Raw genomic sequence first — 144179 nt, forward strand, 5'->3', positions numbered from 1 at the left:
TTCTTGGGTAGCAGGTCAGAGTTGGCTTTGTACATCATTTCAGCTGTTTGGAAATACACCAAATCGTTAAATTTCAATATTGTTGAGTCAATAAATGGTTTGTATGTTCTCTATCTCCAGCATTATGTATTATTATTTTGTATAACACTGTTAGTGAATGAAATACACATTTGTAGTGGTTTCCCCATATTTCTACGAAATCACTCCGATGTTATTCAAGTTTGATGAAAAAAGCATACAAAAATCGATTATCTATAAAAAAAAAAGTATTTTTATTGAGGGGGGGGGGGTGTAGGTCTCACAATTTAATTTTGCTTAAGACTCAATTTAGCCAGTGACAGTACTACTTGTAATAATTATTAGTATGTAAAGACAAATATATAATCACCTATATGTGCAGTATCTGTAATTTTAACCGCAACTCATTTGGTCAAAGTCACCAGGAGGAGTTTGTTAGAGTAGGACCCCTTTTTTGTCGTCGAAAAATGGCTGACGGAAACCAAAATGGCCGACTTGTTTTCAGGTATGGGTTCCTGAGACTTTTATTTGTGTCTCATCATCATAGACATCTCCTGCGATTTTCATTTCGATACATGAATCTGGTTGGAAGGGCTATTTTTTTCTAGTTTTAAAAGTGGCGCTAGTGACCCAATTTGGAAATTTCATTTTTCGAAACCCCCAAAATATAAAATGTTTCGCCATACTTGACACGCTTGCAACGTTTGGGGAGTTTTCGCGCATGTTAGGGGCCTCAAAACAGCAGAATAATATCGGGCGGTCGTGAGTTCAAACATTGGCTGAGTCATACTAAAGACTATAAAAATAGGAACCATTACCTCCCTGCTTGGCATGCCGCATCAAGGGTTGGAATTGGGGTTTAAATCACCAAAATGATTGGCGAGCATGGCCACTGCTGCTGCTATCTGCTCCTCTCAGCTCCCAGCGGGTGGAACAAGGGGATGGGTCAAATGCAGAGAATAATTTCCCCACACCTAGTGTGTGTGTGACTATCAGTGGTGCTTTAACTTTAACTTAAAACATTCTCCATATCAACTCGGACCAAGAGCAACAGTGGTTAGTGCTCATGCCTCAGAGCAAGAAGGTCCTAGGTTGGATTCCTAGCTTCCTCTCTCCTCCAAAGACATGCACCTGCAGATACGCTGATTGGCAACACTTAATTGGCCCTCTAGTGCAGGGGTCGGGAACCTTTTTGTCTGAGAGAGCCAAGAAGCCAAATATTTTAAAATGTATTTCCCTAAGTGCCATATAATATATTTTTTAACACTGAACACAAATAAACGCGTGCATTTTTAAGTAAGACCAACATTTCCAAAGTATAGTAGGTCTCTTATTATTTATATTAACATTGTTATTCTGAAGTTAACTGTGGAGGGGGCGTGGCCTGCGGGCCTGCAGCAAAGCGGGGTGTTGCCAGGACCGGCCTCGAAATCAGCAACAGGTGCGTAGAATGCCCACCTGGGCCTTTTCATCTAATCACCTGTTGCTCTGTTATAAGCAGCAGCCAGGAGGAAAGACAGGGTTGGGGCTGGAGCCAGAGCGCAAGTGAGGACGAAAGAGAAAAAGACAATTGCACGAAAGCAACTGAGAGACTAATTAAAAAAAAAAACAATATTTTAACCCTAAAACAGGCTCTCATGTCGGTGCTTGGTGGTCTGAAGAACCCCCAGGAGGGCAAGCCCAACACTAACCAATAATAAATGAATTACTTCTTACCATTAACGCAACTTCTTGAACATAAAAATGCATTAGAATGTTTTATATTTTGAACGTTATGTTTAACACTGTGATTACAAGTGGAATTATTCATTACTTATCCTGTTAAGCAATGTCAGCTCAGATTTATCTGAGAGCCAGATGCAGTCATCAAAAGAGCCACATCTGGCTCTAGAGCCATAGGTTCCCTACCCCTGCTCTAGTGGGAATGTTGTCTGTCTATCTGTGTGGGCCCTGCCATGAGGTGGCCACTTGTCCAGGGTGCCTTCTGCCCAAGTGAAGCCGGTACAGGCTGGGATATGAAATGAATGGCTGGAACTCGGAACAACAGTATAAAACTTGGAAAATGCTCTCCACACATCATCCAATCATTGTGCGGTAGGTCAACGCCCAGGCCAGCTGAGGCCGAGCCCACTTTCCATACACTTCCAGAGATGCCGAGTGTCCGAAGGGCGGCACATTCATCCAATGATTTTCTAGTTTGGCTGCAATGGAACAACCACTCATGCTCCTCCACAGAAGACAATGGACACTCAGCTTCAACACTGTTTAATGCAGGGGTATCAAACTCATTTTACAACCGGAGCCACAAGGAGAAAAATCTACTCCCAGGTGGGCTGGACTGGTAAAATCACGGCACGGTAACTTCAAAATAAAGACAACTTGAGATTGTTTTTTTTTGTTTAATAATAGAACAAGTACATTCTGAAATTGTACCACTCATAATGTTGTTGGCTTTAGCTAATAGTATTCTATCTTTGTGTCGTTATTTATACTTTCTGAATACATTATGTGAAAATGTTCATCAGTCATTGGTGTTAATTCTCATTCTATCAAGATAAAAAATATCAAAATCAAATTACAGGATGTTATTTATGTAGTTTGCTAATTTTCCTCGACTGGTGCACTAACATCATGTGGTTAATTTTTTTTTTACATATGTAGCATCATTTATAAAGATACCGATAATCTAAAGCAGTGTTTTTCAACCTTTTTTGAGCCAAGGCGCATTTTTTTCATTGAGAAAATCCGTAAGCACACCACTAGCAGAAATCATAAAATGTTGACAGTAAAAAGTCGCATTTGTTAGATATGACTTTAAACAATAACCAACCATGCATCACCATAGCTCTTCTCTCAAAGTAGGTGTACTGTCATGACCTGTCACATCACGCCGTGACTTATTTGGAGTTTTTTGCTGTTTTCCTGTGTGTAGTGTTTTAGTTCTTGTCTTGCGCTCCTATTCTGGTGGCTTTTTCTCTCTTTTTGGTATTTTTCTGGAGCAGTTTCAAGTCTTTTCCCGCATCTACTTTGTTTTAGCAATCAAGAATGTCCATATGAATATCAATAAAAAAGATATATATATTTTTTTAGCAATCAGGAATATTTCAGTCTGTGATGACTGAAATATAAAAAAAGGTTGTTGTGTTACCTAACTATTACTAAGGGGTATTAGAACACATCTCTTAAATAAATGTGTTTTATTTATTTTTTCATTTTAAGAATTTTAACTATAGTAACATCTATGGTGTTACGGGTCAATTTCGACCCATATATATTTACTTCAAGAAAAAGGCTAAAAAGTATTTTTTTCAGCAACAGAAATCCAGCATCAAACAAACAACAACCAATCAAGCAAATGAAACCAAGAGAAATAGATTACTAGTTCCAAAACTAATAAAAAAACAAAATCAGAGTGGCAAAAAGTGACACTTTTAGTGTCAGTCTTTTGTTTGTTTTTGTACATGATAACAAGGTAAAATGAGAATCCACTAAAGCTCACATGATTGGGAGAGGAGCTGGCTGTCAGTGTGTTCAGTTTTGGCTCTTATCATTGCTTTATCATCTTATTTTTATAACTGGGTCGAAACCGACCCTAACAACACCAAGGGCATAATTTCTACCAGAGCATTTTATAATTTAGTGAAAACAATTAAAATGTTTTATTTTCTTGACAAAGAGGTTCCTGACAAAGTCAAAAAGCTTTGATGCAAAAAAATAAATGTATGTGGTGTTTTTATGCATTTAAAAACTAAAACGGGTCGGTGCCGACCCTAACACAAGACGAAGGTTAAATAGGAGGGTGATAATTAGTAGGAGGTGTGCGGGGCGAGACTAGCAGGTGGACTGATGAGTGACCATGGTGACAAAGCAAACAGGAAATAAGGAGTCGGAGAAATATACAAAATGGAAAAATAAATAGTGTAGATCTGAGCAGCAGATCGCAACACTGTATCTCATGGCACACAGTGGTTGAAAAACATTGATCTAGTGGACACATTTCAAACAGCAGTTTCCCATCCATCCATCCATCCATCCATCTTCTTCCGCTTATCCGAGGTCGGGTCGCGGGGGCAACAGCCTAAGCAGGGAAACCCAGACTTCCCTCTCCCCAGCCACTTCGTCTAGCTCTTCTCGGGGGATCCCGAGGCATTCCCAGGCCATCCGGGAGACATAGTCTTCCCAACGTGTCCTGGGTCTTCCCCGTGGCCTCCTACCGGTTGGACATGCCCTAAACACCTCCCTAGGGAGGCGTTCAGGTGGCATCCTGACCAGATGCCCGAACCACCTCATCTGGCTCCTCTCGATGTGAAGGAGCAGCGGCTTTACTTTGAGTTCCTCCCGGATGGCAGAGCTTCTCACCCTATCTCTAAGGGAGAGCCCCGCCACACGGCGGAGGAAACTCATTTCGGCCGCTTGTACCCCTGATCTTATCCTTTCGGTCATGACCCAAAGCTCATGACCATAGGTGAGGATGGGAACGTAGATCGACCGGTAAATTGAGAGCTTTGCCTTCCGGCTCAGATCCTTCTTCACCACAACGGATCGGTACAACGTCCGCATTACTGAAGACGCCGCACCGATCCGCCTGTCGATCTCACGATCCACTCTTCCCTCACTCGTGAACAAGACTCCTAGGTACTTGAACTCCTCCACTTGGGGCAGGGTCTCCTCCCCAACCCGGAGATGGCATTCCACCCTTTTCCGGGTGAGAACCATGGACTCGGACTTGGAGGTGCTGATTCTCATTCCGGTCGCTTCACACTCGGCTGCAAACCGATCGAGTGAGAGCTGAAGATCCCGGTCAGATGAAGCCATCAGGACCACATCATCTGCAAAAAGCACAGACCTAATCCCGCGGTCACCAAACCGTAACCCCTCAACGCCTTGGCTACGCCTAGAAATTCTGTCCATAAAAGTTATGAACAGAATCGGTGACAAAGGAAAGCTTTGGCGGAGTCCAACCCTCACTGGAAATGTGATCGACTTACTGCCGGCAATGCGGACCAAGCTCTGGCACTGATCGTACAGGCAGCGGACCGCCACAATAAAACAGTCCGATACCCCATACTCTCTGAGCACTCCCCACAGGACTTCCCGAGGGACACGGTCGAATGCCTTCTCCAAGTCCACAAAGCACATGTAGACTGGTTGGGCAAACTCCCATGCACCCTCAAGAACCCTGCCGAGAGTATAGAGCTGGTCCACAGTTCCACGACCAGGACGAAAACCAGACTGTTCCTCCTGAATCAAACTCATCAGGAACAGGTTTGATCCGGCCCGCGGGCCGTACGTTTGACACCCTTGGATTTATTGCAATGTGAAGCTACCACAATGAATGAAAAATGAGAAAAATAATTAAGCGACTCGTCCGACTTGAGTGCAGCTGAGATTGAGTAGGAAAGCGGTAGAAAATGGATGGATGGATGACAGTAGCAATAAATATAAGTTATAATATACTGTATGATGGATGTACAGGTGCAGGAAGCGCAGCCTTGACTTGTGGACGACTCGTGATGAAGCCTCTCTTCATCTCATTGACTCTGCCAGCCGAGCATCTCCTTCATATCTCCTCTCACCTTTTTTCCTTTCATTTATTTATTTTTGTTTTGATGCCACGGGACCCTACTAGGCACAAAAGTCACCATATCCCCCATGAGAGCACTTCGCACAACTTTGCAAACACACCTGGTTTTGATATGCGTGCGTGTGTGTGCGTGTGTGTGCGTGTGTGCGTGTGTGTGTGTGTGTGTGTGTGTGTGTGTGTATGTGTGTGTGTGTGTGTGTGTTTTTCGATGACGCAGTACGTTTCGCTGATCAAGGGCACTTGGGGAGAGGACGGTAAAGGTGAACGGATAAACACACACATACACACTTTGAGTTGTGTGCCAGCACACCTGCACATTTGAAAAAGAGAGAGCAGCATCACAAAGCTCTTCTATTCTGTCGCCACGAGGTGACACACTATTGTGTTTTCTCCCCCCCTGATGCAGAATAAGGCTATTGAAGCGTTATGTTAGAGGCCTGGTCATTGCTTTTATTATAAAATGTGCCATCCTTATTGTCCATCACACCAGTAAAATATGTCTTTTTATAGATTACACACAGCATATTTTCAAAATAAAATATGAATGCACGTTGAACACGTTTCCCGTGTGTGTGTGTGTGTGTGTGTGTGTGTGCGCACATACTGTACTGTACAGCAAATCCTTCACTGTTAACATGTTGATGTATCAACAGGGCGTCTGGTTCATTTTGTCCCTCCACCAGTGGAGCTGACTTCCAAAATTAATCACACATGATGAGATGATTAATCTGGTTGTTGTCCCGCTCTCTGTCGACCGGAGACATCCATCTGTCGTCCTCGACGTCTCGCTGCTCATCGCAGACGGCCTGCCGTCATGTTTGACTGTGGCGTCGCCTCCCTTTTTCACAGATTTATAGAAACCAGGGAGAACATCCATAACCATTGACAGGAAGAGAATTTACATTTATTTCTATGACGTGGGCGTGTGCTCGTGCATGAACTATTTTTCCCGTGATCTTTGACTTTGTGGCTTATTTGGACTTGCTTTGATTGTCCGTGTGCTGAACAGCAGGGGTGTCCAAAGTGTGGCCTGCAGCCATTTTTTTTTTTCAACGGCGGTCGCACATTCTAAACCACTTTTGTACAAAAACACATGAAAACTGTAATAAAGGAGCAAATACCGTTTTTTCCATACTATATGCTGTTAAACCCAGATTCCGATTGAACAAACGTCTTAACTCATTCTCCTTCTATGCCACATTAATGTGGAATGCACTCCCAACAGGTGTAAAAGAAAAGTGCATCTCTAGCCTCCTTTAAAACCGCACTAAAACAACACCTCCAGACAACTTCAACCCTAGCCTAATACCCTCCATCCTCCCCGGATTGTAAATAATCAAATGTATATACTTGTTTTTATGCTTTCTGAACTCACTATGTTCTCTGCTTGCTGTACATATCCTACAAAGTCAGACCTACACTGTTTCAATGTCCATTTCTCTGATGATGCTGAAGTACTGATATCAACCAAATCAACCCCAACGCCCCCCTCCACCCCCGCCCCAAACCCCTCCACATCACACACCCCGGATTGTGAATAATGTAAATAATTCAATATATATATTATGATGATTAACTTGTGTGATGACTGTATTATGCTGATAGTATATATTTGTACCATGAATTGATTAACGTGGACCCCGACTTAAACAAATTTAAAAACTTATTCAAGTGTTAGCATTTAGTGGACAATTGTATGGAATATGTACTGTACTGTGCAATCTACTAATAAAAGTTTCTATCACTCAATCAATGCCTTTTTTTTGTACGCTTTGTACTAGGGCTGGGCAATATATCGATATGTACGATATATTGCAGGTTTGTCTCTGAGCGATATAGAAAAGGACTATATCGTAATATTCGATTATACGTTCTCACACAGTTGCTTTTGGCTGCGTGCATTACATTACTGGCGTGTCTCACTCCTTCTCGGCTCCTTCTCACAGAGACAGAAAACAAGCCCGCCTTCTTACATACGTCACATACTCTCGCGAGTCTAGCGTCATAGCTCTCGCCGATCAGAGAGATACCAGCATGGCTAACATTAGCTGAGGCAGGTCGTACAAGCAGACCGGAGCGGAGCTTGTGACAATACAAGAGAGAGATGGTGCGAAACTTATCACAAATGGAGGAAGAACAATAAATGCCCAACATAAAGAGCAGGGGGTCCATCATCTGGCGGTGGTTTGGCTCCAAGTGGGAAGATATTCAGCAGACAACAGCAATATGCTGTTCAATGTATATACTCTGATGATTAACCTGTGTGATGACTGTATTATGCTGATAGTATATATTTGTACCATTAATTGATTAACGTGGACCCCGACTTAAACAGATTTAAAAACGTATTCAAGTGTTACCATTTAGTGGACAATTATATGGAATATGTACTGTACTGTGCAATCTACTAATAAAAGTACCAATTAATCAATGCAAAGTATGCAGCTGAAGTGTTACTACAAAAAGGAAGCAACACTATTAATTTGTTCTTTCATTTAAAAAGTCACCCGTGAGAGAATAAAGAGTATTTAATAAATACAGTTTTGGTCAATTGACTTGGTTGTGATTTCCCTCTCTGCATGAAAGTTTAAAAGTAGCATATATTATTGCAGTATGAAGAAGAATGTTTTAATGTAGACACATAGAATCATCATACTGCTGTGATTATATGCATCAAGTGTTCATTCCAGGCCAAGGCAAAATATCGTAATATATATCATACATCGCAATATGGCATAAAAATATTGCGATATTAATAAAAGCCAATATCGCCCAGCCCTACTTTGTACCTTACGGTTTACAATTTGGTGTGGCTGATTTATTGATGTTTCTTCACTAAGGACCATAATGTTGTGTGTTCAACAAATAGTTTACATGAAAAACCGACAGACACTGAAAAAGTGTGTTTTGCCGGTTCAACGTCTACAGTATTTTTTTTCTGTTTGATGCAATGAACTGGAAGTCCAAGTGCCAATCTGGCTTCTGATCATCCATAGCATTTCTATGGTACTCATATGGTTTCTTCATTCATCACTCCAAGTGACATTTTGGAAGTTTTACAATACACCTAAAACAATGAATACTTACTGGTACTAAAGCATTACATGTTTAATGGTAGTGTTTTCATGCATAATTATACGTGCTATCATAATGTAATCAGGTTAGCGTCATTAGCATTAGCTTATATCCTAACATGTTTACAAGTGCAAGTGTTAGTATTATTAACGTACAACGGCATTCTTTTTGTATAATTTCAGTTCCACAAGTATATTAAGTATGTGTCCATTAAAGGGCATTTTATGACTTTTCTTAATTTTTATTAAATGCTATGGTATGATTTTATTGTCATAATTTTATTGCATGATTTTTGTATCCCTTTGATTTAGGTAGCCAGAGACTGCAGAAGGAAATTAGCTATTTAGCTATGATCTGGTACAGAACATATCTGTCTTTGAGCTTAATGTTTCTGTGCATTGTCCCTTCAAATAAAGACTAAACTAAACTACAACTTCCATAGTAAATTCACTTGCTTACCTCTGATAGAGATCTGCTGTGCAATATGTTTAACATTTTTATTATGTTTTTGATTTTTTTATTATTGTTAGTTGTCTTAAGATAATTATCTAGGTTGTTTTAAAAGCACTGAGCTGGATTGCTGTTCGTTGTTTCCATGCAATGACTATAAAGTTATTCTGATTTTGACAGGAGAGTTATTGAGTCTGTTTATCTGATTGGAGAGCTAGCTTCTGCTGATAGTGCGTCCATGACAATGACATCTGTTTTGTCTGATCAGCTGTTTCACTACCCTGTTGCAGACAGTTTGGAAACAAACAAGGTATGTAAATACAAAATGTTTGCGTAAATAACTTATTTCAAAATGTATATATCTGCGGCCTATAGTCCGGTGCGGTTAATATTTGGTAAACATATTTTTTCTTCTCAAAATTAGTAGGTGTGGCTTTTTATACCGTGCATTTTACATTCCGAAATATACGGTTAAGTACGTGACTCAAGAGTGCACTGTGATACTGCAGCATTGATCATTTTTGTTAATTTTCCCGTCTTAAAAATTACGTAGAGTTCGTTTTTTGTCCGCCAATTTGGAACAGATTATTTAAGAAAACTGAGGTATAATCACATATGCAGTACATACACACAATGAAAAATAGAAGGATGCATTGGCTCTTTTGCTATATTTAATTTCTAAAGCAAACCGATAATTCTTGCAGCGATATGAATAAATATGATGTCACACTGATAAATCTGATATCATTAAAAAAAAAGCTCCAATGAAGCAAAATCACCCGTACGGTGCGGTCGGTGCATCAGGTTGAGAAAATCAAGCGCTCCTTTTCCCCTGCTCATGTCTGAAACTTTCCCTGAGCTCAATGTAAACAAACATGGTGTCGATTGTTTGGGATTCCTTCACTGTTTACAATAAATAATTTATTGCAATATTTGCGCCAAATGGTAAAGAAAAAAAAAACACTGCGCTTCAACACATCAAGCTTTCTCAACCGCCTTAAAGAGCAACATGTTTTGAAAGACTTGCTGCTCAAGAAGATGCCCCAATGTCAGACGTAGAGAAAAATGTGCACGGACTATACAGTATTTACTTCTATATTTGGAAAACAATAGGTCTAGATCAAGTAATCGTATCAATCTTAAGACACAGGCACTTATCTGTATCGGCTTGGTAAAAAATACATTGTGCCTCCTAAGTTTTTAGCATTAACATTTTGACTTTTTACGGTTTTTAAACCACACATCCCTTGTCCATTGCTTTCTTCGGACTCATATTGAGCAAGCAACACTAGAAATATCCTGTAAAGAGGCTAAACAATGCTTTAAAATGTGCACTTAGCACAGTAGCTAACGGCTGCACTGCTGTGCGGATTGAATGAGCAATGGCTGTGCTGCCGGGCACAAAATGGCTGTCCTGTAGGCACACAATGTGTGGATCCATGGATGTGTAGACGAATACAGTGAGACAAGGTTCGTCTACCAAAGCATGTTTTTATTCGGTCTGAGTAATGTAATGTAAGTATAGCTTTATTTATTCATTTAAAAACAGACTTGTCAAACTATAGGTAGTCAGTAGTTATCTACATTTGCATTATAATACGCGACCTCGACTACTGTAATGTTGAGTGACCTCTGTGCTCTCTTTGCTCCGTGACCTCTGTGCTCTCTTTACTCCAAGCGAGAGCCATATATCTGGTCACTGCAGACAGTTTTGTGCCTAGACACTGTCTAGTGGTCTTATTTTGTCAGCTTCTTGTCTTGTTCCCTGAGTGCTGTGTTCCTCCTCAGCTGCGGCTGATTGGCACCTGGTCACACCTGTTGCCAATCAGCCTGCTCCTATTTGTACCTGCGCTTGTGTCAGTTGCTGGATCATTGTATTGTCTTGTCGTTGCCACATGACGTTCTTGTGTCTTTGCTACCTGTCGTGTCTGGCATCGTTACAGCTACTACCTGTCGTGCTACATTTTGTCCTGGTCGTCGTAGCGGTAAGGTGTTATTGTTAGCCATTAGCTGTTTTCAGTTTTTCTGTTTGCTACCCACTAGCTTCCATGCTAAAGTTCCTTTTTGTTTTCTAGCCCCCAGTGCTAGCTCCCTTAGTTTTTTATTCCGCCCACGTGCGTGCTTTTTGTTTGTTGTTGTTTAGTTTTAATTGAATCATGTTTTCTTGCTCAATGCCTGCCTCCTTTTCTGCATCTTGGGGTTCATCATCAACTAACTTTGACATTTTGTGTTCATGTGTATGTTATTTGAAAATGTTTATCTCTATAAATTATTGTAATCTTTTGTGTAACTCTTCTGTTTTTTAGAGTTTTTTTGCCATTCAAAATAAATGACACAAATCACGTGTATACCAGTGTGGAGTATTTTTATACACAATATAAATTAATAAGCCCATGTGCTCAAACTGTAGTTGTTGGGATTCATTTCCCCTGCCTTCATTGTAAATAATTATATGAAAATAATATTATGCTGTCCCAATATTGACTATTACTGGCTAAAATGCAATAAATTTGACAAGTTTAGACAACTGCACCAACGGTGAATCACATATTAATAAAGTAGGTGCTATATAGGATTATGTGGTGTTGCTGGATGGACAGACTGAGAAGACACTTTCTGGGACATCTTCTGGATTGTCTGCATGTTTTTAAAGGTACATGTCCCACCACAACAAGCATTCATAAGCATAAACATAAATCCATCATTAACAAATAAGGAAATCAGGCGGCGGCGGTGACCGTACACCTAGCCGCCTCCTCTGAAATATGGTAGAGGACCAAAAGAACACAAAAAAATATTTGTTATTCTTCATTTAAGTTCTCCATTATGCAAGCTCGCGGGACTGATCAGCAGATATGCGATGTAAATATATATATATACTTATATATATATATATATATATATATATATATATATACAGTATATATATATACATATATATATATATATATATATATATATATATACTAGGGCTGCGAATCTTTGGGTGTCCCAAGATTCGATTCAATATCGATTCTTGGGATCACGATTCGATTATGTATCGGTTTTTTTTCATTCAACACGATTTTCGATTCAAAAACGATATTTTTCCGATTCAAAACGATTCTCTATTCATTCAATACATAGGATTTCAGCAGGATCTACCCCAGTCTGCTGACATGCTTGCAGAGTAGTAGATTTATTTTTTAAAGCTTTTATAATTTTAAAGGACAATGTTTTATCAACTGATAGCAATAATGTCAATTTGTTTTAACTATTAAACGAACCAAAAATATGACTTATTTTATCTTTGTGAAAACATTGGACACAGCGTGTTGTCAAGCTTATGAGATGCGATGCAAGTGTAAGCCACTGTGACACTATTTTTTTTATAAATGTCTAAAGATAATGTCAATGAGGGATTTTTAATCACTGCTATACTGAAATTATAACTAATATTGATACTGTTGTTGATAATATTCATTTTTGTTTCACGACTTTTGGTTTGACTGTGTTCTGTTTGTGTCTCCTCAATTGCTCTGTTTATTGCAGTTCTGAGTGTTGCTGGGTCATGTTTGGTTTTGGAATTGGATTGCATTTTTATGGTATTGCTGTATATTGTTTTGTTGGCTTGATAAAAACTAAATAAAAATAAAAATAAAATAAATAAATAAAAATCGATTAAAAAAAAATGAGAATCGATTCTGAATCGCACAATGTGAGAATTGCGATTCAAATTCGAATCGTTTTTTTCCCACACCCCTAATATATACATATATATATAAGTCCAATAGGGGCGAGGCAGGCTCGTAGGTTCGTGAGTACAGGCAGGAAGTAAGGGGTGATAGCGGGGCGTCGAAAGTCTGTGTGCAGACGGGAGGTCGAGATACACAAGGCAGTCAAAGAAGCAGAGGGAACACGGGGAGACGAAACACACAGCTCGTGACACAGGAACGGAGGTCTGCTGTTGGATAGACAAGGAGGAACGAGATTACGAGTCCTTACTGTACGAAACAGGAAACTACGTTCTGCCACGGGATAGCAAGTTGTGCCGGCTTATGAAGGCAGGTGTCATCATCAGCTTCAGGTGTGTTGATTGCCGGCGATTGATTACAGCTGCTTGCTGCAATCACGCCTGAAGGTGCGCCCAGCAGAGCTCACAGATGAATATGCATTGGAATGCGCTTGGGCCGTGACAAGACCGTCTCGATTCATAACGCTCCAGCCACTGCTGGAGGACTCTCGCCAGTAACCACACTTTGTCACGCTTGGTCCTGGGAAGGATGCAGCCCCCGAATTGAGACACAGCTATTATCTGGCGTTTTTTTCAACCTACTATGCAAAACCTACTTTCCTAAGCTATTGGTACCTGCTGATGTGTATTTGGGTTCTCCATAAGTCCCGAAAATGTGCGCATGTCCGCCATTGTAGTCCGCGCAAAACCACGTAGTTAATAAGCTCCTTCTTTTCCTCTATCCTCTTGCTGTGGGACCTTCATCCTCTACTGTTGCCATTTCTAATGCAACGTAGCTTACAATTCTAATTTCTATCCGTCAATAGACTTGCTATGGAAGCGCTTAAAACTACCGGTACGAAAGATGACCGGGAGAAGACACGTAAATAAGACCGCCCACTAAGCGGCGCATCCTGAAAAGACGGTCAAAGTATTTTGAAGATGGTCGTAAAACATAATCTATGCAACATTTTGACCAAAGACCCACCATTACATGTTATGTAGAACACATGTCAAAGTTTTAAATGTACACAAAAATACCTTAAGACCTCTTTAATGCACTTTAAAATCTGTTGCGTCTTTTGTATGAAATTAGCCTTGTAATCCGGTTCATTTTATGGACGGAAAAGTAATGTCAATTTGATGCAGACGCAGAAAAACCTATTCAACACAATGATTGATGAGGGCTTCAATGTGTTCAGATCAACCTACTGTGTTCTATCAAAACTGCATGATGAGTTTCATAACAAGCCGTGATAAATAACTGACTATATGTTACAGCACTGTCAAGACGCTGACATTCAAGACCAGGACAAAGCAATTAAACATGTCGGCTGTCAGGGGGACTGGAACGCATTTCTCTAACCTTTTCCTCCATGGCTTCTGTCAAAGTCCATACAGTACATGAACATGGCTGCCTGTGATGTAATTAACTTTTCTATTAGCACACTGGCCTCAGAGGTAGACCAAACCATTTTAAAAAAAAAGAGAGGAATAAAAAAAAAGGGGGGGGGGGGTTAGCACGTATCTTGCCTCTCGTTAATGATCCAACACTAATTAAAATGCAGACTTTGGCATGGTGATCATTCTTAAATTCTAATGGCTTATAAGTAAGTGCATGCCTGTCTTTTTTTGGAGGCAAATAGCGGCAGTTTGTTTACAACAAGCAGACGTTGTTTGCAGCACAACAAGAAATGGAAAAGTCAGAATGTTGAACAATCTCCAGAAGGTTGAACTTAAATACAATTTATTCTATTTGGAGAGTTGAGGTTGGAGACTGTAGGGGTACAGACTGAAAATTAAGATAAATGGAAGCTTGGATGACTTCTCTATTTTCTGTCCGAAAAAAAACATACCATCCATCCATTCATCTTCTTCCGCTTATCCGAGGTCGGGTCGTGGGGGCAGCAGCCTAAGCAGGGAAGCCCAGACTTACCTCTCCCCAGTCAGTTCGTCCAGTTCCTCCCGGGGGATCCCGAGGCATTCCCAGGCCAGCCGGGAGAGAAAGTCTTCCCAACGTGTCCTGGGTCTTCCCCGTGGTCTCCTACCGGTCGGACGTGCCCGAAACACCTCCCTAGGGAGGCGTTTGGGTGGCATCCTGACCAGATGCCCGAACTACCTCATCTGGCTCCTCTCGATGTGGAGGAGCAGCGGCTTTACTTTGAGCTCCTCCTGGATGACAGAGCTTCTAACCCAATCCCTCAGGGAGAGCCCAGCCACCCGGTGGAGGAAACTCAATTCGGCCGCTTGTACCCGTGATCTTGTCCTTTCGGTCATAACCCAAAGCTCATGACCATAGGTGAGGATGGGAACGTAGATCAACCGGTAAATTGAGAGCGTTGCCTTCTGGTTCAGCTCCTTCTTCACCACAACGGATCGATACAGCGTCCGCATTACTGAAGACGCCGTACCGATCCACCCTTTTCCGGGTGAGAACCATGGACTCGGACTTGGAGGTGATGAGTCTCATGCCGGTCGCTTCACTCTTGGCTGCGAACCGATCCAGTGATAGCTGAAGATCTTGGCCAGATGAAGCCATCAGGACCACATCTTCTGCAAATAGCAGAGACCTAATCCTGCAGTCATCAAACCAGATACCCTCAATGCCCTGACTGCGCCTAGAAATTCTGTCCATAAAATTATGAGCAGATTCGGTGAACAGAATCGCTGAAAAAAACATACGACTGCTGCAAATGGAAGTGGTGCTTCATGAAACAGTTATGAAATAACAAAATATACTGTACTGGACTTGGCTGTCTAATGCCACTTCACTGCCAAGTCCTCAAATCCTTATAAAAATAGTAATATACATGTGTCTTTAAAAGAAAACTTAAATGTTCACTGTCCTTAATCAATGATCAGGAAAATAATAATTTGTCATAATTAGGGGAATATTATTTTTGTTGGATGGCAAAAACCACCTTTCTCAAACACATGGCCATTTGTGGTACGCATCTTTTTTATGGACCTGTATGTAGCACATTGTACAAAAAATAAATACAATTACTGGATTTTCCGGACACATAGGGCGCACCGTATTATAAGGCATACTGCCGATGCGGGGGTCTGGTCATACAAAAGGGGCACTTGACTATAGGGTGCATTAAAGGGGTTATTTTTTTTTTTTCTAACTGTAAAACACTTCCTTTCAGTGTACATAACATGTGATGGTGATTTTTTGGTCAAAACATTACATAAATTATGTTCTACAGATCATCTTCAAGCCTCTTCAAGCCGACAGTCGCTTCAGGTTGCGACGTTTTGTGGGCAGTCTTATTTACGTGGCTCACCTTCAACAGTGTCTTCTCCTTGTCATTTTTGTTGTAGATGTGTAGCGTGCAAGGACGGGAGTGGAAGAAGTGTCAAAGGATGGAGCTAACTGTTTCAATGACGTTCAGACTTTACTTTAATCATAACGGAGTAGCATCTCCTCATCCGTGACAGACAAACATTTTCAGGACTTATGCAGATCCAAATACAGATCAGCAGGTACCAGAAGGTAAGAAAAGTTGCTTTTGCATAATATTGCGAAACAAAACGCCAGACAATATGTCTTACCTTATACACTCACCATAATAATACTCGTATGTTGAAACACAGTACAATCCATCGACCGCTGCTGCTTCATAGCTTACCAAAATCGTACTAAAACATTTTGATAGATGTTTGAGCCCCGTGTGTAGTTTTCTATATTCTCAGTGGAACATATATAATGTTGGTGTTGTTTACTTGAGTCATATTTCAGTTACACATATCTCTTGTGTGTGACTGCCGCCATATTGCAGTGGAAATATGATGGCAGTGGAAAGGTGACTAAAGGGTGTTATTTCATGTCTAAAGGGATCTCATATGCTGAAAAACTTATTTAGAAGGTTGTATCAGTTTTTAACGCTCGAGCTATCGAAAATATTCAATTTATAATTAATGATTCATATTTGACAGATATTAATTCATTCTGGGGAAGCACGGTGCACCAGGAGTGAGTGCATGTGCCTCACAATACGAATATCCCGAGTAGTCCTGGGTTCAATCCCGGGCTCGGGATCTTTCTGTGTGGAGTTTGCATGTTGTCCCCGTGACTGCGTGGGTTCCCTCCGGGTACTCCGGCTTCCTCCCACTTCCAAAGACATGCACCTGGGGATAGGTTGATTGGCAACACTAAATTGGCCCTAGTGTGTGAATGTGAGTGTGAATGTTGTCTGGTTATCTGTGTTGGCCCTCTGATGAGGTGTCGACTTGTCCAGGGTGTACCCCGCCTTCCGCCAGAATGCAGCTGAGATAGGCTCCAGCGACCCCAAGCGGTAAATGGATGGAATTCATTGTGTTTATGTTTAAAACCAGTTAACAGCGATAAATGACGGCTCATTAGTGAATGTAACTCTAATTATCATTTTAGTGATTTTTCCCAACACTGTTTACACATAACCAAATAGTGTTCTTCTCGGATTTATTTTGAACTATAATCCTGAAATTCCCAGCTTGTTGACGGACATCAACACTTTCTCTTCATGCTTTTTCATGCAACGTTGACCTCTCGAAAGCTGAAAGACTGAAGCATGAAAGGGGTTGTGTTTATGTTGATCAGATTGCACAATCCCACACACGTTTAATCCTCTTTGAGTTGTTATTTGTCTTCTCCTTGTTGGCATTTACGTAGCTGGATGTCAATAGTTGATACTTGAGGATAGGTCCATCTTACAGTATTGATAGCATCAAGTCTTCCTCTTCTCTTGTCGCTGTTGGTAATCCTGCCATTGTGTGTGTTTTCTGTATTAATGAACCAAGTGCTGGCTGTCCAGACAGGATGGACACAAGTATTGTGTCGCCTGGACTCTGTCAACGTGGCTTTGTATCCAAGATAAGATAAAAGAAAGTAGATCCTTCTTTAAAACGGGTTACTTTCCACCTGATTTTGAGCAGCTCACCAACAGTTTTGTTGAATGTATTTTAGTAAAGTATCTACAGTTAGCTTATCAAAAAGATTTAAATGTAATTCGTTGGCAAGGAACATAATTATTTTGTTGTGCCAAGTATTGATGTGTGGAGAGTCGTGCTAATCTTCGCAACTTTAGCACAGTAGATGGTGCACTCCATGATCAGAAAGCTCACAATGTTTTAATGTTTAGGTCTAATTTTCATCAATGATGTTTTATAGTGCCTTGTTTTGTGTGTTTTACAAAACCCAAAACCAGTGAAGATGGCACGTTTTGTAATTCCTAAGTAAAAACAGAATACAATGTTTTGCAAATCCTTTTCAACTTATATTTAATTGAATAGACTGCAAAGACCAGATATGTAATATTCGAACTGAGAAATGTTTTTGCAAATAATCATTAACTTAGAATTTAATGGTAGCAACTCATTGCAAACAGGTTGGCACAGGGGCATGTTTACCACTGTGTTCCAGGGCCTTTCCTTTTAACAACACTCAGTATATTTTTGGGAATTGAGGAGACCAATTTTTTAAGCTTTCCAGGTGGAATTATTTACCATTTTTGCTTGATGTACAGCTTAAGTTGTTCAACAGTCCGGGGTCTCCTTAAGGTATTTTAGGCTTCATATTGCAACACGCATTTCCAATGGGAAACAGATCTGGACTACAGGCAGGCCAGTCTAGTACCCGCACTCTTTTACTACGAAACTAAACTGTTGTAACACGTGCGGAATGTGGTTTGGCATTGTCTTGCTGAAATAAGCAGGGGCGTCATTACTTGGATGGCAACATATGTTGTTCCCAAACCTGTATGTACCTTTCAGAATTAATGGTGCCTTCACAGATGTGTAAGTTACCCATGCCTTGGGCACTAATAGACCCCCATACCAACACAGATGCTGACTTTTGAACTTTGCGGATGGACAGTCCAAATGGTTATTTTCCTCTTTGGTCCGGAAGACTCGACATCCAGAGTTTCCAAAAACAATTTGAAATGTGGACTCGTCAGCCCACAGAACATTTTTCCACTTTGCATCAGTCCATCTTAGATGAACTTGGGCCTAGCATAGTCGGCGGCGCTTCTGGGTGTTGTTGATAAATGGCTTTTGCTTTGGATAGTAGACGTTTAACTTGCACTTGCAGATGTGGCGACGAACCGTAGTTACTGACAGTGGTTTTCTGAAGTGTTCTGAGCCCATGTAGAGATATCCTTTAAACACTGATGTCTGTTTTTGATTTAGTACCGCCTGAGGCATCGAAAGTCACAGCATTGAATGTTGGTTTTCAGTCTTGCTGCTTACGTGCAGTGATTTCTCCCGATTTTTTGAAGGATTTCACCATACTACAGACCATAGATGGTGAAATCCCTAAATTCCTTGCAGTAGCTGCTTGATAAATGTGTTTCTTAAACCATTTGCTGACGCATTTGTGCACAAAGTGGTGACCCTCGCCCCATCCTTGTTTGTGAATGACTGAGCATTTCATGGAAGCTGCTTTTATACCCAATCATGGCACCCACCTGTTCCCAATTAGCCTGTTCACCTAGGGCAAGGGTTGGCAACCCAAAATGTTGAAAGAGCCATATTGGACCAAAAATTTAAAAAAAAATCTGTCTGGAGCCTCAAAAAATTAAAAGCCATATTACATTCAGATAGTGCATCATGAGATATAAATTGAATAAAGAAGACTTAAAAGAAACCAAATGACCTCAAATATAGCAACAAATGAGGCATAATGATGCAATTTGTACATACAGCTAACCTAAATATCATGTTAGCATCGATTAGCTTTCAGTCATGCAGGTACCAAATATGTCTGATTAGCACGCCACACAAGTCAATAACATCAACAAACTCACCTTTGTGCATTCACGCACAACGTTAAAAGTTTGACTGACAAAATGAGACAGAAAAAAATAAGTGACATAAAACACGTCCAAGAAAGTCGGAGAAAGTTTTACATGTAAACCAGGGGTCACCAACGCGGTGCCCGCAAGCACCAGGTAGCCCGTAAGGACCAGATGAGTCGCCCGCTGGCCTGTTCTAAAAATAGCTCAAATAGCAGCACTTGCCAGTGAGCTGCCTCTATTTATTAAATTGTATTTATTTACTAGCAAGCTGGTCTCGCTTTGCTTGACATTTTTGATTCTAAGAGACACAAAACTCAAATAGTATTTGAAAGTCCAAGAAAATATTTTAAAGACTTGGTCTTCACTTGTTTAAATAAATTCATTTTTTTTTTTACTTTGCTTCTTATAACTTTCAGAACGACAATTTTAGAGAAAAAAATACAACCTTAAAAATGATTTTAGGATTATTAAACACATACCGGTATACCTTTTTACCTTTTACATTCCTTTTTCTTCTTTCCTGGCAATTTAAATCAATGTTTAAGTATTTTTTTTTTTTATTATTATTGTAAAGAATAATAAATACATTTTAATTTAATTCTTCATTCTAGCTTCTGTTTTTTCAACGAAGATTATTTGTGAAATATTTCTTCAAATTTATGATTTTAATTCAAAAAAATTATTCTGGCAAATCTAGAAAATCTGTAGAATCAAATTAAAATCTTATTTCAAAGTCTTTTGAATTTCTTTTAAAATGTTTGTTTTGGAAAATCTAGAAGAAATAACGATTTGTCTTTGTTAGAAATATAGCTTGGTCCAATTTGTTATATCTTCTAACAAAAGGCAGATTGGTTTTTTAACCTATTTTAAACATGTCATCAAAATTCTAAAATTAATCTTAATCAGGAAAAATTACTCATGATGTTCCATAAATTCATTTTTAAATTTTTTCAAAAAGATTCGAATTAGCTAGTTTTCCTCTTCATTTTTTACGGTCGAATTTTAAAGAGTCGTAATTTGAAGATAAACTCTGTTTCAAAATGTAATTTTCATTTTTTCCGTGTTTTCTCCTCTTTTAAACCATTCATTTAAGTGTTTTTATCATCATTTATTCTCTACAAAACACCGGAAAAGATAAAAAATGTACGACGGAATGACAGACATCCATCCATCCATCCATTTTCTACCACTTATTCCCTTTCGGGGTCACGGGGGGCGCTGGCGCCTATCTCAGCTACAATCGGGCGGAAGGCAGGGTAAACCCTGGACAAGTCGCCACCTCATCGCAGGGCCAAGGAATGACAGACAGAAAAACAAATTTTTTTATGTATATAGATTTATTTATTAAAGGTAAATTGAGCAAATTGGCTATTTCTGGCAATTTATTTAAGTGTGTATCAAACTGGTAGCCCTTCGCATTAATCAGTACCCAAGAAGTAGCTCTTGGTTTCAAAAAGGTTGGTGACCCCTGATGTAGACAAACTGCGGTGAGTTCAAGGATCGCCAAAATTAGTAGGACAAAACTGCGCTCGCCAAATACTCGAATCAGTGAAGCTTGTTTAATACAAACGGTGTGCTTATAGGGAGGTTTGTGTCATGTTTGTCCTCCTGCAGAAACCATATTAAAACAAAATAGTTATTTTTTTCCATTTCTCATACATATTTGAAAAAGCTTCAGAGAGCCACAAGGGCGGCGCTAAAGAGCCGCGGGTTGCCGACCACCGACCTAGGGGATGTTCCAAACAGGTTTTTAATGAGCATTCCTCAACTTTCTAAGTCTTTTTTGCCACTTGAGCCATCTTTTTTGAAACATGTTGCAGGCATCAAATTCCAAATGAGCTAATATTGGCAAAAAGTTTTCCAATTCGAACATTAAGTATCTTGTCTCTTCAGTCTATTCAATTGAATATGGGTTGAAAGGGATTTTCAAATCATTGTATTCTATTTTTATTTATGATTTACACAAGGTGGCAACTTCGCTGGTTTGGGGTTTTGTAGTTTCTCCATGTTTAAGATCTACCACTGTTTCAAAACTCCTTCCCTAATTTACCTTTCTCGTTATTTGGAGCGCTGATTGATAGCACCTGCCTCTGACGAGTGATCAGGACATCTGCCTGTCGCTGACTACTAATCAGAGGGCTATTTAGGCCAGTCCCACCATCCAGTCAGCATTGTTTTCGCTACATAAGATTGTTCACTTTACTCACTAGCCTTGTGCTTTTGTAATTTTTTGTAATCATTTAGTAATGCTGTGCTAAGCTTTGCCGTGAGCTTTCCATGCACTTCCGAGCGGCACGACCTCTTTTGTTTTTTGCCTTGATGCTGGAATTAAGGGAGCATCTTACCTGTTCATTGCCTGCTGCCCTCAGCATTTTGGGATCACAAACACATTACCATGACGTATCGCAACAATTAGGCCGTCTAGGCTGTCTCAGGGCTCCCTAAAACAACCTTAAACCCTTATTTGATGTATTTTTTTAAAAAGCTAGGTTCTTTGGTTATCACTTTTTTTCCTTTACAAAATATTGCCAACACATTTATTGTAAAGTAGCCAGAATGTGATTTTTATTTATTTATTTATAATCCTGAAACCTGTTATTCTTCACTTATATTTTATTATATATATGTCGAGTTTGAGCTTCACGGTGGAAGAGGGGTTAGTGTGTCTGCCTCACAATACAAAGGTCCTGAGTAGTCAGGGTTCAATCCCGGGCTCGGGATCTTTCTTTGTGGAGTTTGCATGTCCTCCCCGTGACTGCGTGGGTTCTCTCCGGGTACTCCGGCTTCCTCCTACTTCCAAAGACATGCACCTGGGGATAGGTTGATTGGCAACACTAAATTGGCCCTAGTGTGTGAATGTTGTCTGTCTATCTGTGTTGGACCTGCGATGAGGTGGTGACTTGTCCAGGGTGTACGACGCTTTCCGCCCGATTGTAGCTAAGATAGGCACCAGCGCCCCCCGTGACCCCAAAAAAAAGAATACGTGGTAGAAAAATGGATGGATGGATATGGCGAATTTTTCTCTACTTCACAGTGTAAGGCGAAGACCAGCTGTTTAATGTCGGGTTGTTTCCAACATATATTATAGCAGTGGTTCTCAACCTTTTTTCAGTGATGTACCCCCTGTGAACGTTTTTTTAATTCAAGTACCCCCTAATCAGTGCAAAACATTTTTGGTTGAAAAAAAGAGATAAAGAAGTGAAATACAGCACAATGTCATCAGTTTCTGATTTATTAAATTGTATAACAGTGAAAAATATTGCTCATTTGTAGTGGTCTTTCTTGAACTATTTGGAAAAAAATATATAAAAATAACTAAAAACTTGTTGAAAAATAAACAAGTGATTCTATTATGAATACACATAGAAGTAATCATAGACTTAAAGTGCCCTCTTTGGGGATTGTAATAGAAATCCATCTGGATTCATGAACTTAATTCTGAACAGTTCTTCACAAAAAAATAAATCTTTAACATCAATATTTACGGAACATGTCCACAAAAAATCTAGCTGTCAACACTGAATATTGCATTGTAGTATTTTTTTCTTCACAGTTTTATGAACTTATATTCATATTTTGTTGAAGCATTATTCAATAAATATATTTAGAAAGGATTTTTGAATAGTTGCTATTTTTAGAATATTTTAAAAAAAATCTCACGTACCTCTTGGCATACCTTCAAGTACCCCCAGGGGTACGTGTACCCCCATTTGAGAACCACTGGTCTATATGATCCTTCTTTTCCTCTTGTTTCCGGGCAATCGTCCTCCGCTGTTGCCATTTCTAATATAAAGTAGCATACAGTTGTACTTTATATCTGTCAGTAGACTCGCTATGGAAGTGCTAAAAACTACTGCTGCAACAAATATGGCGTGGAGCCAGGTCTCTATCAAGACGGGTTCACCATCAGAAAGCAGCTTGAAGATGGTCTGTAAATCATACTCTATGCAACATTTTGGCCAGAGAACCACCAATACATGCTATGTAGACCACAAGGAAGTGTTATAAATGCAGAAAAAAAAAAACTAATATGACCCCTGTGATGTGCTTTATAATCCAGTATGCCCTATTGTCCGAAAATTACCGTACTTGCTTTTACCAATGGAAAGGCACCAGTAAGGAGTCAAGTGGGTACCGTGCAGTGTAACATAGTCATGTTACTTTTTTTACCAATTCTCCATACAATTGATTCTGACTTTAACTCTGTTCTGTTACTGTGCTAATATATTCTGAACATCTCTACCAATGTGCTTGAGGTAGCAGGGGTCAAAGTTCACGCCAAGCCAACTTTTACTAATCAGATTGCGGGCTGCTTGTTCTCAATTTTACATGCTAGACTACCTTCCAGCTCTTATCTCTGCAACTTTAAGTGCACTCCTCAAACTTAACATCTAACTTTTGTCTTCTCACATTATACAACAATTTTTTTTTTTTAAATACCCCAACGCATACAATTATCCCTATTGGGTTTCCAAATGCATGTAAATCCATAACTCCGCACACTCTTCTTGTCTTTACCGCATACTTGCCAACCTTGAGACCTCCGAAATCGGGGGATTTGGGGGTGGGGGTTTGAGGTGGGCCAGGAAGGAGTATATTTAAAGCTAGAATTCACTGAAATTCAAGTATTCAGTGTTCATTTATTTACACAAATACACAGACTAGAGATGCGCGGATAGGCAAGTATATCATCCGCATCCGCATCCGCATCACCAAAGTCGTCATCCACCCGCCGTCCACCCGAACCAACATTTTATCAGGACCGTACCCGCCCGCCAACCGCCCGCTGAAATACATCAGAGGTTGTCCGCCTTTACCACTCACAGAGCTATTTAACCCTGTTTCACAGAGTAATGATGACAATTGGAGCCTCTAATGTTCCCGCTACTATTTAATAGTGTTCATCCTGTTTACATGAATATGGGCGTGCTGTGAAGCCATTACCTTAGACACCTTCAACATGTGCGAACCGATTGTTGGTCCGGCAACATGTTGTGTGCAGCTTCCGCAATTACATGTTCAAGATTTTGAAAGGCATACTGGGTGATACAGAGTACACTGATGGTTGTGTTATAAACAACTTTAATACTTACTAATATGCGCCACGCTGTGAAGCCTCACCCAACAAGATTGACAAACACATTTCGGGAGAACATCCTCACAGTAACACAACATAAACGTAACACAACAAATACCCATAATCTTTTGTATCCATGACACCCCTGAATATATTTTACACCCCCGCGCCCAAAACCCTGCACACCTTACCAACGCACGGAGGGGGTTTGATGCTAGCGTGGTGTATAAAATAGTCAGGAAGTGTCATGAATACAAAGGATTATGGGTATGTGTTGTGTTGCGTTTATGTTGTGTTACTGTGAGGATGTTCTCCCGAAATGTGTTTGTCGTTCTTGGCTTCACAGCGTGGCGCATATTACTAAGAGTGTTAAAATTGTTTATATCACAACCATTAGTGTACTCTGTGTTACCCAGTATGCCTTGCAGTCGTGTGCGTGTTGCCGCGGAAGCCAGACACAACATGATGCTGGACTGACAAGCAGATCGTACATGTTGGAGAAGGCGACAAAGCCAATGGCTTCATAGCACGCCCTAATACTTAATATCTGAGTGACTACCGGCAGTCATTCAGGAGAATAATATTGTCTCTTATTGTCTTCTTCGCTGTATGACACCGGTCTTAAATGGCACTTTGAATGGCAAAGGATACCGATCACAGAACCATGCATATCGAATATTTCCGGATGGTTCAACCGCCACCCGCCCGAATCCAATTAAAATCTATTTTTTCGTCATGTCAACTGCCCGACCCGTGGTTTATCCGCGGACTCCGCAGATGAGACCGCAAACCGCGCATCTCTAACACAGACATAACACTCCTCTCCACTCATTATTTTATTTAAAAGTGCAATGCTTTGCAGCCAGTAGCACAGCCTTTGAAGGAGCATAGGTATGGGCAACATCTGTGAAATTTTATTTGCAGGATTTGGGTTCCATATCAACCTTAAGAAAGTCAGTGACTTCACTGTAAAAGTGGGTGACATTGTTATCACCAGGAAAGATGAGATCACCTACCTAGGTTCCATTCTAGAGGCCAATCTTTCCTGTGATAAAATGGCAACCAAGGTAATCAAAAAGGTCAACCAAAGAACGAGATTCCTCTGCAGAATCTGCTCTCTGGTCAACAAAAGCACCTTAAAGATTCTAGCGGGAACTCTCATTCAACCCTTTTTCGATTACGCTTGCACCTCCTGGTACCCCAGCACCTCCAAAACCCTCAAATCTAGACTATAAACATCCCAAGACAACCTAGTCTGGTTACTTTTAGACCTCCACCCCAGATCACACCTCACTCCAACCCATTTCTCCAAAGTGGGCTGGCTCAGGGTGGAGGACAGAGTAAAACAACTTGCACTGAGCCTAGTCTATAAAATCCGCTACACCTCCCTAATACCGAAGTACATGTCAAACTACTTCCTTAACGTAAATGACCGCCATAACCACAACACCAGGGGGAGCTCCACAAACCACGTTAAACCCAGATTCCGATCTAACAAAGGTCTGAACTCATTCTCTTTCTATGCTACATCAGTGTGAAATGCACTCCCAACAGGTGTAAAAGTAAGTGCATCTCTATCCTATTTCAAAACCACTCTAAAACAACACTTCTAGGCAACTTCAACCCTTTACTAATACCCATCTCCCCGGATTGTAAATAACCTAATGTAAATAATCAAATGTTTTTCTAATGCATATACTTGTTCTGCATCATCTGAATTGGTTCGCACCCGAGTGTGAAGCGACCGGAATGAGAATCAGCACCTCTAAGTCCAAGTCCATGGTTCTCGCCCGGAAAAGGGTGGAATGCCATCTCCGGGTTGGGGAGGAGACCCTGCCCCAAGTGGAGGAGTTCAAGTACCTAGGAGTCTTGTTCACGAGTGTGGGAAGAGTGGATCGTGAGATCGACAGGCGGATCGGTGCGGCGTCTTCAGTAATGCGGACGTTGTATCGATCCGTTGTGGTGAAGAAGGAGCTGAGCCGGAAGGCAAAGCTCTCAATTTACCGGTCGATCTACGTTCCCATCCTCACCTATGGTCATGAGCTTTGGGTTATGACTGAAAAGATAAGATCACGGGTACAAGCGGCCGAAATGAGTTTCCGCCACCGTGTGGCGGGGCTCTCCCTTAGAGATAGGGTGAGAAGCTCTGCCATCCGGGAGGAACTCAAAGTAAAGCTGCTGCTCCTTCACATCGAGAGGAGCCAGATGAGGTGGTTTGGGCATCTGGTCAGGATGCCACCCGAACGCCTCCCTAGGGAGGTGTTTAGGGCATGTCCAACCGGTAGGAGGCCACGGGGAAGACCCAGGACACGTTGGGAAGACTATGTCCCCCGGCTGGCCTGGGAACGCCTCGGGATCCCCCGGGAAGAGCTAGACGAAGTGGCTGGGGAGAGGGAAGTCTGGGTTTCCCTGCTTAGGCTGTTGCCCCCGCGACCCGACCTCGGATAAGCGGAAGAAGATGGATGGATGGATGGATGGATATACTTGTTCTTATGCTATCTGAACTCACTATGTTCTCTGCTGGCAGTACATATCCTACTAAGTAAGACCTACACTGTTTCAATGTGCATTTCTCTGTTGATGCAATTGTTGATGACTGAAGTACTGATATCAACCAAAGCTCCTCATATAATGATTAACTTGTGTGATGACTGTATTATGCTGATATTATATATTTGTACCATGAATTGATTAACGTGGACCCCGACTTAAACAAGTTGAAAGACTTATTCGGGTGTTACCATTTAGTGGTCAATTGTACGGAATATGTACTGAACTGTGCAATCTACTAATAAAAGTTTCAATCAATCAATCAATCAAAGAGTTTAGGGTTCAATTGTCCATCCTTGTTCTATTCTCTGTCACTATCTTTTTATGGACATTAGTACTTGCCGTAGTTTTGAAGCAATGCATGATGGGAATCCGAATGTTGCGTGTCAGTGAATTACCGTGCCAGCTGGAATAAACACGCTGAGAAATAGCTCAGTGTCTGCCTACTTTATAAGTTATACATAAACCTATGGATAACGGAGACATATATAGTAGTCTCCTTCTTGTTGAGTGTGCAGTTGAGCACTGAGCTCCAAAAGCCGTAGATGTTATAACGTGACTGGGCCGGCACGCTGTTTACATGGAGGAAAAGTGGACGTGACGACAGGTTGTCTTCATTCAGGTCCAACTGAAAATCAGTAGAAATTCAGGAGAATGGTTGTCTTCCTGGAGATTTTCGGGAGGGTTGGCAAGTATGGTTTACCATGAATATTGACGCCCAACTTTGTTTATTTATGGTGACATTAAGTGTGTGGGATAAAATCATATAGAACATCCCGTGTACATATATTTGTCAATCCGATTCATGATTTTATTTCCCGAGGAGCTCATTAAACGTGATCTATTTCAATCCTGAAAGAGGAAGCCAGTTAAGGAATGTTTAGGCTTGAGGGTTTCCTGAATGGCATTTGAAATGTCAGCACACACACTTACTTAGGCCTTATGAAAAGGCCCTTCATCTATAGTAATTAGATGAATATTTAAGTAGCGTATTATCTGTTCCTGGCAGACAAAAACAGGCTAAATAGAAGGGCTCTCCACATTTATCACGGACACTGGTAGTCGTTAAAGCTATTGTTTGTTTTTTTCAAAATGTGACAGTCCCCTTGTTGTCATTTAAACATTTTAGAGGAACAATGTGGTCATCATTAGCAAACCCAAACAGCACTTTTTTTTAAATGTCACCTTCAGGCGTCAATGTCATGTTTATATGCAACAATTATAAAGTTTTCTGTTTCTTTAACATACTGCCCCCGCCTAAAATGTTGTCTGCCGGTTGCAGTGTCTGCTGATATTACTGCTGACCTTCAATATGCATCATTATTTCATTGTTGCTGTCCTTTAATTAATGGCATGTTTTGAATTGAAACTAATTGATATTGCGCTTGTTTTTCACTCGACAAAGCCTTTGCCATTACGCAGCACGCCATAGTAATTTGTTGCAATTCTGCAGGGAAATAAAAGGGCATGAAGAAATCTGACCTTTTAAGTGTGTGTGTGCGTCTGGGTGTATTGGGTAAAACCAAAAAGAACACAATTCTCGTTACTGGTGTTACTGAAGTATCGGTATCGATATTTAAGTCCCCATGTTCTTATTTTTTCATTTAAATCAATAAGAATATGCCACTGCCGCTCCTTTTCTTCCTACGCTTTGGACCCTGCGGCCTATAAAACGGTGCGGCTAATTGATGGATTTTTCTTTGCTAACGGCCATAATGTTTTGTATTCAACACATACAGACAGAAATGGCATGTTGTTGTCTGTGCTATGGCGCCATATTATGGACGAGTTTGCTCACAGCATTCCCGAGGTTTACAAGAGTATTTTCTTCAGTTTTGTGCACCGATCCATAAGCACATGTGCCGTTCCGTCTAGTGGTCATCCATGGTGTTTCTACTTGTATGGTTTCTTCATTCATCGATCCAAGCAATGTTTGTAAGGTTTATGATATAACTAAAACAATTCATACCGTCACGTGTTTTCATGGAAATTTGAACATGCTATCATTATATAACCAAGTTAGCTGTTGTGTTTTTGTCATTTCCCTGTCTTCTCTTAGTTTTTTGTGTCTGTTTTTTCCTTCTGTCAATTAGTCCCCAGCAAGGCACACCTGCAACAAATCACTACCCGGTAGTATTTAAGTTCATCAGCGCCAGCTGGTCACTGCCGGTTATTGTCTCCTGCACCTCCCACGTGTACATGAGTTATTCGTTTCATCCCGTCTGGTATGTGTTCTCTCCTTATTCTGATTATTTCTCAACTTTTGTGTTTTGCTCCCTAGCCCCTCTGAGGTAAAGAGGATTTTGCATTGGATCCCTTTTTGCTTTTGCCAAGTACATCCTGGGCATCACCCCTGCCGACCACTGAGGGTCCAGCTTTTGTTAGTCTTTCCATGGTGTGCATGTCTGCCCCATCGCCTTTAGTTAAACCTTTTGGACTCATTAAAATTGTTAAATTTTTGTAATTCAACCTCGCCTCCCGTCTCTGCATCCTGGGGTCAACTCCTTGATCAAAACCTAACAAAATAACCGGCCAAATCATGGACCCCTCAGAGACCGACCCGATAAAGGTGGCACTGCTACAACAGGCCAAGAGGCTTATGCAACAGGAGGAACATTTTAGGGTTCTCGGCGCATGTGTCCACACCATGGCGGAACGCCAAGACACTCGTCTTGATGCTCTGGAAAGACAACTGGGAAGTATACTTACCGCTCTGCAGGCGATGACCCCTCCTACAGCTGACCAAAAGGTCCAGCGGAGACTTCCTCGCCCTGCAGATATTCCGTTGCCTAATGATACCCCTCCTGCAGCTTGTCTACCTCTCTCCAAGCCCAAGCGATTCTCAGGTGACATGGTTCCCTTCCTCACACAGTGTGAGATCTGTTTTGAACTTTTACCCACTTCCTTTTACTCAGAAAGAGCCCGCGTAGTGTTTATTATGTCCCACTTGAGTGGCCGAGCAGTGGCCTGGGCCACCGCAGAATCTTCTGTGTGCGCCTCGTACGACGCTTTTTCCAAAGCCATGAAGAGCATTTTTCAACGCAAGTTGCCAGGACGCGAGGTAGCACGATCATTACTACGCCTACAGCAAGAACAGGGCAGCGTCACGGACTTCGCCATCGAATTCAGAAGGCTGGCTGCTGAAAGCGGATGGCCCACTTCCGCATTGGCGGACGTCTTCTCTCTCGGCTTGGCCGATCGTATCCGGAACCAGATGATCCCGCTCAAGACTCCCGACAGCCTCGATGAACTCGTCACCGCGGCGGTGGAAATTGAAAATCGCCTCGTTGATTGGGAGAGCAAGAGATTCCGACGCCAAGGAATCCGCACGTCGATGTTCAGTGGGAGTGGCCATGGAGCTCACCGAGCATTGTCTGGACCGATAGCCATTGTCGATGCAGTGCCGATATCAAGGGACGACGAACCCATGCAGCTTGGGGGCAATCGGCTCTCACAAGCTGAGAGGGATCGTCGCCTTCGACTCCAGCTTTGTTTATATTGCGGAGGAGTGGAGCATCGCGTCACCCACTGTCCTCATCGTCCTATCCACCGTCGAACTCAAGCTTCCCCTCCTCGCCGCACTCAGGCGTCACCTCCTCATCGATCTCTAGCGCCACCTCATCGCCGCACCCCTGCTTCACACCCTCCAGCAACCGATCCCACTCCTCTACAACCACCTACAGGTCAGACTTTATCTAGGCTCCAACTCTCAGGCATACTTACCTCGGACAAGGACCAAAATTTGGATATTAGGGCTCCTTTTGACTCTGGTTCTGATGACAATTTTATTGATGAGTCCGTTGTTAAACGTTTTTTTATACCCGTTGTTAGATTACTCAGATCTAAAGTAGTCCGGTCCCTCGACGGAGGCCACCCGGCGAGCGTCACCCATCAGACTCAGCTGTTATCGCTTAAATTATCTGGAAACCATTTTGAGTCAATCAATTTTCTTGTCATTCCCTCTCGTTCGGCTCCCGTTGTGCTCGGGCTTACCTGGCTAGCTAAACATAACTGGGCAAAGACTGCTATCATAAACTGGGTTTTTTTTGTCATACGCACTGTCTGCGGTCTGCATGCCCCCGCACAGGTCCCACACGCGTCCTAACTCAGAAGGTCATTGATTTGTCAGTCGAGCCAGCTGCTTACCACGACCTTAAAGAAGTCTTTAGCGAGGACCGCGCGTTGTCTTTACCTCCACACCGTCCCTATTATTGCTGCATTTATCTGCTCCCTGGTGCCACACTCCCTTCATCGCGCCTTTATAACATTTCTAAACATGAAAGAGGTGCACTAGAAGAATATATTTCCACTTCACTCGCATATGGCCTCATCCGTCCCTCCCACTCTCCTCTAGCCGCCGTTTTTTTTCTTTGTGGAGAAGAAGGATAAGACACTTCGTCCCTGCATCGATTACTGTGCACTCAATATTATTACTGTTAAAAATAAGTATCCTCTCCCGCTGCTCAACTCCACTTTCAACCCACTACATACCGCTAGACACTTCACCAAACTGGACCTCCGCAAAGCTTCAATAATGATGTCTTGCGCAACATGCTGGACCGTTTTTTGGTCGTCTACTTGGACGATATCCTCGTTTTCTCTCCCACTCTCGAACTACACGTCCAATATGTGCGCTTGGTTCTCTAACGCCTTTTCGAGAATCGCCTTTACGTCAAAGCGGAGAAATGCGTGTTTCACGCAGAGTTCGTTCTATTCCTGGGTTTTTATTGTGGAGAGGGGTCAACTCTGAGCGGATTCTGCAAAAATCAAGTCGGTGGTTGATTGGCCCACACCCACCTCTAGAAAACACCTCCAAAGGTTTCTTGGTTTTGCAAATTTTTATCGCAGTTGTATCCGTAATTTTAGTCAGGTAGCTGAACCATTGACCAGACTCACTTTCACTAAGCTCCCCTTTTTGTGGACTTCTGAGACACAGACGTCATCTGTTAAACTTAAGTTGCTGTTTACGTCTGCACCAGTTCTTGTCCATCCTAACGTTGCCCCTCAATTTTTTGTCGAGGTTGACACGTCCGCCTCCGGTGTGGGAGCTGTTCTCTCCCCACGCTCCACCTCTAACCAGAGGCTGCATCCCTGTGCCTTCTTCTCACGTTGCCTGACTCCAGCGGATTGCAACTATGACATTGGCAATAGAGAGCTACTCGCCGTTGTCTTAGCGCTGCAAAAATGGAGGCACTGGCTGTAGGGCTCAGATTACCCATCTGTTGTGTTCACGGACCACAAAAATCTGGCCTACATTCGCACTGCCCAACCGCTCAACCCAAGACAAGCTAGGTGGGCACTATTCCTTGCCCAATTCAACTTTACCATGACCTTCCGCCCTGGCTCCCAGAATGGTAAACCAGACGCCTTATCTAGGATGTACGCCTGCCCCGAGGAAGAGATAAAGATCGAGACCATCATCCCCCCCATCACAAGTGATGGGAGCGCTACAGCGGGACATCGAAGGGCGCGTGACAGAAGGACCCAAGAACGTTCCCTCTCCCAAGAACTGTCCTCAGGGGCGCTTGTTCGTGATCCCAGAGCTTCGTCCGGAGGTCCTGGGATCACGTCCCACAGCTCCAAAGTCGCCTGCCACCCAGGTATTACCCGTACAGCCTTCCTCCTATCCCAGCGTTTCTGATGGCCAACTTTCAAAACTGATGTTACGGAGTTCGTATCTGCCTGTTCCACCTGTGCTCGCAATAAAGCGTCTCATCGGGCACCTGCGGGTCTTCTGCAGCCACTTCCCATCCCTTCCCGCCTATGGTCCCATGTGGCCTTGGATTTCGTCACAGGACTTCCACCATCTAGGGGCAACATCGTTATTGTAACTTTTGTGGACCACTTCTCAAAGATGGCTCATTTCCTCCCTCTTCCCAAGTTGCCCTTGGCACTCGTGACTGCAGAATTACTGGTTCACCAAGCTAGCTGTTGTGTTTTTGTCATTTCACTGTCTTCTCTTTTGTATTCTGATTATTCCTCACCTCTTGTGTTTTGCTCCCTAACCCCTCTGAGGTAAAGAGGATTTTGTGTTGGATCCGAATTTTGCTTTTGCCCAGTACATCCTGGCCATCACCCCTGCAGACCACTGAGGGTCCATGGTGTGCATGTCTGCCCCATCGCCTTTAGTTAAACCTTTTGGACTCATTAAAATTGTTACATTTTTGAAATTCAACCTCGCCTCCCGTCTCTGCATCCTGGGGTCAACTCCTTGATCAAAACCTAACACTAGCGTCATTAGTTATATCGAGTAATTGAGTCTGTTTTATTGATTGGAGAGCTAGCTTCCCCAACTAGTCGGTCCGTGACAATGACTTATGTTTTGTTGGATCATCCCTATTACTGCAGTGATACAGGCACCACTTGGAAACAATGAAGGTACACAAATAAACAATTACAAATTATTTTTGTGCAAATAACTCGCTTCACATTGTTTCTATGGTTTAAAGTCTGGTGCCGCTAAAATACAGAAAACAATTTTTCCCTCTAAAATTAGGTGGGTGGGGCTTATATACCAGAAAATACAGTACCTTTTCTGATTCCTCATTACACACATACAGGAGTTGCCTGAATTCCAGGAGGGTGCATGTGTTGCCAGAACCCCGGCTCAAGATTCTAGCGTAAGCTGCAACGAAAGTGTCGTCCATCTACAGCTTAATCCTAAACAGACAAAGTTTATTTCGGACACAATTATCACTGGAGGACCACAGGGAAGGGATGTTTAAGCAGGCTACACGGACAGAACAGGGCGACACAAGAAGTAATTGATCCAGATGTTGATAATATCAATACCCATTATACGATCAGTATTTAAAGTATAAATGTATTATTTATTTTTGGTAACACTTTCGTATGGGGAACACATATTCATCATTAATTAGTTGCTTATTCACATGCAAGTTAGTAATGTATTGGCTGTTAATGAGTCATTATTAGGTACTTATTAATGCCTTATTCTGCATGGTCTTATTATACAACCAGCAAGCTGTTAACTACAAGTCTTCCCTCAATAACCTCAGAAGTATTGCTTATTAGTTTCCGTTTTTATTCTTATTGTAATATTTCTCTATTTTGTTTCTGTCACAGTCAGTCTGTCTGTTTTTCTCTGTGTGTCTTTGGGAGAGTGGGCGTGTTTTGGGCGTAGGCTTGGTTCCAGCTCTCAGCCTGACACAGCTGATCCCAGCACCCTAATCACTCACCTGCCTGCCATCAACTCATCACCTGCAGCCTACAAATGTTTGGACTCCACTCGGAGCGATTGCCAGATCGTTTCACCTTGCTACGTGTGGTAACGCTTCTCGCCAGTTTGTCCTAGAATTCTAGCAATTTTGATAATCTTGCAAACCTGCTATTTTTTGTGGTTTTTTTTTGCTCCTCATCTTACCCGTGTTTTTTCCTCTGCCTTCAGTTCCCTACTTGCCGTGTGTGCCTGCCTCAGACTGCTAGCCTCGGCCTGCTAGCCTCGGCCTGCTAGCCACGGCCTGCTAGCCACAGCCTGCTAGCCTCAGTGTGCTCTCCTGGACTGCAAAGCCTAGGACTTCAAGCTGCCTCCTTTTCCCTCAGGTTTTATTAATAATAACCCTCGAACACTATTTCAGCTTCTCTTTACTACATTTGGGTCCACCCATTTTACCCCCCCGTGACAGAACGATCTGGCCTTTACAATGGACCCAGCAGATTTTGACCTGTGTGAGGGAGGCCCTTGCCAATCAAGGACAGCGTTTGGGAAACCATGACCAACTATTACAAAAACTTATTGACCAGATGTCACGCGTTCCCACCCAGCTCACAACTCTCATCAATCAACAAGCTCAACCACAACCCGAACCACCTGCACCACCTGCACCCCATGCTGTCCCTGCTGCAGAGCCACACATCCCCCCGCCTGATAAATATTCTGGCAATCCTAGCACCTGTCGTGAATTTTAACTCAGATCCAGCTTGCTTTTGAAGCTCAGCCCTCTCGTTTTGGCCGTGAGGCAGCCAAAATTGCTTATATAGCCAACCTGCTACAGGGGCCCCCTTTGAGTTATTTTAATGCCCTTCGCGAGCAAGGATTCCCTGTAGTCCAGTCCTTTGCTGCACTATCTGCAGAACTGAAGCGGGTCTACGACCACCCCATACGAGGGCAGCAAGCAGGTCAGCAGTTGTTGCGACTTCGTCAAGGGAAACGCTCAGTAAGAGAATTTGCCTGTGAATTCCGGTCCCTAGCTGTGGAGTCTGGCTGGAATGACCAGGCCCTTCTCACTGCTTTCCAGAATGGGCTTAGTCGGGTCATTGGAAGGGAGATTGCTCTGAGGAATGAGCAGTTGTCCCTCGACGAAGCTATTACAGCAGCTATCAACATCTCAGACCAGATGGCCCAGTGGCAAGCTGACCCGGTTTCTTGCAGGTCATTGGAACCCTCCAGCTTTAGACCCGGGTCGGCCGAGCCCAATTTGCCAATGTGCAAAGCCTTAACCTCCAGTTCCCCTGTTGAGGAGCCCATGCAGGTCGGCCGGGCTCACCTTACACCTGAAGAGCGCCTCCGCAGAAGGAGGGCAGGGGTGTGTCTCTATTGTGGTCAACCTGGCCATTTCCTTGCCACCTGTTCTTTGCGGCCAAAAGAGTAGGCTCACCAGTAACAGTGGGGGTTCTGGTGAGCCAAGCTGTCTCCTCCCCTAAGTCCCTATGCCGTATGCAGTTTTCTGCTAGTCTCCGTTGGCAATCTCAGTCCATGTCTCTCCTTGCTCTGGTGGACTCGGGGGCGGATGAGAACTTTTTGGACGCCGACGTTGCTTCCCAAATGGGCATTACCATCGAACCACTTCCCTCACCCTTACAAGCCAATTCCCTGACTGGCCGACTCCTTGCCCGTGTCACTCACCGATCCGAACCTGTGCACCTCCTTGTCTCTGGTAATCATCTTGAACAAATCCAATTCCACATAATCTCTTCTCCTCATGCTCCTGTAGTCCTTGGTCAGTCCTGGTTAAGACTTCACAATCCTCACATTGACTGGTTTGCAGCCAAAGTGGTGAGCTGGAGCTCCTACTGTCTTTCCACCTGCCTGCGGTCTGCCCGCTACCCTGCTGAGGACACAGTCTCCCCGGTTGTTGCAGAGCCCCCAGACCTGTCCAAGGTTCCCTCTGTCTACCATGACTTAGAAGAGGCCTTCAGCAAGCAACATGCACTGTCCCTCCCTCCGCACCGCCCTTATGACTGTGCCATTGACCTGCTTTCAGGAGCTCCCCTGCCTTCCAGTCGGTTATACAATCTGTCACGCCCTGAGAGAGAGGCAATGGAAAAATACATCCATGACTCATTGGCTGCAGGCATTATTCGACCCTCATCTTCCCCACTCGGTGCAGGTTTTTTTTTTGTGGGTAAAAAAGATGGCACTCTACGTCCCTGTATAGATTTTCGAGGGTTGAATAATATCACCATTCATAACAAATACCCACTGCCTTTACTGGCATCTGCCTTTGAACCCCTCCAAGGAGCAACTGTGTTTTCCAAGTTAGACCTTCGCAATGCCTACCATTTGATTCGAATCAGAGCTGGTGATGAATGGAAAACAGCCTTTAGGACTCCCCTTGGCCATTTTGAATACTTGGTTATGCCCTTTGGCCTGACTAATGCCCCAGCAGTTTTTCAAGCTCTGGTGAACGATGTCCTCCGAGACTTGATTAACCGCTCCGTTTTTGTGTATCTGGATGATATCCTGATTTTCTCCCGCAACCCGGTGGAACATGTGGTTCACGTCAGACAAGTGCTCCAGCGCCTTCTTGAGAACAAGCTCTACATTAAAGCTGAAAAATGTGAGTTCCATGTTCAGTCCACAAGGTTTCTCGGTTTCATCATTGAGAGTGGTCAGGTGAAGGCAGACCCCGAAAAGGTGCGAGCTGTGGTGGACTGGCCCCAACCAACCTCAGTTAAACGTCTCCAGGGCTTTCTGGGCTTTGCAAACTTTTACCGCCGGTTCATCCGGAACTACAGTCAAGTGGTCGCACCCCTCACAGGACTCACATCTCCATCTATCCCATTCACTTGGACGGCAGAGGCTGACGCGGCTTTCAAGGAGCTTAAGAGACGTTTTACCACAGCCCCTGTCCTGATTCATCCTGACCCCTCACGCCAGTTCATCCTGGAAGTTGATGCCTCAGAGTCTAGAGTGGGGGCTGTACTATCCCAGCGTTCTGCCAAGGACCAGAAGCTCCATCCATGTGCGTTCTTCTCATATCGGCTACAACCTGCTGAGCGCAATTATGATGTAGGTAATAGGGAACTGCTGGCAGTCAAACTCGCTCTGGAAGAATGGAGGCACTGGCTTGAGGGAGCAGAACACCCCTTCATCATCTGGACAGACCATAAAAACCTGACCTACATTCAGTCTGCAAAGCGCCTCAATTCCCGTCAGGCCCGGTGGGCTTTGTTTTTTGGTCGATTCCGCTTCACACTGACCTACCGTCCAGGATCCCGCAACATCAAACCGGATGCCCTGTCACGTCAATTCACTTCGGAGAGTCCCACAAGTCCTGAGTCTATTCTTCCGGCCTCGTGTGTGGTGGCCACAGTGACTTGGGAGATAGAGTCGGTGGTCCGAAGGGCTCTGCAAGACCAACCAGACCCGGGTAATGGTCCTGATAACCGCCTTTTTGTGCCTGATGCTGTACGTTCACAGGTTCTTCTGTGGGCACACGCTTCCATATTTGCCTGCCACCCAGGAGTTGGCCGCACCATGACTCTCCTCAAGCGACACTTTTGGTGGTCTACCATGGATGCTGATACCCGTGCTTTTGTGTCTGCCTGTACTGTGTGTGCCCGTGGAAAATCATCCAATCGACCACCTGCCGGCCTACTCCATCCCTTGCCAGTCCCAAGCCGCCCCTGGTCTCATATTTCACTGGATTTTGTCACTGGCCTCCCGCCTTCTCAGGGAAATTCTGTTATCCTCACTATAGTGGACAGATTTTCCAAATCAGTGCATTTTGTGGCTCTACCCAAACTCCCCACATCCCTGGAAACAGCCAACCTCATGGTCCAGCATGTGTTCCGTCTTCATGGTATTCCTTCAGATGTGGTCTCTGATAGAGGGCCTCAGTTTACTTCAGAGGTTTGGAAGGCTTTCTGTCGGGCTATTGGAGCCACTGTGAGTCTGACTTCGGGTTATCACCCTCAGTCTAATGGGCAAACCGAACGGGCAAATCAAGACCTAGAAGCGGCCCTCCGATGTGTCGTTGCTAAGAACCCCTCCTCTTGGAGCACCCACCTGGTATGGGTTGAGTATGCCCACAACTCATTACCCTGTGCAGCTACTGGAGTGTCACCATTTGAGGTATCCTTGGGATACCTACCTCCATTGTTTCCTGCTGAGGAAGATGACATCTCCGTACCTTCAGTACAGGCTCATATGCGGCGTTGCCGCAAGGTGTGGAAAGATGCTCGTGCTGCCCTCCTCCGCTCTGTGGACCGAAATCGTCGATATGCTGACCGACACCGAAGTACGGCCCCTGTATACCATCCTGGTCAGCAGGTGTGGCTTTCCTCTAAAGACCTCCCCCTGAAGGTGGACTCTAAGAAACTTGCACCCCGGTATGTTGGCCCTTATGAAATCATTTCCATCATCAATCCAACAGTAGTTAAACTCAAATTACCTGCACGCTGGAGGATCCATCCCACCTTCCATGTCTCTCAACTGAAGCCTGTTTCAACCAGCCCACTGTCTCCCCCTAACACGCCCCCTCCTCCCCCCCCGTGTCATCGATGACCACCCAGCCTACACGGTCCGGCGACTGCTGGATGTGCGCCGTCGGGGTAGAGGTCTACAGTACCTGGTGGACTGGGAGGGGTATGGACCTGAGGAGCGTTGCTGGGTGCCACGCAGCTTCATCCTGGACCCTTCCCTCATCTTGGCCTTTCACCGCAGTCACCCGGGCAAGCCTGGGGGATCGCCTGGAGGCGTTCCTTGAGGGGGGGGCACTGTCACAGTCAGTCTGTCTGTTTTTCTCTGTGTGTCTTTGGGAGAGTGGGCGTGTTTTGGGCGTAGGCTTGGTTCCAGCTCTCAGCCTGACACAGCTGATCCCAGCACCCTAATCACTCACCTGCCTGCCATCAACTCATCACCTGCAGCCTACAAATGTTTGGACTCCACTCGGAGCGATTGCCAGATCGTTTCACCTTGCTACATGTGGTAACGCTTCTCGCCAGTTTGTCCTAGAATTCTAGCAATTTTGATAATCTTGCAAACCTGCTATTTTTTGTGGGTTTTTTTTTGCTCCTCATCTTACCCGTGTTTTTTCCTCTGCCTTCAGTTCCCTACTTGCCGTGTGTGCCTGCCTCAGCCTGCTAGCCTCGACCTGCTAGCCTCGGCCTGCTAGCCACGGCCTGCTAGCCACAGCCTGCTAGCCTCAGTGTGCTCTCCTGGACTGCAAAGCCTAGGACTTCAAGCTGCCTCCTTTTCCCTCAGGTTTTATTAATAATAACCCTCGAACACTATTTCAGCTTGTCTTTACTACATTTGGGTCCACCCATTTTACCCCTCCGTGACAGTTTCCATTTAAACCCCCATTATTTACTTTTTACTTTTATTTAAATTGATCTCAACTCTGTACATTGCTGCTGGAATTTTTATTTTCCTAAAGGAACTCTCCTGAAGGAATCAATAAAGTACTATCTATCTATCTATCTATCTATCTATCTATCTATTTAACTATCTATCTATCTAACTCAAACCCTTATATGTTCCCTTAGTGTCCAAATAACTCTAAATTAAGTTTGTTACTTTAATAAGCTACTAATTAATGGTGACTATGTTCCCCATACTTAAGTGTTACCATATATTTTTTTTCTTTTTGTTGTTCTTATTACTACACAGTCATGTTTTCGGTCGTTTTTGTTATTGTTTACAAATTCAAGGAGTGAGTGTCCGGATACAAGAAGGCTTTTAGGGGGAAAACCCAAATAATTGAAATGGCAGTAAATAGTAGTTTTCACTTTTGTTTAGTTATCCTGCATTAGCCACTTTATCCATCCTGGTGCCATCCTGGTGCCGACAGATCTCTCGGGAGCCTGGTAGACAGGGTTGAGCATGTCTTTTATTGTCATATACAGGTCAAAATTGCTTTCCAGCAGTTTCTGTCTCATACGTGTGTGTGTCTCTCTTTCTCTGGCTCCAACTCCAACCACGTGTCTCGGTCCGGCTGCTGCTATTAAGTTTATACGGCCCCCCTCAGTGTGACGTGTATGACTGTTGACCATGTATACTTGAATCCACTTGTGTGTGTGAAAAGCAGAAGATTTTATGTAATTGGGCCGGCACGCAAAGGCTGTGCCTTTAAGGTTTATTGGTGCTCTGTTCTTCTCCCTACGTCTGTGTACCACACGGTACAGCGGCATTTGGTCGCAGGGGGCGCTGGTGCCTATCTCAGCTACAATCAGGTGGAAGGCTGGGTACACCCTGGACAAGTCGCCACCTCATCGCAGGGCCAACACAGATAGACAGACAACATTCACACTCACATTCACACACTAGGGACAATTTAGTGTTGCCAATCAACCTATCCCCAGGTGCATGTCTTTAGAAGTGGGAGGAAGCCGGAGTACCCGTAGGGAACCCACGCAGTCACGGGGAGGACATGCAAACTCCACAAAGAAAGATCCTGAGCCCGGGATTGAACCCATGACTACTCGGGACCTTCGTATTTGGAGGCAGACGCACCAACCCCTGCGCCACCGTGCTGCCCCCACTTTATTTTGTTAAAAAAATTGTATATAGCATTCGATACCACACATTTAATACATCATCTGATTTTTCGTTTAATAAGATAGAAGGGGTATTAGAATTACATGCAATACTTAAAATAGTTTTGAGTGCACTGAAGATGCTCGATTTGATGGCGAGAGCAAATTGTTATTAGTGAAAAACAACATTCGAGTGGTTGCGGAGGAATCGATTTAAGAATTCAAGGTGGTGCCATACCAGCTAAAGTTGTTTTTGTGTTGTCAAGCAGCAACTCGGCAAATGAGAACCGGCGACATCCGCGAGGGGATAAACGCGGTGTGAATAAGTAATCACTCGATGAGATCAGCTTCAGCGAGATGAGTGCTCATCCTTCCCCCGCTGAGTGTCTCTCCATCCTGGAGAAAATAAATAGAGAAATGAAACGTGTGAGGCACGGGTCAGTGTCTGTGAATGTTTTGCATACCCCATGCTGAGACACTGGCACCGGCACAAGAGCGCTCGCTACGGGGAGACGGCTGCGTGTGACGGCCGGCGCTGTCGTATATACGCACGTGTTTACATTAGTGAAAACATGTCCACTCCAACACAGCGGGATCAGAGACGCTCTCTTTGGATCTTGATCCTAATTAATGCCCGGACCGATCCGAGGAACGGCGAGAAGAAGGGCTGCGTTCAAGAGGACGGTCTGAGAAATTGATGTTTGTTTAGTATGTGTGTTTTGGCTTAAGAGCCATATTTGCAGTGACGGGCGAGCTACTTGGACAAATGTGGTAAGCTAAGCTGCTAGTTACTCTCCATTAAATGTAGCTAAGCTACGTTTGGGGCGGTGAAGCTCGGTTGGTATAGCGGCCGGGTTCGATCCCCGCTTCCGTCATCCCAGTCACTGCACTACAAAAACTGAAATCTAAGATTAAATATCTGAAATAAGGGTGATATTTGCTTATTTCCTGTCTGATAAGATAATTATTCTCACTAAGTAGATTTTATGTTAGTGTATTACTTGTTTTAAAGGGGAACATTATCACCAAACCTATGCAAGCGTCAATATATATCTTGATGTTGCAGAAAAAAGACCATGTATTTTTTTAACCGATTTCCGAACTCTAAATGGGTGAATTTTGGCAAATTAAACGCCTTTCTGTTTATCGGTCTTTTAGCGATGACGTCAGAATGTGACGTCACCGAGGTAATACACCTGCCATTTTCATTTACACATTACAAACACCGGGTCTCAGCTCTGTTATTTTCCGTCTTTTTGACTATTTTTTGAAACATTGGAGACATCATGCCTCGTCTGTGTTTTGTCGGAGGGTGTAACAACACTAACAGGGAGGGATTCAAGTTGCACCACTGGCAAGAAATCTGCCGCCAGACCCCCATTGAATGTACCAGAGTGTCTTCACATTTGACCGGCGATGCTAAGACAGACATGGCACAGAGATGTATGGATATCCTGCAGATGCATTTGCAACGATTAAGTCAACGAAATCACAAAGGTGAGTTTTGTTGATGTTGTTGACTTATGTGCTAATCAGACATATTTTGTCACGGCATGACTGCCAGCGAATCGATGCTAACATGCTACGCTAATCGAAGCTAACATGCTACGCTAATCGATGCTAACATGCTATTTACGCTCGCTGTATGTACATTTGAAACTAGATACCCACATTTAATGCGAAACAAACACTTACCAATCGACGGATTTAAGTTGCTCCAGTGTCACAAGATGCGAAAGTCCTGATCGTTTGGTCCGCACATTTTACCGGCGATGCTAATGAGGCAGCCATGCTATGGGCCACTTCATTAGGTACACCCACGCTATGGCCGAATAGCGTCAATAGCTGTTCGCTTAATAGCTTCAATTTCTTCTTCAATTTCGTTTTCGCTATCTGCCTCCATACTCCGACCATCTGTTTCAATACATGCGTAATCTGTTGAATCGCTTAAGCCGCTGAAATCCGAGTCTGAATCCGAGCCAATGTCGCTATATCTTGCTGTGGTAACCGCCATGTTGTTTGTATTGGCAGCCCTGTATGACATCACAGGGACATGGATAGTGGTTTCGAGAATAGCGAAAATAAGGCACTTTAAAGCTTTATTTAGGGATATTCCGGGATCGGTAAAATTAAAAAAAAATTTAAAAAAAATACAATAAGCCACTGGGAACTGATTTTCATTGTTTTTAACCCTTTTGAAATTGTGATATTGTTCCCCTTTAAGTGTTTTGGTCCGATTTGATCTCAGTAAGATATTACAGCGTGTTGCTCAGATTTTAAGACCTATATTGATTAAAACATGGTTGAAACTAGAATATCAACTGTTGCCAAGCTGTGTCATCAATACTCCCAAGTATAAAACTACTTTTCTAAAGTAATAATTTCTTATTTCAAGTGTGAAAAAAAAGAATGATGATTTTGACACAATTGTGTCTCATGATAAAAAAAAACAGATGACAACCAAATGGACTTTGCTGTTTTATTTTCAATGAAACAATAGAAAACACTTACTCTTATAGTAGTACAGTTGTCACAGTACAGTAAACTGACAGTTAATATTTAAACATTTCAAACAATTTTGAACAGAAATAGTTCATGCACATTCAGATAAATTCCTCTAAATTACAATTAAAAAGATTTTGGCCGGGGGGCCGGGCTGTATATATATGCGCACTAATTGACTGAAGGGCTGCAAGGTGGAAGAGGGGTTAGTGTGTCTGCCTCACAATACGAAAGTCCTGAGTAGTCAGGGTTCAATCCCGGGCTCGGGATCTTTCTGTGTGGATAGTTTGATTGGCAACACTAAATTGGCCCTAGTGTGTGAACGTGAGTGTGAATGTTGTCCCCCGCGAGCCCAAAGGTAATAAGCGGTAGTAAATGGATGGATAGATAATTGAAGGAAAGAGCACGCACTTGGCGCGATGATGTCATGTTGTCGATGGAAAAATGCATTTTTAGACAATGTGATCTGCCTGAGCGGCTAGGAGACCCCGAGAGTAACAAGCGTTTGTCCTGTTGCCTTTCCATTAAGAACAATAAATTCGTTTTTAGTATAAGTTTGTTGGTTTCAAGAACTGTAATGCCGAGCGCATATCATTATGTCAAGATAATAGCACAAGCATTTACTTTATTTAAGAATATTTTTCAACATATTGAGCAAAAAGGTCTATTTCTTTCTACCAAGAAAAGTGCACTTGTTATTAGTGAGAATATGCTTATTTTAAGGTATTTTTGAATTCATTGAGGTTAGCTAATTTTACTTGTTTTGGAAAGTCTTGACAGGCCAAATTTTCTCGTTCTATTGGCAGATAATATTGCTTGAATCAAATAAAATACCCCTCATGTTTGTATTTTTTTTCTTGGTTTTGAACACTGACTTTTTACTGTGTGCCGTTGTGTCCTTGGGCAAGACACTTTGCCCACCTGCTCCCTGTGCCACCCACGATGGTTTAAATGTAACTTAGATATTGGGTTTCAGTACGTAAAAGGGCTTTGAGTCACTAGAGAAAAGCGCTACATAATATAATTCCCTTCACTAAGCTGCAGGGCAAGCTACGCTACAAATTACACATTAAAAGTAGCATGCTTGCTTGGTGGGGGGGAGGGTGCTAAGAAAATAATCGATTGATTATATTTTCATTAAAATCAGTTATGAAACATGTTGGATATGATCAATTGTAGTGGATTAGTCTGAAGGCTGAAGTCTCTTGCCCAAGGACATAACAAAAGCTGGATTCAAACCAGGAACACCGCTCTACCATTTTATTATGCTAGATCCACTCAACGTCCATTGCACCAGTCGCCCGAAGGGGGAGGGTTTCTCATGCAGTTGGAGACGTCTCTGCACTGCTGACCTGTCTCCACTCTAGATGATCTCCTGCTGGCCCCACTATGGACTGGACTCTCACACTATTATGTTAGATCCACTATGGACTGGACTCTCACACTATTATGTTAGATCCACTATGGACTGGACTCTCACACTATATTGTTAGATCCACTATGGACTGGACTCTCACACTATATTGTTAGATCCTCTATGGACTGGACTCTCACACTATTATGTTAGATCCACTATGGACTGGACTCTCACATTATTATGTTAGATCCTTTATGGACTGGACACTCACACAATTATGTTAGATCCACTATGGACTGGACTCTCACACTATTATGTTAGATCCACTATGGACTGGACTCTCACACTATTATGTTAGATCCACTATGGACTGGACTCTCACACTATATTGTTAGATCCACTATGGACTGGACTCTCACACTATATTGTTAGATCCTCTATGGACTGGACTCTCACACTATTATGTTAGATCCACTATGGACTGGACTCTCACATTATTATGTTAGATCCTTTATGGACTGGACACTCACACAATTATGTTAGATCCACTATGGACTGGACTCTCACACTATTATGTTAGATCCACTATGGACTGGACTCTCACACTATTATGTTAGATCCTCTATGGACTGGACTCTCACACTATTATGTTAGATCCTCTATGGACTGGACTCTCACACTATTATGTTAGATCCTCTATGGACTGGACTCTCACACTATTATGTTAGATCCACTATGGACTGGACTCTCACACTATTATGTTAGATCCACTATGGACTGGACTCTCACACTATTATGTTAGATCCACTATGGACTGGACTCTCACACTATTATGTTAGATCCTCTATGGACTGGACTCTCACACTATTGTGTTAGATCCTCTATGGACTGGACTCTCACACAATTATGTTAGATCCCCTATGGACTGGACTCTCACACTATTATGTTCGATCCTCTATGGACTGGACTCTCACACTAATATGTTAGATCCACTATGGACTGGACTCTCACACTATTATGGTAAATACACTATGGACTGGACTCTCACATTATTATGTTAGATCCTCTATGCACTGGAATCCCACACTATTATGTTAGATCCACTATGGACTGGACTCTCACACAAGTATGTTAGATCCTCTACGGACTGGACTCTCACACAATTATGTTAGATCCTCTATGGACTGGACTCTCACACTATTATGTTAGATCCACTATGGACTGGACTCTCACACTATTATGTTAGATCCACTATGGACTGGACTCTCACACTATTATGTTAGATCCTCTATGGACTGGACTCTCACACTATTATGTTAGATCCTCTATGGACTGGACTCTCACACTATTATGTTAGATCCACTATGGACTGGACTCTCACACTATTATGTTAGATCCACTATGGACTGGACTCTCACACTATTATGTTAGATCCTCTATGGACTGGACTCTCACACTATTATGTTAGATCCACTATGGACTGGACTCTCACACTATTATGTTAGATCCACTATGGACTGGACTCTCACACTATTATGTTAGATCCTCTGTGGACTGGACTCTCACAGTATTATGTTAGATCCTCTATGGCCTGGACTCTCACACTATTATGTTAGATCCTCTATGGACTGGACTCTCACACTATTATGTTAGATCCACTATGGACTGGACTCTCACACTATTATGTTAGATCCACTATGGACTGGACTCTCACACTATTGTGTTAGATCCACTATGGACTGGACTCTCACACTATTATGTTAGATCCACTATGGACTGGACTCTCACACTATTGTGTTAGATCCACTATGGACTGGACTCCCACACTATTATGTTAGATCAACTATGGACTGGACTCTCACACTATTATGTTAGATACACTATGGACTGGACTCTCACACTATTATGTTAGATCCACTATGGACTGGACTCTCACACTATTTTGTTAGATCCTCTATGGACTGGAATCTCACACTATTATGTTAGATCCTCTATGGACTGGACTCTCACACTATTATGTTAGATCCTCTATGGACTGGACTCTCCCACTATTATGTTAGATCCACTATAGACTGCACTCTCACACTATTATGTTAGATCCTCTATTGACTGGACTCTCACACAATTATGTTAGATCCTCTATTGACTGGACTCTCACACTATTATGTTAGATCCACTATGGACTGGATTCTCACACTATTGTGTTAGATCCACTATGGACTGGACTCTCACACTATTATGTTAGATCCACTATGGACTGGACTTTCACACTATTATGTTCGATCCTCTATAGACTGGACTCTCACACTATTGTGTTAGATCCACTATGGACTGGACTCTCACACTATTATGTTAGATACACTATGGACTGGACTCTCACACTATTATGTTAGATCCACTATGGACTGGACTCTCACACTATTATGTTAGATCCACTATGGACTGGACTCTCACACTATTTTGTTAGATCCTCTATGGACTGGACTCTCACACTATTATGTTAGAGCCCCTATGGACTGGACTCTCACACTATTATGTTCGATCCTCTATGGACTGGACTCTCACACTAATATGTTAGATCCACTATGGACTGGACTCTCACACTATTATGTTAGATCCTCTATGGACCGGACTCTCGCACAATTATGTTGGATCCTCTATTGACTGGACTCTCACACTATTATGTTAGATCCACTATGGACTGGACTCTCACACTATTGTGTTAGATCCACTATGGACTGGGCTCTCACACTATTATGTTAGATCCACTATGGACTGGACTCTCACACTATTATGTTAGATCCTCTATTGACTGGACTCTCACACTATTATGTTAGATCCACTAGGGACTGGACTCTCACACTATTATGTTAGATCCTCTATGGACTGGACTCTCACACTATTATGTTAGATCCTCTATGGACTGGACTCTCACACTATTATGTTAGATCCTCTATGGACTATGGACTGGACTCTCACACTATTATGTTAGATCCACTATGGACTGGACTCTCACACTATTATGTTAGATCCTCTATTGACTGGACTCTCACACTATTATGTTAGATCCACTATGATGTGGACTCTCACACTATTGTGTTAGATCCACTATGGACTGGACTCTCACACTATTATGTTAGATCCACTATGGACTGGACTCTCACACTATTATGTTAGATCCACTATGGACTGGACTCTCACACTATTGTGTTAGATCCACTATGGACTGGACTCTCACACTATTATGTTAGATCCTCTATTGACTGGACTCTCACACTATTATGTTAGATCCACTATGATCTGGACTCTCACACTATTGTGTTAGATCCACTATGGACTGGACTCTCACACTATTATGTTAGATCCACTATGGACTGGACTCTCACACTATTATGTTAGATCCACTATGGACTGGACTCTCACACTATTGTGTTAGATCCACTATGGACTGGACTCTCACACTATTATGTTAGATCCACTATGGACTGGACTCTCACACTATTGTGTTAGATCCACTATGGACTGGACTCTCACACTATTATGTTAGATCCTCTATTGACTGGACTCTCACACTATTATGTTAGATCCACTATGATCTGGACTCTCACACTATTGTGTTAGATCCACTATGGACTGGACTCTCACACTATTATGTTAGATCCACTATGGACTGGACTCTCACACTATTATGTTAGATCCTTTATGGACTGGACTCTCACACTATTGTGTTAGATCCACTATGGACTGGACTCTCACACAATTATGTTAGATCCTCTATGGACTGGACTCTCACACTATTATGTTAGATCCTCTATGGACCGGACTCTCACACAATTATGTTAGATCCTCTATGGACTGGACTCTCACACAATTATGTTAGATCCTCTATTGACTGGACTCTCACACTATTATGTTAGATCCACTATGGACTGGATTCTCACACTATTGTGTTAGATCCACTATGGACTGGACTCTCACACTATTATGTTAGATCCACTATGGACTGGACTTTCACACTATTATGTTCGATCCTCTATAGACTGGACTCTCACACTATTGTGTTAGATCCACTATGGACTGGACTCTCACACTATTATGTTAGATACACTATGGACTGGACTCTCACACTATTATGTTAGATCCACTATGGACTGGACTCTCACACTATTATGTTAGATCGACTATGGACTGGACTCTCACACTATTTTGTTAGATCCTCTATGGACTGGACTCTCACACTATTATGTTAGAGCCCCTATGGACTGGACTCTCACACTATTATGTTCGATCCTCTATGGACTGGACTCTCACACTAATATGTTAGATCCACTATGGACTGGACTCTCACACTATTATGTTAGATCCTCTATGGACCGGACTCTCACACAATTATGTTGGATCCTCTATTGACTGGACTCTCACACTATTATGTTAGATCCACTATGGACTGGACTCTGACACTATTGTGTTAGATCCACTATGGACTGGGCTCTCACACTATTATGTTAGATCCACTATGGACTGGACTCTCACACTATTATGTTAGATCCTCTATAGACTGGACTCTCACACTATTATGTTAGATCCACTAGGGACTGGACTCTCACACTATTATGTTAGATCCTCTATGGACTGGACTCTCACACTATTATGTTAGATCCTCTATGGACTGGACTCTCACACTATTATGTTAGATCCTCTATGGACTATGGACTGGACTCTCACACTATTATCTTAGATCCTCTATTGACTGGACTCTCACACTATTATGTTAGATCCACTATGATGTGGACTCTCACACTATTGTGTTAGATCCACTATGGACTGGACTCTCACACTATTATGTTAGATCCACTATGGACTGGACTCTCACACTATTATGTTAGATCCACTATGGACTGGACTCTCACACTATTGTGTTAGATCCACTATGGACTGGACTCTCACACTATTATGTTAGATCCTCTATTGACTGGACTCTCACACTATTATGTTAGATCCACTATGATCTGGACTCTCACACTATTGTGTTAGATCCACTATGGACTGGACTTTCACACTATTATGTTAGATCCACTATGGACTGGACTCTCACACTATTATGTTAGATCCACTATGGACTGGACTCTCACACTATTGTGTTAGATCCACTATGGACTGGACTCTCACACTATTATGTTAGATCCTCTATTGACTGGACTCTCACACTATTATGTTAGATCCACTATGATCTGGACTCTCACACTATTGTGTTAGATCCACTATGGACTGGACTCTCACACTATTATGTTAGATCCTCTATGGACTGGACTCTCACACTATTATGTTCGATCCTCTATGGACTGGACTCTCACACTAATATGTTAGATCCACTATGGACTGGACTCTCACACTATTATGGTAAATACACTATGGACTGGACTCTCACATTATTATGTTAGATCCTCTATGCACTGGAATCCCACACTATTATGTTAGATCCACTATGGACTGGACTCTCACACAAGTATGTTAGATCCTCTACGGACTGGACTCTCACACAATTATGTTAGATCCTCTATGGACTGGACTCTCACACTATTATGTTAGATCCACTATGGACTGGACTCTCACACTATTATGTTAGATCCACTATGGACTGGACTCTCACACTATTATGTTAGATCCTCTATGGACTGGACTCTCACACTATTATGTTAGATCCTCTATGGACTGGACTCTCACACTATTATGTTAGATCCACTATGGACTGGACTCTCACACTATTATGTTAGATCCACTATGGACTGGACTCTCACACTATTATGTTAGATCCTCTATGGACTGGACTCTCACACTATTATGTTAGATCCACTATGGACTGGACTCTCACACTATTATGTTAGATCCTCTGTGGACTGGACTCTCACAGTATTATGTTAGATCCTCTATGGCCTGGACTCTCACACTATTATGTTAGATCCTCTATGGACTGGACTCTCACACTATTATGTTAGATCCACTATGGACTGGACTCTCACACTATTATGTTAGATCCACTATGGACTGGACTCTCACACTATTGTGTTAGATCCACTATGGACTGGACTCTCACACTATTATGTTAGATCCACTATGGACTGGACTCTCACACTATTGTGTTAGATCCACTATGGACTGGACTCTCACACTATTATGTTAGATCAACTATGGACTGGACTCTCACACTATTATGTTAGATACACTATGGACTGGACTCTCACACTATTATGTTAGATCCACTATGGACTGGACTCTCACACTATTTTGTTAGATCCTCTATGGACTGGAATCTCACACTATTATGTTAGATCCTCTATGGACTGGACTCTCACACTATTATGTTAGATCCTCTATGGACTGGACTCTCCCACTATTATGTTAGATCCACTATAGACTGCACTCTCACACTATTATGTTAGATCCTCTATTGACTGGACTCTCACACAATTATGTTAGATCCTCTATTGACTGGACTCTCACACTATTATGTTAGATCCACTATGGACTGGATTCACACACTATTGTGTTAGATCCACTATGGACTGGACTCTCACACTATTATGTTAGATCCACTATGGACTGGACTTTCACACTATTATGTTCGATCCTCTATAGACTGGACTCTCACACTATTGTGTTAGATCCACTATGGACTGGACTCTCACACTATTATGTTAGATACACTATGGACTGGACTCTCACACTATTATGTTAGATCCACTATGGACTGGACTCTCACACTATTATGTTAGATCCACTATGGACTGGACTCTCACACTATTTTGTTAGATCCTCTATGGACTGGACTCTCACACTATTATGTTAGAGCCCCTATGGACTGGACTCTCACACTATTATGTTCGATCCTCTATGGACTGGACTCTCACACTAATATGTTAGATCCACTATGGACTGGACTCTCACACTATTATGTTAGATCCTCTATGGACCGGACTCTCGCACAATTATGTTGGATCCTCTATTGACTGGACTCTCACACTATTATGTTAGATCCACTATGGACTGGACTCTCACACTATTGTGTTAGATCCACTATGGACTGGGCTCTCACACTATTATGTTAGATCCACTATGGACTGGACTCTCACACTATTATGTTAGATCCTCTATTGACTGGACTCTCACACTATTATGTTAGATCCACTAGGGACTGGACTCTCACACTATTATGTTAGATCCTCTATGGACTGGACTCTCACACTATTATGTTAGATCCTCTATGGACTGGACTCTCACACTATTATGTTAGATCCTCTATGGACTATGGACTGGACTCTCACACTATTATGTTAGATCCACTATGGACTGGACTCTCACACTATTATGTTAGATCCTCTATTGACTGGACTCTCACACTATTATGTTAGATCCACTATGATGTGGACTCTCACACTATTGTGTTAGATCCACTATGGACTGGACTCTCACACTATTATGTTAGATCCACTATGGACTGGACTCTCACACTATTATGTTAGATCCACTATGGACTGGACTCTCACACTATTGTGTTAGATCCACTATGGACTGGACTCTCACACTATTATGTTAGATCCTCTATTGACTGGACTCTCACACTATTATGTTAGATCCACTATGATCTGGACTCTCACACTATTGTGTTAGATCCACTATGGACTGGACTCTCACACTATTATGTTAGATCCACTATGGACTGGACTCTCACACTATTATGTTAGATCCACTATGGACTGGACTCTCACACTATTGTGTTAGATCCACTATGGACTGGACTCTCACACTATTATGTTAGATCCACTATGGACTGGACTCTCACACTATTGTGTTAGATCCACTATGGACTGGACTCTCACACTATTATGTTAGATCCTCTATTGACTGGACTCTCACACTATTATGTTAGATCCACTATGATCTGGACTCTCACACTATTGTGTTAGATCCACTATGGACTGGACTCTCACACTATTATGTTAGATCCACTATGGACTGGACTCTCACACTATTATGTTAGATCCTTTATGGACTGGACTCTCACACTATTGTGTTAGATCCACTATGGACTGGACTCTCACACAATTATGTTAGATCCTCTATGGACTGGACTCTCACACTATTATGTTAGATCCTCTATGGACCGGACTCTCACACAATTATGTTAGATCCTCTATGGACTGGACTCTCACACAATTATGTTAGATCCTCTATTGACTGGACTCTCACACTATTATGTTAGATCCACTATGGACTGGATTCTCACACTATTGTGTTAGATCCACTATGGACTGGACTCTCACACTATTATGTTAGATCCACTATGGACTGGACTTTCACACTATTATGTTCGATCCTCTATAGACTGGACTCTCACACTATTGTGTTAGATCCACTATGGACTGGACTCTCACACTATTATGTTAGATCCTCTATTGACTGGACTCTCACACTATTATGTTAGATCCACTATGATCTGGACTCTCACACTATTGTGTTAGATCCACTATGGACTGGACTCTCACACTATTATGTTAGATCCACTATGGACTGGACTCTCACACTATTATGTTAGATCCTTTATGGACTGGACTCTCACACTATTGTGTTAGATCCACTATGGACTGGACTCTCACACAATTATGTTAGATCCTCTATGGACTGGACTCTCACACTATTATGTTAGATCCTCTATGGACCGGACTCTCACACAATTATGTTAGATCCTCTATGGACTGGACTCTCACACAATTATGTTAGATCCTCTATTGACTGGACTCTCACACTATTATGTTAGATCCACTATGGACTGGATTCTCACACTATTGTGTTAGATCCACTATGGACTGGACTCTCACACTATTATGTTAGATCCACTATGGACTGGACTTTCACACTATTATGTTCGATCCTCTATAGACTGGACTCTCACACTATCGTGTTAGATCCACTATGGACTGGACTCTCACACTATTATGTTAGATACACTATGGACTGGACTCTCACACTATTATGTTAGATCCACTATGGACTGGACTCTCACACTATTATGTTAGATCCACTATGGACTGGACTCTCACACTATTTTGTTAGATCCTCTATGGACTGGACTCTCACACTATTATGTTAGAGCCCCTATGGACTGGACTCTCACACTATTATGTTCGATCCTCTATGGACTGGACTCTCACACTAATATGTTAGATCCACTATGGACTGGACTCTCACACTATTATGTTAGATCCTCTATGGACCGGACTCTCACACAATTATGTTGGATCCTCTATTGACTGGACTCTCACACTATTATGTTAGATCCACTATGGACTGGACTCTCACACTATTGTGTTAGATCCACTATGGACTGGGCTCTCACACTATTATGTTAGATCCACTATGGACTGGACTCTCACACTAATATGTTAGATCCTCTATAGACTGGACTCTCACACTATTATGTTAGATCCACTAGGGACTGGACTCTCACACTATTATGTTAGATCCTCTATGGACTGGACTCTCACACTATTATGTTAGATCCTCTATGGACTGGACTCTCACACTATTATGTTAGATCCTCTATGGACTATGGACTGGACTCTCACACTATTATCTTAGATCCTCTATTGACTGGACTCTCACACTATTATGTTAGATCCACTATGATGTGGACTCTCACACTATTGTGTTAGATCCACTATGGACTGGACTCTCACACTATTATGTTAGATCCACTATGGACTGGACTCTCACACTATTATGTTAGATCCACTATGGACTGGACTCTCACACTATTGTGTTAGATCCACTATGGACTGGACTCTCACACTATTATGTTAGATCCTCTATTGACTGGACTCTCACACTATTATGTTAGATCCACTATGATCTGGACTCTCACACTATTGTGTTAGATCCACTATGGACTGGACTTTCACACTATTATGTTAGATCCACTATGGACTGGACTCTCACACTATTATGTTAGATCCACTATGGACTGGACTCTCACACTATTGTGTTAGATCCACTATGGACTGGACTCTCACACTATTATGTTAGATCCTCTATTGACTGGACTCTCACACTATTATGTTAGATCCACTATGATCTGGACTCTCACACTATTGTGTTAGATCCACTATGGACTGGACTCTCACACTATTATGTTAGATCCACTATGGACTGGACTCTCACACTATTATGTTAGATCCACTATGGACTGGACTCTCACACTATTGTGTTAGATCCACTATGGACTGGACTCTCACACTATTATGTTAGATCCTCTATGGACTGGACTCTCACACAATTATGTTAGATCCTCTATGGACTGGACTCTCACACTATTATGTTAGATCCTCTATGAACTGGACTCTCACTCTATTATGCTAGATCCCCTTGACATGCATTGCACCGGTCGTCCGTGGGGGGGGGGGGGAATTGTCCCCACATCTGCGGTCCGCTCAAAGGTTTCTCATTGTATCCCATTGGGTTGAGTTTTTCCTTGCCCTGATGTGGGATCGGAGCCGAGGATGTCGTTTTGGTTTGTGCAGCCCTTTGAGACACTCGTGATCAAGGTCTGTATAAGTAAATTGATTGATTGTGTGGTGGATTGTCCGAAACTTAAACAGCAAACAAAGTGGTTTTAGTACAAAAGTTTTATTTACCCAATATCAAAAAGTACAGAGTTGGATTGAATTGCCCATGCAAACAGACAGCTTCCTTCCGGAGAGACGTGGATGATCAAAATCATGAGAATCACCAGCATAATATTGGTCTACTGGCTTTTTATATGTTTCCCTCATGTGTCAAGGTCCCGTTGTTTTGCAACTGCTTGCTCCACAACAACCGTGGTGCCCTTAGTCAGAACAAACAATCAAAACATTTTGTAGAGTGGTTAGAGCGACCACAAATTCAACTTTCCCCTACATATGCTCTTCCAGTGATTCAGAGGCTTTTAGATAAACTTTCTATTTGGACCAAAACAGACACAAAATATGGTATAAAGGTCAGAAATTCCATTACAATTGATTAGTATATTTTTGGATTAAAAGAAACGGAAAATGGAAATAAGCCCTCTGTCTGGCTTTTTACCATTTTAACAATTATTTTAACCTGCAAAGTTGCAGTACTATGTACAAAATGAGGGGAAAAACACTGGAAACAAATTATATTAAAGGCAGTTAAGCAATTAAATTATATTAATAAACAAGTTTAAATGAAATTACTCTCTATTGGAATGGGGACTCTTGAGCATTTCAGCAGAAACCATAGAGGAGATCTACCTGACCAAAGGAAATGTGCAAAAGAGACATTAACAAACTCCATCTTTACATGAACAGAAGTAAAAAAAAAGTGAACACATTTAAAAAAAACAGAAAAACAATATCAATTGAATAAAGGCTATGGTCTGTTAATTCCCACTGGAAGAAACTGATGTTTAAACAAACACAGCATCAAACCCTTCCATTTTCTACCGCTTATTCCCTTTCGGGGTCACGGGGGGCGCTGGCGCCTATCTCAGCTACAATCAGGGTGTACCCCGCCTTCCGCCCGATTGTAGCAGCATCAAACCGAGCATCAAAATATTACATTTATGTGTAATCCAGGTAGTTCGGCCCCGTGCCTTTATCCTATTCCTCGAAGTCTGTTTTCCCGCATGAAAGGCGAGCATGCTGACCACCGAGCTAAAATCCGAGGCTGGCTAGCAAGGCCAGTTTGCTGGGACCTCTTCGTCTTTCCTCACTGTACTAAAGGGTGTACTTCAGGGTTCCATATTAGGACCGTTGTTGTTTTCTCATTACTGATAATAATTTCTGTGATAACGTGTTGGATGCTGCGTTCCATTTTAATGCAGCTGACGCGGTCATATATTGTTCATCCCCCGCTGTTGCTTTTGATGTTGTTCAGTCCCAGATGACTCAGCGGAGACTAATGCTAAATGCAGATACATCTAAGGTGATGTTATTTTCAAAGGGCAAACGACTGCCATTGAACATTCCAAAAATATCAACTGCTCAAAAGTTGGGAACTTAAAATGGTCGCAACATATAAGTACATTGTCATTGTTATGGATGAGTTTGTTTTTCAAATCACAGATTAAAAAAAACTTGTGGCTAAACTTGTAATTTTTTTTCTTTTTTTTTCTTTACAAACAAGTCCTGTTTTTCCATACAAGTTAGGAAATGCTAGATTCTGACCATTTTCATGCCTTTGCTGGATTATAGAGACTTTATTTTATGAATGCACCCAACACTTATTTGACAAAACTGGATACTGTATATTACTGTGCCTAATGTTTTATTACTGGTTGAGGCAACCCTGTGTACCATTTCACTTTGTAAGCAACGGGAAATTGTCCAATTTTATCAGTCCCCAAGTTTTCTCGGTCAATGTTTTTTTTTTTAATGAATAAATCAGTTTATGGCCTGTTTCCCACCTATTTATGTTCTATTATGTGTAGAGACTTCAGTCGCTACAGTTTAAGGTCACAGAACATCTTTGGTTCCTGGAACCACCACAACTCTTGGTGAAAAATAGCCGTCAAATTTGATACTCCATGGTCAAAGAAATAATTACTATGGATCTGAGACTGAAATCATCACATCGGGAGAATTACAGTCCGTTTCAAAGGATCCGGAAAGTAGTTTTATTGGGCATTGTACTTGTTTTTAAATTGTTTTAATGGAAACATTTGATTTGTACCTGGGCTTCATCTGCCTCACAATACGAAGGTCCTGCAGTCCTGGGTTCAAATCCAGGCTCGGGATCTTTCTGTGTGGAGTTTGCATGTTCTCCCCGTGAATGCGTGGGTTCCCTCCGGGTACTCCGGCTTCCTCCCACTTCCAAAGACATGCACCTGGGGATAGGTTGATTGGCAACTCTAAATTGGCCCTAGTGTGTGAATGTGAGTGTGAATGTTGTCTGTCTATCTGTGTTGGCCCTGCGATGAAGTGGCGACTTGTCCAGGGTGTACCCCGCCTTCCGCCCGATTGTAGCTGAGATAGGCGCCAGCGCCCCCCGCGACCCCGAGAGGGAATAAGCGGTAGAAAATGGATGGATGGATGGATGATTTGTACCTATTATGTGTAATTTGTGCTTTTAACTATAGTGTGTGACTGCTCCTGATTTTGTTGTTGTTATACGCAGGGGCGTCACTAGACCTAATACTGTACTGGGGCACACCTGGGGCACAAATAATTCATGTGAGCGTGCAAAGCGCGCAAGCAAAAACATTTTTAGCACTTATTTATCATAAAAAATACATAAATAGTGCTTTAAACTATGACATCATATCAGATTATGTTGTATGGATCTTTGATTAACCACCTGAAATTAACAAAAGCATTTGATCTACTTGTGCACTTTTTTACTCCAGACTTCTAAACTGCTACTGGTAAAAGCAAAAAGGAAGAGCAATGAATCTTTTTAAAATATATCTATTGCAGTAATCATCTGCAAATTTAACATCTACAAAAGTAAAACAAAAAATAAAGCACCCCTACATCACTGGGTATTTTATATTATTTAATTTCTATTTATGGCAATGTGGCTAATCCTATTTCAGATACACAAAACTATAAAATATACACAAAACAATAAAGCCACAGTAGTAGAATAAATGAACAACTGTTGTGTGTCTGTTCAGGGAATCATTTTCTGGGAAGTAAACTGTAACGTCTCGTTTTCATTTTTGCAAAGTGGTCAATCACTCTGGACAGACATGGAAATATTACAGTAACTGTTATACAGTTGACCAGTGGTTCCCAGCTGGTGGGTCGTGACATAAAAGTGGATTGTGTGTCATTTTCAGTGAGTCGCAGTCAGATGTGTGCATGAAAAAAAAAAGTTTAGGAGGAAAAAAATCAAATTGTGGCAACAAAACAGATATTTTTAGCCTTTTTTCTAGTGACTATTAGTGAGTATTTTAGCAAAAGGCAAACCGACTAACAAGTTGGAGGAGGACTCAGGACAGACATGGAAATATATTTTTTTTAAATCTAAATGGGGCAAAAAAAATCTGATATTTTCAGCCATCTTTCTGAAAACAAATACAGAAATGTTACTATTTTTTCTGGAAACAAAACCAGATGCTTTAGCTGTAGCCATTTTTCTGGTGACGAAACAAGATTATTTCAGTCAAAGTCACACCGATTAACAAGACAAGTCTACTGTGCTATTTTTCTGTGAAATAAACTTGAATGATTACAAAATTGGCTCACGACTTGATGATATGGAAAAATGTTTTTCTTCCTGAAGATAAACCATTTGAGAAGCACTCAACTCGCACATGCTTACTCCAAATCATCATTGATGCAGAGGTCCTGAGCAGAACCAGCAGACAATAACCAACATTATGTTTCATGTTCATTGGAAATTCCCCCGACAGCTCGTACAGCAAATGAATGTTTGTCTTGATACAAGGAATAACGTTAGCTAACTTAGCATCAACTTAAGACAATGATGTTGCCTAGCTAGCTAGGAATTGACTTACATCTCTCATTCCTGCTGCTTCTTCTCTGCTGCGGGCGAATAACTTTCTGATATCCATCTAGGAGTTACAGTTTGAGTCAAATCCAAATCAAAATAATGTAATTAACAAATTGTTGTTGGCTAACATTACCTACCTCACGCAGTGATTCGCAGCCCCTCTCGCTCTCTCTCTCTCTCTCTCTCTCTCTCTCTCTCTCTCTCTCTCTCTCTCTCTCTCTCTCTCTCTTCTCTCTCTCAACCGAAGTCTCGTTCCACACGTGAATAAATTACCATATTAATTAGCCATGTGCTCATTGTTAGTGGAGTGAATACAGTAGCAATCAATTACCATACTAAGTAGTATGTGCGCTGTTGTCTATGTTATGTAGACTTAAAACTCTGAAGCGTTTTTCTTTTTTATTGGTGAAATTTTTACTGGGGCACTGCAGATCAACAGTGGGGCACGTGCCCCAGTGAAATATGTCTGGCGACGCCCCTGGTTCTACGTATTTATAAAACCTTTTTTTTTCTGCACTCTTGGCCAGGTCACTCTTGCAAAATAGATTTTAATCTCAAGTAGTTTTTACTTGCTTAAATAAAGGAAATTAAAGTGAAGTTAGTGAAGTAGCTTCTTACCCGGTTGAAGACCAAGCCTTTGATGCCGTAGAAGTCTAATTTTTCAATTAAGATATGAGGTGGCGACTTGTACAGGGTGTACACTGTCTTCCTCCTAAGTGCAGCTGGGATAGGCTCCAGCGACCCCAAAAAGGACAAGTAATAGAAAATGGATGGATGAATAATTGTGTCAAAATAATAGTGTTTTTGTTAAGTCCTTAAACACTTCAGCTTTGCTATGTTTATAATCAATTGTTTTGGAAATTTCCTCTGTTATTTTGATTTATGTCATTGATGCTGAGTTGTCAGCTCTGTATCAAAGACAAAAAAAAAATAATGGATTCTCCTGTGATAATAAGTAGTACATCATTTTGAACAAGCAAAGGATGGCCTGGAGGATACGTAGTGGTCATCTACATCCATGCATTACTCGTCAAGGAGAAACCAATGCAAAACTACAACAACAGTATCAAAAATATACTGCATATACTGTATTCTATTTCTTGTCCAAGCTTTTCTTCCTGTCACTCACACAGGGATGCATCAGTGCAAAAAATAAAATAAAAAACCTTTACCAAAAACAAATGACTATTAAAAAAGGTTGTCTTATCGAAAAGAACTCTCAGACAGTTTCAATTAAAATCCAGCATTTTCCGTTTGACTCTTACAATGCGTGTCATTAGATTGTGCTGATGTTTCTAATAAAAAGGACAATGACTCAGTCCCATGTGAACATCCATTCCAACAATCTACTGTATGCATTCTTGATGCCTTTCTTTCCTTTGATGCACACTTAATCAAAGGTTTAGAGGGCTAAAGAGCTTCGTATTCTCGGCCCCCCGCCTGAGTCACGTAGCACGCCGCCGCTGGAATTGGCATTAATTGCTTGAGAGGGGAAAGTAATTATCTCAGGTAATTATTACTCTTGAGTAGAGTGTGAATTAAGACACGAGGCTTCCCTGTTGCCTCCCCGCGGAGGGACGTTATCAGATTTACTGCGTTTTAACATGTTTTAATTGGAGGGGAAGACCCGTCAACGTTTTGAGGTCTCCTGGCTTGAGGGTTTATCAGATACACACACACACACACACCCTGCTGAACACATTAACACTGGGCAGATATTTTATTCAGTACACCTGTAAAGAGATTTAGTACAAGAGTTGTGTCAAAAATGATGCTTTAACAAAAACAATAATGCTCTATGTTTTTAGGATGCCAGCACAAATGGGCATCAGTGATGACAAAGAGGGGCAGCAGGTAAGATAGAACCAGGGGTGTTCCAATCCGTTATCAATATATGATATTAAAGTTAAAGTGCCAATGATTGTCTCACACACACACTAGATGTGGCAAAATTATTCTCTGCATTTGACCCATCATCCTTGATCACAAGCTGGGAGGTGAGGGGAACAGTGGGCAGCAGCGGTGGCCATGCCCGGGAATCATTTTGGTGATTTAACCCCCAATTCCAATTGGCTTGATATCAGAAAAAAATAAAACAAGTACGGGATGATATCGACTTGCATCTAAAATTTCAAACAAAAGCTCAGATGCAAGCAGTCCTGTAGCCTGTTTCCTTGTGTAAAGCTCAATAAGCTCCAATAAGCCTGTATTGTGTTCTTGTACAGCTACACAACAGCTGAGCACACAATAGCACACACGCTAAACATACGTAATAGGCGTCCTTAACGGAACATCATTGCAGTCTAAAACATGACATTTGTCAACATACACAAGTATCAAATAATTATTGCCTAATATTACTTACAAATACAAAGTCTCCAAGGCAGAAGCGTTTTTTAAAGTATCCAGTAACAAATGTGTCCGCATCGTTAAACTTACTGTGTCATGCATGACAGCGTGGCTTGGGTGGTGGAGTGCCCATGCCAGCAACATGTGGGTTAAATAAATGATAAATGGGTTGTACTTGTATAGCGCTTTTCTACCTTCAAGGTACTCAAAGCGCTTTGACACTACTTCCACATTTTACCCATTCACACACACATTCACACACTGATGGAGGGAGCTGCCATGCAAGGCGCCAACCAGCACCCATCAGGAGCAAGGGTGAAGTGTCTTGCTCAGGACACAACGGACGTGACGAAGTTGGTACTAGGTGGGATTTGAACCAGGGACCCTCGGGTTGCGCACGGCCACTTTTTCCCTCTGCGCCACGCCGAACCTGGTTATAACCCAGCTTCTGCCATCCTAGTCACATCCTTTGTATCCATGAGCAAGACACTTAAAGGGGAACATTATCACCAGACCTATGTAAACGTCAATATATACCTCGATGTTGCAGAAAAAAGACCATATATTTTTTTAACCGATTTCCGAACTCTAAATGGGTGAATTTCGGCGAATTAAACGCCTTTCTGTTTAGCCCTCTTGAAGCGATGACGTCAGTACGTGACGTTGCCTAGGTAAGAAAGCCGCCATTTTAATTTTTCCAACATATTACAAACACCGGATCTCAGCTCTGTTAGATTCTGTTTTTTCGACTATTTTTTTGGAACCTTGGAGACATCATGCCTCGTCGGTGTGTTGTCGGAGGGTGTAACAACACTAACAGGGAGGTTGCACCACTGGCCCAAAGATGCGAAAGTGGCAAGAAATCTGCCGCCAGACCCCATCGAATGTGCCGCAGTGTTTGCACATTTTACCGGCGATGCTAAGACAGACATGGCACAGAGATGTATGGATAACCTGCAGATGCATTTGCAACAATGAAGTCAACGAAATCACAAAGGTGAGTTTTGTTGATGTTGTTGACTTATGTGCTAATCAGACATATTTGGTCGCGGCGTGACTGCCAGCTAATCGATGCTAACATGCTATTTAGGCTATAGCTGTATGTACATTTGAAACTATATTACGTTTCCTTCCACCCACATTTAATGCGAAAAAAACACTTACCAATCGACGGATTTAAGTTGCTCCAGTGTCACAAGATGCGAAAGTCCTGATCATTTGGTCTGCTCATTTTACCGGCGATGCTAACGCAGCTATTCAGCCATGCTATGGCTATGAATAGCGTCAATAGCTATTTGCTCAATAGCTTCAGTTTCTTCTTCAATACTTTCATACTCCAACCATCCGTTTCAATACATGCGTAATCTGTTGAATCGCTTAAGCCGCTGAAATCCGAGTCTGAATCCAAGCTAATGTCGCTATATCTTGCTGTGGTATTCGCCATTGTTTGTTTACATTAGCAGCCCTGTATGACGTCACAGGAAAATGAACAGTGGCTTCAAGAGAGCGAAAATAAGGCACTTTAAAGGTTTTTTTAAGGATATTCCGGGACCGGTAACATTTTGAAAAAAACTTCAAAAAATACAACAAGCCACTGGGAACTGATTTTTATTGTTTTTAACCCTTTTGAAATTGTGATAATATTCCCCTTTAACCCTTGCTCCTGATGGGTCAGGTTAGTGCGGGGGGTCAGCTATTTAGCGCCACCCTCATAACTTCCTAAAGCTCTTTCAAAAATGTATGAAAATGGAAAAAGATGAGGGCAAAAATATATATATTTGTTTTAATGTGTTTTTTGTAGGACAAACAATGCACAAACCTTCCTAATTTTGTTAAAAATCCCACTGTATATACTAAACAGGCTTCACTGATGAGATTATTTGCCGAGCGTTGTTTCGTCCTACTAATTTCGGCGGTTCCTGAACTCACCGTAGTTTGTTTACATGTATGCTTGCACAGAAATGTGTGTCTTCTGTCGCTTCTTTGTCTCATTTTGCCCACCAAACTTTTTATGCTGTGCGTGAAGGCACAAAGATGAGCTTTGTTGATGTGATTGACTTGTGTGGAGTGCTAATCAGGCGTATTTGGTCAGTGCATGACTGCAAGCTGATCAATGCTATTATGCTATTTAGGCTAGCTGTGTGTACACATTGCATCATCATGCCTCGTTTGTAGCTATATTTGAGCTCATTTAATTTCCTTTACCTGTGCTCTCTCTGTGTTAAATTGATATTCACATGTCTCATGAGATATTATCTGTATGTAATATTTGCTGTGTTTCTAATAGTTGTTTGTGTGCCATGTTGTTCCAGACCACAGCAAACGTTACCCAGCTTGTAAAGATTGTAATACATCTATTAGAAGAAGACAACCTGCCGTTTCCTTTAATTTGGACACACACCTATACCTTTGGCCACTGTAAGCAAGTAAATTCCAGGAGTTTTCTCACATTCTGAGAAGCCTCCGTTTTACTAATGTTTTCCAATGTTTGAAAAAATGTGTAGAATAGATATTCAATTTCAACATTTCTGTCAACAAATATTTGTCACCCTACATTTTTGTCAACAAATATTTGTCAGCCTGCGACACATAGTAATTGAGATGGTACACTAATGTAGACATTTACATCATGTGTTGCCTTCATTTTAACACTTATATAAGGCTGATAAATTTGTGCTGCTCCAGACAGATGAGTTGGTTTTTTAACTCACACTTACAGATGTAGCGTCAAACTGTAGTTACTGACAGTGGATTTCTGTAGTGTGCGTGAGCCCATGTGGTGATATCCTTTACACACTGATGTCAACTATTGATGCAATACCGCCTGAGGCATCAAAGGTCCCTAATATCATCGCTTACGTGCAGTTATTTTTCCAGATTCTCTGAACCTTTTGATGATACTACAGACCGTAAATGGTGAAATCCTTAAATTCCTTGAAAAAGCTCATCGAAAAATGTTTTTCTTAAACTGTTGGACAATTTCATCACACATTTGTTCACAAAGTGGTGACCCCTCGCCTCATCCTTGTTTGTGAATGATTGAGCATTTCATGGAAGCTGCTTTTATACCCAATCATGGCACCCACCTGTTCCCAATTAGCCTGTTCACATGTGGGATGTTCCAAATAAGTGTTTGATGAGCATTCACCATCTTTTTTCCCACTTGTGCCAGCTTTTTTGAAACATCTTACAGGCATCAAATTCCAAATGAGCTAAAATTAACAAAGTTTTCCAGTTCGAACGTTAAGTATCTTGTCTTTTTAGTTTATTCAATTAAATAAAAGTTGAAAAGGATTTGCAAATCATTGTATTCTGTTTTTATTTACGATTTACACAACGTGCCAACTTCACTGGTTTTGGTGTTTGTACGTTTAGTTAATAAATGGCAACCGTTTCACCCTGGGACAGATTATTTTTATTTTAGTTGTTTATTGTAGAAAAATATTTTCTTAAAAAAAAAAAAAATCTGACTGGGATGAATATAAAAAAAAAAGCTCAATAAATATATTTTGCTTCACGTGTTCTACCCTTTAAGTCTGATCGAAAGATGACAAATTAATTATTAGCTATTTCATCTAAAAGTGTACAGTAAAACTAAATTATCATCTGTCATTGAAATCCTTATCTTTCAAAGTGTAATTATGAATTTCCTTGGTCCTCCTGAGACTCTCAATCAACGTTCCCTTGTGTGCGTGTGCGTGTGCGTGTGCGTGTGTGTGTGTGTGTGTGTGTGTGTGTGTGTGTGTGTGTGTTGTGTGTGAGAGAACGCCAGTCGATGTGGCCGTTAAAGGCTTTTTAATTGTGAGACGCCGTCCTTCGCAATTAAACAAATGGCACTTCTGAAGAATGAACTTGGACGCGGTGGAAGGGGATGAAGGTTGTGTAATGACGTCTCTGGAGACGTGCCCACACGCTACCTGCTGTGCGGCAAACATGCCAGTCAAGCGCCAGGTGGTCAGTAGTCTGCTAGGACATCACACACACAAACACAAACACTCATATGCAAAGTTGGACAACCACACACATTTAAATGTCATTAGAAGTAAATAACTGAGAAAAAGATGAAGGCCCAGATGTGACTTATTGTGTGATCCAGAATTATGAAATTCTTTCTAATGTCCTCGGTCATGATCCAAGTCATAATTAGCTCAGCTTTTCATCAGGTGAGAACCATGACTGAAGTGTGTTCTGCAGTTGGATCAAACACACGTCCATAAAAGGCAGGTAACAGGTATCATTTATCCTATTTAACAAGAAAAATAAATGAGATTAGGATGTAAAAGTTTCACCAAATAGAGTATAGTGAATTATTATAGTTAAATGTACATGCATAACACACTCAGTCGCACAATATTTAACGAGACAATGCAATTTTGGTAGAAAATGCATGTGAATGCTGAATATCCAAACTGAAATGCAAACAGTTAGCTTGCGAGACAGATAGACGTTATTTTGCGGCCCCCCCCTTAATATGAAAGTTTAAGGTTAATGCGACCCGCAAGTTTTATATGAATAGCGCTTGACAGCGTTGTGTGCGCAGCTGAAGGAATCCACCAATCACGGTGTAGTGCGTGATGCAAGAAGAGAAACGTTTTTGTTGCGATCCGCTACTCGGATCACCACATATGGTTTATACTTCCAGTTGTTGTATCACTGTTGTTCTACACTCTTACTTCCTGTTTAGTCAGTCACCATGGTTCACTCATCAGTCCACCTGCTAGTCTCGCCCCGCACACCTGCTAATAATTATCACCCTCCTATTTAAGCTCACTTTTTCTGTTTACTCATTCTGGGACTCTAATTTGCCTTCGAGCAACATTCACAACTGTTTACTACCCGTATGTATTTTCTCGCTAGCTCTTACGCTAAGCCACTCGATATTCCAGCTTTCATGCTGAATATGTTTTGTTTTACTCTTTTGTGTGCTTCGTGCCAAGTATAGTTTTTGTATTTTCTATTCCTAGCTTTCATGCTAGCGCCCTTGGTTTATTTTTGTCTGTTAGCTCCAGTGTTTTTGTTAAGTGTAATAAATAATTTACACTTACCGTTGCTGTGTTCATGCCGACGCATCCACGAAGGGACCAATTTGGCATCACTATGCCAACCAGTCGTAACAGTTTTGCCGCTTTTCCACCAGACCCGCACGCGCTCTTCTTCCCTCGCTCGCTTTCTCTCTCTCTCTCGGTCACTGTGCGTGGTCTTTCTCTCTCTCCCTCTCTCTCTCTCTCTCTCTCTCTCTCTTTCCCTCCCCCGGCGCCGCTGTAACAGTCTGTGCCGGGGAGACGAGTGGCCCAGTAGCTTCCAAAGCACTCCTCCAGCTTCTGAAGCACTCCGCCGAAGGACCGATTGGCAATACAAAACTGTGGTGCACTGGACCCCAGCGCTGAAAGTCCGACAGAGAGTCGCTGGGCGAATCGGACGTGTAACACGTTAGTCGTGGTGTTAGCCCGTTCGGGGCTAATTGTGCTACCGTAACTGTAAACTCCACGGCGAGCAACCCCCTCCCCTACCACCACCACCCTCCTCCTCCCCCTCCCGTTGGCTCCAGACAGAGACCCATCCATCCATCCATTTTCTACCGCGTATTCCCTTTGGGGTTGCGGGGGACGCTGGCGCCTATCTCAGCTACAATCGGGCGGAAGGCGGGTAACACCCTGGACAAGTCACCACCTATTCGCAGGGCCTCCAGACAGAGACGATTTTTGTTATTTGGCTCCAAAATGGTTCTTTCAATGTTCTGGGTTGCCTACCCCTGCGTTAGTGGAAAAGCGGAAAATGAGTGAACGCGTCAGGAACGTTGCCATCGAGAAGAGGGTTTTTTTTACTTGCCTGGCTGCGGTCACATCGCGACACCTGTGCGTCAGTAATAACAGTCTCCAATAACCTGGACCAATTCAAACCTTTATTTGATTTTTATTGTTTAATTTGCAATGCTTCACATGATGAACACTACATATATTTCTATATGACACCGGATAAAACTCCGGAAGCAGTCACTTTTTTGCGATCGCTATCCCGGTACTTTACCGGCTATTATCCGCCGACCGCCGTGTTGCTGTATGGAGCAAAAGTGAAATGACACACATTGCGGAAATAACATTGATCTCCGTGCGTCGGCTAAATACAAATATATTCCACAACCCCAAACGTGTTTTTTCCAAAGCCTGCAGCGAAGAGAAAGGTTCGTGATGAGCAAAGACAAATCCATGAAAAGTGCAAGATGCAATATTTTGTTTGTTGAGCACAGGAGCAGCCCGACGTGTCTTATTTGCACAGAGAAAGTTGTGGTGCACAAGGAATACAATTTGAAACGTCATTATAGAACTAGACATGCTGAGGAGTATGCAAAAAAAAATTTAAGAAATCTTTTCTTGCGGCCCAGCCTCACCCAGACTCTGCTCTTGGGTAACATATCTGAGAATTGTGCTGGAAAAAAAAAAATCTCGCTAATGTTAGCATGCGTCAATTACCAAAATAAATGTCTGACGTGTGTACAGGCAACATTTACTGAGAAGTTAGCATGCTAACATTAGCATGCTAGTTAACAAATTGACAAGATATGCGACTCTGAACCTGCTCAGTGGATTTGTGGTTAGAGAGTCTGCCCTGAGTTCGGTAGGTTGTTCAAACCCCCGCCAAGTCATACCAAAGACGATAAAAATGCTTGGCACTCAGCATCAAGTTTTGGAATTGGGGGTTAAATCACCAAAATGATTCCCGAGCGCGGCCACCGCTGCTGCTCACTGCTCGCCTTAACTCCCAGGGCGTGGAACAAGGGGATGGGTCAAATGCAGAGGGTAATTTTACCACACCTATCAGTGGTGCTTTAACTTGAACTTTTTAACTTTAATACCTTCAAAATTTACTTTAAAGAAGTTGGAAGTTAATTTCAACATGCCAACATATTGGCTATCATCACGTACAATATATTGCCAAACGTATTTGGCCACCTGCCTTGACTCACATATGAACTTGAAGTGCCATCCCATTCCTAACTCATAGGGTTCAATATGATGTCGGTCCACCTTTTGCAGCTATTACAGCTTCAACTCTTCTGGGAAGACTGTCCAAAAGGAATTTTCGACCATTCTTCCAAAAGCGCATTGGTGAGGTCACACACTGGTATTGGTCGAGGAGGCCTAGGTCCAAACCTTCATTCTAATTCATTCCGAAGGTGTTCTATCGGGTTCAGGTCTGGACTCTGTGCTGGCCAGTCAATTTCATCCACACCAGACTCTGTCATCCATGTCTTTATGGACCTTGCTTTGTGCACTGGTGCACAGTCATATTGGAAGAGGAAGGGGCCCGCTCCAAACTGTTCCCACAAGTTTGGGAGCATGGAATTCTCAAAAATGTTTTGGTATTGTGGAGCATTCAAAGTTTATTCCACTGGAACTATGGCGCCAAGCCCAACTTCCAAAAAACGACCCACACCGTAATTCCTCCTCCATCAAATTACACACTCGACACAATGCAGTCTGAAATGTAGCGTTCCCCTGGCAACCTCCAAACCCGGACTTGTCCATCCAATTGCCAGACGGAAAAGTGGTATTCATCAGTCCAGAGCATGCGTCTCCACTGCTCTAGAGTCCAGTGGTGACGTGCTCTACACCACCGCATCCTGCGCTTTACATTGGGCTTGGTTATGTATGGCTTAGATGAAGCTGCTCGGCCATGGAAACCCATTCCATGAAGCTCTCTGCGTACTGTACGTGGGCTAATTGGAAAGTCACGTGAAGTTTGGAGCTCCGTAGCAACTGACTGTGCAGAAAGTCGTGGCACTATGCGCTTCAGCATCCGCTGACCTCTCTCTGTCAGTTTACGTGACCTACCACTTTGCGGCTGAGTTGCTGTTGTTCCCAAACTCTTCCATTTCCTTATAAAAAAAGCAGACAGTTGACGTTGAATAGTGATGGGTCCGGCAACACCGATGCATTGGCGCATGCGTCGAGCTCATAGAGCGAAACCCTGTGTCGGTGCGCGTACCTCTCTTAGAAAGTCACGTGACCGATCATGAGCTGTTTCGGTCACGTGACTGATACGTGAACTGTGTCGCACTGACGACTTCGCGCCAAACTGTGTTTATAAGGAAGCGCATCTGTCAACGAGATCAACAGAATCACCACACTCCTGCCGTTGGTCATTTGTTATTTATCGTCGTCGGAGATCATTTCCACCGTGTGGGAATATTTTGATCATATATCGGAAAAAAAGGTATTTGCGTTGATTTCTTTGTTGTTTCATCCTGTTCTCTCAAAGTTTCTAGCATTATCCCACCTACACAAACATCCTATTGGTTCCATTAAAAATCGGTAACAAAAAATCTCATCGGTAGGTCAGTTGGTAGAGTAGAGCAGTGGTTCTCAAATGGGGGTACGCGTACCCCTGGGAGTACTTGATGGTATGCCAAGGGGTACGTGAGATTTTTAAAAAATATTCTAAAAATAGCAACAATTCAAAAATCCTTTATAATTATATTTATTGAATAATACTTCAACAAAATATGAACGTAAGTTTATAAACTGTGAAAAGAAATACAACAATGCAATATTCAGTGTTGACAGCTAGATTTTTTGTGGACATGTTCCATAAATATTGATGTTAAAGATTTCTTTTTTGTGAAGAAATGTTTAGAATTAAGTTCATGAATCCAGATGGATCTTTATTACAATCCCCAAAGAGGGCACTTTAAGTTGATGATTTCTTCCATGTGCAGAAATCTTTATTTAGAATTGAATCGCTTGTTTTCTTTTTCAACAAGTTTTTAGTTATTTTTATATCTTTTTTTCCAAATAGTCCAAGAAAGACCACTACAAATGAGCAATATTTTGCACTGTTATACAATTTAATAAATCAGAAACTGATGACATAGTGCTGTATTTTACTTCTTTATCTCTTTTTTTTTTTCAACCAAAACTGCTTTGCTCTGATTAGGGGTTACTTGAATTAAAAAAATGTTCACAGGGGGTACATCGCTGAAAAAAGGTTGAGAACCACTGGAGTAGAGGACTCTAGTGTTCATTTTGAGTTCCTTAGGGCGCTTGTTCAAATACAGCTCGAACCCATTACCTTTTTACCATGAATTGATTAACGTGGACCCCGATTTAAACACGTTGAAAAAGTTATTGGGGTGTTACCATTTAGTGGTCAATTGTACGGAATATGTACTGAACTGTGCAATCTACTAATAAAAGTTTCAATCAATCAATCAATCATGTTCACATTATTTATTTACTGTATCTAAAAAAGATAAAAATATATTTTTATTTAAATGAAGATATGAAATAATCCTAAATGAAATACAATGATTTGGTTTATATTATTGTAGATACTAGGTCATAAAATCAGTGTCAGTTGAGTCGGTCCATAGGTTGCCTGTAGGGATTTTTAATGTCCAGCAGATGTCAGTATTAAGTGACACAGTATTGACACAGTATCAAAACAGTTTTGCAATGTGTCAAAACGCTACATGGCGCCTCATCAACCCATCACTAACGTTGAAATATTTAGGAGCGAGGACATTTCACGACTGGATTTGTTGCACAGGTGGCATCCTATGACAGTTCCACGCGGGACATCACTGAGCTCCTGAGCGCGGCCCATTCTTTCACAAATGCCTAAATGCTTGATTTTATACACCTGTGGCCGGGCCAAGTGATTAGGACACCTGATTCTCATCATTTGGATGGGTGGCCAAATACTTTTGGCAATATAGAGTATGTCCTTTTTTTCCAATCCATTGTGCTAGGAAACAACAACAGTTGGACTTATTGAGACGCAGTTTTCCAGAAAATGTAATTCGAAGTACAAATCGTACTACTTCTGAGGTGTATTTTTTATGTCATGAAGCCATATGTATCGACTTCATAGTTTGTATTCAGTAACGTTAACTGAAGTCCGTTCAATTGCTTCACAGGCTCAACACAATTAAATATTTTTGAGTTTATTTTTGAGGCTGGCCATTCCCAGACTCCACTATAAAGGATACAAAGGCGACAGATTGCTTCTATCAGCAGAATATTACCCAGTACGCCGCCTCATATTTGTACGCGGCCCCCTGCAGCTGCCGCCCGCTGCTTTTACCGTCGTTTTTCTCCCGCAAACATCCCATTTCTCAAGAAGTCACAAAGTACTATCCACTGTTCAGTGTGTTGTTTCCCCAGTCACATGTGCAGTAGGTTATTGATGACATTGCTTTTTAGTCTGCAAAGTGCGCCTGCACTCCAAAGGAATAATACCTGGCCACAAACTGTCTCACAGAAGAATCCTCTTGACCATGTGCTGTTTCCAGGAAGAGGGATGAAAACCATTAGGTTGCTAACAATACGAGCTGGATCAGAAAGGTTTTTTTTTATCATTATTATTATTATCATTGTCCCCAAACTAAGCATGCTCAGTTTGACACTAGATGTAACAATGTTTGGCGACTATAGCTTATAGTGGTGTACTCCATCATACTGAAAGTTTCTATGTATGGATCCGATGCAGAAAAAAAAAAAAGAAACTCAAGGTCAGTTTTGCTTCTTCTTTGGCTTTTGTGTTGGTACCCTGAGTAGAGTTTGGGGGGGTTTTATTGTTTTTATTTTGGACAAGATAAAATAAATATGGAGCAAATTATAATTACTCCCACTCTTTTTAGACATGTAATCATTAGAGCAAAATTCTAGATCAAATTACATTTTATTAAATGTATAGTTTCTTTTTTTTTAATCATCCAATAATTCAAATGTAAAATATACTCCTAAATAATGAAGCATTTTTATTGTACAGTTGAGTACATTTTCTTTAAATTATTCACATTTTGGTCTGCTGTTTGTTATTTGCCAATTGCCTTTGTATCTATCCATCCTATTTCTACTGCTTATTCCCTTTTGGGGTGGCGGGGGGCGCTGGCGCCTCTCTTAGCTACAATCGGGCCGAAGGCGGCCTACACCCTGGACAAGTCACGACCACATTTCAAATTATATTTGGGAATAGAGGACGTGGTGTCCTCCAGAAAAAAGAGGAAAGTAACCATTAGGATTGTTATAGGCACAAAGTTCAAAAGCCAGCATCTGTGATGGTATGGGGTTGTATTAGTGCCCAAGGCATGGGTAACTTACACATCTGTGAAGGCACCATTAATGCTGAATGGTCCATACATGTTTTAAAGCAACATATGTTGTCATCCAAGCAACGTTTAATGGACGCCCCTGCTTATTTCAGCAAGACAAGTGTTACAACAGTGTGGCTTCGTAAAAAAAGAGTGCGGGTACTTTCCTGGCCGGCCTGCAATCCAGACCTCTCTCCCATCAAAAATGTGTGGCGCATTATGAAGCGTAAAATACGACCCCAGACTGTTGAACGACTGGAGCTCTACATAAAACAAGAATGGGAAAGAATTCCACTTTCAAAGCTTCAACAATTAGTTTCCTCAGTTCCCAAATGTTTATTGAGTGTTGTTAAAAGAAAAGGTGATGTAACACAGTGGTGAACATGTCCTTTCCCAACTACTTTGGCACGTGTTGCAGCCATGAAATTCTAAGTTAATTATTATTTGCAAAAAAAAACAAAGTTTATGAGTTTGAACATCAAATATCTTGTTTTTGTAATGCATTCAATTGAATATGGGTTGAAAAGGATTTGCAAATCATTGTATTCCGTTTATATTTACATCTAACACCATTTCTCAACTCATATGGAAACGGGGTTTGTATATAAACATCGATATTTATTTTATGCTAAATCATTACAGCTGCCAGATGCTATTCATGAACTGTTTTGCCATATTTTAATCAATATTGGATCATGCAGGAGACAACATTTACATGCTATGTTCAAACCCCGGCCAAGTCAAAGACTATAAAAATGGGACCCATTACCACCCTGCTTGGCACTCAGCTTTAAGGGTTGGAATTGGGGGTTAAATCACCAAAATTGATTCCCGGGCGTGGCCACCGCTGCTTCCCCCTGCTCCCCTCACCTCCAAGGAGGTGATCAAGGGTTATATGGGTCAAATGCAGAGAATAACTTCGCCATATAATGTGTGCTGTGTGAAGAAAACAGTGTGTTTTCTGGATAACAGCATGGTGTCACAAGGGTTAGTGCATGTGCCTCACAATACGGAGGTTCTGAGTACAAGCCCGGGCTCGGGATATTTCTGTGTGGAGTTTGCAAAGACGTGCACCTGTGGATAGGTTGATTGACAACACTAAATTGGCCCTAGTGTGTGAATGTGAGTGTGAATGTTGTCTGTCTATCTGTGTTGGCCCTGTGATTAGGTGGCGACTTGTCCAGGGTGTACCCGCCTTCCGCCCGAATGCCGCTGAGATAGGCTCCAGCACCCCCCGCGACCCTGAATGGATGGATGACATATTCCAAAGAGCTAATAGACATCTTTTAATTCTAACTTTTGCTCTGTCATGAGGTGGCGACTTGTCCAGGGTGTAGCCCACCTTCCGCCCAAATGCAGTTGAGATAGGCGCCAGCGACCCCCCACAACCCCAAAAGAGACAAGCGGTAGAAAATGGATGGATGGATGGATAATTCTACCTTTTTTTTGTTGTCTTTTGCCAATAGTGATGTCTTCTTATTGACTAATAACTAGTCAGCTGGGATAGGCCCCAACTCAGATAATCGGTAGATAATTAATGGGATGGTAATCCTTTCTCATTTGATTACCTCCAATGATATTCCGGTATCTGTGTCAAAGGTCAGAGTGTTTTTTTCTTCTTCTTCTGTGCTTCCATCCATGTTAGCATGTGCTTATCGCTTGTTTACACATGTATCACAATGCATATTCACCTAATTATCATTTTTGCCCAATCAGATACGCTTTGAAGCATGGGAATTCATTTATAACATATGGAGATAAGAGACTGCAATGCATGCCTGAGGATCTGCAGCTCTGGCTGATTAAACCAATTAAAAAATAGCACGCAGCCCACCCTTTTTTTTCCCCTCTTACCAGCTCTCAAGCGCACAAGAAAAAACCGGGTAAAAATACAGCAGGTTTATATACTCTTTGGGCTAGTTGGCGTGACTCGGTGAGCACTTCCTTTCATCATTTAGACGTTCTGGTGACTTATCAGGGGTAACCGAGATCCGCCATCAGCGTGGACTTTCATTTTGACGTGCCCATTAAAGCCTTTATGTGTGTAATAGGCTCCGTCTTTGTGTAGAAGGCAGATGTTCACGATTTGCTTCTGGCCGATGCCGCTCTGCCCTGAATGCATTATCTCAGATGAGAGTAATAAAAGCTTCCCCGCATTCATCCCCTTCTAAATCAGCCATACGTCGGCGATGCATGATTTGCATGGAGATTGGGTAGCTTTTATTTCATATTGAAGACGGAGCCTATATGTTCTAGGTGAATATGAAATGAGAGCAAACTGTACATGTGGTATTTGCTAGACTGAATGTTTTATTCAAGGCGGCGTTCCTCCTGGTCATACATGAATTTAGTATAAATACTAATGCATGAAGGGCTATTCAAGGTTGCGGTCGACTTCTCCATCTTATGGTAGAAATGATAATGGGGACGAGGGATCCGTATTGATGTATCAAAACCGCCGATATCAGATTATCATGCTGTATTATCGGTTGTCAAATACAAATATCGATACTTTTTTGATACTTATTTGATACAATGAACAGGAATACGGTTTAGAAAAGTAACTAAACTTGTGAATGAGGCAATGTGTTGCTGTTGTTGTCGAGTGTTGTTAACATGTTCATGTAACTGAATTGTGAACTACTTTTTGTTATAATTGGAGTTCTCATTAATTTATTTACTTTAATGCTTTTATTTTTTTACTGAGCGTATTTTTCAGAGCATAGGGTTCACCAGATGAGTAGTTCTATCCATGCCTATTTTCATGCAAAAGCACATAGGATTATAAAGTGTATTAATCAATCAATCATCAATCAAATTTTATTTATATAGCCCTTAATCACAAGTGTCTCAAAGGGCTGCACAAGCCACAACGACATCCTCGGCTCAGATCCCACATCAGGGCAAGAAAAAACTCAACCCAATGGGATACAATGAAAAACCTTAGAGGGGATTGCAGATATGGGGAAAATATGTTTTTGTTGATGTAAAATGTATTTTAGTAAATCAAATACATTTTCATTTATTTTAGTTTAATTACATTTATTTTTTTATTTTAATTAAAAGTCGAATTAAAATTCAAAATAAAATATACACTTAGATGTATATTTTAATTTTAATTTACTCCTTCCAAACAGTTTAGTACATACATCTGCAATGGTTAAACCCCCAAATAAAACATTATTTGGTCAGTTTTAGTCCAATAACAAATCAATTTCAGGAACTCTGCTTATAGTCAGGTTTTTTTTTCTGCAGACTAAAACCTTCCAGGTTGATATCTCTATTCAAACGGATGATTAATACATGAAATAACCACTAATAAGTCAGACATTGTTGGCGTAGGTGAAGGAATGAAATGCTTGAGCAGAGTCTATTAGTTCCCAGTAGTCCCAGTTCATTTGGGGGAATGAAGTGAAACATGACTGTTTTTTTTTTCCTTCCTTTGTACAAATTTGGAGTAAACCTCTCCTGTTCTCCCCTATCAATTTACAGCAAGGCAGCTTAGCTCAGGTTATTTCAAGCATGACCAGGAAAGTAGCACACAATGAAGTCAATCCTGCACAAAAAAGACAGCTGGGAATAGTTACACGCACACACACACACATACACACGCACACACACACACACACACACACACACACACTCTCTCACATAGTTCAGCACATTCTTTTTTAGTAAGCTCCCATTGTAAAGTCATGCATGGAGCAAATAAAAAAGCAAATCATTGTAAAGTGTCCCAAATTATTGGGCTATAAGTATCGTTAATGAAGTGGTTCACTTTTAAGGTGCAACACAAACAAACTTTATTCTGAGAAACATTTATCCCATTGATTGTTTTTTTGTTGTTGTTGTTTTAGATTTTTTTATTGGATCACCTTAAATTGAAGAAATAAAAAAAAAGTAATTGGAGGGTGGACGGGTCATTACCATGCAACACAAAATTAAATAATTCCTCTTGGTTAACTTTTAAAGAGCTCAATGATTAAAAAGGAATCTTTATGTCGCGACTCGATTAGGATGGTTTGTTATTTAGAAGTTAATTGTTATTTGATGGTCTTTGTCTGAAATGCATTTGTACATTCAAATATCAACGATGGCCTGGGATTAGTTGGCTGTTTTGCATCATAAAAGCTTTTAATGGTTACAAGGCAATCTTAGTGTGTGTGTGTGTGTGTGTGTGTGTGTGTGTGTGTGTGTGTGTGTGTGTGTGTGTGTGTGTGTGTGTGTGTGTGTGTGTGTGTGTGTGTGTGTGTGTGTGTGTGTGTGTGTGTGTGTGTGTGTTTGCACCTGCAGTTTAAAGAAACAATGCACCTGCAAAACTTAACAATGCAAATGTGGGACATAAAAAAGTATTGAGCTAAACTAAAGTAGCGCAACTTTGAAGGGGAACATTATCACAATTTCAAAAGGGTTAAAAACAATAAAAATCAGTTCCCCGTGGTAAAGTTTTTATCAAAATTTTACCGGTCACGGAATATCCCTAAAAAAAGCATTAAAGTGCTTGATTTTCACTATTTGCGATGCGACTATCCATTTCCCTGTGACGTCACACAGTGCTGCCAATGTGAACAAACAATGGGAATACCACAGCAAGATATGGCGACATTAGCTCGGATTCAGACTCGGATTTCAGCGGCTTAAGCGATTAAACAGATTACGCATGTATTGAAACGGATGGTTGGACTATGAAAGTATTGAAGAAGAAACTGAAGCTATTGAGCGAATAGCTATTGACGCTATTCATAGCCATAGCATGGCCGAATAGCTGCGTTAGCATCGCCGGTAAAATGTGCGGACCAAACGATCAGGACTTTCGCATCTTGTGACACTGGAGCAACTTAAATCCGTCGATTGGTAAGTGTTTTTTTTCGCATTAAATGTGGGCGGAAGGAAACGTAACATAGTTGCAAATGCATCTGCAGGTTATCCATACATCTCTGTGCCATGTCTGCTTTAGCACCGCCGGTAAATAGCATGTTAGCATCGATTAGCGTAGCATGTTAGCATCGATTAGCTGGCAGTCAACATCAACAAAACTCACGTTTGTGATTTCGTTGACTTTATCGTTGCAAATGCATCTGCAGGTTATACATACATCTCTGTGCCATGTCTGCTTTAGCACCGCCAGTAAATAGCATGTTAACATCAATTAGCATAGCATGTTAGCATCGATTAGCTGGCAGTCACGCCGCGACCAAATATGTCTGATTAGCACATAAGTCAACATCAACAAAACTCACCTTTGTGATTTCGTTGACTTTATCGTTGCAAATGCATCTGCAGGTTATCCATACATCTCTGTGCCATGTCTGTCGCCGGTAAAATGCGGAGACACTTTGGCACATTCATTGGGGGTCTGGCAGCAGACACTTTCGCATCTTCGGGCCAGTGGTGCAACCCTCCGACAATACACCGACGAGGCATGATGTTTCCAAGGTTCCAAAAAATAGTCGAAAAAACGGAAAATACCAGAGCTGAGACCCAATGTTTACAATGTGTTGAAAATGAAAATGGCGGCTGTATTACCTCGGCGACGTCACATTCTGACATCATCGTCTCCAGAGCGATAAACAGAAAGGCGTTTAATTCTCCAAAATTCACCCATTTAGAGTTTGGAAATCGGTTAAAAAATATATATGGTCTTTTTTCTGCACCATCAAGGTATATATTGACGCTTACATAGGTCTGGTGATAATGTTCCCCTTTAATAAGTAGAAAAATCACAAATTTTGAGTCATTGTTTTTTTGCCCTGTTCAGCCACTCAGGTGAATCATATTGTTAATGTAGATGCCTATATTTGCTGTACAGATTTTTCTTTACAAAAGAGAAGTGTGGCATACTTCTATTGTTGCCTTATTTGTATTTGACTTTATTCAATGGATTTATATTAATGTTTGACGGAGCCGGACCGGAGCAGGAGGGGATAGAAAGAGAAAAAAAGGAAGACAGAGGGGGAAATTGCGGTGACAAGAGGGGGATAAGAATGAGGGTCCGTTAGGGACATAATTCAGAATTACCTCTTACATACACTACTGAAATGCTCTCACATAAACAACTGAAATGTTTTTCTCCCACACACACTACTGAAGAGAGAAAAACATTTCAGTTGTTTATGTGAGAGCATTTCAGTAGTGTGTATAAGAGTGTTTCAGTAGTGTGTATAAGAGTGTTTCAGTTGTGTGTGTGAGAGAAAAACATTTCAGTTGTTTAAGTGAGAGCATTTCAGTAGTGTATGTAAGAGGTAATTCTGAATAATGTCCCTAACTGCCCCTCATAGATGAGACCAAGCAACGACAACAACAATAACAACCGAACAGTATCAGCAAATTACGATATGTACAAATATGATAGGAAAAGTGATAGCAAAGAAGCAGTTAGTGCAGTAAATATTAATAACACAGGAATGAAATTGGTCACGGGTCTTACAAGCTTTCAATACAAAACGCACTATTGATAATGCATAATAACAATAATTAACTATTAACAACAATACAATTGTTTCAAATGCAACAATACATACATGTTATGATAACTTGAAGTACAAAAGAAAGCAGATAAATGGAGCGGAAAACAGAGAAGAGAACTGTATTAACCTTGTTGATTGTTATAGTAGCAATAGGTTATGATGAAAAAGACACGGGTTGCAGCAACTTTTATTTTAACCTTTCGTTAGGATTGCGTTTGAATCTTCAACCAAATGGAATTAAGTGAGCATCCCGTCGGTCGGCACCCCATAAAGATGTTTGTTTTATGATGGTTTGTTATGGTTGGTTTGCATGTTTAGCACCTTGCAATGCTACATGATGCTATTGTGTTACAATAAAGCGGCATCCTTTTAGCGCTCGGCTTCTAAAACGTATTATTCAGGTTCAAAAATGTGCGTATCTGGATCATCATTTTTCCCAAAGTAATCGTTGTTGGCTCTCACAATGTCTGCTTGATTCGCATTGTTGTCGATGGGGAAGGGATCTATGGTTCCTAATGCAACGTCACGGCTCACGTGGCTGGCTTACTCATTATCTGTCACGGCCCGGCCGCATTCCAATGCACACCTCCCAAGAGCGCATCTGCACGCGCCACTCCTGCAGAAGCTGCGCCGGTGCACAGCTACAATTTATCAGCACTCATCACACCTGTCCCTGATGAGTTTCCCGGGCTTCTTAAGCCAATGCAGACCTGCGTTCCGGGCCAAAACGTAGTTTCCTCTTTTGTACAGTAGGCCAACTCGTATCATGCTCATGCTCTCCTTCTCTGTGTTTTCTCCTTCGCCGTGTTCATTGTACGTTGTCCTGTGTCATGTTTCTCCGTTCCAGCGTTACGAGCTATGCGTCTCGTCTCCCCATATTCCCTCTTGTTCCCTGACTGCCTATTGGATCTCTGACACCTTGCTATTGCCCCCGACTTCCTGCCTGTTTCACGGCCCTTTGAGCCTGCCTTGCCCCTCTTTGTCTTCCGCTTCTCGCTCAACACTCAACAGCTAATCACCACACATAGTCACACACCACACAAATTTGGGTTAGTCCATTCATTCATTCATTTTCTACCGCTTGTCCCTTTCACACTTAATTTATTTTCTACATATATATAAATTAATTTAGAGCTAAAACGACGTCCCTGCTTTCTGTGCCGTGTCCTTCCTTCAGTACACGTAACATTATCTTTCCAAATGGCGCGGTACTGTCTGTGATATTGATATTAATCAATTTATTTGCAAACTTTGGCAGTCTTTTGGTGTCATAAATCAGATATATTTGATAGTAGCTTCAATCTAGAGACAACTTGTTTTTTTTTGGTACTTTAATATCACCTTGTTGTGTGACATCCCTGTTACGGGGTTGGTTGTGTTAATGTGTCTGGTAAGTTTGCCCCCCCACCCCCTTTGTTTATACTTGCAGGTAGAGGTAATGCGTTACTTTAACCACAGATCAAAACACTGTTGGATACATCATTGAATGCAAGTATGATCTCTACTACCTAATGGCACTGGGAGGTGTAATTGATTACTGTTATCAGCGGGGAGGCCAGTCACAATAATCTTGATAATGGCCGTCATAATACACTGCTCTGCAATATTGGACTGATAGAAAGTGACAGCAAGGAATGTCACAAAAGAGGAGACAAGACAGGAGCAGAAGAGGTTCTAATAGTATAACATGAATCCATACATCAGCGTTGTCCTTCTCTTAGGGAGAACCTTCCATCTTGAATCTCATGCGTTCATATCTATCAAAAAGCTTTAATTGTTATTGATGTTTTATTAACAATACCCACCTTTTGCACTCAGGCGACATGCATTCATCCCATCTCACCTCTTCCTAGCCTTTTTCGCTGCCTTCACCTGTCATACACCACACCTCCCTCATCAATCCTTGCGCCATCTGTCACTCATCATTTTGCATTCCTTCCTACAGTAGCATGTTAGAAACGCTGCTCCCCGCTGCCGGCAGCACTCATGCAGCCCCAGACCAGGACAAGACTACCACCAAGACTTCCTCGTGTTGCCAACTATTTAGACAATATGGAGTTACTCATTTTTATTGGATAGTAAACCTATACTGCAACACAAGCTGTGCGATGACTACTCTAAAATCACAAGTGGATAGTAACAGGCTACATTTAATTAAGTTACTTGTCAGAGTAGTTTAAAAAGAACATACTTTTTACCTCTACTTTTATGGCTAAATTGGTGTCACGACCCGGGCGCATGGCACTGCGCATTCTCCTGCACGCGTCACTCCGGCGGCAGCAAGGAATCAGCACTCAGCGCACCTGTGGTTGATGATCTCCCTGGGCTTCTTAAGCCAGTACAGAACTGCGTTCCAGGCCAGAACGTAATCATCTGTTCCCGTAGTAAGCATCCCGTCTCTGCCTTCCCTCCCGCATACTTGATCCCTCTTTGTGTCTTCCCAGTTCCCGTGTGTTATGTCCCTTGTGTTTCTCGCAGTGCTTCCCGTGTATCCCGTGATCGAGCTGTGTGCCTTGACTTCCCTCTGGACTTTGGACTGCCTCCCTCGAGCCTCAAAACCCCTGCTTGGACATGGACCTTGTTGCTTCTCTCCAGCCCCCGACCACTTGCCTGCCCACAGACTACCGGAAGAGCACGCGTCACTCCGGCGGCACCAAGCAGCTGCAGGGAATCAGCACTCAGCGCAACTGTGGTTGATGATCTCCCTGGGCTTCCTAAGCCAGTACAGAACTGCGTCCCGGGTCAGAACGTAATCATCTGTTCCTGTAGTAAGCATCCCCTCTCTGCCTTCCCTCCCGCATACTTGATCCCTCTCTGTGTCTTCCCAGTTCCCGTGTCTTATGTCCCTTGTGTCTCTCGCAGTACTTCCCGTGTATCCCGTGATCGAGCTGTGTGCCTTGACTTCCCCTGGACTTTGGACTGCCTCCCTCGAGCCTCAAAACCCCTGCTTGGACACGGACCTTGTTGCTTCTCTCCAGCCCCCGAGCGCTTGCTTGCCCACAGAATACCGGAAGAGCACGCGTTACTCCGGCGGCAGCAAGCAGCTGCAAGGAATCAGCACTCAGCGCACCTGTTTTTTAAAGATTTCCCTAGGCTTCTTAAGCCAGTACAGACCACTTGCTTGCCCACAGACTGCCTTCTCGCCTCGCCCCTTTGGTCTGAAGAAAGATTTGCTCAACACACTCTTTGATTCCTACACAGTTTCACACCATACACCCCTTTTGGATTTGTCACACTCCATTCTCTATTTTATATATATATATATATATATATATATATATATATATATATATATATATATATATATATATATATATATATATATATATATATATATATACATATATATATATATACATATATATATATTATATCAATCAATCAATCAATGTTTACTTATATAGCCCTAAATTACTAGTGTCTCAAAGGGCTGCACAAACCACTACGACATCCTCGGTAGGCCCACATAAGGGCAAGGAAAACTCCCACCCAATGGGACGTCGGTGACAATGATAACAGCCAGGCATAGAGGCAGCGATGTGACAGACCTCATAGTAAGCACCTCAAACGATTTATATTTATTATTTATGTTAGGACTAAGGTTAAAGTCTTCGTTGTATATTAATGCGACCCCCACCCCTTTTAAGAGGACGGGCAATATGTGCATATGTATAGTTAGGAGGAGATGCCTCATTTAGCGCAAAAAAGTCGTCTGGTTTAAGCCAGGTTTCGCTAAAACCGATGACGTTAAGATTGTCGTCTCTGATGATATCATTAACTAACAACGTTTTGGGAGACAATGATCTTATGTTTAAAAAACCTATAATATAGATATTGGGCTGTTTTAGGGAATTTTTTATCAAATTATCTGTAGTAGCAATATTAATAATGTTGTGTTTATTATGCCCAGTGCACCTAATATAATTACGACTATATCTATAGGAATTGATACGACAGGAATTTTCCGATTGTTTGTTTGGTGCTTTGACAAACTGAATGTATCATAGTTTGCCAACTCAGTAGACCGCATGTTCCGATTGTTTGTTTGGTGCTTTGATAAACTGAACGCATCATAGTTTTCCACCTCAGTAAAATACATGTCCAACTCTGAAACAATCAAAGCAGAAAAAACTTGTTCTTATTTAACTGACTCCTTACCTAGACCAGTAGTCTCGCATCTTCCATTTGAATCCGGCTTCAGGATGGAGGGAAGTGGTGTTCTGTGGGGATTAGCTTTTAGCTTTGTTTTTAGCCCCGCTCGGCTTCCGCGTTTCCGATCACACCGCTGGCGTCTGCTCCGTAGACTGCCTCCGCTGGTACTATACTCCGCTGCTACACAGGCCAATGGATGTAACCGGCGAAGTATTCCTGTAATAAAATCATTGTTCTTACTACGCCCCCTTGTGGTCTGTGCCGTCTACTCTCCCCGAAAACATTTCAATTGGGGTCCTAAGCAGAATTTTATTTTGCGCCCCCCCCCCCCCACCACCCAGAACAAAAGTAATTTTTTTAAATTTATGTGAAACAGTTATTGTATTTTTTTAAATAAAAATGTTATGACATTTTACGTATGTTTTGTTTTAAAACAAATTCATGGGAAATAAATTGTTCAATATTTTAGTTTTTTTCTTTGCAACCCAAAAAATTCAGCATGATTAAAACATATAATTGAATATGTCTCTGAGATGTCTGCCAGTCCAGCACTAACCTCATGCGCCACGGGGGACAATAGGTTTACCTATTACCATTAAATGTGCCATGATATTCATATTGACGGAGCGCCAAGGGGCTAGGTGAGTATGTAATACGAAGCGCCAGCCAAGGACATTAAGATATCGAAGCAGAGGGCATTTATCCATGAAAATATGAAGAAACTGCTGATGGCGTGTTTGACAAAGAAGCAGCTGGAAGGAGATACTATAAAAGTGATCACTCCAAAGTAAATGCTCTACTTTATTGTTACATTACTTCATAAAATTACTGTAGTTTTTAAGTACTGTATTTTTCGGACTATAAGGCGCAGTTAAAATAATTAGATTTTCTCAAAAATCGACAGTGCACCTTATAACCCAGAGCGCTTTATGTACGGAATTTTTCTGGTCGTGCTTACTGGCCTCGAAGAAATGTTATTTGGTACATGGTGTAATGAGAAGTGTGATTAGTAGATGGCAGTCATACATAAGAGATAGGTGTAGACTGCAATATGATTGCAGTAAACTCCCAAACTTTAAATGTTCCATCAAGAATATAGAACATTACACACTGTGCTCAAAAATCTGTAAAAATGTTTTTAGTACGTCTTCGGTAAGCTAGGAAGCCGCACTGCTTGATGAATTGTCGGCGCATTAAACATATTGGTATTAAAATGGTGTGTATGAAGACCACACAATATTACCTCTCGTTTTTTTTCGCAATATCATGCAAAACTATCGTATCTTACCATCTGGTACCTGCTGATGTGTATTTGAGATCTGCATTAGTCCTAAAAATGTGGGCGTGTCCGCAATTGTAGTCCGTGCCGACCGGTAGTCATAAGCTGCTTCTTTTTCTCTATCTTCTTATGTGGCATTCATCTTCCGCTGTTGCCATTTCTAATATAAAGTAGCGTAAAGTTCTAACTTTTATCTGTCAGTCGACTAGCTATCAAAGTGCTAAAAAACTGTAGTGGGGTTACATTATTCACCCACGGAACTTTAGTTAGACGGTTTTTCACAGGACACATTCCTGGCGTTATTTTTTATCATGTTCTGTTTGTGTTGTGTTGTGTTGTGTTTGCTCGGTTCTCGTTTTTAACCTGCCCATTGTACAGCACTTTGGCTACCCCTGTGGTAAATTTTAACTGTGCTATATAAATAAAGTTGATTTGATTTGATTTGATTTGATTTGTTGCATTACTGAGCAACGGATGAGAAGATGCTGCTCCGTTATTGACTTAAGTAAAGTCTGAAGGTCATTAAAACAGTTAGCTCCATCTTTTGACACTGTTCCCACTCCCGTCCTTGCACGCTACACCTTGCCGACTACAAGATGACGGGGAGAAGACGCTGTCGAAGTGGAGCCACGTAGGTAAGACCGCCCACAAAACGGTGCATCGTGAGAGACGTTCAGAAAGCTACTTGAAGATGATCCGTAAAACATAATCTATGCAACACTTTCACCAAATAACCACCATCACTTGTTATATAGACCACACGATAGTGTTTAGAATTTAGAAAAAAATCATAATATGACCCCTATAATACGCCCTATAATCCGGTACACCTTTTGTATGAAAATAGACCTGAATATACCTGCTCATCGGCACTGCGCCTTTTATTCTGGTGCGCCCTGTGGTCCTAAAAAACTACGGTAGTACATTTTCTTGTACAAACATTTGTATTATTTTTATATAATTATTCTTATATAAAAGTCTGTTTTTCTTCTTTAAAAGGCATGTTACATGTTAAAAGTGTGCTGTCTTGCGGGGGCCAAGCACCGAATAAATTGAGTTCAGTTCATATCAGTGGGAGATGTTGATTTGAGATACAAATGTTCTGAGTTAAGAGCACAGTCACAGAAGGAATAAAGGTTAAAAGTAGTACTGTAATTGTAAAGTTAAAAGTTAAAATGCCAATGATTGTCACACACACACCAGGTGTGGTGAAATTTTTCCTCTGCATTTGACCCATCACCCTTGTTCACCCCCTGGGAGGTGAGGGGAGCAGTGAGCAGCAGCGGTGCCACGCCCGGCAATAATTTTTGGTGTTTTAACCCCCAATTCCAACCCGTGATGCTGAGTGCTAAGCAGGGATGTAATGGGTCCCATTTTTATAGTCTTTGGTATGACTCGACCGTGGGTTTGAACTCACAACCTACCGATCTCAGGGCGGAGACTCTAACCTGGAGCCTAAATGCTGTTTAAGTTCATTTACATTTTACGGAAAGTGCTTCATATTTACTCAGCCAAAATGGGAATATTTACTTTATTTGCAGGCTTAGAATGTCACGACAGGGGGGGCGATTCGCAGCTTGCTGCGGTGTCGTTTTCCCAGGAAGGCAGACAGGCTACTCGGAACACGGCGTGCAGGCATAAACATGATTTAATCTTTAACTCAGAAGCTAAAGACAGGTACAAACAAAAGGAGTGCACAAGGCGGAAACACAACTTGGACAAAACTATGGACAGTAAAAAAAACTTACTTGACAGGAAAACTAGCATGGATCTATGGCATGAAGGAGCAGTATGAACTTTGGGGTAAAAAAACAGCAATTTCACCAGACCGACTGACAGACAAAGACAGGTTTAAATACTGCCTCTGATTAGTGCTCGGGAAGCAGGTGAGCGGGCGAGCACTAATCCGAGAAAAGTGAACACAATGAGTAACCATGGTGACAAAACAAACAAGGCAGTGCAAACATGAACTAATGGAGTCTTGAACAGAAAACAGAAAACATGATCCAAACATGACATAGAAGAATTATAAGGTATACTTTTTTTGTAATTATTACATTTGTCCAAACAATTTGATGCGGTAACTGTCTAATTGCATACTGTGTATGGCGGAAAGATCTGTGTGGTAATATGGTTTGGACACAAGGTATTATGGGTAATGGCAGTCAGGTATGGTCATACTTGCCAACCCTCCCGGATTTCCCGGGAGACTCCCGAAATTCAGCGCCTCTCCCGAAAACCTCCCGGGACAAATTTTCTCCCGAAAATCTCCCGCAATTCAGACGGAGCTGGAGGCCACGCCCCCTCCAGCTCCATGCGGACCTGAGTGACGTGTCGATAGCCTGTTTTCACGTGTGCTTTCCCACAATACAAACAGCAAGCCTGCCCAATGGCGTTATAACTGTAGAATGATCGAGGGCGAGTTCTTGGTTTCTTATGTGGGTTTATTGTTGGGCAGTTCCATTAACGTCCTGCCAGCGTGGTAACAACACACAACAACAGCAGCCACGTTTTTTGTCTACCGTAAAGCAGTTTGTCTGCCGTAAATAACAAAGTTGTGACACTCTTAAACAGGACAATACTGCCATCTACTGTACATGCATATGTGACAATAACATCTACAGCTTTTAGAGAGTGCAGAAGAACGAGGAAGATACAGCCATGGCGAACGCCGACGACGTGTAAGAGGAAGAAATACGCTCGTAAGTTCCAAGCCGCAGCTGCGATTGGACCTGGATTGCCTCCGAGAAGAAGTAGTGGACTACCAATTACTTGGCAGTGAAGATCTTCCTCAGGAATCAAAGATTGACCGGTTTTGGGGCATGCTAGGGAGAGATGGAAGATTCCAGACTCTGGTGCATTTGATGAAAGCACTTTTGTGCGTGCCACACAGCAATGCATCATCGGAGAGGGTGTTCAGCATCGTTATAAGAATAGAAAAAGGAGGGACAATTCAACCCTCAACTCAACAATGAGTAGATGAGTGTAATGTGTGTGTGTAAATGTGTAAATAAATAAACACTGAAATTCAAGTATCTCTCTTAGTTCTATATATATATATATATATATATATATATATATATATATATATATATATAAATATATATATATATATATATATATAAATACGCCTCCGCCCCGCCCCCAACCACGCCTCCCCACGCCCCAACCCTCACCTCCCGAAATCGGAGGTTTCAAGGTTGGCAAGTATGCCTGCAGCACCAACTCTCCCGGGACGCTGCAGTATAAATAAACGCCAATGGTGGATCTACACCTAACATCCACTGTAATTATACCATTACAGGAGCGTATCCAGTTGATACCACTATGATTACATTGATATTTTTTAGCATCACAAAATCTTCTTTTATGTAAAAAAAAAAATGTATAATACGTTTGTAAAGAGAGAAATATGTCCCTGGACACATGAGGACTTTGAATATGACCAATGTATGATCCTGTAACTACTTGGTGTCGAATTGATACCCAAATTTGTGGTATCATCTAAAACTAATGTAAAGTATCAAACAACAGAAGAATAAGTGATTATTACATTTTAACAGAACATAAAATGTTAAAAGAGAAAGTAAGCAGCTATTAACAGTACATGAACAAGTAGCTTAATAATACATTTTCTATCACTTGTTCTTAATAATTTTGAAAAAATAATAGAATGGAAAATGACACAATATGTTACTGCATATATTTGTATATATATATATATATATATATATATACATATATATAGAGCTAGAATTCACTGAAATTCAAGTATTTCTTATATATATATATATTTAAACATATCTATATGAAATACTTGACTTGGTGAATTCTAGCTATATACTTCTCCCCTCTTAATCACGCCCCCAACCAAGCCCCCGCCCAACCCCCAACCACGCCCCAACCCCACCCCCCACCTCCCGAAATTGGAGGTCTCAAGGTTGGCAAGTATTGGTATGTTGGAAACGAGCCACACAGTTTTTTGACCTTACTCTTACTTTTTCTAACTCTTTCTTACTGTAAGAAACTCGCTTTATTTTGCCATTTATTCGTTATTGTTTTTGAATGATGAAGTTGACAAGTAAACTGTACAAAACGAAGAGGAGCGTTGGGAGTTTTGTTTGTTGTTGCCGCAGCAAGCAGGAGCAGGAGAACATGGAGGAGCGTCAAGATAAGCCTTTATTAGGAATCTACAGTAATTATTCTCTCTAAAAAAGAAAAGTGTTTTGTGTTATCATTTGTGGGTGTCTGGAACTGATGTGTTTGATTTACATTGTAAGCGGATCGGTAACAAAAACCGAGGTACCGCTGCACAAATATCATAGGTTGGACACCCATTCATCTCTTGCATAGCACTTATTATTCCCACAAGCCTTCAGAAGTTGACCGAGACGAAGGAAGGGGAAGAGGTTATCAAACTCTCTACTCATTTATCCCCCGCCTGCTTTGCAATTAAATTATATTAAATACATCATTTTGTCTGGAAACGAGCAGCGGTTCTTATCAGTGACGAGACAAAGGAGTAATGTGCAAAAATGCATTTAATTGCGGGCTGACTCACGCTGACCTGTGATGCATACGTCACATACTGCTGGAGAAGACAACCAATTATGCTTTGTTGAGGCGCTTCGGTGTCTTGCTCTAGGCAGCCTCTTAACTGCTAATTTAACCTTAAAGATATGTTGGGGTTTTTTTTTCAAGAAATTCCGTCCTTTCACCTAATCTCTGAATAATTGTTATAGTTGACTGTGAATGACACTTCATCTGCTGTGTCTTGTTCAGCACAGCGAAGCTACGGAGGAAAGGTGTTTTTTTTGTGCCGTGTGGAGGCAGCAGCTGGTCCTGGCTGAGCAAAAAGCAGGTATTTTCTTGCCTCTGTGCACAAATGTGAGCGTAAATGGCACAAAGAGGAGCTGTAAAGGCTGTAAGGATGATGGCCAGCCCCCAAACCTTTGAAGCCTATCCCGGTCATCTGGACAACTGTCATAAACCTTTGTTTAGGACGTATTTGGGACTTGGACGTGGCTCAGTCTTAAGGAAATGTTAGATGGGATTTGATGGGGCGTCACAGTTGAAGGGTCCACAGGGAAATCGGCGTCAAAGCATCATGGAGCATCAAGCATTCTGCTCTAGTGTTGTCCCGAAACCAATATTTTGGTACCGTTACCAAAATACATTTTGGTACTTTTTTAAATAAAGGGGATCACAAAAAATGTCATTATTGGCTTTATTTTAACAACAAATCTTATGGTACATTAAACATATGGTTCTTATTGCAAGTTTGTCCTTAAATAAAATACTGAACATAGAAGACAACTTTTTTTTTATTACTAAGTAAACAAACAAAGGCTCCTAATTTAGCTGCTGACATTTGCAGTAACATATTGTGTCATTTTCCATTCTATAATTTTTTTCAAAATTATTAAGGACAAGTGGTAGAAAATGTATGTACTGTTAATAGCTACTTACTTTCTCTTTTAACATTTTATGTTATGTTAAAATGTAATAATCACTTATTCTTCTGTTGTTTGATACTTTACATTAGTTTTAGATGATACCACAAATTTGGGTATCAATTCGACACCAAGTAGTTACAGGATCATACATTGGTCATATTCAAAGTCCTCATGTGTCCAGGGACATATTTCTCTCTTTACAAACATATTATACATTTTTTTTTTACATAAAAGAAGATTTTGTGATGCTAAAAAATATCAATGTAATCATAGTGGTATCAACTGGATACGCTCCTGTAATGGTATAATTACAGTGGATGTTAGGTGTAGATCCACCATTGGCGTTTATTTATACTGCACCGTCCCGGAAGAGTTGGTGCTGCAGGCATACTTGCCAACCTTGAGACGTCCGATTTCGGGAGGTGTGGGTGGTGGGTGGGGGGTGGGGAGGCGTGGTTGGGGGCGTGGTTAAGGCGGGGGCGTGGTTAAGAGGGGCTGCGTATAATTCACCAACTCAAGTATTTCATATATATTTCATATATATATATATATATATATATATATATATATATATATATATATATATATATATATACTGCATATATGAAATACTTGACTTTAAGTGAATTCTAGCTATATATATTTATTTTATTGTACATATAAATAAAATAAATAGTTGAATTTCAGACGGCACTTATCAAATACACAGTAATAAAAACACAGGTGTTCTACTAACTGTACTGTGCTTGCTGGTTACTAAAAAACAACAACAACACTTACCTTTCACTATTTGAGTAACCTTTGTTCTGCCATTTGCGTATTGGCGAGCGATCTCCGAATCCGGGAACATCCTTCACGAATTTGCTGTAGACATCCGCAAATGAGAACCGGGTGTTGCTTCCAGCTATCAGCATAGCCATCTTTGTCTCAGCAAAAGATACACCATCGGGTCTCCATTTTGCGAGGTGGGCGATAATACTGGGTTGTGAATAATGCTGCGCTGCGGACACTTTGTGCTTCGCTGACTGATCGTTCATGGCTGAGTAAATCCGTTCACCGTGTTCAATGGAGAAGTCTGTTCTACAAAATTTACAGGCAACATACCCCTTCCCCTTCGAACTCTCCTGGACAAACTGAAATTATTGTTTAAATGATGAATGGGTTGTACTTGTATAGCGCTTTTCTACCTTCAAGGTACTCAAAACGCTTTGACACTACTTCCACATTTACCCATTCACACACACATTTATACACTGATGGAGGGAGCTGCCATGCAAGGCGCTAACCACCACCCATCAGGAGCAAGGGTGAAGTGTCTTGCTCAGGACACAACGGACGTGACGAGGTTGGTACTAGGTGGGATTTGAACCAGGGACCCTCGGGTTCCGCACGGCCACTCTCCCACTGCGCCAGACCGTCCCTAAGAGTTTCCAATCCTTCTGGAACTTGCAAGCGTATTTCTTCATTTTGCTCGTTGACCGTGTAATATTTTGGGTTGGAGTCAATAACCAGGCTACGGGATGAAGTTACGTCTCTTTACTGTGGGCTTCAGAACAAAGTCCCTAATGCATGTTCCTTGACTGCACTTAAATGTAGTATATATTTACATTTCATTCTATGTACAGTGGATGGCTGTATTGTTCTGTTTAAGAGGGTCACAACATTGAGTCAGGTTCTCATGGAGCTGGAGTGGGCGTGGCTTCCAGCTCCGTCAAAATTTCGGGAGATTGTCGGGAGAAAATTTGCCCTGGGAGGTTTTCAGGAGAGGCGCTGAATTTTGGAAGTCTCCCGGAAAATCCGGGAGGGTTGGCAAGTATGGCTGCAATGAATTCTGGGAACTTGTTCTGTAGAGTTTATGTTCTGGGGACGGCGTGGCAAAGTTGGTAGAGTGGCTGTGCCAGCAATTTGAGGGTTATTGGTTCAATCCCCACCTTCTACCATCCTAGTCACGTCCATTTTGTCCTTGGGCAAGACACTTCACCCTTGCTCCTGATGGGTCCTGGTGAGCGCCTTGCATGGCAGCTCCCGCTGTCAGTGTGTGAATGTGTGTGTAAATGGGTGAATGTGGAAATATTGTCAAAGCGCTTTGGGCTCCTTAAAAAGGGGTAGAAAAGGGCTATACAAGTACAACCCATTTACCATTTGTGTTGCAGTGCAAATATTCTCCCAAAATGTGTTTGTCATTGTTGTTTAGTGTGATTTCACTATATGGCACACATTTATGACAGTGTTGGCATTGTTCACCCTTCGCGTGACATGTATGGCTGTTGACTTCTCTCACATACAATTAGTTTGTTCAAAGTTAAGTTAATCGTCTTAATTTACTCGTCTTATTGGTCTATGATCAGACACAATGAAATATTGCATTACAATTGTCAATTGTAGACAGATTTTAATACATCCATTATCATGACTCTAGTCTGTAGTGAAGCATGTATTACAATCGCTCGTCCTAAATTGTTCGTACTTCATTTGTCTCCAAGGAGACAAGGAGTAGTAATTTTGAAGCAGCTAAAACCCTGCTGACTGTGGACAGATATGGCACTTTTTAGAGGCGGTCTAGTATCAATTAGTATCACAGTATTACCGAATATGATTCGTTAGTATCGCGGTACTATACTAATACCGGTGTACCGTACAACCCTATTCTTCTGCCGATGTGACGTTATAAAAATGTCACTACAGTTTCATATCCAGCTATTTTTTAAGGGTCCTACAAGCTTTCAAATCTATTTTTGGACATGCATTTAGTATGTGGACATAAGACCATATAATATAGAAACTTACTAAATGGTAAATGAAAAATATAAACTAATACAGCATTTTTATCAAATATGGTAAGTGTATGGTAAATGGGTTATACTTGTATAGCGCTTTTCTACCTTCTAGGTGCTCAAAGCACTTTGACACTACTTCCACATTCACCCATTCACACACACATTCACACACTACCCTTAAATCAAAAAAAACTTTTAAATTGTTATTTTGTATCAAAAATGTCCGTATCAAGTGTCAAGATAAGAAAAACAGATATTTTAGGTCCTTTTTTTAAGTTATACTTTTTGTAAATGTATGTTTATTTGTATAAATAAACAAAAACAATCAATAATATCATTAATATTTGATACTATAATCATACATTAAGGATATAACAATGCTGTATAAAAATGAAAAAAAAGTAGATATATATGCAAAAAATACTTAAAACACAAAACATATGATTAAACATAAGTCAAAATTTAAAAATACATAAAACTTGGAGAAAATCGCTTTAAAAACGTTGATTAGATTCATTTTAAAGAACACTGAAACATCCTGCATTTCAGCTTTGTGTTACTAGTGTCCATTTCAACGTTTTATTGTCATGTTACACTTGTTAACTTTTTTTACTCCACTTTAAATGGGGATTTTTTTTTTTCTTAGAATGTGCCGTGGATCATTAAGAAATTAACTGTGGGCCACAAATGGCCCCTGGGCGGCACTTTGTATTGATCCGGTCTACATACCGTATACATTTTACTTTGAAACACAGTTTAACACTAAAAGTATAAGGTAAGTGTACTTGAAAAAAACTATTAATATGATCAAATATTAAATTACAGAACATAAGTGAAGTGAATTATATTTATATAGCGCTTTTCTCTAGTGACTCAAAGCGCTTTACATAGTGAAACCCAATACCTAAGTTCCATTTAAACCAGTGTGGGTGGCACTGGGAGCAGGTGGGTAAAGTGTCTTGCCCAAGGACACAACGGCAGTGACTAGGATGGCGGAAGCGGGAATCGAACCTGCAACCCTCAAGTTGCTGGCACGGCCGCTCTACCAACCGAGCTATGCCGCCCCAAAACAATAATTTATTGCAAATTTATTTTGGTCAAGCCATGCCAAAGCAATAGGTCCAATATACATCCTATATTGTTACAGTAGCACACAAAGGAAAGAAATATGCACATTAATGGAAAATAATAAATCCATGTTTTCTCTTCTAGTACTGTTGTGTGCTTGTAAAACCTTTAAAATAATAAAATAAAATAAAATAAATAAATACAAAAATTAAATAATTAAAATTAATACAATAATAATAAATAATTATGATATATAATAAAAATAAACAAACCATACTATATATTAAAATTTGTCAATTAAATCTAAATATTTAGAACCATTTTGAATAGTCTTTCTTTTTTGAATACCTAAACTAGGAAATATATTATGATTATCAATGTATATTTGTATGTATCTACTTATATTTCCAAAGTGTCTGCACACAATTCATTCAATTCATAATTCTCCACAATGTCATGTCTAAGCAACAATGAAACCCCCACGTCCCAAAAAAAAACCTGAGTATGCTTCCTGACCTCGTCCGTGAACGTTCACTCTAGGCTAAGTCTCTCAGTGTTGGAAGTTTAGTCAAGGAGCGTCGCCATGCCCCTGCAGCATCCTAGAAATGTCAAAGCTGTTTCCTCTTTGTCACAAATGCAGCTCGGGGAATGTCTCTTCATTTCACACGCTACTTTATGTTGGTGTTCTTAAAAGCAGCGCCACTGGGTGTCCGCCGGAGCAAAGCTAATGCACTAATAATGACCTTCGATCCAGACGGGATTATTCTGCGACGTGGTGTCGCCGAGTGGATGCAGAAGAGCCAGGTTATTATCATAAAAGAAGACAGGGTGGAAAAACGGGATGCGATTTAGCTGCTTTGTGAGATGACGACACCATCAGCAGGGGTGTAACGCTTGATCGATATAAAGATAGATCCATTTATATTCCTAAATTTGAAGTATATCGATCTGTGCTCGGCAAGAAGGTATCGATCGAAGATTGTTTTAAAAGGGAATTTATTTTATTGATACCAGAAAAATGAGAACCTTGGATTTAAGAACGGCAGACTACAAGAAGTGAAGAACTTTTGCTGAATCTTTTTCAATATGTTCAATTAATAATGGAGAAGTCAAAGTAGAAAGATGGAGTTGGGAAGCTTTAGCCTTTAGCCACACAAACACAAGGTGATTCCTTGTTTAAAATTCCCGGAGGTGAAGCATTACTATGGATCAGAGCGGTCAAGCGAACATGGTTCCCGACCACTTGTCAACCGGCAGGTTTCGGTGAGAAAATTGTATTAAAAAGTCGCCTGTTACCGATCTGTGGAGTTTGCGCCGTCCTTGTATCTGCCGTGACTTCCCTCAGACACTGGCCTCAAAACACCCGTGGACACACCCCTCCGACAATCAGGTACTATTTAATCTCACTAAAACACTAGCAACACAATAGAAAGATAAGGGATTTCCCAGAATTATCCTAGTAAATGTGTCTAAAAACATCTGAATCCGTCCCAATGCAATTGCCTTTTTTTTTTTTCTTTTTTCTAGTCCTTCGCTATCAATATCATCATCCACAAATCTTTCATCCTTGCTCAAATTAATGAGGAAATTGTCGTTTTCTCGGTCCGAATAGCTCTTGCTGCTGGAGGCTCCCATTAAAAACATTGTGAGGACGTGAGGAGCCCTCACCCTTGTGACGTCATCGTCTGCGACTTCCGGTAAAGGCAAGGCTTTTTTATCAGTACCAAAAGTTGTGAACTTTATCGTCGATGTTCTCTACTAAATCCTTTCAGCAAAAATATGGCAATATCGCAAAATTATCAAGTACGACACATAGAATGGAGCTGCTATCCCCGTTTAAATAAGAAAACCTCATTTCAGTAGGCCTTTAAGATGTGACCCTAAGGTTTTACTACTTACGTATAAAATACAACAAAATAGTTACATATAAAATACAACAAAGATGACGGGGAGATGACGCTGCCAAAGGTTGAGCCACGTGAATAAGAGAGCCCACAAAACGACGCATCCTGAAGCGGCTGTCAGAAAGCGGCTTGAAAATGATCTGTAAAACATAATCCATGCATTATGTTGACCCAGGAACCTCCATTCCATGTTATGTAGGCCACAAAAAAGTGTTTTACATTTAGAGAAAAAATATATATATATATGTATATATATGACCGCTTTAATCGCCCTATAATCCGATGCGCCTTTTGTCTGGAAAAAAAACCTGACTAGACCCTCATCGGCAGTGCGGTTTATAATCCGGTGCACCCTATGGTCCGGAAAATACAGTAGCTCTAGTGTGCATTGGAGTAGAATTGAACTGTATCATGTATGTAGACAGGGCTCTCTGATATTTTGTAACTATATCCTTACTATCTCCATTCCTCCTATTGTACAGTAGCTTATCTGTAGATGGTATTGTCACTGTACAAAAGTGCTGACTAAGTGTCGATTGTCAGCAAGCAGCCAAGGTATCTCCCCTGAGTTATTGGGCTTTGATCGTGGAGCTTTACTGTGCAGTGAACCGACAGTTCTTATTCATTCACACGCTATCTCAGCTTTATGCTTATTTTTTACAGCAGCAGCCTTAACCTTTTGACCAAGGCCTCAAACCTTAAACTCACCTCTGGATTTTTCTTCAGGGTCTTGTGTTCCTCTCTTGTCACAAAACACTCTGGAGACGCCACAAACTTTTTATTTACAGGCTCGTTTGAGTGTTTGTGTTCTATGTACCAACAACGGAAGAAACAATTTATTGACACATTTGTTGTTGCTAGGCAGAATCCATAGAGCTCAGTCATCTGCCAGACTACGCAAAGACACTTCTTGCATACACATAAAAGATACAAGAATAATAATAATTTTAACTAAAACCAATGAAAGGACTGTATCAATAAATTAATAAATGCATATAAAATGGCAATTTAACAAGAATGTGTAGGGCAGAAAAAAACAAAGTAAAACAATTAAAATTACTATAAATAATAATTAATAAATAAATAAATACATTTAACAAAGCAATTGCCAGGCTCAGGTGAGTGTTGTTTGCGATTCGCCCCCAAGATGCAGAGGACAGCAGATGGCGTAAAAGTATATTTACTGATAAAGCAAAAGAATAGTGCAGCTCGAGAGTGCACTGGAAGCATAGGGAAAGCTATGCAGGAACAAAGTTAAAACAGACCACAAGCAAATTAAACAAACAAGAAAGTGATGATCCCCTAGGTGCTGAACATACAGCAGCCTGATGCCAACCAGGAACAGATATGTGTAAAGTGCCAATCAGCGAAATTCAAACCAAAATAAGACTGCTGGACAGGTAAAGACACAGAACACAGGTAACAAAACCAAAACAGTCATGAGGAATCATGATAGCAATTTAACAAGCATACACCAGGTAGAAAAATACAATAAGAAACACATTATTAAAACTAATGAAATGACTGTGTGACGATCCATCACTTCATTTCTGTTGGTTTTCCTTGTTTTTGTATTTACTTCTCGTCAGTGCTCTTATTTTGTTAAAGGTCCTGTTTGTTCCGCGGAGCACTGTTTTCTCCTCACTTGCCGTTGATTGGCAGCCGGTCCACACCTGCTGCCAATCAACATATGTCTATTTATGTTTTCACTCGAGCACTCCTCAGTGCTCGAAGATAATTCTCTGTTTGGTATTTCTGTTTGCAAGACTGCTTCATGTTATTGTTTGATGATCATTAAAGTCATCTTACCTGCTCATCCTCCTCCTGGTTCTTGCATTTTGGGGTAGCAAAACGGCAGCCATGCGTTTTCCCGACAGTATCTTCGAGCCAGAATGTTACCTCGCGAAAACCCCTGTTGGCGATCCTCAGCCGACGTTCTGGACCGCACAATTCATCGAGGACTTGTGCAGTCCCAGCCCACAGCAGGCTCAGACCTTCTCCCTCCGCCTCCACCGCCGGTTCCGGCTCTCCGACCTGCGCGGCCACCGCCGCCTTTCCTCCTCCCGGCTTGTCCAACACCGCCACCTGACTCTCCCTCGCTGACTGCGGGGACACTTGGTTTGGCGACCCTCCGCCAAGTCGTCCCTCCGCCTTCCCTTAACTTTGGACTTTTTTCCGTACATGTTTCAAGGGAACATCTGGTTACTGTTCCTTGAGAAGGGGGTCCTGTAACGATCTGTCTCTTCATATCTGTTGGTTTTCCTTGTTTTTGTATTTACTTCCCGTCAGTGCTCTTATTTTGTTAAAGGTCCTGTTTGTTCCGCGGAGCACTGTTTTCTCCTCACTTGCCGTTGATTGTCAGCCGGTCCACACCTGCTGCCAATCAACATATGTCTATTAATGTTTTCACTCGAGTATTTCTGTTTGCAAGACTGCTTCATGTTTTTGTTTGATGATCATTAAAGTCATCTTACCTGCTCATCCTTCCCCTGGTTCTTGAATCTTGGGGTAGCAAAACGGCAGCCATGCGTTTTACAGACAGCCAACACAGATAGACAGACAACATTCACACTCACATTCACAGACTAGGGCCAATTTAGTGTTGCCAATCAACCTATCCCCAGGTGCATGTCTTTGGAGGTGGGAGGAAGCCGGAGTACTCGGAGGGAACCCACACAGTCAGGGGGAGAACATGCAAACTCCACACAGAAAGATCCAGAGCGCAGGATCGAACATAGGACCTTCGTATTGGGAGGCAGACGCACTAACCCCTCTTCCACCGTGCATCATAATCCAGTTGAGGGGTCTGTTCAAACTGCAAGTGTTTACAAAGTACAAGGAAGAAGAATAATGACATTTATTGAAAATAAGATATTGTTTATCTCATTAAATGAATCCTAAATGACTTGACTATTTATTAGGATTACTGTTGTATTTAGAAATCATTGATTTACATTGTGTTATGAATTGAGACAAGAAGTAAACATATGTGTTAGTAATTGCTATGTCGTGGAAAGGGGGTAGGATTAAATAAACTTTACTTCTTCCTATTTTTCCTTCCTGTGTGAAATATGTGACGTATCATGTTGAAACTGCATACATGTTTGAATTAAACTTCAACCGCCCAGACTTTCCTCTCACCAGTTACTTTGTCCAGCTCTTCCAAGGGGATCCTGAGGCGTTCCGAAGCCAGCTGGTGGACATAGTCTCTCCAATGTTTCCAAGGTCTTCCCCGTGGCCTCCTACCGGTCAGATGTGAGAGAGTATTAAGACCATACCTTCTGTCAAAAATGATTTATGGGGGGTCATAAATCAATGATTTATGAGGGGTCAAGGTCAAAGGTCAATGATTTATGAGGGGTCATAAATCAATGATTTATGAGGGGTCAAGGTCAAAGGTCAATGATTTATGAGGGGTCAAGGTCAAAGTAAAAGGTCAAAGTCAAAGGTCAGGGTCAAATGTCAAGGTCAAGTGGGTGTGGCTTACCCTGGAAGAGGGTGGAGTTAAGACCTGTGGTGGGAGTGGTTAAACCAGGAAGAGGGTGGAGTTTTAACCAGAAAGAGGGCAGAGTTAAGACCTGCGGTGGGAGTGGTTAAACCAGGAAGAGGGTGGAGTTAAGACCTGACGAGGGAACAAAGGAGGGTTCAGTTTTTTAAGAAAGCTTGAGAATGTCATCTGAGCAGCATGTGACCATCCATTTGACAGTTTAAATGTTTACGATCGTTTGAAACAACTTCCAGATTTCGATGTATTGATGGCTGGGAATGTTACGTGTGGAGATGTGGACACGCACGCACTTCACACACGCACACACACACACACACACACACACACACACGCAGAGGAGGGGTACAAAAGGGCGGTGTAAGGCTTAGTCATTATTTGGAGCTTTATACGTTAGCGTAAAGACTTTGTTCGATTCGGTCATGATTAGTGAAACGCCTGTGTCGATTTATAAAAATAATAAAACTTACATTGACGCTCCGCAAAAAAGTCGAGTGTTTCTAAATCGTATTCAGATGCCACCGACCGAGTCTTTGCGTGAGAAATGGGACTTGGAAGCGTACGGGATGGAGGGATCTTTTGGATTTGTATTCAGATACGAAATGGGTGATATCTGCTTATTTCAGCTAAAAGAAAGAAGAGACGGAAGCCCTTTCTCGATATTTTCATCGTTATCTACCGTGGATTGGGAAGTTTTTGTTACGTGGGGAGATGTGGACACGCACACACACGCACACACGCACACACACACACACACACACACACACACACACACACACACACACACACACACACACACACACACACACACACAAATACACATTCGTACGCACACATCGTTAAGACCAGAAGAGGGGACAAAGGAATGTTTACGATCGTTTGAAACAACTTCCATACCTCACGAAAACATATTTAAACAGATGGAGAAACTATCGCAGAACACAGTGTAACCTAGCAACTGACCAGCCATTTGACAGTTTAAATGTTTACGATCGTTTGAAACAACAGGTCAGTTTGGGGACGAAGGTTAAGGTTAACCATATGTTTGACCCTGCTTCGATGTATTGATGGCTGGGAATGTTACGTGGGGAGATGTGGACACGCACACACGCGCACTCACACGCACACACACACACACGCACACACACACACACACACACACACACACACACACACACACACACACACACACACACACCCATTACCTCCGTTTTTACCACGTTATTAGACAATGGTTTAACTCCGTTTAAGCATTTAAACGTTAAAAGCATTGCACGTGTACGACGTTGTAATACCTTTTTTTTTTTTAACAGCCGATGACGACGAAGTGAAAGACGATGAACTTTGTTTGATCGATCTTACAAAGTTGGAAGATGATTATCGAGGTGTGTTTAAACCTTCGAATTATTTAATATAATGTGTATTCATTATTTTGTTTCATAGAGGAATTGCCGTAAGATCCTAACGCGATCGTTTTAACCCAATCGCAGTCTGGTGAGTCAAATAATTCTCATTTTACAAGAAAAAAACATGCGGTATACAATACATATATACATATATTTACTTACAGATTTTCCGTTTACATCTCCTGCTCGCTGGTCTCCCTTAACGCTGGCGGGTCCGTCAACGGCCGTCGAAGAGAGTCGGCCATTCCAGGCAGAGGAGAAGGCTTGATTGCGCCAAAGACTCCAGACATCGAATCCTTGCTCCGAGGGGAAATCATCGAAAACGACGGCGAATGTCCGACAGGCACCCGCTGTAAGTTTTTCTCGTTTTCTGTAAGCTTTTTAAGATTCTCAGGAGCTTTAAAGAGCTCCTCTCATTCCAATGTCTTTCGCTCAAATGAATTTCGCGCCTAAGGGGAATGGGCGGGGACTGATTCCGGAGGTGGGCGGTTGTTTCCGCCAAGCAACCTTCTGGTGTGCATTAGCGTCACTTACTGAAATGGAGTGTGGACCAAGATGGATCCCTACTCTATATTCTTTTATTTAACCCAATGTTTTTTAAATACGTGTATAATGCTTTATATCCTATGTGTTGTGAATTCCATCCTACAATATCTTCCAAGGAACCCAAAGAAATGTTACCACACCTCCCGCTTTATTTATTTTGTAGATTGCCTGAACTATTTCATAAACTAAATCTTGTCTTGTTTCTGAGGCTATGTTTTTTTTTATGCTCATCAATGCACTGCTGGAGTCCGAGCACACAACTACTTTCCTTGCTTTGTTTTCCTCTATCCAGTTAACTGCCATATAAATTGCTACCAATTCCCCCGTAAAAAACAGATAGTTTATCACTGATTATTTTATTTAATACTATGTTTCCTTATGGGATAACTGCTACAGCTCTTACCTTTATTTTTTTTTTATAGTTTTTGATGCATCCGTATATATTATATCTCAATCCATTTTTCTATCTGGTAACTATTTAAATTTCTACTCTTTAGTAATTGCATGTTTTCTTTTGGGTTATCAAACATCCACGGTGGTATTGCAGGCATTGGTACTGTAGGACTAACTTTAATATTGTCAATTTTAACTTTATTACATATGTCTCCTATAATCCACCCAAAACTATTCTTTTTTTAAATTTTTTTCTCTTTTTCTTGGCAGTTTGGTAGCACTGGACAAGTCGGATATCCTTGCTTGGATCCTTTTAAAGTTGCCCGATAAACTGCTGAGAGTTGATCTCTCCTCTTGTCCAAAGGTTTTTCGTTCATTTCTACTTGTAATACTGCCACTAGGGTTGATGTAGTAGCTCCACGACATAACCTTAAAGCCTGTGACTGGATCCAGTCTATTTTCCCAAGTCATGTTTTTGAAGCAGATTGGTAAATAATGCATCCGTAATCAATAACAGATGGAATTAAAGTTATAAATATATACATATATTGTTTTCAACGTCAACCTATCAGCCCCCCAATCATTACCCCTCAAAGCCCTTATTATATTTAACACCTTTTTACGTTTTCCCCTATTTTTTAATTTTCCTGTAGGAACACTCCTGAAGGAATAAATAAAGTACTATCTAATCTAATCTAATCAAATCTATTTTGCTGATGTGGGTTGACTAGTTCATATTTTTATCAAACCATATTCCTAAATATTTAAATACTTGTACCTCTTCTATATTTTCACCGTAGAGTTTTTATTTGGAGCTTGTTTTGTACTTTTCTCTTTGTAAAATGTATGACTTTTGTCTTTCCAACAGAGAATCTTAAACCCCAAGCCGTTCCCCAGTCTTGAACATTATTTACCACTTTGTTAGTTTTTTGATTATTTCTTTTGACTCTAAATAATATACTAGTCTTTCATTAATCATTTTTTTTTTCCATTACTTTCTCCAAATTTATAATTTCCTGCCTCTTCCGGGTCTTACCCTGACTTGCATTATTGGAATTATTACCGCTAATTTTCCCCTCTGCCGGTCATTCTCCTTCTTCATATATCCTGTCATATCATTTCAAGACCACTTCTTTGACGATGCTACCTAAGTTTTTGATCATTTGATAACCCACTAGGTCTTTCCCCGGTGACGTATTTTTAACCTTTTTCAAAATTCGAACCATTTCATTCAAAGAAAATGTCATATCCATAGTGTTGGTAAAGCTATTATCGTTGTCTTCCATCATTTCCCCAATATTTAAACTCATTGTTTTTTCTCTCTTTTGTTTTTCCACATTTCTCAAATTATCATTACTGTGCACTTTAACACATGTTTTTTGCTAAAGGTTCTGCTGTTTCTTTACCCGTGACTACATCTTCTTTAATAAATGTGGCACATCATCCTCTTTACCCTTCATTCCTATCTTTACGAATCGTTATATATCCTTTTATTATAAATTTTAATTTTGGCTTCAGCCCTGTTTCTTGAATACAAATTATATGTGGTTTAGTTTTCATATTTTTAATATATCCCTTTAATTCATGTTCGGTTGCTATCAAACTTCTGGCATTCCACCGGACAATTAACAGGGTGTTGGAATGTGGTAACATGACTCCGTCACGTCTACTCTCTGTAGTACAGCTTGCACCCGGTCCCAAGATAGTTCTTTCAACAACTTTGATGCTGCTTTGACAATTATTTTGATCTTCTCAGTCTTATTTTTTATTTTCATTTTGTATCAAAGCTGAGTTGTGCTCTCTGGTTTATTTTGCAAATGAACCGACAGAACATGATCATGTACAAGACTCGCCTACCCACAATGCACTGCAGCCTAACGCTCCTGGTCGGATGTTTTTTCGGGGTTCATGGAGAGATGCGGTAAAGAGTGGTAGCCAAGACACACGGTCACACACGGTCACACACGGTCACACTCGGCAATTATTTTGACCTGGGGAGCAGATTTAGAGGAAAAAATGTGTCTGGGGGGCCGGGATATCTGATTTTCAGGTACAAAAAACTTCACAATGACACAAAATAAACACAACAGTTAAACCTCACACTAAAAACAAGACATTGACTTGTACGTTCAAAAGACAGAATAGAACAAGTCAAGACATGCAATGCCATCTACAAAATGTTATGTAAATGTTAGTCATTACACACGCGGCTATGGTTTTGATGTATTTGTTACAGACATGTTTACGTCAAGTAACATCACATGGTTCCATTTGCACCTTTCAACAAATCTGAAAAGGAATATTAAGAAGTAAAACTTATATTTAATCCTACCTCTTCTCCGAGCACACGGTGACTGTACATACAGGTCGAAAAATGTTGACCTAATTCAGCATTTCTCAAAGTGTGGGGAATAGAGACATGACAGGTGGGGCGCGAGGAAAGGGAGGACATTTTTATTTTTAATTTTTTTTACTATGCTTTCATTTTCTATACACACTGTAAATCACTTTGTGATTCTGTCTGTGAAATCCGCCGTATAAATAAATGTAAATTACTTATTTTTTCTGTAGGCTTTAAATTTCTCGGCAGGAGCGAAAGTTTGACAGACATAGCAACAGTAACTTTTGCAGGCGGGGCTAAGAGGAACAAACTTTCGCGCGGATGGGTAGCAGGCTAATGTGCGGACCACAATTACACAAAATGGATAAATTTGCAACTCGCACCTCAAAGGTCTGCGGAGAAACAAAAATATGACGGGTCTAATCAACCAAGAAGTCAACCTAAAAGAAAATATGGCGAAGGGTATCTTGCTCTTGGATTCACGGCAGCGGAGGTGGGGGCAGAGGAGAGACCCCTGTGTGTTCTTTGTCTAAAACGGCTAGCAGCAGACAGCATGAGACCTAACAAATTAAAGAGACAACTCGAGACCTCACATGATGTCCAATAAATTGTTTTGTTGGGGCGATGGGGGTAGGTGGGCCTTGAAAACTAACCCCTTAGTCTAAAGTGGGGATGACAGAAAAAAAAAAAGTTTGAGAAGCCCTGACCTAATTGTACGGATCTCACTTTAAATGGCAAACCGATCATTTAAATGTTTTCACTTTGAATATAAAACGAGGAGTAAAATGTACAATGTACAATATTATCAATTATTTCACAATGACATGTTTTAAGGATATTGTACAGTATAATTAAATCTAAAATGAATGTGATCACTTTCAGGATCATTTTATTTTTAGCCAGTAAACAACTGTTATGTACTTTTGAATCGGGTTTTCAAAAAAAAAGAAAAAGCGAGGGACAATCAAGGATCAACAATGGCACGACTTTCACTAGCTTGCGTGAGGTCAAAAGACAAGAGATTTTAGACCAATGCTGCTTTGGATCTGTTCCTGCTAAACTAGTAAGTGACTTTCAATGCTCAAATCAGAATAATAATACTAATTTTAGCTACTGGAAATTTGTGTGGTAGCAATAAATACCCACCAGCGCGATACTTCGCAGTTCCACACTGACCAACCACGCAACAAACTCAAAAGAACTGTACAAGGAAAAAACAATGCAGTGACTTCAAACTGCAAATATAAGGTTTGAGTAAAATATGTAGGTTGGTGTGAATGTTGTCCGTCTATCTATGTTGACCCTGCAATGAGGAGGCGACTTGTCCAGGGTGTACACCTCCTTCCACCCGATTGTAGCTGAGATAGGCGCCAGCGACCCCCACGTCCCCAAAAGGGAATAAGCGGTAGAAAACGGATGTAGGTTCCTACTGTGGAAAGTTCAGTAATACAGAATCATTGTGGCATTATCGTGTCAGTTTGACGCTATATGCGCTAGTCCTCATGGTAAATGTGGTTTTCCTTTTGGGAAAACGCCATCGCTTTGGTTCACTGGTGCGGCCAATATAAACCAAAACTGAAAGTTCTTAAGTGGGGCTTTAAGTAGAGTTTATAAATCTTGTATCTGTGCCACATATAGCCTTATTTCAGTGTCAACAGTCTCCAGCTTACTTGCTACACATGTTATTGTGCATTTATTGGACCGACATTTTTAATACTTTGTCTGTTGTTGTAATTACCTACTAGGCCTTCTTTGCCTTTATTTGTTGTTGTATCTTTATGTTAGCAATTGGGACTTTTTGAATGAAATTGTCTGTGGCTCCATGTTAACGAAGTTGCCTGTACTATTTGACTGATGCATTTTATTGAATGATTTATTATTTTTCTTTCTTTTTCGTTTTGTCTCCTCAGAAAAAAATGTGGTAACTTTGTTTGTTTTATAACTTGTGCCAGGATAGCAGTAATTGCACAAAGGCATTCTTCTTCTTTTAGTTTTCTGACAGCACGTAGGCGCTCGCATCAACTTTCGTCTTTTTAACAAATGGGTAAAGGGGGGATGATGTATGCCGTAAAACTAGTTGGCACATTTAATATTTAATAATAATGAATATTGTAAAATTCTATAATTTTTGTTATTTAAAGGGGAAAACCCGATTCAAAAGTACATAACAGTTGTTTACTGGCTAAAAATAAAATGATCCTGAAAGTGATCACATTCAGTTTGGATTTAATTATACTGTACAATATCCTTAAAACATGTCATTGTGAAATAATTGATAATATTGTACGTTGTACATTTTACTCCTCGTTTCATATTCAAAGTGAAAACATTTAAATGACCGGTTTGCCATTTAAAGTGAGATCCGTACAATTAGGTCAGGGCTTCTCAAACTTTTTTTTTTTCTGTCATCCCCACTTTAGACTAAGGGGTTAGTTTTCAAGGCCCACCTACCCCCATCGCCCCAACAAAACAATTTATTGGACATCATGTGAGGTCTCGAGTTGTCTCTTTAATTTGTTGGGTCTCATGCTGTCTGCTGCTAGCCGTTTTAGACAAAGAACACACAAGGGTCTCTCCTCTGCCCCCACCTCCGCTGCCGTGAATCCAAGAGCAAGATACCCTTCGCCATATTTTTTTTTAGGTTGATTTTTTGGTTGATTAGACCCGTCATATTTTTGTTTCTCCTCAGACCTTTGAGGTGCGAGTTGCAAATTTATCCATTTTGTGTAATTGTGGTCCGCACATTAGCCTGCTACCCATCCGCGCGAAAGTTTGTTCCTCTTAGCCCCGCCTGCAAAAGTTACTGTTGCTATGTCTGTCAAACTTTCGCTCCTGCCGAGAAATTTAAAGCCTACAGGAAAAATAAGTAATTTACATTTATTTATACGGCGGATTTCACAGACAGAATCACAAAGTGATTTACAGTGTGTATAGAAAATGAAAGCATAGTAAAAAAAATCAAAAATAAAAATTTCCTCCCTTTCCTCGCGCCCCACCTGTCATGTCTCTATTCCCCACACTTTGAGAAATGCTGAATTAGGTCAACATTTTTCGACCCGTATGTACAGTCACCGTGTGCTCGGAGAAGAGGTAGGATTAAATATAAGTTTTACTTCTTAATTTCCTTTTCAGATTTGTTGAAAGGTGCAAATGGAACCATGTGATGTTACTTGACGTAAACGTGTCTGTAACAAATACATCAAAACCATAGCCGCGTGTGTAATGACTAACATTTACATAACATTTTGTAGATGGCATTGCATGTCTTGACTTGTTCTATTCTGTCTTTTGAACGTACAAGTCAATGTCTTGTTTTTAGTGTGAGGTTTAACTGTTGTGTTTATTTTGTGTCATTGTGAAGTTTTTTGTACCTGAAAATCAGATATCCCGGCCCCCCAGACACATTTTTTCCTCTAAATCTGCTCCCCAGGTCAAAATAATTGCCGAGTGTGACCGTGTGTGACCGTGTGTGACTGTGTGTCTTGGCTACCACTCTTTACCGCATCTCTCCATGAACCCCGAAAAAACATCCGACCAGGAGCGTTGGGCTGCAGTGCATTGTGGGTAGGCGAGTCTTGTACATGATCATGTTCTGTCGGTTCATTTGCAAAATAAACCAGAGAGCACAACTCAGCTTTGATACAAAATGAAAGTAAAAAATAAGACTGAGAAGATCAAAATAATTGTCAAAGCAGCATCAAAGTTGTTGAAAGAACTATCTTGGGACCGGGTGCAAGCTGTACTACAGAGAGTAGACGTGACGGAGTCATGTTACCACATTCCAACACCCTGTTAATTGTCCGGTGGAATGCCAGAAGTTTGATAGCAACCGAACATGAATTAAAGGGATATATTAAAAATATGAAAACTAAACCACATATAATTTGTATTCAAGAAACAGGGCTGAAGCCAAAATTAAACTTTATAATAAAAGGATATATAACGATTCGTAAAGATAGGAATGAAGGGTAAAGAGGATGATGTGCCACATTTATTAAAGAAGATGTAGTCACGGGTAAAGAAACAGCAGAACCTTTAGCAAAAAACATGTGTTAAAGTGCACAGTAATGATAATTTGAGAAATTTGGAAAAACAAAAGAGAGAAAAAACAATGAGTTTAAATATTGGGGAAATGATGGAAGACAACGATAATAGCTTTACCAACACTATGGATATGACATTTTCTTTGAATGAAATGGTTCGAATTTTGAAAAAGGTTAAAAATACGTCACCGGGGAAAGACCTAGTGGGTTATCAAATGATCAAAAACTTAGGTAGCATCGTCAAAGAAGTGGTCTTGAAATGATATGACAGTATATATGAAGAAGGAGAATGACCGGCAGAGGGGAAAATTAGCGGTAATAATTCCAATATGCAAGTCAGGGTAAGACCCGGAAGAGGCAGGAAATTATAAATTTGGGGAAAGTAATGGAAAAAAAAAATGATTAATGAAAGACTAGTATATTATTTAGAGTCAAAAGAAATAATCAAAAAACTATCAAAGTGGTAAATAATGTTCAAGACTGGGGAACGGCTTGGGGTTTAAGATTCTCTGTTGGAAAGACAAAAGTCATACATTTTACAAAGAGAAAAGTACAAAACAAGCTCCAAATAAAAACTCTACGGTGAAAATATAGAAGAGGTACAAGTATTTAAATATTTAGGAATATGGTTTGATAAAAATATGAACTAGTCAACCCACATCAGCAAAATAGATTTGATTAGATTAGATTAGATAGTACTTTATTTATTCCTTCAGGAGTGTTCCTACAGGAAAATTAAAAAATAGGGGAAAACGTAAAAAGGTGTTAAATATAATAAGGGCTTTGAGGGGTAATGATTGGGGGGCTGATAGGTTGACGTTGAAAACAATATATGTATATATTTATAACTTTAATTCCATCTGTTATTGATTACGGATGCATTATTTACCAATCTGCTTCAAAAACATGACTTGGGAAAATAGACTGGATCCAGTCACAGGCTTTAAGGTTATGTTGTGGAGCTACTATATCAACCCTAGTGGCAGTATTACAAGTAGAAATGAACGAAAAACCTTTGGACAAGAGGAGAGATCAACTCTCAGCAGTTTATCGGGCAACTTTAAAAGGATCCAAGCAAGGATATCCGACTTGTCCAGTGCTACCAAACTGCCAAGAAAAAGAGAAAAAAATAAAAAAAAAGAATAGTTTTGGGTGGATTATAGGAGACATATGTAATAAAGTTAAAATTGACAATATTAAAGTTAGTCCTACAGTACCAATGCCTGCAATACCACCGTGGATGTTTGATAACCCAAAAGAAAACATGCAATTACTGAAGAGTAGAAATTTAAATAGTTACCAGATAGAAAAATGGATTGAGATATGATATATACGGATGCATCAAAAACTATTAAAAAAAAAATAAAGGTAAGAGCTGTAGCAGTTATCCCATAAGGAAACATAGTATTAAATAAAATAATCAGTGATAAACTATCTGTTTTTTACGGGGGAATTGATAGCAATTTATATGGCAGTTAACTGGATAGAGGAAAACAAAGCAAGGAAAGTAGTTGTGTGCTCGGACTCCAGCAGTGCATTGATGAGCATAAAAAAAAACATAGCATCAGAAACAAGACAAGATTTAGTTTATGAAATAGTTCAGGCAATCTACAAAATAAATAAAGCGGGAGGTGTGGTAACATTTCTTTGGGTTCCTTGGAAGATATTGTAGGATGGAATTCACAACACATAGGATATAAAGCATTATACACGTATTTAAAAAACATTGGGTTAAATAAAAGAATATAGAGTAGGGATCCATCTTGGTCCACACTCCATTTCAGTAAGTGACGCTAATGCACACCAGAAGGTTGCTTGGCGGAAACAACCGCCCACCTCCGGAATCAGTCCCCGCCCATTCCCCTTAGGCGCGAAATTCATTTGAGCGAAAGACATTGGAATGAGAGGAGCTCTTTAAAGCTCCTGAGAATCTTAAAAAGCTTACAGAAAACGAGAAAAACTTACAGCGGGTGCCTGTCGGACATTCGCCGTCGTTTTCGATGATTTCCCCTCGGAGCAAGGATTCGATGTCTGGAGTCTTTGGCGCAATCAAGCCTTCTCCTCTGCCTGGAATGGCCGACTCTCTTCGACGGCCGTTGACGGACCCGCCAGCGTTAAGGGAGACCAGCGAGCAGGAGATGTAAACGGAAAATCTGTAAGTAAATATATGTATATATGTATTGTATACCGCATGTTTTTTTCTTGTAAAATGAGAATTATTTGACTCACCAGACTGCGATTGGGTTAAAACGATCGCGTTAGGATCTTACGGCAATTCCTCTATGAAACAAAATAATGAATACACATTATATTAAATAATTTGAAGGTTTAAACACACCTCGATAATCATCTTCCAACTTTGTAAGATCGATCAAACAAAGTTCATCGTCTTTCACTTCGTCGTCATCGGCTGTTAAAAAAAAAAAAGGTATTACAACGTCGTACACGTGCAATGCTTTTAACGTTTAAATGCTTAAACGGAGTTAAACCATTGTCTAATAACGTGGTAAAAACGGAGGTAATGGGGGTGTGTGTGTGTGTGTGTGTGTGTGCGTGTGTGTGTGTGTGTGTGTGTGTGTGTGTGTGTGTGTGTGTGTGTGTGTGTGTGTGTGTGTGTGTGTGTGTGTGTGTGTGTGCGTGTGTGTGTGTGTGCGTGTTAGTGCGCGTGTGTGCGTGTCCACATCTCCCCACGTAACATTCCCAGCCATCAATACATCGAAGCAGGGTCAAACATATGGTTAACCTTAACCTTTGTCCCCAAACTGACCTGTTGTTTCAAACGATCGTAAACATTTAAACTGTCAAATGGCTGGTCAGTTGCTAGGTTACACTGTGTTCTGCGATAGTTTCTCCATCTGTTTAAATATGTTTTCTTGAGGTTTGGAAGTTGTTTCAAACGATCGTAAACATTCCTTTGTCCCCTCTTCTGGTCTTAACGATGTGTGCGTACGAATGTGTATTTGTGTGTGTGTGTGTGTGTGTGTGTGTGTGTGTGTGTGTGTGTGTGTGTGTGTGTGTGTGTGTGTGTGTGTGTGTGTGTGTGTGTGTGTGTGTGTGTGTGTGTGTGTGTGTGTGTGTGCGTGTGTGTGTGTGTGTGCGTGTGTGTGTGTGTGTGTGTGCGTGTGTGCGTGTGTGTGCGTGTCCACATCTCCCCACGTAACAAAAACTTCCCAATCCACGGTAGATAACGATGAAAATATCGAGAAAGGGCTTCCGTCTCTTCTTTCTTTTAGCTGAAATAAGCAGATATCACCCATTTCGTATCTGAATTCAAATCCAAAAGATCCCTCCATCCCGTACGCTTCCAAGTCCCATTTCTCACGCAAAGACTCGGTCGGTGGCATCTGAATACGATTTAGAAACACTCGACTTTTTTGCGGAGCGTCAATGTAAGTTTTATTATTTTTATAAATCGACACAGGCGTTTCACTAATCATGACCGAATCGAACAAAGTCTTTACGCTAACGTATAAAGCTCCAAATAATGACTAAGCCTTACACCGCCCTTTTGTACCCCCTCCTCTGCGTGTGTGTGTGTGTGTGTGTGTGTGTGTGTGTGTGTGTGTGTGTGTGTGTGTGTGTGTGTGTGTGTGTGTGTGTGTGTGTGTGTGTGTGTGTGTGTGTGTGTGTGTGTGTGTGTGTGTGTGTGTGTGTGTGTGTGTGCGTGTGTGAAGTGCGTGCGTGTCCACATCTCCACACGTAACATTCCCAGCCATCAATACATCGAAATCTGGAAGTTGTTTCAAACGATCGTAAACATTTAAACTGTCAAATGGATGGTCACATGCTGCTCAGATGACATTCTCAAGCTTTCTTAAAAAACTGAACCCTCCTTTGTTCCCTCGTCAGGTCTTAACTCCACCCTCTTCCTGGTTTAACCACTCCCACCGCAGGTCTTAACTCTGCCCTCTTTCTGGTTAAAACTCCACCCTCTTCCTGGTTTAACCACTCCCACCGCAGGTCTTAACTCCACCCTCTTCCAGGGTAAGCCACACCCACTTGACCTTGACATTTGACCCTGACCTTTGACTTTGACCTTTGACTTTGACCCTTGACCTTGACCCCTCATAAATCATTGACCTTTGACCTTGACCCCTCATAAATCATTGATTTATGACCCCTCATAAATCATTGACCTTTGACCTTGACCCCTCATAAATCATTTATTTATGACCCCCCATAAATCATTTTTGACAGAAGGTATGGTCTTAATACTCTCTGATGTGCCCCAAACACCTCTCCAGGGAGGCGTCCGGGGGCCATTCTGACCAGATGCCCGAACTTCCTCATCTGACTCCTCTCGATGTGGAGGACCAGTGACTTTAATCGGAGCTTCTCCAGAATGACAGAGCTTCTCACTCTAAGGGAGAGCTCCGCCACCCAATGAAGGAAACTCATACAGTCATGTCATTAGTTATATTTTTTTTCATATCTTATTTTCCCACCCTGTGAATTCTTGTTGGATTAATAAGATAAATGTATTACAATATTTTGTTCAAATATATGTTTTCTTTATTTATTGATAAACTCATTGACTTAGTTTAAATTATTATTTTTCCTTTTAAATTTTTTTTCACCCGTGTATGGTTGCTAAATGTCTTTGTTAAATTAATATATGTGTTAATTGATATAGTCTGTGAAGATTGCGGGGCATTGTGATGAGGCGGGTCGTTCTCTCAGGGATCCAGTTGGGCTCGAACACAACGTGAAGGTAAGAAATAATTGATTTATCCAACAAATAAAAACAGACTTAGTCAAAACAAACAGAACTAGAATGGGAGCTAGGAAAAACCAAAAATTCAAGCATGGGAGCTAGAGAAATAACAGAAAAACTTGCACAAGGCACAAAGGGCAAAACAAAACTACTAGCATGGGAGCTAGAGGAGCATAGGCTTAGCGCGGAAGCTATCAAGTGCATATTTGGAATCAAAATCGAAGATCAAGGTTGTCACTGTTGTGCGAACACAAATTAGGAGGCAAGACTGAATGAACAGAAAAGGCAAGCTTAAATAAAGACAGTAATCAAGAGGCAGGTGAATCTAATGAGTAACTATGGAAACAGAACAAACCAGGAACTAAGGAAGTCAAACACTAACAGAATATAATACAAAAACGAATCAAAACCAGAACATGATATGATCCGAGCAACGGATCATAACATTGGCTCTGTGATGAGATGGCTACTTGTCCATGCTGTAAACCCGCCTTCCGCCCGAATGCAGCTGAGGTAGGCTCCAGCACCCCCTGCAACCCCAAAAAGGGACAAGCGGTAGAAAATAGATGGATGGAATTTATATATGTGGGGAAGAAAAATAAAATGTGAAAAAAAATACATTAAAACAATATTCGCAGATACCTTTAATTTTAAAATAATTACAAAACATATTTATAAAACTCAAAAACCAAATACAGGTGATTTTCAGGTTACAAACTACTACTTTTAATAATACAACTACTGGATACATTTCCAGTCACTAAAGTCACCTATGTGGACCTCTCTACCAGTGTTAATTTTGACAGCAAAATTTGATTTAGTTTTAGTCATAGTCTTTTGACTAAAATGTAATTTAGTTTTAGTCATAAATTAGTTATTTAAATTGTTTTAATTTTGGTCTAGTTTTAGTTGACGAAATATCATAAGATTATAGTCGACGAAAACTACAGTATATTTAGTCGACTAAAGGGTAATATGTAAACTTTCCCTTCAATTTCTGAAAGTCAAAGCAAAACAGCGGAAAAATCACCGATACAAGTCGTATTTTGATGAAAATCATGTCTCAAATTTAGTATTTCACGAGTAAGCCGTGTAATAAACGGGATAACGTCGAGTGAGTTTTATGTTGTGGAAAATGCTTACCTGTGTGTGGATTTCGGGGTGATTCGACTGTAAATGTCGCTTCAAGTAATCCTCGCGCTGCATTTCTTACACTGCATCTTGTTATCTTTGACGTCAAATATAAAATTTCCCCACATGTCTTCTCTCCTCTTCCTCCCCGGCGTTGACATGTTGTCTTCTGCAGCGCATTCCCGGGTCAGTCTCAAACGCAAACCACGTTTACGTAACTTCCTTACCACGTCGTCTTAGTCCACGTAAATTATTTTTTATTTAGTTATTGTCTCGTTTTAGTCAGAAAAAAAAGTTTGTTGACGATAACTATGACGAAAATTTTTCGTCAACAAAATTAACACTGCTCTCTACCAACACAGGCTGCCAATTGAACTATTCAACTTTACTGTATTTGCATAAGACATGTAAAGAAAGCAAACCAGTGCTGTCTAATACCAGAATGAGGAACGGCTTTTTTTCCCGGAAGCTGTTATACTGCTACCAATGGGGGCTCTGTAGTGTCGTGCATCAACCAACCACCCGCACCAGGAACACTTAACTTGCACACCTGTACTGACTGTGCTGAACTGGGCTTTTATTTCGGTTTTGTTTGCTGTCATTGTTTTGTATTCTATTTGCACTACAAGATCACCATTTATTCAAATTGTATTGATAATCTATTTCTATTAACCTATGCTGTCACGTGTGTGCTGATATGACAAAAAAGTTCCTTGAATCATTTGAAAATTGGAGTATTTGGCTGAAACGTGGGGAAAGTGCAGAGATTTAGAGACTGAAGCAGCTTAGCTCGAGTAAAGTGAGGATAGTTATTCATTCGAGGCTGTTATCAGGAGACAAGGACAAGCGCGCATTTGAATCCGTAATTAAGGAATTCCAAACAAAACTTCCACAAACGCAAGTGCAAATACAAAGAAATGAGAAAACTGATGTGTGTGTGTTGTGAAATTAAAGGCTTGCATTTAGATGTTCCATTTAGTGAGGATTTTTTCCAACAGCCCTTGTGTTTCTTTTATGTTTTTCTCAGGGTGATGCAAAGTAAAAGAACATTTATCATCAAAGCACGCACGGTTCGCTTCCACACGTTTGATGAATACAATTTGCGGTTTTATAGACAGAAAGAGTGAAGTCTATTAGAAATAACGAGATGCATGATCAAAATCTATTAAAATGATATTGCATAGAACATGAAGGTTGCAGAGAACACTCCAATTAAAAAATGGCTGTCAGTCTTGTACAAAAGAGTAACCAAAAGCATAAATTAAAAGAATGACAACATTTCATCTTAAAAATAGCTTGGACCATTTCACTGATTGCAATGTCGTCTTTATGAGGATGAAATAATCAGAGTCATAATATTTCTCACTTGACACTCACAGTGCCAAGTTAGTTAGGCAGTATTCACTCCTGTGCTGTCTGGGATTGAATACAAAACGTCACCCCTGAAACAAACTCTCACTTGCAGTCTGTACAACTTTTACACTAGTTGGAAGTATATACATTACAGGTGTCCCGAAAGAACCTTTTAACTGTAGCCTCTGATATTGTATTGATCCAATACAATATCAGCACAAATCATCCATCCATCCATTTCTTACCGCTTATTTCCTTGGGAGTTACAGGGGCCGCTGGAGCGTATCTCAGCTACAATCGGGCAGAAGGCGGGGTACAACCTGGACTTCAACGCAGGGCCAACACAGATAGACGGACAACATTCACACTCACATTCACACACTCGGGCCAATTTAGTGTTGCCAATCAACCTATCCCCAGGTGCATGTCTTTGGAAGGTGGGAAGAAGCCAGAGTACCCGGAGGGAACCCACACAGTCACGGGGAGAACATGCAAACTCCACACAGAAAGATCCCGAACGCAGGCTCGAACCCAGGACCTCCGTATTGTGAGGCAAACACACTAACCCCTCTGTCACGGTGCTGCCCTAGCACAAATCATATATACTTTTATTTTTTTGCAGTGTGGAATGTTAGAAACGTGTTGATTAAGTGAAATTACTCAAACAGAGAACATTGGTAGTTATGAAAAACACGATTCATGATCTATTAACTGTCTAGGATGGACATATGCTGTCTTTAAACTGAAGTAGAGTGGTGATTGGTTTTCTAATAATTTTTCATCAAGATAAGATCATGATGCACAATGACATAACCGCTCAATATCTGAAACAACTTGCCACAAAAACACAAGACAACATTGTGATAGCCGAAAGTTAACATGGTAATGCTTTAACACAAACCCCCAAAACAATTAAGATATGCTGTAGATTTAAATATATAATCTGCAAAATCTTTAATTTACACATATCAATACCGTCAATTTTAGAGTATTTGCCTGCTTGTGGCATTACAGTATATTTTTTTATTTGAACAGTAAAGTCATGTGTTTTCTACATATTAAAACCATAGTAATTTAAGTTATTTGCAGGTATCCACTGCATTTACTTCTGTGATCAAGTATTTTTTAACAATTGCTTACTCTATATTGCCAAAGGTTTTTGGCCACCTGCCTTGACTCACATATGAACTTGAAGTGCCATCCCATTCCTAACTCATAGGGTTCAATATGATTACAGCTATTACAGCTTCAAATCTTCTGGGAAGGCTGTCCAAAAGGTTGCGCAGTGTGTTTATAGGAATTTTCCAGCATTCTTCCAAAGGGTGTTCTATCAGGTTCAGTTCAGGACTCTGTGCAGGCCAGTCAAGTTAATCCACACCAGAGTCTGTCTTCCACGTCTTTATGGACCTTGCTTTGTGCACTGGTGCACAGTCATATTGGAAGAGGAAGGGCCCCGCTCCAAACTGTTCCCACAAGGTTGGGAGCATGAAATTGTCCAAAATGTTTTGGTATCCTGGAGCATTCAAAGTCCCTTTCACTGGAACTAAGGGGCCAAGCCCAACTCCTGAAAAACAACCCCACACTATAATTCCTCCTCCACCAAATGTTACATTCGGTACAAAGTCTTGGATTGTAGTCAGCTGGAGGCGTGTGTTAATGAAATTAAGCAATGGATGGCTGCTAACTTTTTGCAACTCAACGCCAAAAAAACGGAAATGCGGATTATCGGTCCTGCTAGAGACCGACCTCTATTTAATAATACAACTTTAACATTTGACAACCAAACAATTAAACAAGGCGACTCGGTAAAGAATCTGGGTATAATCTCTCACCTTTGAGCCACACATTAAAAGCGTTACTAAAACGGCCTTCTTTCATGTCCGTAATATCGCTATAATTCGCTCCATTTTGTCCACTAAAGACGCCGAGATCATTATCCATGCGTTTGTTACGTCTCGCCTCGATTACTGTAACGTATTATTTTTGAGTCTCCCCGTGTCTAGCATTAAAAGATTACAGTTGGTACAAAATGCGGCTGCTAGACTTTTGACAAGAACAAGAAAGTTTGATCATATTACGCCTATACTGGCTCACCTGCACTGGCTTCCTGTGCACTTAAGATGTGACTTTAAGGTTTTACTACTTACTTATAAAATACTACACGGTCTAGCTCCAGCCTATCTTGCCGATTGTATTGTAAAATATGTCCCGGCAAGAAATCTGCGTTCAAAGGACTCCGGCTTATTAGTGATTCCCAAAGCCCAAAACAAGTCACGGGCTATAGAGCGTTTTCCATTTGGGCTCCAGTACTCTGGAATGCCCTCCCAGTAACAGTTCGAGATGCTACCTCAGTAGAAGCATTTAAATCTCACCTTAAAACTCATTTGTATACTCTAGCCTTTAGATAAACTCCCTTTTTAGACCAGTTGATCTGCCGTTTCTTTTCTTTTTCTCCTATGTCCCACTCTCCCTTGTGGAGGGGGTCCGGTCCGATGGCCATGGATGAAGTACCGGCTCTCCAGAGTCGGGACCCAGGATGGACCGCTCGTCCAGAGTCGGGACCCAGGATGGACCGCTCGCCTGTGTGTCGGCTGGGGACATCTCTGCGCTGCTGATCCGCCTCCGCTTGGGATGGTTTCCTGCTGGCTCCACTATGGACGGGACTCTCGCTACTGTGTTGGATCCGCTTTGGACTGGACTCTCGCGGCTGTGTTGGATCCACTATGGATTGAACTTTCACAGTATCATGTTAGACCCGCTCGACATCCATTGCTTTCGGTCCCCTAGTGAGGGGGGGTTGCCCACATATGTGGTCCTCTCCAAGGTTTCTCATAGTCTTCATTGTCACCGACGTCCCACTGGGTGTGAGTTTTCCTTGCCCTTATGTGTGTTCTACCGAGGATGTCATAGTGGTTTGTGTTGTGGTTTGTGCAGCCCTTTGAGACACTAGTGATTTAGGGCTATACAAGTAAACACTGATTGATTGATTGATTGATTTTGAAATGTACCGTTCTCCTGGCAACTTCCAATCCCAGAATATTTAGGAGCGAGGAAATTTCACAACTGGATTTGTTGCACAGGTGGCATCCTATGAAAGTTCCACGCTGGAAATCACTGAGCTCCTGAGAGCGGCCCATTCTTTCACAAATATTTGTAAAAACAAACAGTCTCCATGCCTAGGTGCTTGATTTTATACACCTGTGGCCGGGCCAGGTGATTAGGACACCTGATTCTGATCATTTAGATGGGTGGCCAAATACTTTTGGCAATATAGTGTATATGTAAGCTTTGTATCCAATCTTAACGGGAGAAAAAAAAGGTGTGTTCCCAATGGCATTAGAATAGTAACACATCAAATGGTTCTTCGGGACACAGCTGCAATGTGAAGTGATTCCTTTTGTCAACATCCTCAAAGTCACAACACTTTTAAAATGGATGGTGTCTGTTTTTTAGCCGCGTCATAAATTACACAAAGTGACAATACATCTTTTTCCCCCCCCGCTGATCAAACACCTCTCTTAGAGGATAAATCCAGAAAATAGACCATTTCTAAAGCCCCAGAACATGATGTGTAGGAGACTTTGTTCCGTCTTAACGACACATAGAGCGGTATTAGATTAGATTATGCAATACGCGTGGGAGTTAATTGACTCTGTTATGCATGCATCATTACATTTCACAATAACTGCAACAACTGATCCCAAAAACAAGGTTGACAAACTAATGAATGTGTTTATTAATGAGCAATCCAGCCTTCTAGACTGCACTGCTAACCAAGACACATGCAAGTATAGCTTTTCTTAAGGAGGAGGATGGGAATTACAGCAGCACCATCAATCAGGAGGATATGTACTGCAGTCAGGTGATAATGGAACTAAATTTAACTTCCTAAAATGAATAAAAAGTAGATTCTTTCCGGAGGGTATGGTTGTTTAGGGAGAAATGGTTCATCCCCGTGAAACATTTGTACCAACCACAAAAGAACATTAGCTATGGAGTTTTATAGCTGCTATTTATCGACTTGTTTTTGCCTCTGAGTTCTTGAAAGTGCCTAAAGATGTTTGTCTTTGCTTCGGATAGTCTGATACTGGACTGTGAAGTGTCTCCTGGGAAAAGGATACATTTGCTCATCAAGGTTGGGAAATGGGGCAGCAGTAGTCCTGTGCATTGTGGTCACATGGAACTGTTCCCACAGGAAGTCAACTGTGGAGTGAAACCTCCATTTACGAACCCTTCCTTGTACAAAGCTTTCGATTTACGAGCCACAGGCCGAATAAACATGCTTTGGTGTACGAACCTTGTCTCGTGTGTTTTTTTGCCTTTTTACGTTTTTTTTGCAAGCTCTAAAAGAATCCAAAGCAAGCATTGGACAGGAAATGTCTGGTTTGCAATATTGAGGAAGTATCCACAGCGTTGTCGAGGCATCCAATCAGCTTCCCTTTATTCCGCTGCTTGCCAAGAAAATTAACCAACAATATAAAATAATTGTATTTTTAGTCCCAATCTTTGTATCAGATTAGATTGGATTAGATAGTACTTTATTTATTCCTTCAGGTGAGTTCCTTCAGGAAAATTAAAATTTTCAGCACAATCGCATTCAAATTCAGACAAACATTACCGGGAGACAGAACAGGATCGCTGACGGGTCGGCCTGGCTGTTAAAGTTAAATTGTTTTCAAAGATTTCAGACAGTGAGTGGGCCACAGGGCTAGTGTGTGTGTCGGTAGGCCGGCTAGAAACGAGGACAGTTGAGCTAGTTGTTGTTTTGGCTTTGATTTAAAACATAAAAATTGATCCATTATCCTCTTGTTATTTTGGTTTGATAACTTTGTATTGAGTTCAAAGTGTACAAACTTGCACTGAAATACGTATTTTTGTTGAGACTGGAAGCTATTATTTAAATTTGCATTGTTTCTTATTGAGAAGTTGGCTTTAATATTCAAACGTTTCTATTCAAGAACCAATTCAAGAACCAATTAGGCTTGTAAATGGAAGTTCCAGTGTGCTCCATCAATTCACTTCCTGGATTAATTTCTGGCCAAAGACCTTCTTGCAACAGGAACAAAAACAAAAAATGTGTCCTAAAACCATGATGTCTTCCGGACGACAAAAAAAGAGAAGCGAAGCGAGCGTCAGTGGTGGTAGTCAGAAGTCCTGAGTTACAGTAGTCGTTACAAACTGGTATGACAACAATCAACAGATGATGGCTTCTACTTGCCCATGGGAATGATCCTGAAGATGTCTAGCAGATGGTTGAAAAAAGACGAAGTCAAAGTCCAGGTCATCTATATCAGGGGTGTCAAAATGATTCTCATTAAAGGCCCACTGAAACCCACTACTACCCACCACGCAGTCTGATAGTTTATATATCAATGATGAAATATTAATATTGCAACACATGCCAATACGGCCTTTTTAGTTTACTAAATTGCAATTTCAAATTTCCCGGGAGTTTCTAGTTGAAAACGTCGCGGAATGATGACGTGTACGCGTGACGTCACGGACTGTAAGGAAATATTAGCGCCGCGCACACACACAGCTAAAAGTCGTCTGCTGACTGTGTTGGATCCATTGTGGATTGAACTTTCACAGTATCATGTTAGACCCGCTCGACATCCATTGCTTTCCTCCTCTCTAAGGTTCTCATAATCATTATTGTCACAGACGTCCCACTGGATCATTATTGTCACCGATGTCCCACTGGGTGTGAGTTTTCCTTGCCCTTATGTGGGCCTACCGAGGATGTCGTGGTGGTTTGTGCAGCCCTTTGAGACACTAGTGATTTAGGGCTATATAAGTAAACATTGATTGATTGATTGATTTAACGGCATAATTACACAGTATTTTAGAGATCTGTGTTGCTGAATCTTTTGCAATATGTTCAATTAATAATGGAGAAGTTAAAGTAGAAAGATGGAGTTGTGAAGCTTTAGCCTTTAGCCACACAAACACACGGTGATTCCTTATTTAAAATTACCGGAGGTGAAGCTTTACTATGGATCAGAGCGATCACGCGAACATGGTTCCCGACCACTTGTCAACCGGCAGGTTTCGGTGAGAAAATTGTGTTAAAAAGTCGCCTCTTACCGGAGATCTGTGGGGTTTGCGCTGTCCTTGTATCTGCCGTGACTTCCCTCAGACACTGGCCTCAAAGACACCCGTGGAGACACCCCTCCGACTATCAGGTACTATTAAACTCACTAAAACACTAGCAACACAATAGAAAGAAAAGGGATTTCCCAGAATTATCCTAATAAATGTGTCTAAAAATATTTGAATCCGTCCCAATGCAATCGCCTTTTTTTTTTAACTTGATTTTTTTTTTTTTTTCCTAACCCTTCGCTATCAATATCCTCAAACACAAATCTTTCATCCTCGCTCAAATTAACGGGGGAAATTGTCGTTTTTCAGTCTGAATAGCTCTTTTTGTTGGAGGCTCCCATTAAAAACAATGTGAAGATGTGAGGAGCCATCAACGGGTGACGTCATCGTCTGTGACTTCCTGTAAAGGCAGGGCTTTGCTATTAGCGGCCAAAAGTTGCAAACTTTATCGCCGATGTTCTCTACTAAATCCTTTCAGCAAAAATATGGCAATATCGCAAAATGATCAAGTATGACACATAGAATGGACCTGCTATCCCTGTTTAAATAAGAAAATCTCATTTCAGCAGGCCTTTAATATTCAAATGTTTCTATTCAAGAACCAATTCAAGAACCAATTAGGCTTGTAAATAGAGGTTCCGGTGTGCTCCACAGGACTATTACTTTACATCAATTCACTTCCTGGATTAATTTCTGGCCAAGGACCTTCTTGCAACCGGAACAAAAACAAAAAATGTGTCCTAAAACCATGATGTCTGCCGGACGACAAAAAAATTGAAAAGAGAAGCGAAGTGAGCCTCAGTGGTGGTAGTCAGAAGTCCTGAGTTACAGTAGTCGTTACAAACTGGTATGACAACAAACCAACACATGATGGCTTCTACTTGCCCATGGGAATGATCCTGAAGATGTCTAGCAGATGTTTGAAAAAAGACGAAGTCAAAGTCCAGGTCATCTATATCAGGGGTGTCAAAATGATTTTCATTAAATGCCAAATCACGGTTATGGCTGCCCTCAAAGGGCCGTCTGTAACAGTGAATAATACACGAAAGAATCTGCCTCATGATATTACTTAACTGTACATTTCAATTATTATATTTTTACATACACTGAAAACTCAGTGGCCAGAATTGATGATGATTTTTACAGTATATTACTGTAAATTGAAAAACAGTACCCCTGTATTTTAAGGTAAAATCTACAGATGTTGTTTTAATGGTGTATTACTGTGAATAGAAAAATGGTTCCACGGGTTCTTTTCCTAATGAAATGATTGCAACTGTGTTACCAGTGGTTTTTACCGAAAAAATCTATTGTCATTTTTACAGTTTACAATTTGTTGGATAATTTGCTTTAGAAAACCGAGTCAAACAGATATTTACTGTTAAGTATTTTAAGATTAATAAGAACATTTTTGGGAATGTATGATGATGTAACTATTTGTCTCATTTCTAGATATTAAAAGTTTAAAATACGTTAAAGTACCAGTAGAGTTTGAAAAAAATGTCCCTCTGTATTGAAGGTATCATCAAATAAATCTGATTTATGACACCAAAAGACTTCCAAAGTATGATCAAAATAGTATCAATTTTACGGAAATTTCCAAGCCTTTTTGAGAAATAATGAGGAAGCCAGGCACATAATCTCTGATGTGGCATTGAGAACCACAGATCCCTTCCCCATCAACAACAATGCTAATCCAGCAGACCTTGTGGGAGCAAACAACATGTTGCGATCCGCTGCACTGATCGTTTGTTGTTTAGATTTTTGTGTTTGTTTGTGCACTTCCTGATTTGTTTCTATCACCATGGCAACTTCATCTTCTCCACCTGCACTGCCTTTCTGTCGCACACCTGTTTTTGACTATTGTTTTAGTACTTAAGCCCGCCTGCTACCTGAGTTCTGTCTGGATCTTCCACGGCGTGGCGCAGTGGAAGAGTGGCCGTGCGCAACCCGAGGGTCACTGGTTCAAATCCCACCTAGAACCAACCTCGTCACGTCCGTTGTGTCCTGAGCAAGACACTTCACCCTTGCTCCTGATGGGTGCTGGTTGGCGCCTTGCATGGCAGCTCCCTCCATCAGTGTGTGAATGTGTGTGTGATTGGGTAAATGTGGAAGTAGTGTCAAAAGCGCTTTGAGTACCTTGAAGGTAGAAAAGCGCTATACAAGTACAACCCATTTATCATTTATCTTTTGTTTGCTCTCTGCAACAGTTGCGTTGGTTTTCTGCTTTGTATTTGCTATGCTAAGTCTCGTCTCAGCTTCGCGTGCGCTCTGCACAACGTTCCCGATTGGACTTTTGAACTCGACTCTTGCTAACTGTTAGCATTTTGCTTCCTGTGCGTAGGCACGCCTTTTCTTTACCTTTTGTCAAGTGTCATTTTGTATTTTGTACATTAAAGCAAGCTCCTACCTGCAATCCTGCCTGCTCCAAGTCCTGTAGCATCAATATGCGTCCAAAACGCAACAGAACAATTACTTTGGGAACAAATTAGGATCCAGAATTTTATATTTTTGAGCCAGAACACAATGTTTTAGAAGCTAAGTGTTAAACGGATACAGATTCCATCCATCCAGTTACTACCGCTTGTCCCTTTTGGGATCGCGGGGGGTGCTGGAGCCTATCTCAGCTACAATCGGGCAGAAGGCAGCGTACACCCTGGACAAGTTACCACTTCATCACAGGGCCAACACAGTTGACAGACAACATTCACACACTAGGTCCAATTTAGTGTTGCCAATCAACCTATCACCAGGTGCATGTTTTTGGACGTGGGAAGAAGCCGGAGTATCCGGAGGGAACCCACGCAGTCAAGGGGAAGACATGCAAACTCCACACAGAAAGATCCTGAGCCCGGGATTGAACTCAGGACTACTCAGGGCCTTCGTATTGTGAGGCACATGCACTAACCCCTGTTCCAACGTGCTGGCCCGGATGCATCTTCATTGTAACAATGTATAGCATCATTTAGCATTGCTAAGTGCTACACATACAAACCAACCATAACAAACCGTAATAAAACAAACACTTACTGTACGATTGCTACTTTCGTTGGAATACCGACCGACGGGACGCTCACATAGTTCCGTTAAGTTAAAGATTCAATTGCAATTCTTACAAAGTGTTGAATACAACTGGATATGGTTTATTGGATACAATGAAACACACATAATTAATAAAGTCACCTTCTTTTCACGCTGTGCTTATACTTTAAAAGCTTATTTTGATTATTACAAGCGGTAGGAAATGGATGGATGGATGATTACATGTTTAAAATCAGTTTAATCACACTTTTGAATTTGGACTAATCATGGTAAATGGGTTATACTTGCATAGCGCTTTTCTACCTTCAATGTACTCAAAGCGCTTTGACACTATTTCCACATTCACCCATTCACACACACATTCACACACTTATGGCGGGAGCTGCCATGCAAGGCCCTAACCATGACCCATCAGGAGCAAGGGTGACGTGTCTTGCTCAAGGACACAACGGACGTGACGAGGTTGGTAGCCGGTGGGGATTGAACCAGGAACCCTCAGGTTGCTGGCACGGCCACTCTCCCAACCACGCCACGCCGTCCCCGAATCATGATTAACAGTTTGGGGACCCCTGGTCATAAGCAAAAAGCACAACTTTGAAACCACTTAAGGAGTTATTCTCAAACTATGGTACAAATTCTATTAGTGGTAAGAGGGCTCCATCCAGTAGTATGCCAAAGAATCACTTAATTTAAATAGTCAAACACAGTGTGACTGTTCAAACTGTGTGTAATGTTACAGTGGCCTACATTATAAAATATACTTTTTACCTAAAACATCTGTTGTGTTTTTAATGGATAGTTATGCGTACTACACTACCTTATGTAAATGTTGGTCATTATGGTGGTACGTTGACTATTTCTTTACGTGGTACATGGTGAAAAACGGGGGCTTCACGGTGGCAGAGGGGTTAGTGCGTCTGCCTCACAATACGAAAGTCCTGAGTAGTCTGGGGTTCAATCACGGCTCGGGATCTTTCTGTGTGTAGTTTGCATGTCCTCCCCGTGAACGCGTGGGTTCCCTCCAAGTTTTCCGGCTTCCTCCCACCTCCAAAGACATGCACCTGGGGATAAGTTGATTGAAAACACTAAATTAGCCCTAAGGTGTTAATGTGAGTGTGAATGTTGTCTGTCTATCTGTGTTGGCCCTGCGATGAGGTGGCGACTTGTCCAGGGTGTACAATGCCTTCCGCCGATTGTAGCTGAGATAGGCACCAGCACCTCCGGCGACCCCAAAGGGAAAAAGTGGTAGAAAATGGATGGATGGATGGTGAAAAACGTTTAAGAACCACTGCACTATAGTCCTTGTACTAACACACCTCTAAAATCCTGGACAAGAAGACAAGACAGCATCATTACTTTAGGATACTCTTTAAGTATACTATCTTCACTTCTAATATCATTGCTAATGTCTGCCATTGTCTTTTAAATCATTCATAGCACTGCACCTTTGAGATCATTTGCTGAATAAACATCGGGACAAGCGATGAAGATAACGCAGACTTCCAACATATGGCAATGTTCTATTGTGTAAATAACTTTTTGCCTACTACAAAGACTAAAAATGGAAATTACTGATAACGCTGTAAACTGGTACATGGCATTTTCACCTTGTCTCTAGTGTTTTCTGAGCATGGTGTCTGATAGACAAACTAATAAAAAGAAAAACAATAAGGGCTTTCAGTCAGAAAGCTAATTATTGGGCTTGTGGGCATTCGAATGAGACAGGCTTCAGTTAAAGCTGAGGTTTTCCACCTGACACAAGTGTTTGACTTGTCTCCATTTAATAGAGCAACATTATTTTTAGATGATAAAAAATGCAGGGACAAAAAAAGGGTTTTTGTGAAGACTCTTCTTCGGCATGGTAATGCCGGTGTGGTTTTCCCGTGGATGCGTCGAAGCAGAACACAGCATAGGTAAGATAAAGGGTATTTATTTAATAACAAAAGTCTATGAACAAAAATACTGGTGTAAAGAGAAAAAGTAAACAAAAGACGCTAGCGTGAAAGCTAGGATAAAACACAAGGAAAACTAAAACTTGGTACGAGGACACAAAAGAGTAAACAAAACATTCAGCATGAAAGCTAGAAAATAAAGTGGCTTGGCGTGAGAGCTAGCGAGAAAATACATACATAGAATGATGAGAGTCGTCACTGTTGCGCGTGGGCAAATTAGGATCCGAGAATGAGTGAACAGAAAAGGTGAGCTTAAATAGGAGGGTGGTAATTATTAGCAGGTGTGCGGGGCGAGACTAGCAGGTGGACTGATGAGTGACAAAGTAAACAGGAAATAAAGAGCCGGAGAAATATACAAAATAGAAAAATAAATAGTGTAGATCTGAGCAGCAGATCGCAACAGTATTCCCCCCCAACAAAAGACAGATACCAGATGTCTTAAAAAACACAAACAAAAACTTGAACCCCCTCCCCAAAACCAGAAAGTTCACAAACGAAGGGAGGGCGGAGGGAGGCCACGGTGGAGGGTCGCCAGATCGCATGTCCCCGAATCCACCGAGGACACATCATGTGGCGGCGGCGGGTGGAACGCCGCTGCCGAAAAAGTTTTGGTGGGCGACCTCGAAAAGGCCACATTAGTGGCCGCCTCGTAGGATGGGGTGCCCGGCGAGGCGGACGACCCGGGCACGGCCACATCCGTGGCCGACATGGAGGAGGGAGTGTCTGGCGAGGAGGACGACCTCGCAAAGGAAAAGCCCGTGGTCGACGTGGTGGACGACGCCTCAGCACCGAAATCCCAGCAGGCTTGGAAGCAGCAGACGAGGGTGCGGGGACTGCAGCCAAAGCAGGCCCGAGTGTAGCTGGCGAGGATGATGCGGGTGCTGCAGCTGAAGAAGGCGTCGGAGGCGGCCTGGTAGCCGCAGGAGTCGTCGGAGGCGGCCTGGTAGCCGCAGGAGTCGTCGGAGGCGGCCTGGTAGCCGCAGGAGTCGTCGGAGGCGGCCTGGTAGCCGCAGGAGTCGTCGGAGGCGGCCTGGTAGCCGCAGGAGTCGTCGGAGGCGGCCTGGTAGCCGCAAGAGTCGTCGGGGGCGGCGTGGAAGCCGCAGGAGTCGTCGGAGGCGGCGTGGAAGCCGCAGGAGTCGTCATCGACGTGAATGCAGGCGTAGTCGTCGGTGGTGCTGGTGTGGGTTCCAGCCCCGTCGTCGACGCTGGTGTGGGCTCCAGCCCCGTCGTCGACGCTGGTGTGGGCTCCAGCCCCGTTGTCGGCGGTGCTTGGCGGCGTGGAGCTGGTACCGATGCTTGGCGGCGCGGAGCTGGCACCGGTGCTTGGCGGCGCGGAGCTGGCACCGGTACCTGTCGTGGTGCTGGTACCGGAGTGGGCTCCAGCTTACGAACTGGTGCTAGAGTGGGCTCCAGCCCTGGAGTTTGTGCTGGCGTGAGAACCAGTTTAGAGTCTGAAACTGGCGTGAGAACCAGGCTAGAAACATTTTCTGGTGTAAAAACCAGGCGAGAGTCTAATTCTGGCGTGAAAACCAGGTCAGAGTCATGTGCTGGTGTGAGAACCAGACTGGGAGCAGTGCAGAACACCGGTGGTGGAGGACGTGCTGGAGGTAATGACCTCACGAGTCTGAACACCGGTGGAGAAGGTCTACTTGGTCGTTGGGATTTGACCGGGGGAAAAACAGGTGGTGGAGGTCTACAAGGCCGTTGAGACTTGGCCGGGGGAAAAACAGGTGGAGGAGGTCTACAAGGCCGTTGAGACTTGGCCGGGGGAAAAACAGGTGGAGGAGGTCTACTGGGAGGAGCTAAGCGTTTAGCGGGCCGATATACAGGTAAAGGTGGCCTACATGGAGGTTTTTGATTAGCAGTTTTAAGAACAGGTAGCGTCTGCGCTACCTCCGCAACACAGCTATAGGCCATAGCCCCCCCCCTCTAGACGGGAATCCCAGACCCGTTCCCTGTGGACAGGGACTGACCTTAAGGGAGGGTGGTGGGAGGTCTGGAGGCGGGCAGATTCCTCCCCTTTAAATTGTGCAGGTTTATAAGGTGGGATAGAAGAAACAGTTGAATGAGACTGACTAGAATAAAAAGAAAAAATATTCTGATAATTCTGTATCTTGTCATAAATGTTATTGATATTCGAAAAAGGTTGGGAATGAGAATTACTGTCCACAATATAAAAATCTTCTGAAAAAATGTCATCAACAGAGGCCGGTGTTGCGTCACCGGTGGGCGTTCCCCAAATGTCGTCATCGCTTGTGTCAGAAAAAGTGTCATGGCAGCTGAAGGAATGATTTGAAAAAAAACAAGCAGGATTACCGGTAATGACGGGTGAATCCTGGACGGGGTGAAACTTGCTGTGTCCATGGGGAGGAATAAGTGGTGCTGGAACATTACTGCCGCGCGGGGGACCTCTCCACTGGACCCCCCGCTTCTTCGGGGCAGCGCGAACGGCTTCGGAGGAGACTTCAGGCCCACAGTCGAGTCTTTCCTGCTCCCAAGCCATGAGCTCCAACCATAACCCTAAGTCGAAGGGTTCCTCCCGTGGTTTCGACGCGGAAAAACATCTTGATGCTCGGATCCTACTGTGAAGACTCTTCTTCGGCATGGTAATGCCGGTGTGGTTTTCCCGTGGATGCGTCGAAGCAGAACACAGCATAGGTAAGATAAAGGGTATTTATTTAATAACAAAAGTCTATGAACAAAAATACTGGTGTAAAGAGAAAAAGTAAACAAAAGACGCTAGCGTGAAAGCTAGGATAAAACACAAGGAAAACTAAAACTTGGTACGAGGACACAAAAGAGTAAACAAAACATTCAGCATGAAAGCTAGAAAATAAAGTGGCTTGGCGTGAGAGCTAGCGAGAAAATACATACATAGAATGATGAGAGTCGTCACTGTTGCGCGTGGGCAAATTAGGATCCGAGAATGAGTGAACAGAAAAGGTGAGCTTAAATAGGAGGGTGATAATTATTAGCAGGTGTGCGGGGCGAGACTAGCAGGTGGACTGATGAGTGACAAAGTAAACAGGAAATAAAGAGCCGGAATAAATATACAAAATAGAAAAATAAATAGTGTAGATCTGAGCAGCAGATCGCAACAGTTTTGAAAGAGTGCATATGTACCCCCTGCGCCCCAAATTATGTCCATGTGTACAATGACAACATGGGTGGACCTACAACTTGTAACCACATACTTAACCTGCCGGGCAATTCTACCTTTCTTAAATGTTGCTTTCTCAAATTCCTGAATCTGGGACACGTCCGACAGCCTGGCGTTGGACCAACCGGCAAAGAACACTGAAAAACTCCTAAACTTCTCACTGCTTCTTGTTGAATGACCTTCTACTGTAAACTACAGAGAACCTACAGCAATGGCAAGAGTGTAGACTCAGAGTATGAGACCCCATTCAAAGAGAGAGTTCCACAACAGATGGTAGACTGCAGCCATGCACTGAGGTGCCGAAACCTGCTTCAAAGTCTCAAATTGGATTTCATAAAATTTCAGGGTCGCAGAAAATGTTATGTTCTTCAGAGCACATATGAAATGCAACAGTTATGCCGTTTCCTTTTGATAGAGCGTAACCAAACATCATCTTTATGTGGGAAATCTCTTGCAAGGATTGTAATGACCGTTTGGCAGATAGCGCAAGCATTTATTGTCAAATAATGCTGACAGGTGTCAAGGTAAATGCATTTGTGTCGCGAGAGGAGAGTAACTCTAGAAGTCTTTACAAGTAGTTTCAACCTCGAAATGGGTTACAAGTGGAAAATATTTTTCTCATCGATTTAAATTTCAATTGGATAAATTGGAGCTATTTGACTGTGAGAGTGTTGGTTGGGTTTAAACATGTGGATTATCATAAATTGCCATGTTATCGCATATCCTTTGGCTGGTTAAAAAAAAAAAAACCTAATGAAAGGCCACAAATTGAATTGCTCATCTCATGCAACTTGCTCTTGGCAGTAAGCATGAAAGGTGACATTCTGGAAAGAGAGAGAGGTGATTTAGATTGTGCATTTTGCCTGAAATGGAGCAGATTGATCATTTTACATTGTGGGTGATTAAGGAATAGATGCAATGCCATATTACCTCTTTTAACAGACTCACTTCTTCAGGGGAATAAGATCAAATGAATTAAGAAACGATAGAAAGTGCCTATCTCAGCTACAATCGGGCGGAAGGCGGGGTACACCCTGGACAAGTCGCCACCTCATCACAGTTTATATATATAGACTTTTGACAAGAACAAGAAAGTTTGATCATATTACGCCTATACTGGCTTCCTGTGCACTTAAGATGTGACTTTAAGGTTTTACTACTTACGTATAAAATACCACACGGTCTAGCTCCATCCTATCTTGCCGATTGTATTGTACCATATGTCCCGGCAAGAAATCTGCGTTCAAAAGACTCCGGCTTATTAGTGATTCCTAAAGCCCAAAAAAAGTCTGCGGGCTATAGATCGCTTTCCGTTCGGGCTCCAGTACACTGGAATGCCCTCCCGGTAACAGTTCGAGATGCTACCTCAGTAGAAGCATTTAAGTCTCACCTTAAAACTCATTTGTATACTCTAGCCTTTAAATAGACTCCCTTTTTAGACCAGTTGATCTGCCGTTTCTTTTCTTTTTCTCCTCTGTCCCCCCCTCCCTTGTGGAGGGGGTCCCGTCCAATGACCATGGATGAAGTATTGGCTGTCCAAAGTCGGGACCCAGGAAGGACCGCTCGCCTGTGTATCGGTTGGGGACATCTCTACAATGCTGATCCGACTCCGCTTGGGATGGTTTCCTGCGGACGGGACTCTCGCTGCTGTCTTGGATCCGCTTTGAACTGAACTCTCGCGGCTGTGTTGGAGCCACTATGGATTGAACTTTCACAGTATCATGTTAGACCCGCTCGACATCCATTGCTTTCGGTCCCCTATAGAGGGGGCGGGGGGTTGCCCACATTTGAGTTCCTCTCCAAGGTTCTCATAGTCATCATTGTCACTGGCGTCCCACTGGGTGTGAATTCTCCTTGCCCTTATGTGGGTTCTTCCGAGGATGTCGTAGTCGTAGTTGTTTGTACAGTCCTTTGAGACATTTGTGATTTAGGGCTATATAAATAAACTTTGATTGATTGATTTATTCATATATATATATATATATATATATATATATAGGCGGGGGTGTACATCCTGGACATGTTTTGTTTAACTTATTTTTTACCAAAACCCTGGTTTTAATCCAACAAAACTCTACATTTCAAAGAATGCGGTGCGAATAAACATTGGTGAATTATCCATAGAAAAAAAAAATTAAGTCAACAGAGAGTGGATGTGCTTCTTCCTTTTTCCCCTTCGAAGTGGATAAAATTCTCACTTTCTTACTTTTAGTTTTCCTTTCCGCCTTTCTAAATGTCAGCGCCACCAGATCAGTGTGCCGTCGTTCCACTTCTGAACACTCAGACGGAATTGAGGGGAGCCAAGAGGAACCGGAACAATTTGGCCTGATAGCACACCCTCTGCTCAACATTGCTAAGCGACCACCGTGAACTCAATTTCGTGAGCCTTCCCTTACCTACAGGCTAGTGCTTGTGTGCGTGTATGCGTGTGTGCGTGTGTGCGTGTGTGTGTGTGTGTGTGTGTGTGTGTGTGTGTGTGTGTGTGTGTGTGTGTGTGTGTGTTGACCCCTCTACTGAATCATTCCAAAATCTGCAGGACAGTAAAGGTCCATTTGTGGGTGATGTGCATGTGGTTCTGCAATGTGCATGAGTAGGAGTTCTGTGGCCCGACTGTGGTAGTTCAGCTGTGGACTGCCATACTTGTATTAAAAACTAATTACAAATGATGATGCTTGTCACTTTTGTTAGAGGTGGGCGTGAGGAAGTGTTCACACACAACTTACCCTAGATTCCAACATCATTTACCTTGGTTACATTGAAAAAGTGGCTTTAACCGCCCCTTTTATCAGAAGCAGGACATTGCCGCAATTGTGCTGCTTACAGAATCCCGGTTTAGATGATCAGATGTATTAACTGTGGTCGGCAGGGGCACCTTCTCATTTTTCTGGTGGTGCTGGATATGGATCATTGTCTTCATGGGACTGGCGCGGTTATTGATAGGACAGTTGTTGTGCCCATTGTTCTCTCATCCCACCCCCAGTCCCTGCACCCCTTTATCCTATTAACTTTCTCTACCCTCGATCGTTCCCAACCCAATTGGTCAATACAGATGGCCACCCACAGATGCAGGGAGTTTTCCTTGCGTCCGTCGCAAGAGTTTTCTCAGTTGCTTCTCTTTCATGTATGAGGAGCGGAGTTGTACTACTACTCCATATGTAAAGTGCCTTCAGGTTGTCAATAGGCCCTACCCTGTATAAATCAAATGGACTTGACCAACAGGTAGGGACAGGTACATTTCATATTTGACGGGTAGAGCAGTTTTTTTCAACCTTTTTTGAGGCAAGGCACATTTTTTTCATGAAAAAATTCAGAGGCACATCACTAGCAGAAAACGTTCAAGGGGAACATTATCACAATTTCAGAAGGGTTAAAACCAATAAAAATCAGTTCCCAGTGGCTTTTTTTTTCTTTTTTTTTTTCTAAATTTTACCTATCCCGGAATATCCCTAAAAAAAAGCTTTAAAGTGCCTGATTTTCGCTATCTGTGAAACCATCGTCCATTTTCCTGTGACGTCATCCAGTGATGCCAACATGGATAGCACAGCAAGATATAGCGACATTAGCTCGGATTCATATTCGGATTTCAGCAGCTGAAGCGATTCGACAGATTACGCATGTATTGAAACGGATGGTTGGAGTATGGAGGCAGATAGCAAAAACGAAACTGAAGAATGCCCTCCCGGTAACAGTTCGAGATGCTACATCAGTAGAAGCATTTAAGTCTCACCTTAAAACTCATCTGTATACTCTAGCCTTTAAATAGACCTCCTTTTTAGACCAGTTGATCTGCCGCTTCTTTTCTTTCTCCTATGTCCCCCCCTCCCTTGTGGAGGGGGTCCGGTCCGATGACCATGGATGAAGTACTGGCTGTCCAGAGTCGAGACCCAGGATGGACCGCTCATTGGGACCCAGGATGGACCGCTCGCCTGTATCGGTTGGGGACATCTGTACGCTGCTGATCCGCCTCCGCTTGAGATAGTCTCCTGTGGACGGGACTCTCGCTGCTGTCTTGGATCCACTTGAACTGAACTCTCGCGGCTGTGTTGGAGCCACTATGGATTGAACTTTCACAGTATCATGTAAGACCCGCTCGACATCCATTGCTTTCGGTCCCCTAGAGGGGGGGGGTTGCCCACATCTGAGGTCCTCTCCAAGGTTTCTCATAGTCAGCATTGTCACTGGCGTCCCACTGGATGTGAATTCTCCCTGCCCACTGGGTGTGAGTTTTCCTTGCCCTTTTGTGGGTTCTTCCGAGGATGTTGTAGTCGTAATGATTTGTGCAGTCCTTTGAGACATTTGTGATTTGGGGCTATATAAATAAACATTGATTGATTGATTGAAGAAGAAACTGAAGCTTTTGAGCGAATAGCTATTGACGCTATTCGGCCATGTCTGCCTTAGCATCGCCGGTAAAATGTGCAGACCAACGATCGAAAGTTTCGCATCTTGTGACACTGGATCAACTTAAATCCATCGATTGGTAAGTGTTTTTTTGGCATTAAATGTGGGTGGAGGGAAACGCTGGATGTAAATATAGTTTCAAATGTACATACAGCTAGCCTAAATAGCATGTTAGCATCGATCAGCTGGCAGTCATGCCGCGACCAAATATGTCTGATTAGCACATAAGTCAACAACATCAACAAAATTCACGTTTGTGATTTAGTTGACTTTATTGTTGGAAATGCATCTGCAGGTTATCCATACATCTCTGTGCCATGTCTGCCTTAGCATCGCCGGTAAAATGTGCAGACACTCCGGCACATTCAATGGGGGTCTGGCGGCAGATTTCTTTGACTTTATCGTTGGAAATGCATCTGCTTTGAGTGTCGCAGGATATCCACACAATCTTGCATATCTCTGTAGTATCTAAGATGGCGGCGCCCGGACGGGCTGCGTCCTCGCGGAGCTCCTGCTAAAGATGAAACATTTGGCAGAAATACCGGACAATTCCACAGACTTTATGGCTGGCTCACATCGTGGTCACTCCGTGATCACGTACGACCGCCAGACACTTCTGGATGTGGACATATCGGGCCGTTTTGGACTGATAGACGCGTGCGTGCTAAACATGCTAACTAGCATGGGAATACGTCGGCGGCTACATCCAGCGGCCTGTGAAGCAGGGGAGTCTAGTAGCAGCGGGGGCCGTCTACGGAGCAGACGCCAGCGGTGTGATCGGAAACGCGGATGTCGAGCGGGGCTAAAAACAAAGCAGAAGGCTAATCCCCACAGAACACCACTTCCCTCCATCCTGCAGCCAGATTTAAATGGAAAATGCGAGACTACTGGTCTGGGTAAGGAGTCAGTTAAATTAGAACACGTTTTTTCTGCTTTGAGTGTTTCAGAGTTGGACATGTGTGTTACTGAGGTGGCTAACTATGATGCGTGCAGTTTATCAAAGCAACAAACAAACAATCGGAAAATCCCCGTTACTGAGGTGGCTAACCATGATGCGTGCAGTTTATCAAAGCAACAAACAAACAATCGGAAAATTCCTGTCGTATCAATTCCTAGATATGGTCGTAATTATACTAAATGCACTGGGCATAATAAATACAACATTATTAATATTGCTACTACGGATAATTTGATCAAAAACTCCCTAAAACAGCCCACTACCTATAATATAGGTTTTTTAAACATAGGATCATTGTCTCCCAAAACGTTATTAGTTAATGATATTATCAGAGACAACAATCTTAACGTCATCGGTCTCAGCGAAACCTGGCTTAAACCAAACGACTTTTTTGCGCTAAATGAGGCATGTCCTCCTAACTTTACACATGCGCATATTGCCCGTCCGCTTACAAGGGGTCGGGGGGTGGCACTAATATACAACGAAAACTTTAACCTTAGTCCTAACATAAATAATAAATATAAATCGTTTGAGGTGCTTACTATGAAGTCTGTCACACCGCTGCCTCTACACCTGGCTGTTGTCTACCGCCCCCCAGGGCCCTATTCGGACTTTATCAATGAATTCTCAGAGTTCGTTGCTGATCTAGTGACACACGCCGATAATATAATCATAATGGGGGACTTTAATATCCATATGAATACCCCATCGGACCCACCGTGCGTAGCGCTCCAGACTGTAATTGACAGCTGTGGTCTCACACAAATAATAAATGAACCCACGCATCGCAACGGTAATACGATAGACCTAGAGGTATCAGGGGTCAGGGGTATCACCGTCTCCAAAGTTACGATACTCCCGTATACTAAAGTATTGTCCGATCATTACCTTATAAAATTCGAGGTTCAGACGCATGTTCGTCAAACTAATAATAATAATAACTGCTATAGCAGTCGCAACATTAATACGGCCACAACGACAACTCTTGCTGACCTACTGCCCTCGGTTATGGCACCATTCCCAAAGTATGTGGGCTCTATTGATAACCTCACTAACAACTTTAACGACACCCTGCGCGAAACCATTGATAACATAGCACCGCTAAAGTTAAAAAAGGATCCAAAAAAGCGCACCCCGTGGTTTACAGAAGAAACTAGAGCTCAGAAATTATTATGTAGAAAGCTGGAACGCAAATGGCGCACGACTAAACTTGAGGTGCACCATCAAGCATGGAGTGATGGTTTAATAACTTATAAACGCATGCTTACCTTAGCTAAAGCTAAATATTACTCAAATCTCATCCACCGTAATAAAAACGATCCTAAATTTTTGTTTAGTACGGTAGCATCGCTAACCCAACAAGGGACCCCTTCCAGTAGCTCAACCCACTCAGCTGATGACTTTATGCAATTCTTTAGTAAGAAAATTGAAGTCATTAGAAAGGAGATTAAAGACAATGCGTCCCAGCTACAACGGGGTTCTATTAACACTGACACGACTGTATATACGGCGGATACTGCCCTCCAAAATAGTTTCTCTCGTTTTGAGGAAATAACATTAGAGGAATTGTTACAACGGGGCTTCACGGTGGCAGAGGGGTTAGTGCGTCTGCCTCACAATACGAAGGTCCTGCAGTCCTGGGTTCAAATCCAGGCTCGGGATCTTTCTGTGTGGAGTTTGCATGTTCTCCCCGTGAATGCGTGGGTTCCCTCCGGGTACTCCGGCTTCCTCCCACCTCCAAAGACATGCACCTGGGGATAAGTTGATTGGCAACACTAAATTGGCCCTAGTGTGCGAATGTGAGCGTGAATGTTGTCTGTCTATCTGTGTTGGCCCTGCGATGAGGTGGCGACTTGTTCAGGGTGTACCCCGCCTTCCGCCCGATTGTAGCTGAGATAGGCGCCAGCACCCCCCGCGACCCCAAAAGGGAATAAGCGGTAGAAAATGGATGGATGGATGGAATTGTTACAACGTGTAAATGGAATAAAACAGACAACATGCTTACTTGACCCTCTTCCTGGGAAACTGATCAAGGAGCTCTTTGTATTATTAGGTCCATCAGTGCTAAATATTATAAACTTATCACTCTCCTCGGGCACTGTTCCCCTAGCATTCAAAAAAGCGGTTATTCATCCTCTTCTTAAAAGACCTAACCTCGATCCTGACCTCATGGTAAACTACCGACCGGTGTCTCACCTTCCCTTTATTTCAAAAATCCTTGAAAAAATTGTTGCGGAGCAGTTAAATGAACACTTAGCGTATAACAATCTATGTGAAACCTTTCAATCCGGTTTCAGAGCAAATCACTCCACGGAGACAGCCCTCGCAAAAATGACTAATGATCTATTGCTAACGATGGATTCTGATGTGTCATCTATGTTGCTGCTCCTCGATCTTAGCGCTGCTTTCGATACCGTCGATCATAATATTTTATTAGAACGTATCAAAACACGAATTGGTATGTCAGACTTAGCCCTGTCTTGGTTTAACTCTTATCTTACTGATAGGATGCAGTGTGTCTCCCATAACAATGTGACCTCGGACTACGTTAAGGTAACGTGTGGAGTTCCCCAGGGTTCGGTCCTTGGCCCTGCACTCTTCAGCATCTACATGCTGCCGCTAGGTGACATCATACGCAAATACGGTGTTAGCTTTCACTGTTATGCTGATGACACCCAACTCTACATGCCCCTAAAGCTGACCAACACACCGGATTGTAGTCAGCTGGAGGCGTGTCTTGATGAAATTAAACAATGGATGTCCGCTAACTTTTTGCAACTCAACGCCAAAAAAACGGAAATGCTGATTATCGGTCCTGCTAGACACCGAACTCTATTTAATAATACAACTCTAACATTTGACAACCAAACAATTAAACAAGGCGACACGGTAAAGAATCTGGGTATTATCTTCGACCCAACTCTCTCCTTTGAGGCACACATTAAAAGCGTTACTAAAACGGCCTTCTTTCATCTCCGTAATATCGCTAAAATTCGCTCCATTCTGTCCACTAAAGACGCTGATATCCTTATCCATGCATTTGTTACGTCTCGCCTCGACTACTGTAACGTATTATTTTCGGGTCTCCCCATGTCTAGCATTAAAAGATTACAGTTGGTACAAAATGCGGCTGCTAGACTTTTGACAAGAACAAGAAAGTTTGATCACATTACGCCTGTACTGGCTCACCTGCACTGGCTTCCTGTGCACTTAAGATGTGACTTTAAGGTTTTACTACTTACGTATAAAATACTACACGGTCTAGCTCCATCCTATCTTGCCGATTGTATTGTACCATATGTCCCGGCAAGAAATCTGCGTTCAAAGGACTCCGGCTTGTTAGTGATTCCCAAAGCCCAAAAAAAGTCTGCGGGCTATAGAGCGTTTTCCGTTCGGGCTCAAGTACTCTGGAATGCCCTCCCGGTAACAGTTCGAGATGCCACCTCAGTAGAAGCATTTAAGTCTCACCTTAAAACTCATTTGTATACTCTAGCCTTTAAATAGACTCCCTTTTTAGACCAGTTGATCTGCTGTTTCTTTTCTTTTTCTTCTATGTCCCACTCTCCCCTGTGGAGGGGGTCCGGTCCGATCCGTTGGCCATGTACTGCTTGCCTGTGTATCGGCTGGGGACATCTCTGCGCTGCTGATCCGCCTCCGCTTGGGATGGTTTCCTGCTGGCTCCGCTGTGAACGGGACTCTCGCTGCTGTGTTGGATCCGCTTTGGACTGGACTCTCGCGACTGTGTTGGATCCATTGTGGATTGAACTTTCACAGTATCATGTTAGACCCGCTCGACATCCATTGCTTTCCTCCTCTCTAAGGTTCTCATAGTCATTATTGTCACAGACGTCCCACTGGGTCATTATTGTCACCGATGTCCCACTGGGTGTGAGTTTTCCTTGCCCTTATGTGGGCCTACCGAGGATGTCGTGGTGGTTTGTGCAGCCCTTTGAGACACTAGTGATTTAGGGCTATATAAGTAAACATTGATTGATTGATTGATAGTAGCATAGCTATTGTTGGTAAAGTGTGAGGAACAAACGACTGACCATTTCGTTGGCTTTCCCCACACCCTCGTATTTTGAACAAATTTCCTCCAATTTCTTGCCACTTTCGCATCTTTGGGCCAGTGTTACAACTTGAATCCCTCCCCCGTTAGTGTTGTTACACCCTCCGACAACACACCGACGAGGCATGATGTCTCCAAGGTTCCAGAAAATAGTCAAAAAAACGGAAAACAACAGAGCTGAGACGCGGTGTTTGTAATGTGTTTGAGAAAATGGCGGCTTTATTACTTAGGTGACGTCACGTTCTGACGTCATCGCTCCGAGAGCGATAAATAGAAAGGCGTTTAATTCGCCAAAATTCCCCCATTTAGAGTTCGGAAATTGGTTAAAAAAATATATGGTCTTTTTTCTGCAACATCAACATATATATTGACGCTTACATATGTCTGGTGATAATGTTCCCCATTAAAAAAATGAAACTCCACCAGGTCGTCGTGCCTTATTTTGAGCTTGTTGGTATTTTTCCAGTGTGGAGTGCTTTAGTTCTTGTCTTGTGCTGTTATTTTGGGGGCCCTTCCATCCATCCATCCATCCATCATCTTCCGCTTATCCGAGGTCGGGTCGCGGGGGCAACAGCCTAAGCAGGGAAACCCAGACTTCCCTCTCCCCAGCCACTTCGTCTAGCTCTTCCCGGGGGATCCCGAGGCGTTCCCAGGCCAGCCGGGAGACATAGATGAGGTGGTTCGGGCATCTGGTCAGGATGCCACCCGAACGCCTCCCTAGGGAGGTGTTTAGGGCACGTCCAACCGGTAGGAGGCCACGGGGAAGACCCAGGACACGTTGGGGCCCTTCTAGTTTTGTTTAATTTCTTCCTTTGAGCGCTATTCCACGCACCTGCTTTGTGTTAGCAAACAAGGCTATTTACGTTGTTGCTATCCTTCTTTGTGTAGACATTGTTGATTGTCATATCATGTACTGATGTACTTTGTGGACGCCATAAGTTTTTGCTGTTGTCCAGCATTCTCATTCTGTTTACTTTGTAGCCAGTTCAGTTTTACTTTCGCTTTCTTTCGCCATTGCATTTTCCTTTCCCGTTCCCTTTGTTCATTTTTGGTTCAAGCATAACACACTTTTTTTTCCCTGCAGGCTGCCTCCCTCTGTGGTCTGCATATTGGTATCAAAACAAACTATCCTCATCTCACCCAACACATTCCGACTTTGACAAAGCAATTAACTACCTGCTGCCACCTACTGACATGGAGTATTACGCGTTTTACACAGCACGGACACATCATTTGCAGATTATAAGTATTGGGTTTGCAAAAAATATTTTTTGGGCCAATTAGTTTCGTCGTGTTTCGTTTATTGGGTGTTTGTCCAGTGTTTTCGGAATCACTTCCCATTTTACACTCTGTTCCCACTTCTTGTTCAGTTTGTGTTGTCCTGCAGTAACTTTATTCCTGCTTCTGAGCGCTGTACTCATCACCTGCGGCTGATTGGTAATTATGTTTTCACCTGCTGCTATGATTATCAGAGGGCTTTAGAAGTCAATCTCACGGGGTAGTTTAATGTGGGATTGTTGTATTTTGAGCGTCTTTTTTTTAGTTCAATATTTGTTGTAAGCTCTCCCAGGGCTCTACTTTTTATGTGCAGCTTTCCCTGTGCTTTCTGTGCAATTCCCTGCTGCACTCTATTTTTGTTTAATTTTTGTTCATTTTTACATTAAATACTCTTCACCTGCCAGCTGTCTCCTGCATTTTGCGGTCACAACTCTTGCTACAAAGAGCAAACTTAACATCCATCCATCCATCCACCCATTTTCTACCGCTTGTCCCGTTTGGGGTCGCGAGGGTGATGGAGCCTATCTCAGCTGCATTCTGGCAGAGGGATCATTTTGTTGTCATTTGTCAGATGGCGCAGGTTCGTTCTGTGTACATTCTGTGCGTACATGCTGTTTGTGGTGTCTTTTTCTGCTACATGCTTTACTTTGCCTGCCTTGCTCCTTACAAAATGACTTTTACCTGCACATCACTATACATGTTTCTGCATTCTGGGGTGACACCATCATCCACCATGCACTACCGTAATAATTTCAAATGTAGGCCGGAATCAGTAGTATTTTTGTGCTGGTATCGGATCAATATCTGATATAAATATCAGATTGGAACAGCACTGTTGGAAATAAATGTTCATGATCCGTCTCCGCTTGGGATGGTTTCCTGCTGGCTCCGCTGTGGACGGGAATCTCTCTGCTGTGTTGGATCCGCTTTGGACTGGACTCTCGCGGCTGTGTTGGATCCACTATGGATTGAACTTTCACAGTATCATGTTAGACCCGCACGACATCCATTGCTTTCGGTCCCCTAGAGGGGGGGGGGGGCTCTCCAAGGTTTTCATAGTCATCATGGTCACCGACGTCCCACTGGGTGTGAGTTTTCCTTGCCCTTATGTGGGCCTACCGAGGATGTCATGGTGGTTTGTGCAGCCCTTTGAGACACTAGTGATTTAGGGCTATATAAGTAAACATTGATTGATTGATTGATTGATTATCATCTTATACTGTATATATAATATGTAAGTATTACATTTGTTAAATTTCATATTGCTACTATGGTATATTTTTAGTCTACATTATAACTACATTATCCTTTCCATCCTTACGCTTTTGTCCTTTGTAACTAAACTACTGTGTGAAACAATTTCCCTCGTGGATCAATAAAGTTTGTCTAAGTCTAAGTCTAAATTGTTTCATGATAAAATATTTGTATCCTATTAACATTTTGTCATTTTTCATGTTTGTCCTTAGTGTGTTGCCGTAGCCAGGCAGTAGGCTATTGGGATTACCGTGAGTTATTATCGGAATCTTTGTGGATAGCCAGGTCGATCGCCTTCAACTTGAAAGCTGCATCGCTTGCATTTTGTCTTATTCTTCACCATGATGATTAATCAACCAGTCAATCAATCAATCAATGATTATTTATATAGCCCTATATGGAGTGCACAAACCACAACACAAACCACAACGAAATCCTCGGTAGAGCCCACATAAGGGCAAGGAAAACTCACACCCAATGGGACATCGGTGACAATGATGACTATGAGAAACCTTGGAGAGGACCGCATATGTGGGCAACCCCCCCTAGGGGAACGAAAGCAATGGATGTCGAGCGGGTCTAACATGAAAGTTCAATCCATAGTGGATCCAACACAACCATGAGTGTCCAGTCCAAAGTTGATCCAACATAGTAGCGAGAGTCCCGTCTATGGTGGAGCCAACAGTAAACCATCCCAAGCGGAGGCGGATCAGCAGCACAGAGATGTCCCCAGCCGATACAAAGCGAGCGGTCCATCCTGGGTCCCGACTCTGGACAGCCAGTACTTCATCCATGGCCACCGGACCGGACCCCCTCCACAAGGGAGAGTGTGACAGAGGAGAAAAAGAAAAGAAACGGCAGATCAACTAAAAAGGGGGTCTATTTAAAGGCTAGAGTATACAAACAAGTTTTAGGATGAGATCTTGGGGAAGCGATCCGCTCATTAACATGCAACCCCACCGCAAAATATGAAGGTCAGTGCATAATGCTCTAAATGGCTGACTGAATGATTGTGTGAGTACGTTCAGGGTTCAAAGCTCGGAAATAAAATCACGGCTTGCGGTACGTTAATTACCGGTCTTGACTTGTGTTGTTCCCTACAAAGTGTTTATACTGTAAATACTATAAAACTCCATCTCTTTGAGCATTTTAGTTGTCGTTTCGATTACCAAATTTGGTGGTGTAAAATTGCTTATTATAATAGCATGTATATGGCAAATCCCATGTATATTACATCAAACTAGCTTGAAAATTAGAGCCTTACTTCCGAACGCTTTCTGTCAGGCATGCTAGTTTTGTTAACATGGAAAATCGGACTGGGTAAAACCAGGCACACCAATAAAGCTTAACCTATTGTTACTATAACAATATACAAGGTTAATATGGTTTTGTTTTATTTCTTCGCCTCGAATTTTTCTTTTGCAATTCAAGTTTTCATGACATACTGTATATGCATTTTTGCATTTGTAATTCAAGTTTTAATGACGTATGTATTTTTGCATTTGAAACAATTATATATTGTTGATAATTGAGGTAATTATTATTTGTTATCAATTACTGTCAATTATCTATTGGTATTTTTATTGTTGAATTTTTAGTGAAATAATGTTCATTTTCATATATGTGTTACTGTTACGCCGGTTCGGCATTGTGATGCCGGGTTCGATTCCCTCGAGAATGCGTCAAGTGAACACAGCAAAAGGTAAGATATACACAATTTATTTAAATAACAAAAAGAGCTATATAACAAAAATGCTAGAGCTAGTAGAATAAAACAAACAAAGGACGCTAGCATAAAAGCTAGGATATACAAAAATGAGAACTAAACTGGCACATAGACACATTAAAGAGAAAAACAAAACATACAGCATGAGAGCTGGAATAAACAAATGGCTGAGCGTGAAAAGCTAGCGAGAATATACATACAATGTAGAGTGCAGGCGTAACTTGTTGCGTGAAAGCAAATTATGAACCCAGGCTGAACAAACAAAAGAGGACGGCTTATAAAGTGACGGTGATTATCTGTAGCAGGTGTGCGGGGCGTGAGCAGCAGGTGAACTGATGTGTAACCATAGTGATGGACAAAAACAGGAAATAAACGGGTCAGACTGAGAATGAAAAAACAAACGTGAAGATCCGAGCAGCAGATCGCAACAGTTACAATTATATCTACTTTAACTGTTTTGTATCATATTTGTACATATATTTGCTGAAGTTGTTTTTGTTGTTGTAGTTATTATTGCTGTTGTCTATTTGTCTAATCCCCTCAATTTCCCCCTCTGTTTTTCTTTTTTTCTTCTTTCTATCACTTCCTCCTTCGGTTCGGTTGCGCCCAACATAAGATAAGTTTATCAAATAAAGTCAATTGTATTATTGTCAAATACAATAATAAAGTATTCCACACTTATTTTTTTTGTAAAGTAAATCTGTACAGCAAATATTGGCACTGTTACGCCAAATTTCTTCCCCCCTACAAAAACCTTCCCCCCCATTTACTTCCGGGGTCATGATTAATACATAAGTTTTGTTAACGCTATATTATAAAAATATAACGCTATATTCTAAAAATACAGACGTTTTGTTAACGCAATGTTATAAAAAAAATAAAAAAAACATTTACAAACACAAGCTATGGGATGACGCATTT

This window comes from Nerophis ophidion, linkage group LG04 (genome assembly GCF_033978795.1).
Source record: "Nerophis ophidion isolate RoL-2023_Sa linkage group LG04, RoL_Noph_v1.0, whole genome shotgun sequence".
Classification (NCBI taxonomy): Eukaryota; Metazoa; Chordata; class Actinopteri; order Syngnathiformes; family Syngnathidae; genus Nerophis; species Nerophis ophidion.